The sequence below is a fragment of the Sorghum bicolor genome, chromosome 3 (genome assembly GCF_000003195.3).
Source record: "Sorghum bicolor cultivar BTx623 chromosome 3, Sorghum_bicolor_NCBIv3, whole genome shotgun sequence".
NCBI lineage: Eukaryota > Viridiplantae > Streptophyta > Magnoliopsida > Poales > Poaceae > Sorghum > Sorghum bicolor.
The window spans coordinates 53,905,208-54,049,386 of record NC_012872.2 but is presented as its reverse complement, the minus strand read 5'-3'; the positions used below and the strand labels follow the sequence as shown (position 1 = coordinate 54,049,386).

The following is a 144,179-nucleotide window of genomic DNA, read 5'->3' as shown; positions in this document are numbered from 1 at the left end:
GTTTTTATATCTTTTAGTGTGTAAACAAAATTATGCTACTAAATAAATTGGAAATGCATTTAATGAGATAACTACCATTCTAACCTTATGGCTAAGGTACGGAATTTAAAGTCTACCGACAGGACTTAGATAGAGGAGAACACTTACTCAGTGGGTTTATCGTCTGAGGTAACCTCAGTCAACTCCCCGTTCCGTGGTGATACCACACATGCCTTCTTCCACTCTTGTGTATCTCTCCATCTTGAGAGATGGAGGTCTTGATGGTTGCATACCTCTAGTGATGGTAATATCAGTTTTGTTCTTTGATTTGGTCAGGAGGTTGAAGAAGAGTTTTAATAGTAGCTGGTAGCATCTTGCTTAGTGTGCACGCTCACAGAACTTTCACTTGTAGAATGAATAAACTTTGCTTGATGTGTTGTCCTGTTTGCAAAACTAAGTTAGAGATCAAGTGCATGAGCTCTGCTAGTAGAAAAACTCCAACAGAACCAAATCTATTTCTTTATTTATTTTTCTCCATCCTTAGGCACATTAAACAAGATAAAGTTGTGTTACATGATTTATTTATTTATTTATGAGTGGTAAGATCAAAAGATTAAGCATTTAATTTTGTATTTAAGTTCACATGATAGAAAAGAATGAAATTGCTTAACCAATGAAAGGATTGTCTATCTCTATATAAATTTTCAAAATAAGTTTGACTATCGTCTTCCCAAGATTGAATATAATGTTTTAACTTGTTTGGTTAAGACTGAGATTAAGAGAATGGTGCCATAAACAATTTAAAAGAGCAAAGCATATTGAGTTAATCAATTTAAGTTGTAACTCTAATATGTTTGTATCTTCACTTATGTGCACACCAAGATCAAGAGAAGAGAGTGACCACTTACCTTAGAATATTACCTTCATTATTAGAGCGTGATGGCACTAACTCATGAAGGGTAAATGACTGGTGGTCCTTCCTCTTACATCTCGAGTTGTTCATAGACATCTTGTCTCCTCTCTTGCACTCATTCTTTTGCCATCTTTTGCTTCTTTAGTCCATTGACTCTTTTCACTCCAGTCATTATCATGCCTGCAACAGATTAGTGGACAACGCATACCTAAAGAAATATACAAGTAATGACAAGGGCATTGTTGTAACACAGCTAAGGTTTCTATGCTACAAAAAGGAATTTGCTTGAGCATACTTAGCATAACACATTTATTATTCACAATTACTTCTTTCTAAGGGTTTGAATTTATTTCCCCGTCTTATGTTTTAATTCTCAAATATAGGCATTATCTCAAACTTATAGAAATAAAGTAATAGTGAATTTAGAGATTGCAAACCAGCATGTGGAGCGGTGGGAGCATGAGATGTGGAAGAACTTGGTTGGATCATCCAAAGAAGTTTGATCTTTCTTCCTCATGTCTCAGCTTCTTGACCGCAGAAGTGAGAGTGCTTTGATTGTGGAACATGTTTTGTGCACCCTTCTTTCTTCTTGGCTACGAGTGAGTTGTATCTTCCTTGTGCAAAATTATTGTGTCTCTCTTCATCTCCAGTGTGAGTTCATCTTAGGACTTTTCCCAATTTGAATTTGAAAGTTTTCCTGCAGGGGTTAGTCTAACAAAATATTCCAATACCTACTACAACATACTATCGGCTCAAAAATCAACCTAGACACCACGTCTAATTTGATTTAGGAAGGCATTTTAACCTAAGCACCACGCTTAATTCAAAAAGCCTTTGAAAGTAAAAATCAACACACCTCTTAGTTCAAGAATCAAACTAAACACCTCGTCTAATTATGACTCAAGAAAATAGTTTAAACTAAGCACTATGCCTAATTCAAAAGGTGTATGAAAATACTCCAAACCTTAAGGATACTATAGCAAACAAAGGTAACATGAAAGCATTATAGAGATTTACTCAAACAGTGATGAAAGAGCATGATTATTATTTAGCAAATTGAGCATATCTTAAAAGTAGGGACAACCAAGATAGTATAGCAACATTGCAAGAGATGTATCTATGAGAGCATATCCCCCAAGCTTGACTTTTTCAAAAATCAAGATTGGATGTCAGTGATTCAATGTTGCATAATGATTGGTTGGACATACCTTGCATTTGTCACTCCTTCGATCTTATTACTCTAATCTTGGAGGGTTAGTGACAAGAATACCCAAAGGAATATTTTCATAATTATAATTCTATGCTCAATTAACAAAGGTAGCACAGTAGAAGAACACTAATGTCATGGTCTAAACAGTGCTTGTTTGAGGACACTAGGCTTGTCCTTAGGAAACCTTCAAGATGTGGTTTGGCGAAGTGGTTTCCCTTCCAACACCACACTAAGTGTATTATTCACCACAACAAGATCTACAATATTTATGGTAAACATATGTGTCTATAACCACCCTCTTAATGATTTTATGAATAGGTAGAATAAGGGGGTTGAGGATCTCGTGCGTGATAATATTAGAGACTAATTGATCCAGGAGATTTCTCATATGAGCATGGGTCTGATAGGGTGTTTAATGAAATACTTCACATAATATGATCTCCCTTTTCAAACTCCAAGGATGTCTCTTCATGGTTGTTTATAGGCAATAAGTTTGTGTCTATTATTTCATGCCTTTGACATTTATTAGATATTTTATTTTATAGGATTTCCCATGAATTGATGTCCTTAAGGTTGGCCTCGTCTTAAGCTTTCTCTAAACTTGGTTGAGTTTTTTTATCAAAGAAATTGATTTAAGCTCAACATTTGAATTTAGACCAAGTTTAGATGCTACTGCTAAAACTTCATCTTCTTCCATCCATTCTTTGACAATAGCTTATGTATTTCTAATATGTTCTACGTGTTCCTGCTATTGTTGTTGCTCTTCTTAGGTATTCCTATAATCTTCATGACTCCTATTCTTAGGATGTCTTGATGGATTTCTAGGGTCATTATGAAGTTTAGTAGAAGGAGCATAAAAAGATTTATTGGAGTCAAGGATGGGTTTAGAGATGGGTTCAAAGACATTTAATATGAGCATAGAAGGGGAGAAGATAGACTTTATTTCTAAGTGGCTTGGCTCTCCTTCTATGGCATCACTTGGCATGTCATCCTTCAATTTTTCCCAATGTATTTTTAGGAAGGAAAGGAAGTTGATGATGCTTTTTCTAAGATACTCTTGTAAGAAGATCTGACATGCATTGATTTAGGAGCATCTTAGCTAATTAGAAGTCTAAATCATTGATGTGGAATTTTAAAGCTTTAGGATTGATAGCTAAATCTTAAGAATGATGTGATTGTATTTTAGTTATCAAGACTTCTATTTTTAGTTTAGATAATAAATCCTTTTCTTCTTTTGGGGAGTTTAGAAATAGCCAGAGCAAATCTTTTGAGCATAAACTCATGCTTTTAAAGATAAGAAAGGACTCTCGAGAAGATAAATCAAGGGATTCCTTGTAACTCTTGGTAAGATCCAAATGTTGAATGAACATGGGGCCCAACAAACCAAGATCAGGATTAATGATCCCACGATATATTTTGAGAAGGGTTTATTATATTATGTAGACATGGGCAAAGCTTATAGATATTATGATAAGGTTTATGCTTTAAGCTTTTGCACATGCCATAAAGAAAAATAGCAATAGAATTAAAAGCATCCATAAGGATGAACACAAAATAATGAAGACACTAGGATAAAAACAGGAACAGATAATAGTATAATACAAGATTAAGCTAAACTAAGTCAAAATCAGCAAACCGTTCCCCTGCAATGGCACCAAAAATGCTTGTTGGTATAAATTAACTACACTCCATTTAAATAAGTTTAAGTAGAATTATCCACAAAGCGCACAAATATTATACCAGTGTGACATTTTACCCGGAGATTTTAAATATCGTATCCACAGGGAACAGTTGTGATGATGACAAAGTATATAGACTTAACCCTACAATTAGGCTAGATCATATCAAGAAAAAAGGAAATAGCTAATGCACTTTGGTTCTGACTCCGGTAAACTTTGTATAATATCGTCTTATCAGGCAAGTAACCCGAATAGGAGAAGAATTAGAGTAATCTCCTACCAGGCACCAATAAGCCGATGAGTCCTATCAACGGGAAGTGGACTACAGAGGAATCAACGTAGCTATAAAGTCACCTACGTAAACTACCACTATCTAGCTAATCAGGGGATATCTACAAGTAAACCTAGCCTAGGCACCACGCCTACACTACGAAATACTACTTCAACCAAGTAATGACCAAGATCAAAGCACTCAATATGAGTTATGAACCAAAGAAATGAATAAGTACAAGTTGCTTACTTAAATTAGAAGGGTAAGTACAAAAGTACCTTAGAACACAGCTCCGGGCGAGGGAACTGAATCCAGAAGAATACAACCATGAAGAAGTGCTGACATGCCGGAACTCCTCCAGAATCTCTACTCCTCTACTTAATCTCTCTAATCTCTAAACAAGACTAGATCTAGAAGAACTAGTCTACACTAATTGCTACATCTAGATGAGCTAGAACTAGATGAACTAGAACTAGAACAACTAGAGAGACCCTAACCCTAATTATGTAGAGAATATGAAGTACTGGGGTGTAGAATGCCTCTTCGGGGAGCCTTCGGCGTCATTATATAGGCTGAGGTGGCGTAGGGTGCAAGGAACCGCCACGTCAGTGATCCGCGTCTTCATCTTGTGTGCACCGTCGGATCAAACCGACTTAAAATCGACAGAGGGATACTTTGCTTGGCTTCCAAGGAGGCATGGGAGGAAGACTCCAGAAGGCAGTAGGCATCGGGCAAAGTAGGGCACCGACCGGTCACAGGGTGGGGCTGACTGGCCCCACCTTTCCTCCTCCACGGCTCTTGTTCCTTCGGGTGTCTTCTAGACCCTTCCTAAGTCTTCTCGTGATGTTTTCTGGCGTGAATGAGTTTCGTGGTAAATATGCACTAGAATTCCTCTTTTCAGCTCTATGAATAAACCCTAGAAAATACAAAATATGCAAAACTCATGGAAATTGTTAGTTTAAACCCTATACTAGTGTGTATTCATGTTCTCCTTTGGGTTTAACGTTCTAATAAAATATGCTTGGAAGGAGTGGCCTGAATCAGTCATGCCTTGATGGATGCAAGCACGAGATGTGTTGCTAGGTCATTAGTGGTTGGTGAAGATGTCAATCCTAGTCTTGTGGTGTGAGTTACGGCTAAGTGGAATTGGCTAGTTGTTACCTTTGCATGTATGTAGTTGTTGAGTCTATAGATGAACGGAAAAATGGTGGGAGTTTTGTGGCTTGCATCAACAAAGTTGCTTATTTTTTGTTATTCTTGTGTGTGTTCATCCATGAGAAATTAGGAGAGCGTTTGTGATAAACACATGTAGAGTGAGGAAGAGATTCCCAAAAAGATTGAGGAGGGATTTCCAACAATTGGTATCAAAGCCAAGGTGTTCTACGAAGACGTTGTTAGATAACGGATCTTCACCAAGCAAAGCCATGATGAGTAGTGGCTTCGGCGGCTCGATGACAACAGCGACAACCGATAAGATCCCGTTCCCGATGCTGACAAGGACAAACTATGCAACATAGGCAATAAGGATGAAGTACATCCTACGCAACCATGGCGCAGGGGGTGCTATTGTTCCTGAGAAGGCATCTAGGGCTATTGATGAGAGCAAGAATGAGCTGGCCTTAACAATCATCTGGTAGTCGATCGATGACGAGACGCTATTGCTAGTTAACGTGGCTGAGAAAGATACTGCCTCTGATGTGTGGGCGACGCTACATTCCAAGCATGTGGGTAGTGAGCGTGTCCGAGAGGCAAGAATACAGTCCTTGTGATCTGATTTTGATACAGGAGTCAGCTGTATGTCAGAAAGGTATACTTCAAGTGATGAAGATGAAGATTGCTAGGTAAGCTAGCTCTTGGAGTCATCCTGCAGAAAGCTCTCATAGAACACCAAAACTCGTGGAACGGTATTAGGAAAAAACGTTAATGATTATTGTTTTTAGAGGATTAGGTGTTGTGGTGGTTTCAAAGTATTTTTAAAACAACAGTATTGCTGCAGGATGCTCAGTTAATATTTTTGGATTTTATAGGTTTATATGCATAAACTGCAAATGCATGATATATATTTTTATTCTATAGGCCACCACAGTGAGAACTCCTACATCTTTTACACTACAAGGGTTTCACATGGAGCTTAAAATTTTTTAAGATGCATGAATGTAGCTTAATGCAAGACTAATTATTTTTTTATTTCTATGCATTGCCAATATAGAAAATTAAACATACTAAAGAGAAATTAACTCATATAATGTAAGGAAGTAGATATAGATATCGATGTTACCTCACGGCGAGGGTTCGATGTTTTTAGTCCTTCGAACTGGACTTCTCCTTGCAGTGGTTCATTGAGTACTTTGAGTTGCTCTTGATGGTAAGGATTGAGGTGGTGCCTCTACTAGTGGCTCCCGATAGCGGTGCCACCTTATTTCTTTCTATTGTAGGCGTCTCAAAGCCAATCTTATGTGCATCATTATTACTAGTTGAGAACTTTCACTTATAGCATTTAGGGATTGTCTCCCCACACTTTAATTGAAGTGTGTTTTGTCCATAAAGACAAGATAGAGATCATGTGCATGGGCTCTGTTGATGGGAAAACACCAACAGAACTAGAAATTTATTTATCCTCTATCCTTGGACACAATAAGATTGATATTATTTATATTGTTCATTCCTATCATGGGTGAGAGGACCAGAAGTATAAATATGATATTTAAACTTGTGAGATAAAGAGTAAAGTTGCTTAACCATTAGAAAGGCTATAAATCTTTATAATATATTAATAATAATAGACAAAGTATTTCTAGCTTACTCGGTTAAGACTGAGATTACAAGAATAGCACTATGAACAAACTCAGAGAACAAATCATGTTGAGTTTAATCAGGTTGATCAATTTAAGTTGTAACTCTAACACTATTGCATTTTCATTTATTGCATACCAAGATCAAGAGGAAATTAATGACCACTTATCTTAAGATGTTACCTCTATTAGAGCATGATGAAGAGTAAATAAATTTTAATGGTCTCTCTTTTTTTTCTTGTATCATGGGTTAATCATTAGCATCTTGTCTCGTATGTTGTACTCTTTTCTCACTTTTTTGACCTTCTGCTTCTCTCATTATGTCTTTTCTACAAGGGATTAATGGACAACACATACTTGAAGGAATATACTATTTATCAAAGTATGGATAGTGTTTGCCTAAGAGTTATTTGTAGCTCATGTTTTCAATGATTAAATACTATTTCAATTTTTTTTCATCAAGGTTAAAGCAAGGATATTATTTTGAAGCATACCCTTAACCTTGAATTGATTCTACAAATAGTCTCCTAATATAATTTAAATATTTTTAAATTAGGAGGGGTTAGTCTATATGTACAACTCAATTCTTATATAAGTATGCTTGATTTTCATAATGTTTAAGTAATATTCTAAAGCATACTTATAATAGAATAAAGAAGTTTGCATGACTAAAGGTATTTATTCACATAGAACCAAGAATATGCATGGTGAACCATGGGAGCATTTTATTATTATATATATATATATTAGCAAGTTATGTTTGAGCATAGCATTGGTTAGAAATGACCAAGACAAATTAGCAACATGGTATGAGATGTTAATTATAGTTACATGTTGCATGAGGCTTGGACAAATGTACCTCATACCTTCATCCTTCTAAGTAAGTGATGACGAACTTACTTGGTTCGGGTTCATGTGTTGGTAAGAGCTTATGGTCTTGCTGAGCAAGACCTTTCTTTTATCTTTTTCGCCTTTTCACCATTCAATGAAACTATGGAAGATTACATGCTCTTCACTCATCAACTTTTTTTCTAATTTCTTTGATTAATTTGTGGTTGATGAGCTGGGGTCTATTGGAGATGCGATAATGCTCATTTAAAAACTTCTTCTCCAATAGATTAAGGTTGTTCCTTTCTGCAAAATGTTAATGGACACATACATGAGGGAATAGCAAGATTAAAATAAGGTTTTATTGTCCATACTTTTTTTGTGATTTTCTTCTATGCTAATCAAGATGATATATGGTTTAAGATTATTTAGCATAAATTGTGTCTATTGTGTTTTATGTTGTTGTTGCAATCTAGCATGGTTCAAGCCAAAGATAAATTGTAACAAAAGATAACTGAATAAATATTACTACTCACAAGTTATACTTTTTGTGCAAAGTTATCATCTGCCTTGATTCATCCCTGATGTGAACTTATCTCTTGACTTTCCTAGATTTAATTCAAAATTTTCTTGTAGGCGTTAGTCCGACAAAATATCTAGTATCCACTACGACATACTATCAGCTTAAAAATCAACCTAGACACCATGTCTAAATTGACTTAGAAAGGCATTTTAATCTGAGCTCAGTTTAAAAGCCATTTAAAAGTAAAACCACCACTCCGAAACTAAGCACCACGCTTCATTTAAGACATTTATGAAAGTACTTCAAAGCCTAAATATATATCATAGCAAATAAAGGTAACATGAAAATATAGTAGAGATTTATTCAGATAGAGATAAAAGAGCATGATCATGGTGAGTTTTTTTATAATGCATGTAAGATGAATATATTAAATGGAACAAGTTATCCCTGAGGAAATTTAAACTAAATAGTGTGAATATATGGATTAATGTGAACATGCGGTGGAATGTAAAAGATAATTACTTATAATTGTTGAAGTCCATGAGCAAGCCTTTCTCACCTTTATTTGATCATACTTACTGTTGATATTTGGGAACGCAATAAGGAATTGATCCGCAAGCGCACGGATATCGGTGAGCATTTCACTCGGGAAATTATCCAGAGTATCGTATTTATTTTTTTACCACTAGGAGAAAGAGTGCATCTGACTAACCGGTCTATTACTACTAACCTTTAGGCACAAAGAATGTCTTTCGATGTGAGTGATAAATAGAGAAGACTGCAACCGTAGTCTCCTTCTAACCTTGGTAAGGATGATCTACTGTTCTAGTGGGGAGGCTAACGGAATCTAGACACCACAAAGGATGTTCGGCCCGCACCTATAAACCCTATCCTTCCTGCTAACGAGATGTGATCTACAAAGGTAGCTCGGAATTGTCACGTTCCTCACTACTACCATGGTCCAGCTAGTCAGGGAATATCTATGAGTACCCCAGCCTAAACACCACGTTTACGCCAGCAATGATTACTCTAAACTCTACGCGAAGGGATTAAAGTAAACTCATAAACCATAAGAACAATAAAACAAGAACTTACTAGAATTTAGAAGTCGAATTACTGAAGAATCCTAGGAGCAAGCTTCGGGTTAGGAGAACTTGATCCCGCAGGTACAAGCTTGGAGTAGACACCGACAGGCCGGGCTTCCTCCAATCTACACCTCCACTCTATCTCTCTCAATCTAGTAGAAACTAGAAGATCTATTTCTACCTTACATTGATTGCTAAGCCTAAAAAGAAATATTAATTAGAGAAGAGGTTTTCCTTCGAGGGCACCCCTCAGTCTCTATGATAATTTCTTCATGTCTTCCAGGGGCCAGGGGGGCCTCGCTTATATAGTCCTCCCCTTCTATGCGTTTTTGGGTCGATAGCCGAGGTGGTACTATGTTTTTCTTGATCCAATAGGTCGGTGGAATATCCCGAGCGAAGGAGTCCTGAATTGGCTCCAGCAGGGGGGCGGGCGCCCAGGCTACCAGGGCGGGCGCCCTGGGCCTGGCCCAGCTTCGCCTCCGCTTCGGTCTCGTGGCTTCTGGAGTCTTCTAGATGATGTAAAATTACGCGATGCGTTGATATCTCTATGTAATCCCGACATGTGGGCCTTTCTTCCTTATTTCCTGATAACCCCCTGCAGAAATAGATAAACAACAAAACTCGTGGAATTCTGTCAGATCAAACCCTAATTCTAGGTGATGGTTGCATATTGGTCCTTTCTCATGTTTATTTGATAATTAAAATTGATACTTAAGAACCGTCAACAAATACCCCCATACTTAGGCTTTTACTCGTCCTCGAGAAAAGGATGGTTAAGAACAATATCTGGGGTAAAACATTTTAAAGCATTCTTTATATTTGCAGGGTGTTAAAATTCCACTGTGTACCATAGTCAGGGATGTTTATGGTTAAGAGTAAAGATCCTTTCTTCTCAATCCTGTCACTTGGAGTTTTTGTATATTTTTGAAAGAAAGTTAGCATACCTTTTTATCCTCATAGGTTCTCTCAGATCACTCATTATCTTTTATATATATATCTCACTGAGGTTGTTTTATTTTGCAAAAATTCTCAAGCATACTTACTTTGCATTTATTGCCTGATCAAAACGGGATCCGAGGAGGGGAATGTCATACTCTTAGATCAAAGACTTTGGAAATTAAAAACTTTTGTCAACTCTTACTAGCATATTGCTTATTAGAGGGACCATCGGCTATCATTTTTTTTAAGTGGATACTGAGGTACCCCTAATTCTACTGCCGGACACTTGTCCATTTTTTTCTGCGAGGTTATCGAGCACTTGCTCCTTTTTATTTCCTCGAAATATCTTCGATTTTTGCATAGCCCATGCCTCTAATGCAATAATACTTCGGAAGAGTGAATCTTACTGAAATAGTGTCTTGATCTTGGGAGCATGATAAATCTCTCAACAAGGGTCTAACTCATTTTGAACAAACTCAATACAGAGCAGATAGCTTTTATAATCATAATTAATATTTCAGTTTTATCAGGCATATAAAACACTGAGGATGGTAGCTAGAAATTTGAATATTTTGAAATAAATTCTCCAAGCAACAATGATATCAAGAATAAGAAACTCATACTCTACCATCACATATTCCATCTTGACTTAAGTAACACAGGGTTTTTAAAAATGATTTTATACTAATTGCAAGTTTTCAGGAAATATCACAGATTGAGATTAATCATGATTAGAAATATTTTAATTTTATCATGTCGGAAACAATAATCTGCATAATCCAAAATATATGTATGTGTAAAGTGTGCAGAGTGTGTACCTGAATCGTGGAGTGGTGTAGTCGGAGTGTGGTTGGTATGTCGAGGGATCTCCCCCATACTTGTTTTCTGCTTTCTTGCACAAAAGTAAAGTAGAGACATACAAGACATAATAATAATAGTAATACTCTTTATTGATCTTGAGGCATTTATTAAAAAGACTGATAGCAAACTGATAACAAACTGATAATAACAAACTTAAACCGAATTTAAAGATAGATAACTAAGGTGCATTGCCTCAAGGTCTAATCTAGATAACTTAGCGGCGCTCTAATTCCTTGATCTTCTTGTTGGCACTGGCAAGATCCTGCCTAAGGCCTAGTATAATGGTGTTGTGGTTAGAGAGCTGCCTAGTGAGGGAATTAATCGAGGACTGGAGGTCTATGATAATTCTATCTAGCCTGCGAACTTCCTCATCAATATCCATTATAGTCTTGCGACGCTTGGGAGGTGTCTCAAAAGCATTGAGAGAGTGCTTTGGGGCTGCCTTTGGAGGGATGAAACGGACTTTGGATGCTCTAATCCCTTCAAAGTAAGGCCTTTCCTCCTCCGTAGTGTAGCGAACACTGCTGATCTCACTGCTTCGGTTGGTCTTGACTCCAACGACCCTCTCATTGGGTCTAGGTGGAAGGATCCTTGTGCCGGTTGGCACCTTGATAGTGGTCTTCGTCTTGGATGATGGTCCTTTGAGGAGTAGGGGTTGTGGTGGTGCGGTGAGAACTGGTTGAGCATGGTAAGATTGAGCGGAGCTGCGTTGGCGTAATGGCATGGCTTCTAGCTGACGCTCTGTGTTGGCCGGGACGAGAGCACGGGCATCGGGGTCTTCCATAGGCTCCATGTTGATGTTGAAGGGGACGACTTCCCAATCGTCGTGGTACTTCTCGGCCATTGGAGTAGCAAGGAACTAATAAAATTTTAATTGAAGGAGAGCTAATTAAGCTCTAATTGAAGGAGAGAAAGCTTGGTGGCTTGGTGTTTGAAAACTGAGGTCAGGGGTCTGTTTATATAGGGGTCAAAAGGATGCCTCTATGGGTTGTTCGGGTTGCTCCCGTTGACTTGCGTGGGAAACTTTCTATCCGAGGGATTATTCGAATTACCATAAGTGCATTTTCCATAACAGAGAAAGTCGGGACCGAGGGGGAACAGGGGCAGGGCGCCCGCCCACTTGACCTGGGCGCCCGCCCTCTCTCTGGCCCCTCTGTGGGCCCACTTCTCCGAGCGCGTTTCTAGATGCGAAATTATTTAGAAAAATATATATATGCCCCAAAACCATCAGACCAAAAGTGTCGGGCTCTAATTTTCTATGGGAAGGTAAAAATGGACTACGTCTATTTCTTCAAATTCGTCATTGGGCTCTAAAAATAATTTAAGACGTTGACCATTTACCTTGAATAACGTACCTTCGTTATTTTGAAGTGTGATAGCTCCGTGGGATGATGAATTGATTACCTTGAATGGTCCTTCCCATTTGCTCCGGAGTTTTCCATGCCCGAAAAGCTTTACCCTGGAATTAAAAAGTAATACCTTATCTCCGGGTGTGAACTCCTTCTTCTTGATTCTCTTATCATGCCACCTCTTGACTCTTTCTTTGTAGATCTTTGAATTGTGATATGCCTTCTCTCGCCATTCTTCCAATTCTGATAGTTGCATTCTTCTATAATCTCCAGCAACATCTAGGTCCATATTCCATCTCTTTATGGCCCAGTGTGCTTTGAACTCTAGTTCAACAGGTAGATGGCAAGTCTTCCCGTACACCAATTGGTATGGAGACATTCCGATTGGGGTCTTGTATGCTGTCCGGTATGCCCAGAGTGCATCAGGTAACTTGTCTTTCCACGCCGTTCCCATTTCATTTACTGTCTTCTGAAGAATATTCTTGATTTGTTTGTTGGAAGTTTCTGCTTGGCCACTTGTCTGAGGATGATAGGGGGTAGCGACATTGTGACGGATTCCATGTCTTGATAGATATTGCTTGAAGCGTTTGTCGATGAAGTGTGCTCCTCCATCACTTATCACTACTCTGGGAACTCCAAATCTTGGAAATATAATTTCTTCAAACATCCTCTTTGAACTGACGTTGTCGGCATGCTTGCAAGGTAATGCTTCTACCCACTTGGAGACATAGTCAACCGCCACCAAAATGTACTCACACTTCTTTGATGGAGGAAATGGACCCATGTAGTCTATTCCCCAGACATCAAAGAGCTCAATCTGAAGGTTGTTGGTGAGTGGCATTGCATCCCTTGTATTTATGTTTCCGTGCCTTTGACATGGCCCACATCTCCTGATATATTGCTTCGTGTCTTCATACATTGTAGGCCAGTAGAATCCACACTGCCAGATCTTTGAATGTGTACGGAATGCTCCATAGTGACCTCCATATGGTGATGAATGACATCTGTCGATGATCTTCCATCCTTCCTCAGTGGTCACACATCTCCTGAGTAGGCCATCAGAGCATACTCGGAAAAGGTATGGCTCATCCCATATATGTGAACGACTTTCTTGAGTAAGCTTCTTCTTGTTTGCTCCTGGTGGTACATACCCTGAAACCATAAAATTAACAATATCTGCATACCAGGGGTCAGACCTGTTAATCCCGTAGAGCATGTCGTCCCGGAGTGAATCATTGATGGGGGTTTCCTGTGGACTCTTAAAATACATTCTAGACAAGTGATCAGCAACAGAATTTTCTACTCCTTTTTTATCTTTTATTTCTAAGTCAAATTCTTGGAGTAATAAGATCCATCTAATCAGGCGAGGTTTAGCATCTTTTTTAGTGAGCAAATATTTTAATGCAGCATGATCAGTGTAAACAATTATTTTAGCTCCAACTAAATAAGATCTAAATTTATCTATGGTAAAGACAACAGCCAGAAGCTCTTTTTCAGTGGTTGCATAATTAAGTTGAGCTCCTGTCAAAGTTTTACTGGCATAAGCAATTGCATGATGCTTCTTATCTTTAGTTTGTCCCAATACTGCCCCCACAGCATAATCACTAGCATCACACATAATTTCAAAAGGCAACGACCAATCAGGGGGTTGAATGATTGGTGCCGAGATGAGTGCTTTCTTTAATAAATTGAAAGATGTTAGACATGCATCATCAAATTCGAAAGGAGCATCCTTGGCTAGCAAAAGAGTAAGTGGTCTAGCAATAAATGAAAAATCTTTTATGAATCTACGATAAAAACCAGCATGGCCAAGAAAGCTTCGAATTCCTTTTATGTTCACAGGTGGAGGTAGTTGTTCAATTACTTCAATTTTAGCTTTGTCTACCTCAATACCTCTTTCAGACACTAAGTGTCCTAGCACTATTCCTTCTCTAACCATAAAATGACATTTTTCCCAATTAAGGATTAAGTGCTTTTCTTCACATCTTTGCAAAACCTTGTCTAAGTTTTCAAGACAACTATCAAAAGTTTTTCCATAAACAGAGAAATCATCCATGAAAACTTCCATAATCTCTTCAATCATATCAGAAAATATAGACATCATGCATCTTTGAAAAGAAGCTGGTGCATTACATAACCCAAAAGACATTCTACGGTAAGCATAAGTTCCATACGGGCATGTAAAAGTGGTTTTGCTTTGATCATCAGGATGGATCGGGATTTGGTGATATCCTGAATATCCATCTAAGAAACAGAAGAACGAATGGTTTGCTAACCGCTCTAGCATCTCATCTATGAAAGGTAAAGGAAAGTGATCCTTTCTCGTGGCTTTGTTTAATTTTCTATAGTCTATGCACATCCGCCATCCTGTGACGGTGCGTTGCGGAATTAACTCGTTCTTTTCATTCATAATAACTGTCATGCCTCCCTTTTTGGGCACAACTTGTACTGGGCTCACCCACTCACTGTGCGGCACAGGATATATAATCCCTGCATGCAGCAACTTTATAACTTCCTTTTTAACTACCTCTCTCATAGTATTGTTAAGTCTACGTTGGGGTTCTCGAGAGGGTGTAACAGAAGGATCTGTTGGAATACAATGAGTACAAATCATAGGACTGATTCCTGTAAGATCTTGAAGTGAGTAGCCGAAAACTGAGTGATGTTTCTCAAGAATGGTCATTAATCGTAGAGTTTGATCCTGAGTGAGTTTATCGCTAATGATCACAGGGAACTCTGGATTATTGTTTAGGAAAGCATAGGTAAGACCGGGTGGTAAGGTTTTAAGTTCTATGGGGGGTCTAGGTGTTTCTGCAAACTCATCTAAAGGTTCAGGCTCGGAAGGTTCGTCTTCTTCTTCTGTGAAGAAAGGAGTTTCGTCTTCTAAGTCTGGTTCATCTAAAAGCTCTAGAGATGCAGCCTTTACCTCCTCCATAGGATCAGGCAAAAGATATGACTCGGCCTTATTATTTAAGGAGTGTGAAATTATCATTGGGAATTGAAAATTTTTTCCAAAAGAAATGTGTAGCTTTCCAGTATGACCTTCATAAAGGAGTCTTCTAAAAGGTTGTCCTATTAACAGGTCGAAGTCCCATGTATCAAAGATATAGAAGTTCAAGTGAACCATGGAGCCTTCTACTGTAAGAGGTAGGACATTAATAATTCCAAGACTGGGGACTAATCGTCCCGAAGATTCCTTTATGACCTTTGTTGTGGGGGTTAAGATAAGATTTTTAAATAGTTTAAGTGCAAAGGATTCAGACATAATGTTGATCCCCACAACAGGATATAAAGAGTATTAAATCGATCAGAATTATAAGCACAGCGTATAGTTATAGAGGGTGTGTCCAAACGGATCAGATCAGAGGAAAGCTCTGATTCCTCCAACCATTCGCTACTCATAACTGAGATAAGCTCTCTCAATTGATATTCACTTGGTAAATAAATGCTAAATTGGCCGTTTTGGGGTTTGTCAATAGAATGGTAGTTTGAAATATTTCCAAAATCGGCAAAAAGATCGGATTCTATATCCAGCATGAAGTCCGGTAGTGGAATTTCTTCCTCTTGTGGCTCAGAACTTGGGATAGCTAAAGTAGATGAAGAATTTGGGAGAGTGTCTACTTCGGCTTCGTAGGTTTCATCATGAAGGGTATTATCCATCTCAGCTTCTAGGATTCTATCTAGGATCACTCTAGCTTCATTAGCAGGGATGCGAAAGAAAGAACCTCTAGACATTGTGTGAAGCATTTGTTTGTGATTTTTATGAAGACCTCGAAAAAAGTGAAATAAAAGAACAGGGTCTTCAAGATTAAGGTTTGGACCAGATTCTAAAAGATCAGAAAAACGTTTCCAGGATTTTCCCAAAGTTTCATTATCTTTTTGTTTAAAAGATAGGACTTCGAGTCTAAGGTCGGCTATACGGTCAAGGGAATAGAAATCTAGACAAAAGTTGGCTCGTAAAACTCCCCATTCACCTTGTTGTTGACTTACCTTCTGACTGTACCATTGTCTAGCTTCTCCCCTTAGAGAAAAAGGAAAAAGCTTCCAACGTAAAGTTTTATCAGAAATGCCTTCAATGCGAAGACAATCACATGTTTGCTCAAAATCTCTAATATGAAGGTAAGGGTTTTCGTCTTCCTTTCCCGAAAAAGATAGGTTTTGAATCATGGCAATCAACCTAGAACTTAACTTATACTGGGATGTTTGGATAGGCTGTGATGATTCCCATGGTAAAAGGTCAGTTGCTAAAGGGATTGCAGACTCATATATCGATTTAGAATTTTGGTTTTCCATAAGGTAAGAGTAAAGAAAAATAAAGAATATAAAAGATAAAAAAGATAAAAGTATAGATACAAGCTAGTAGCAAGACACAGGTTATCTCAGCAACCGTCTTTCTCCCCGGCAACGGCGCCAGAAATGCTTGTTGATATTTGGGAACGCAATAAGGAATTGATCCGCAAGCGCACGGATATCGGTGAGCATTTCACCCGGGAAATTATCCAGAGTATCGTATTTTTTTTTTACCACTAGGAGAAAGAGTGCATCTGACTAACCGGTCTATTACTACTAACCTTTAGGCACAAAGAATGTCTTTCGATGTGAGTGATAAATAGAGAAGACTGCAACCGTAGTCTCCTTCTAACCTTGGTAAGGATGATCTACTGTTATAGTGGGGAGGCTAACGGAAACTAGACACCACAAAGGATGTTCGACCCGCACCTATAAACCCTATCCTTCGTGCTAACGAGATGTGATCTACAAAGGTAGCTCGGAATTGTCACGTTCCTCACTACTACCACGGTCCAGCTAGTCAGGGAATATCTATGAGTACCCCAGCCTAAACACCATGTTTACGCCAGCAATGATTACTCTAAACTCTACGCGAAGAGATTAAAGTAAACTCATAAACCATAAGAACAATAAAACAAGAACTTACTAGAATTTAGAAGTCGAATTACTGAAGAATCCTAGGAGCAAGCTTCGGGTTAGGAGAACTTGATCCCGCAGGTACAAGTTTGGAGTAGACACCGACAGGCCGGGCTTCCTCCAATCTACACCTCCACTCTATCTCTCTCAATCTAGTAGAAACTAGAAGATCTATTTCTACCTTACATTGATTGCTAAGCCTAAAAAGAAATATTAATTAGAGAAGAGGTTTTCCTTCGAGGGCACCCCTCAGTCTCTATGATAATTTCTTCATGTCTTCCAGGGGCCAGGGGGGCCTCGCTTATATAGTCCTCCCCTTCTATGCGTTTTTGGGTCGATAGCCGAGGTGGTACTATGTTTTTCTTGATCCAATAAGTCGGTGGAATATTCCGAGCGAAGGAGTCCTGAATTGGCTCCAGCAGGGGGGCGGGCGCCCAGGCTACCAGGGCGGGCGCCCTGGGCCTGGCCCACCTTCGCCTCCGCTTCGGTCTCGTGGCTTCTGGAGTCTTCTAGATGACGTAAAATTACGCGATGCGTTGATATCTCTATGTAATCCCGACATGTGGGCCTTTCTTCCTTATTTCCTGATAACCCCCTGCAGAAATAGATAAACAACAAAACTCGTGGAATTCTGTCAGATCAAACCCTAATTCTAGGTGATGGTTGCATATTGGTCCTTTCTCATGTTTATTTGATAATTAAAATTGATACTTAAGAACCGTCAGCACTTACCATGACTCACATTCTAGAATTTTTGAGTGATGCAACATCTTTGTTCCCATCACTTGAGATATGAATTAAAGTCCTGTGATGTCGACCTCTTTCTCCAACATTGGATTTGTTATGTTTCTTCTTATTTTGTGGGGGCATGCCGAAAGGTCGTAAACCGCTTGTTTATTACCCCGCATAAGATATAAAAGTAGACAAACAAGGGTAATCCTACTTGAGCAGAGATTAATGGTTATATCCATCACATAATTGAGTATAAGTCTATCAATGTTCCTTAATTGCCTAGCTACCTTCTCCGGTAACGGCGCCAAAAATGCTTGTTGGTATAAATTAACTGCACTCCTTTAAATAAGATTTAAGTAAGATTATCCGCGAGCACACAGATATCGTACCAATGTCACATTTTACCCGGGGGTTTTAAATATCGTATCCACAGGGAAGGTCTATATGTAGAAATTATAACTATAACTTATACTATTGATGTGAATGGTAAACCATAACTAGAATCCTACTCATAACAGGGATACACTTGATAAAAGATAAAAGATAAATAATGATTAGTCATCATAAATAGATAAATATCAGAGCTCTTCTAGTCATAGTAATAGCTAACCAATGGATAAACTCAGGAATAAATACTAAGATAATTCTATAAGTACATCAATGAATAACTCTAATTAGTGCAACTATATCTAGAAATCATTGTTAAGTTAATCCTATATCATAATCACATGTAAAGAGGCAACAACTAATGAGGGTATTAAGACATAAGGGTCACCTCCTTCGTGACTATGCCCATGCTAGTCCTACGTACGGAGGGTGGACTACAGAGGATCCAACGCAGCTGTCACCTGCACGATTTACCACACGTCCCAGCATGTTAGGGTGCACTCACAAATAAACAAGATATCTGGACACCATATCTACATATTGTCTACCATCTACCCAACGATCAATTAGGTAAACGCTATATGAGCAATTACATGAACTCAATAAGATCAAACCAACTATCCTAGACATATAATCAAAGTAGACAATGACTATTGCAATTAAGAATATATAAGAGATTAAGAACAATGTTGCCTAAATCGTAATATTGAATACAATAAGAGCAAAGTACTAGAACAATACCGAACTCCACGCTCCAGACAAACGCCAGGGGCTCTGGATCCCGCTGAAGAACTAGAACTCTTCTACTTCTAATCTAACTAGGCTAAAGCTATGAACTAGAGAGGCTCTGATGAACTAGAGAAGGCTCTTGATGAATTGATCTCCAAATGACTTGATGCCTCAGGGAGGGGGGTCTGCCCCTTTATTTATAGCTCGGTGGGATCGACGTGCGCCGTAGAATCAAACGGACTTAACCAAGGGCCAAGATGACTCCTCGTAGGCGGTGGAGGAAGCTTCTAGAAGAGGAGGCCGAAACCCTAGAGGGGGGCGCCGGTCGGCGATATGGTGGGGCCGGCTGGCCCCACCTGGCGGCCTCTGGCCCCCCGGCTCTTCGGGTGCCTTCCAGAGTCTTCCCATGTCCTAATCATGATCTTTTCGTGGTGGATAAGTTTCATGTTTATTTTGCATTTGAATCCCTCTTTTTAGCTTTTCTGGAAACAGACCCTGCAAAATACAGAATATGCAAAACTCATGGAAATTGTCAGTTTAAACCCTAGACTAGTGTGTTTTCATGTTCTCCTTTGGGTCTAAAGTTCTAATAAAATTTGACGTTATTGACCATCAACACTTACCCAACAGAAAAGAGAAGAAACTTAGGAATGCACATTTAGGATAACAAGGAGTGGCTGAGCAAGGAACCAAGTTGTTTTGCATAAAAGGTTACTAATAATGGATCCTTACTTTCAAAGTTTTAGCCTCAAACATGCCACCCCGAGAGGCGGACAAGTTCGAGGATAGTCTATCTAAGTTGCTTTTCATGGATAAGTCCATGAATCACTAATCCTTAACAAGAATGATATTTTTCCGATGGCCATAGTTTCATGTCACTATGAGTCCAGGAATTGGGGTGAACTCCATAAGACATTTCCATCTTCCCCATTTCTTAATTTAGTTGCATTATTAACTACGATGAGGGTCGAAGGATTGAGTCTCCCAATCAGGGAGCAACGACGATTCGAACCGCTTAACAATCTAGCTGAAGTTCCTTACCACCCAACATTGTAGAACTGAATCTTGCACCCAAATCTGGCTTTCCCAAGATCTGACCGGGTTCGCGGCACCCGAGAGCATAGTACTCCATCTTCCAGCCCACTTGCTAGGAGGGTACATGCTTCTCTCGCCATCGCTCCACGCCCAGTGCACGAGTAGCTGCTCTTGTCGAGGAATCACCAGGACAGGGCTTACCAGGGTAGGAGGCCAGTACTATAAGTCTCAACCCAGCAAGCCATCAATGGACTGGTCCTTAACCGACACAGTTGGAGACACTACTTTAGGACTGCATTCCTAAAGCAAGTCCACCAACCGGTCTCAAGTTGAAACATCATTAACCATAAAAGTATTCCACAACAACCCTTCAAACTTTCTTATTTGAAAACCCACCTAATAAGTAGGTTTAAGCATCACTTCGCAGTTTTAAATAAAAACAGGTACCAAGGACAAGGTAACAAATACCAAGGTTGTAATGCAACAAATTGGTTAAACCCAATTCCTGAATACCTAATGCAGCATTTTTAACTCATAAGTGATAAAAGATTTAAAATGTTCAAGGATGGGTTAATGCATCCGGGGCTTGCCTTGGTTGCAGAGATGAGTGGTTCCCTCGGAGACTTCCCAAGTCTCAGTTTCAACTTCTTCGGACAGAACACCAACCTCGGGGTTCGGTCCAACGGTTACACCTTCGGATACGTGCACTATACGGAAAAATGATATATGCTCATGATATGCTTATGACAAATATATAAGAAGGATTTAGTTGAGTACAACTTTCCTTCTTAGTACGATTGCGAGTTAAAATAGTAATTAAAGATTGTTTACCTCTTTAGGGTTTTTACCCAAGAGGTTGCAATATTAATCTAAGATTTTTCTTAATTTATAACTATTCTTAATTAAACTAATTATTATTCTCTTTTATCTTAATTAATTTTTAATTAAGCATAAATGACAGTAATTAAATATTAATACCAAACAATAATTAAATGCCAAGGGTCATTAAGGTTAATGACTCTAGGTCATCATACAATCCCAAAATCACTCAAATCCTAATCTGGAATTTAAGCTAATTATTATGAGAAAATTCCTAGTATGGCCCTGTCAAACTCAGTTATTCCTTGTATAGCCCTAGAAAGTTTAAAATTCCTTGTATGGCTCTGTGTTCAACTTTATTGCCCTATATGACACTACCGTCAATTTTGGACCCTAACACCATTAAGTGGCATGCGGATTGTCCATAATATCCCTATCGCATAAAAATGTTGATATCTTGTATGGCCCTGCATCTAATGTTTATAATATTACCCATATCACAATGACTATTTGTATGGTTTGTTTTGACATTTAAAATCATGCACATTATGTTTATAATTTAGAAATAGTTTTTTTATGATAATGCGCATTATGTAAGCTTCGTAATTCATCCATATTATATCTTATCTAATATCGTTAAAATTTATCAAAAAAAAGGAGATGTATTGATGGTCTCCATTATTTGTGCAAGAAAATTCATCCACATTATATAGACACTAAAGAGATCTCAATATATTGTGTATTTTTCTCATATATGAGATCTCTTATTGTCGAGGGTATCAGTAAGGGGTATCCTAACTGATGCACATAACGAGATTACCTATACACAGATCGAAGTCCTCAACTCGACATTCTAATCAACCATACGGTCATCGACGGCCGCAGCCTCGAAGACGGAAAAGGCATCGAGCGAACCGCTCAGGGGTCGAGCATCAACTACCGTCGAATACGGAAATGGGCTCGAGCGAACCAGGAGGCGTCGAGCGCAAGGACACCGCCCGCCGCCTGACGCGCGCACGAGAACCCGGGCATTTAATGCGCCTGTCGCTTTCCCACCTAACACGCTAGTCACGGGAAGCGTGATGGGGAACAGGCACCCGTCCCATCATTCTTTTTGCAGCCTTCCCCACCAAATGACCCGGAGCGTGTCAGGACGCGGGAAGTCGGGATGGAACGTCTAGTCAGGACCCCCTTGAGACGCCAAAAGTCAATGGTCTAGATAGCAAGGCGCTACATGGCGTCCGACCCTCGACCGGACGTGTTTCCTTCCTGGGAAAGGGTTGGGCGTCGACTGACGGCACTGCCACCACTCTGACGTATCAGCCGCCATGCCGTACAAGCGTGCAACGGACAAACCGGCCCAAGACGGCGTACAGAGCGGGATATGAGGGCACGCGTAATCATCATCAAGCTACCAGGACGGGACGGCTCAAGACCACGCCGGTACGAAGGCCTCGAGTAGGTCAGCGCGCCATGCCTCTATCGACCCCTACTCTGTCACCTATACATGTACCCTAGGTATCTCCTTGGAGCTATAAAAGGAGAGACCCGGGAATGAACACACACCACGAAAACACCACACCCACACGTAGAGGAGTCTCCATACTCCATCCCAGTTCATACACACTTGTATTCGCCCCTGTACAAGCACTTAGGTGCAAGATAATACAAACTCCCCTCCCCCGCTAGACGTAGGGCCTTCTCTTGCCCGAACCAGGATAAATCTTTGTGTCTTCTTGCATCACCATCTGGGAAAGGGAAGCACGCATACAAATTCACTCGTTGGTGTGACCCCCCGTGGGGAAAACACCGACAGTTGGCGCGCCAGGTAGGGGTCCTGCGTGTTTTTCATCGATTTCCCACTCTTTTCCAGATGGCCACTCTTTCTTCACCGATTTCGCGCTCCACAGTGATTTGGTTTGGGAGTCTCGAGTTCATGTCCACTGGCTTCGGCTATGACATGATCTTGCTCTCGATCAAAGGGCCGGGAGGAGCCCACGTTGCGCCAACCCGGATGAGGGCCCCAAGACGTCCCCACCACCATGCCTCCCCGCCCAAGAAGAGGCGTGGACAACACCACCGTCGCCCATTTGCCTCGCCGCGACCGGCAGTCCGTGCCAGGCAGGAGGCGGCACGAGAGCCGATAGCCCCTCGCACCACGGGCGCGACGGCTCAGTGTCGTGATGATCACACGATGATGGGAGGTGACGCGCCCCGCTGAAAGGTCCTAATATGGCTAGAGGGGGGTGAATAGCCTATTTAAAAATTCTACAAACTCACTAGAGCAAGAGGTTAGTAAATAACAAAGCGAAGCTTTTTGCTCTAGCTCTAATGGGGTGTTTGCAAGCCACCTATCCAACAATTCTAGTTGATATAATCACTGGGCACACAAGAGCTATGTCACTACTTACACTAGAAAGCTACTTAAAGTTTCTATACAAGTAAGGAAGCTACTCTAGTTTGCGGGAATGTAAAAGAGATGGTTTGAACTTTATACCGCCGTGTAGAGGGGATGAACCAATCAATAATATGAAGTCCAATCACCGGGAGAAATCCAATGAACAATCACAATGGAGACACACAATTTTTCTCCCGAGGTTCACGTGCTTGCCGGCACGCTACGTCCCCGTTGTGTCGACCAACACTTGGTGGTTCGGTGGCTAAGAGGTGTAGCATGAACCTCGTCCTCACTAGGACACCACAAGAACCTACCCACAAGTGAGGTAGCTCAATGACACGAGCAATCCACTAGAGTTACCTTTCGGCTCTCCACCAGGGAAGGTACAAGACCCCTCACAATCACCAGGAGATGGCCACGAACAATCACCAACTCGTGCCAATGCTCCTCCGCTGCTCTAAGCCATCTAGGTGGCGACAACCACCAAGAGTAACAAGAAAACCGCAGCCAAATCGATCCCCAAGTGCCACTAGATGCAATCACTCAAGCAAATGCACTTGGAATCACTCCCAATCTCACAAAGATGTATAATCTATGAAGGAGACGAGTGGGAGGTGTTTGCTTAGGCTCACAAGGATGTCAAGTATGCTAGAATGCCAAGAGAGTAAGCCCTAAGCCAGCCAAACATGTATTTATAGCCCCTCAAGCAAATAGAGCCGTTGGCTCTTTCACTGGGCGAAATACAGGGTCACCGGACGCCCTTAAAGGGGCACCGGACGCTCAACACCAGCGTCCGATGCTCCAACATCAGCCGCGTGTCAGAGTCTAACGGTAACCTGCAGAGCACCGGACGCTGAGCAAGTTACCACCGGACGCGTCCGGTGCACACCGGACCCATGCGCAGAGAGCTCCGCAAACTTGCAGGGTCACCGGACGCACCCTGAGCATCCGGTGCTCACCGGACTCACACCCAGAGAGGTCTGCAAAACGGACCTCACACCGGACACGGACCACCGGACGCACAGGCCAGCATCCGGTGCCTATCGTCCGGTGCCTTACCCTAGCTAGGCCAGGCAGCCTGCACACCGGACGCTCAGACACAGCTTCCGGTGCCTCTGAGCCAGCGTCCGGTGAGTGTTTCTCGGCGAGAAACACTCCCGCGACTTCTCTAAATTTCCCACCGGCGCAATAGAAAATATGCACTTCATTTTCTCAAAAAGCGCCGAATACCACCTCCTTCTCAAAGTGTGCCCATCCTCTCTCTACCCTTCAAACTCCACCTCCTTCTCAAAGTGTGCCAACACCACAACGTGTAAACCAACATGTGCACGTGTGTTAGCATTTTCACAAACAATTTCTTTGAAGGAGTTAAGTTAGCTCACTAGGTTCTAAATGCATGCACATGAACAATGACACCTAGTGGCACTTGATAACCGCTTAGCCAAAGAATTCCCCTCTTTATAGTACGACTATCTATCCTAAATGTGATCACACCCTCTATGGTGTCTTGATCACCAAAACCAAAACCCTAAGCAATACCTTTGCCTTGATCTCCATAGGGTTTTGTTTTTCTCTTTCTTCTTTTCCAAGTTGAGCACTTGATCATCTTGTGGTCATCACCATCATCACCATGATCATCACTTGCTCCATTACTTGGCATGTACCAACCTCATTAAGTCTATACACACTTAGCATAGATGTTAGTACTAGGGTTTCATCAATTATCCAAAACCAAACTAGGGCTTTCACCCGCGCACTCTCCCCCACCGCTAGGCTACTTCCACATGGGCAGTTCGCCTCAAGAGGAGCCTTACCGTTCGGCCTGGACAATGCCGCAGCGTCGCTCGCCAGGGCGATATGCCCAAACGCCCAGACGTACGTAGAGAGACCAATGGTCCTCCCACGTGACTCTGAAGCACAGCAGCCGACGTCCGAGCTGCCAGATTTCTCCCAGGTACGAGGCCTCCGACGCCTAGGCCCTGGGCGATACACGATCACCTCGCTCAGGCAGCGGCTGCTGGAGGAGGGACGTGGATGTTTCTACGCCGCCGAGCCGAACTCCGACTCCGAGACCGATAGCTACAACCCTTCTAGGGAATACTATCACGTCGACAGAGCGGTAGAAACTACCGACGAGACGCAGGATGCTGCGGCCGGCAGTCGAGCCCCTGCAGCAAGAGAAGACCCCAGGACGCCTGGGAACGACGGACAGGTCGACCCACTTCCACAGGAAGACAGGGCCGCGCAACTTGCGCAGCTACGAGAGCTCAAGACAAAGCTTGACGAGGATCGTGAGTGCCTCATCCTGCTCGAGCAAATCCTCGCGCAAGACTTGCCTTACCCGCCTGGCGGAAGTGTCCGTAGACGAGCTCGAGAGGTACACCGGCAAATCGTCGGAGACGCAGAGCCAGAGCAGCCCGTCAGTCGTTTCCCTCGAGCAGGACAGAATGTAGTGGCAGTGACAATGCTACTGCGCAACATGCCAGAACCATCGAACTCCCAGGCTCGACGCATTCGAGATGAGGTGCAGACTCTGCTCCAAGTGGCGGCAGTTCAACAAGACGAAAGCTCGGCTTCACGACGTCGAGGAGCTACCACTGAAAAGCGCGATGAGCCAGCCCAAAACGAAAAGGAGGTGTCGGTTCATCAACAGCCACCCCCCCGAGCAAAAAAGACCACGCTCGTCCTCCCCGTCGACAACCAGCGTCGACACGACGCACGACGCGACATTGAAGAGAATCGACGCCGCCGGCATGGGGACGCGGAAGAGCGCGGTTATAGCACACATCGCGGTGGGAGGTACGACAGCGATGAGGACCGAATGGCCCCCGAGCCACCAGGCCCACGGGTGTTCAGCAGGGCAATCCGCAGCACGCCCCTGCCCAGTCCGTTCCGACCCCCGACCAGCATCGCAAAGTACAACGGTGAAACCAAACCAGAGTTGTGGCTGGCCGATTTCAGGCTGGCCTGTTAGCTAGGAGGCGCTCGAGGAGATGATCGAGCCATCATCAGACAGCTACCGCTTTTCCTCTCCGACACCGCCCGTCGCTGGCTCGAAGAACTTCTAGCCGATCAGATTCATGACTGGGTCGATTTGGTTAGGGTTTTCGAGGGTAATTTCAAAGGGACCTACATACAGCCTGGGAACTCGTGGGACCTCAGCAAGTGCAAGCAGAAGTCAGGAGAAACTCTTCGAGAGTACGCTCGACGCTTCTCGAAGCAGCGCACCGAGCTACCGCATATCCTCGACCACGATGTCATCCTGGCCTTTGTCTCTGGTACCACCAGTCGAGACTTGGTGCGGGAATTAGGCCAGAATCGCCCTCAGACCGTCGATGAGCTGATGGACGTAGTGGCAAATTACGCAACAGGGGAGGAAGCGGTCGGTGCCTTCTTTAGCTGTGAAGGAAGGAAAGGCAAGCAGCCCGCCGATGAAGATGGGACCCCCAGTCGAGGGCCCAAGAAGAACAAGAAGAAGCAAAAAGCGTGGCAGTTCCAGCGGGAAGACTTCGACGACGATCTCGTCGCCGCCATGGAACGCAAGAGGCCTCGAGGCCCTCTAGATGGAGGCATCTTCGATAAGATGCTAGAGGAGCCATGCCCTTACCATAAGGGAGGAGCCAACCACAAGCTCAAGGACTGTCGTATGCTGAAAAAGCATTTCGACGGTCTGGGGTTCAAAATGGACGTGCGCGACGACCCAAAGAAGGAGAAGGGCGGCAACAAGGAGGACAACAAAGACGACGACGGCTTCCCAGTCGTCCATGACTGTTACATGATCTATGGTGGCCCCTCGACGCAGTTGACCACAAGGCAGCGCAAGAGGGAGCGTCGTGAGGTCTTCGCAGCAAGAATGGCGGTGCCCCAGTACCTCAGCTGGTCGAGCACCCCCATCATCTTCGATCGAGAGGACCACCCAGACAAGGTAGTCGCCCCAGGCGTCTACCCGCTCGTCGTCGACCCCATCATCGTCAACACCCGGCTTTCAAAGGTGCTGATGGACGGCGGCAGCAGCCTCAACATCATCTACCTCGAGACCCTCGACCTCCTCGGCATCGACAGGGGGCGGCTCCAACCAAGTGCCGGCGGTTTCCATGGCGTCGTGCCAGGGAAGAAGGCGCTGCCGATGGGTCGAATCGACCTACCGGTCTGCTTTGGCATGGCGGCCAACTTCAGAAAGAAGACCCTCACCTTTGAGGTGGTTGGGTTCCGGGGCACGTACCATGCCATCATCGGGCGCCCGGGCTACGCCAATTCATGGCCATACCCAACTACACCTACTTGAAGCTGAAGATGCCCGGTCCCAAAGGCGTCATCACTGTCAGCTCCTCCTTCGAGCACGCTTACGAGTGCGACGTCGAGTGCATCGAGTATGGGGAGGCGGTCGAGAATTCCACCGAGCTCGTCGCGAAGCTCGAGGCCCTGGCCGCTGAGGCTCCAGAGCCCAAGCGCCACGCGGGCAGCTTCGAGCCAGCAGAAGGAACCAAGAAGATCCTGCTCGACCCTAACAACTCCGACGGCAAGGTGCTGACGATCAGCGCCGACCTCGACCCCAAATAGGAAGCTGTGCTCGTCAACTTTCTCCGTGCGAATGCCGATATGTTTGCATGGAGTTCCTCGGACATGCCAGGCATACCGAGGGAAGTCGCCGAGCACTCCTTGGAAATTCGAGCCGGTTCCAAGCCAGTGAAGCAACGGTTGCGCTGATTCGACGAGGAAAAGCGCAAGATCATTGGCGAGGAGATCCACAAGCTTTTGACGGCCAGATTCATCAAGGAGGTTCATCATCCCGACTGGTTAGCAAACCCTGTACTAGTTAAGAAAAAGAATGGGAAAATGAGGATGTGTGTCGATTATACGAGTTTAAATAAAGCATGTCCGAAAGTTCCCTTTCCATTACCACGTATTGATCAAATTGTTGATTCTACTGCGGGATGTGAAACCCTTTCTTTCCTTGATGCATATTCTGGTTACCATCAAATAAAAATGAAAGAGTCCGACCAGCTCGCGACGTCTTTCATCACTCCTTTTGGGATGTATTGCTATGTAACCATGCCGTTCGGGCTTCGAAACGCGGGAGCCACGTACCAGCGCTGCATGCTCCATGTGTTTGGCAAGCACATAGGGTCGACAGTCGAGGCCTATGTCGACGACATCGTCGTCAAGTCAAAGCGGCGGGGAGACCTGATCCAGGACCTCGAGATCGCTTTCAGCTGCTTACGCGCCAACCAGATCAAACTCAACCTCGAGAAGTGCGTTTTCGGCGTACCTCGAGGCATGCTCCTTGGATACATCATTTCCCAGCGCGGCATCGAGGCCAACCCCGAGAAGGTCTCAGCCATCACAAGAATGGGGCCGATCCGAGACATCAAAGGTGTGCAGAGAGTCACGGGATGCTTAGCGGCGCTGAGTCATTTCATCTCGAGGTTGGGAGAAAAGGCGTTGCCATTGTATCGGCTCCTGAAGAAAGTCGAGCGTTTCTCTTGGACCCCCGAGGCCGAGGAAGCCCTCGAAAACCTGAAGAAAACACTGACTTCAGCACCGGTCCTGGTCCCACCTCAACCTGTAGAACCACTGCTCCTTTACGTTGCCTCGACGACCCAGGTCGTCAGTGCAGCTGTGTTCGTCGAGAGGCAGGAGGAAGGACATGCGTTGCCAGTCCAGAGGCCGGTCTACTTCGTTAGCGAGGTGCTCTCGGAGACCAAGGCACGTTACCCCCAAATCTAGAAGCTGATCTACGCCGTAATCCTCGCCCGACGCAAGCTGCAGCACTACTTCCTCGGGCACCCTATCACGGTGGTCTCGTCCTTCCCCCTGGGCGAGATAATCCAAAGTACGGAGGCCACCGGAAGAATAGCCAAATGGTCGGTCGAGCTCATGAGTGAGACTCTCACTTATGCGCCTCGCAAGGCTATCAAGTCACAAGCCCTGGTGGATTTCGTCGTGGAGTGGACAGACTCCCAGCTTCCCTCGACTCAGGTTCAGTCGGAACTGTGGACGATGTATTTCGACGGGTCTCTCATGAAGACGGGAGCTAGGGCCGGCCTGCTGTTCATCTCGCCCCTGGGCGTTCATATGAGGTATGTTGTCAGGATACATTTTGCCACGTCCAACAATGTTGCAGAGTATGAAGCTCTTGTTAACGGTCTGAAGATCGCCATCGAGCTTGGAGTTCGACGCCTCAACGTTCGAGGCGACTCCCAGCTCGTCATCGACCAAGTAATGAAAGCCTCGAACTGCCATGACCCAAAAATGGAGGTGTACTGCAAGGAGGTCCGTCAACTCGAGGACAAGTTGCACGGCCTCGAGCTCGTCCACGTCGCCCGACGCTACAACGAGGCAGCCGACGAACTCGCCAAGATCGCGTCGACCCGAGGCACGGTACCGCCTGACGCGTTTTCAAGGGATCTACATGAGCCATCCGTCGACTTGGGCTCGAGGGCTGGTGTCGAAGCCACTCCGGCCCAACAGGCCGACAACGTCAAAGCGCTACTAATGGTGGCTGAAGTAATGGAGGTGGAACAGCGGCCCGGTCGACCGTTTGACTGGTGCACGCCGTTCCTCGACTACCTAATCCGTTGCGAGTTGCCAGAAGATCGATCTGAGGCCCGCCGTATCGCTCGACGGGCCAAGTCATATGTAATCTATGGCGAGGACAATGAGCTATATCGGCGAAGCCCGACGGGGGTCTTGCAACGTTGCATCACCGTGGAAGAAGGCCGGAAACTCCTCGAGGACCTACAATCGGGGGCTTGTGGCCACCATGCTGCTCCATGGACCCTCGTAGGGAACGCCTTCCGACAAGGCTTCTACTGGCCAACGGCTGTAGCTGATGCCATCGAGCTTGTGCGCTCATGCCATGGGTGTCAGTTCTACGCCAAACAGACGCATCTGCCCGCCCACGCTCTTGAGATGATCCCCATCACATGGCCGTTTGCGGTGTGGGGGCTCGACTTAGTGGGGCCTCTACAAAAGGCGAAAGGGGGATACACCCACTTGCTGGTGGCCATCGACAAATTCTCCAAATGGATCGAGGCTCGACCCATCACCAACATCCGCTCCGAGCAGGCTGTCCTTTTCTTCACCGACATCATCCACCGGTTTGGGATTCCCAACGTCATCATCACCGACAACGGCACTCAGTTCACTGGCAAAAAGTTCTTGGACTTCTGCGATCAGCATCACATCCGTGTGAACTGGTCTACAGTGGCCCACCCTCGAACTAACGGTCAGGTCAAGCGTGCTAACGGCATGATTTTGCAAGGGCTCAAACCAAGGATCTACAATCGCTTGAAGAAATTCAGCAAGAAATGGGTCGAGGAACTTTCCTCGGTCCTATGGAGCCTAAGGATGACACCAAGCAGGGCCACAAAATACACCCCATTCTTCATGGTCTACGGCTCTGAGGCTGTTCTCCCAACAGACCTCGAGTATGGGTCCCCTCGACTAGAAGCATACAACGAACAATCAAATAAAGAGTCTCAAGAAAACGCGGTCGACCAACTCGAAGAAGCTCGAGACATGGCCCTCATCAACTCTGCTAGATACCAGCAGAAACTTCGACACTACCACGACAAGCACGTACGCAAGAGGGACTTGAACGTAGGTGACCTCGTCTTACGACGACGGCAAAGTAATCAAGGACACCACAAGTTGACTCCACCTTGGGAGGGCCCGTACGTGGTAGCCGAGGTCTTGAAGCCAGGGACATACAAGCTCGCGAACGAAAAGGGGGCGATCTTCACCAATGCGTGGAACATTGAACAGCTACGTCGATTGTTGATATTTGGTAACGCAATAAGGAAATGATCCGCAAGCGCACGGATATCGGTGAGCATTTCACCCGGGAGGTTATCCAGAGTTATCGTATTTATATTTTTACCACTGGGAGAAAGGGTGCATCTGACTAACCAAATCTATTGCTACTACCCCTTTAAGCTACAAAGAATGTTTCTCGATGTGAGTAATGTATAGAGAAGACTTCAACCGTAGTCTCGTTCTAACCTTGGTAAGGATGATCTATTGTTCTATTGGGGAGGCTCACGGAATCTAGACAACACAAAGGATGTTCGACCTGCACCTATAAACCTACCCGTCCTGCTAACAAGATATGGGATACAAAGGTAACTCGGAAATGTCACGTTCCTCGCTACTACCACGGTCCAGCTAGTCAGGGGATATCTATGAGTACCCTAGCCTAAACACCACGTTTACGCCAGCAATGATTACTCTAATACTCAACCGGAAGAGAATTAAAGTAAACTCATAAACCAAAGAACAATAAAACAAGAACTTACTAGAATTTAGAAGTCGAATTACTGAAGAATCTTAGAAGCAAGCCTCGGGTTAGGAGACTTGATCCCGTAGGTACAACTCGGAGTAGACACCGACAGGCCGGCCTTCCTCCGATCTACACCTCCACTCTATCTCTCTCAATCTAGTAGAAACTAGAAGATCTATTTCTACTTACATTGGTTGCTAAGCCTAAAAAGAAATATTATTTAGAGAAAAGGTTTTCCTTCGAGGGCACCCCTCAATCTCTATGATAATTTCTTGTCTCCTCCAGGGGCCAGGGGCCTTGCTTATATAGTCCTCCTCCTTTGTGCGTTTTTGGTTCAGCAGGCGATGTGGTACTAAACTTTCCATCATATCTCATTAAAATGCACATAGGCCTTAATGGACCAAAATCTGATTTGGGCTCAATTAATCCCGCAGCTCTTTTATGTGGAGTTCTTCTTTTATTAATATCTCTTGATTCTGAACTCCAAATATAGCAAATAATATATGCATTTCGATTAGCTCGACGAGATCTTTGCAATGGTGTACTCTATTCTGTGATTGGTGGAAACACCTGGGCGGGCGCCCAAGGGGGGAGGGCGGGCGCCCTGCCCCCGGGCCCGTTCGGCCTCCCGTTCGTTCTTGTGCCTTCTGGACACTTGTAGATGATAGAAAATTGCGCGGCACATTAATATCTCTATGTAAACCTGATGTGTGGGCCTTTCCTCTATATTTCCTGATAACCCCTGCAGAAATAGACAAACACCAAAACTCGTAGAATTCTATTAGATAAAACCCTAAGTCTGGGTGTTGGTTGTATTTGGATCCTTTTTTTATTTATTTGATGATTATATTTGGTACTTAAGGACCGTCAACAACTCCCCCAAGCTTACCTCTTACTCGTCCCTGAGTAAGGATGAACTCATGAGTTTCTGCAGTGGTTTCATGCCTTAAAAGTACACATGCATTCTAGCAAGATCTCATCTCTGAGTTAGAATAAACTGTTAGGACTTAAAACTTACTCATTTTACCTTTCACCATGGGGCTTGTAACCGTCACTTGTGTCTTGAGCAGTTAAAAGATAGAACGGTTAAGTCAAGCGCCATGTCTCTTATTCTTGATCAGCTATAGCTCTGGAGTTTTTGCAGATTTTCAAATAAAACTCAGAGATTCCTTGTATGATTCTCTCTAATCTCTCTTTTGTGGTATTTCTGGATCCTTACCAAGGCAGTAATGGTATATGCCTTCTCTCAAAGTATGTGGTATTTTTGGTATAATGCATAGTGATATTACCTTCTCTCTCACCCTACTCTAATAAGGTTTTGATATCTGGAGCTCATAGGTGGGAGACAGCTAATACATACTTACAAGACATTTATTGCATAGTCAAACCATGGATCCAGAGAAACAAACCAATAAGTCAAATCAAGATGTGCATGTGTGGCGAATGAATGGTGTATGGTGATGATGGTGATGGTGACAGTCTAATTCTACTTTTGCTCTTTTGAGGGGATACATACCTTTCTTGCACTTTGAAGCTTTTTGGGGAGAATGAGATGCTCTATATTTTCTTTTTTTTCTTTCCTCTCTGGTGGGTATCTTGTACCTCTAATTCTACTGTCGAACAATTGTCCATTTTTACCTCTCGTCTCACTTTTTCTTTTCTTCGAGATTCCGGGCACTTGCCCCTTTTTATTTCCTCGTATTTTTTTTCTTCTCTTTTTTTTGAGCACTCATCTCCTTAAATAATATAGCAAGTGGTAGTAACCAAGATAACTCGAGCATTTATTTCACAGGGAATAACAGGGATAGGATAATATTTTTGGCTATTCTCTCCCAGATTAGGAGTAGAATAATTTTGGGTGAATCTGGAAATGGAAATGAGTGGATATATGTGGATGGTACTTCCGGAGTAGAAGTAGCATGTATGAGTGAACGTGCAAGTGAATCTTGATTTTAACCACATGACAAGCTCCTAAGGGTCTACACAGCTTGACCACACTTAATGCTCATAAGCAGTAAAAAGTAAATGTGTGGCTCAAAGTCTAATAAGCATGTATATATGGCTGTGGTAGGATCTTAAACTCTCATCACACAGGAACTCATCATGTGATATTTTAAAGATTTTTTAAAGATAAAAATTCTCCAGAATTCTAGCATCTCTAGGAACAGATAAACAGCAGCTCAACCTTCCCATATCCTATCCGTTAATGACTTAGACGTTAGATCGAGTACTCTTCCCACAAGTTCAGGTTTAGAGTAAATCTTACTTCATAACAGTCATGCCTAAACTTGAGAGAGATTTCAATTTTAAGAACTAGTCATGGCAGAGCAACTATTCATCATTTCCATATGAGAGTTTATCATGAGGGTTCATAGCAAACTTTATTTATTTATTTATTTAGCAAACTAAGAAAAAATATATATATAAAAGCACAAAATCTTTATTTGGGTTTTCATGATTATGCATCTTTTATTATTTGAGTAAAGTATAAACGCGAGTAGAAACACTTAGCTGGATAAATGGGGGTGCTCTCCCCCAAGCTAGATTTTGACGTAATTTCTTCTGATGTAGCTAGCAGGTGATGGAGGTGTTTTTTTGAAAGTCAGCAGCATTCTGACAGCGATTAGAATGTCCTCCGTCTGCTAGTCTTCTCGATTCTTAAATTCTGTAGAGCTCAAATAGACAACAAAGCTTTGTGGAACTGGTTAAGTGTTAGCATAAATATCTAGCCTTTATCATGTTGAGCCTACTCAATAAATGTTATTTATTTAGCAGAATCATGCACTTATTATTTTTATATTTTTATTGTAAGATGAAAACATTTTTATTTTATTTTTATGCCACCACAGTGAATGTACTTATGGGTTTTATGCCATGAGCATACTCACATGTTGCTTACTATTTTTTCTAACATTTTCATTTTCTTTTTAAGATAGCATGAACCTGATTAACTAAGCAAACTATTGAATGGAAAAGGATAACTACCAAGTTTACCTCTTGGCAAGGCGTTCGATATTTTTAAGTCCTACGAACGGGACTCTCCGTTTTCTCAGTCGTCCTGGGATTCGCTAGGTGGCATAGTCGGTGGTTCCGGCGGCGCCTCCTCTTCGTGTATAACTATCTTCTCCCTCCACACCTGATTCGGTGCTACGGTGTCCTCAGGATAATTCTGTTCAAGCTATATGTCTTCAGACCTTATCACTTCTCCTTCGTAGTCTATCCATCCGTCCTTGATGATTCGCCTCCTCTGGTTGCGGTTGCGTTGTCTTCTTCTTGTCCTGACCTGCTTAGAGTCTTCAACTATATAGTTAAGGTCAGTAAAATAGCTGCGTACCTTTTCAGAGGGGAAGTATATGTGGACTTCTCCGGTTCCAATGTAGATGATTGCTTTGATAGTGTTGAGGAACGGTCTTCCAAGGATGGTTGGTGGATCATACTCATCTTCTCCCATGTCAATGACCTGAAAATCATCTGGAGCTGAATGTATGTTGGTTGTAGGAGCATGGTTCCATGCAGGAGCTGATAAGTGACTGCGGCCATTGTGTTGACGTCAGATCCGGTGTCGTAGAGTGTCTTCTAAAAAGAGTATCTGTTGATTGTGCACTCGATGCTTGGAACACCAGGGTCGTCCTTCTTGATCAGGAAGAGTGACTTGAGTCGACAATCTTGACCACCTCCGACAAGTATCCAATGTTTTAAGTCTTCTAGACAAGACTTCTCACTGTCTTCATCCTTTAGGTGCATCATTTGATTAAGTGGGAACTTGACGTCTGCACCTCTTGATACGGTGTCACTCATGTTCTTTGTTTGCCCAGTAGTTCGAAGTGCGGTGTTGGCAGTATCCTGCTCAGTGTGTTTGTGCTTGTAGATCCAGGTCCTTCACTTGGTGGAGTCTGGGAGTTGTAAAACTCCTCCATGTTTTGTTTGAAGTGTACCTATTCATAGAGACAAGGCAGAGATCAAGTGCATGGGCCCTGTTGGTGGAAAACACCAACAGAACCAAAAGTGTATTTGTTCTTCTCTAACCTTAAGCATAGTAAGCAAGACAAAGTTGATGGATAATAACATCATGAGTGTAGTATTTGAAACATTTGTCAGATCAGATGGCTCAACCTAATTGGAAAGATAGACTATCTATATTTATGTTTTGTTTATATCTTCCAAAGATTTAATGTGCAACATACTAGCTTATATGATTAGGAGTGTGGGATCACGAAGGTAGTACTAAGAACAAAGATTAAAGGACTAAACATGTTGAATTAATTGAGTTGGTTAATTTGGAGTTACAGATCATACATGTTTGTTTCTTTATTTTATGTGAATGCTAGAACCAAGTAGAAGCTTATAAAAGCGATAGTCAAGTACCTTAAGGTGTTACCTTACTTGAAGAGTGATGGTACAGTATCACCTTATGGAAGCTTTCCTTTCTTAGCGGTTGTACATCGTGTTTGTGGCACCCTCCATGAATCATCTCTTATGATGAGCTATGTCCTTCTTGTGCAAATTGTTAAACTTCATGTGTCTCCTTTATCTCCAATGAGTTTGTATCTCAGGACTTCCCAGGTTGATATTGAAAGTTTTCCTGCAGGGGTTAGTCCAACAAAATATCCCATATCTACTATAGCATACTATCGGTTCAAAAATCAACCTAGACACCATGTCTAATTTGATTTAGGAGGGCATTTTAACCTAAGCACCATGCTTAATTTAAAATCCCTTGGAAGTAAGATCATCATTCCTAAACTAAGCACCATGCTTAATTAAGAGATAAATGAAACTATTCCAAACCTAGACATATACTAAAGCAAATAAAGGTAGCATGAGAGCATTTATAGAGATCTACTCAAGTGGAGGTGAAGTAGTGTAATTAGTATTTAACAAATTGAGCATGTCTCAAAGGTAAGGACAACCAACATAGCAACATGGCAAATGATGTTTTTATGTAAAGTACTCCCCCAAACTTGAATTTTGCAAAATTCAAGATTGGATGAATTTAATTCAATGTTGTATGATGATTGGTTGGACATACCTTGTGCTTGTCATTTATCCGATCTTCTTGCTTCAATCCTAGAAAGGTTAGTGGCAAGAATACCCGAAGGAATATTTCTACAATTATCTCAATATGCTCAATACACAAGGCAATGTTGCAAATAATTAGAAGTTCATGTTACGATCTGATAAGTGCTTGTTTAAGGACGCTAAGCTTGTCCTTGGGAAACCATCAATTAACTCAACGAGATCTGCAATACTTATTATAGACATATGCATCGACAACCGCTCTTTTAAAGTTTTTATAAATAGAAAGGAAGAAGGGGTTGGAGATCTCAAATGTGGTAAGGATGGAGAGACTAATTGATTGGAGAGATGTTTTATATGAGCAAGGACTTGGTAAGGTATTTATGAAATAACTTCCATGCTCACTGTTGTTTCTCTCATTCTCAAACTCCAAGGATGATTCTTCATGAATGCTTAAAATTCCTCTAGGATTGTCTCTCATGTTTGTTTTATCTATCCATTCAATGGTGATAGCACATGGATTTTTAATGCCCTCTAGCCATTGATGTTGCTCTTCTCGATCCTCCTTCTTATGCATGGAATGTCTAGAGAGATTCATAGGATTATCGGGAGGTTCAAGAGAGAGAGCATAGTAGAATTTATTAAGCTTAAGGATGGGATGGATAGCCGAATCATGGGATTGAAATGTTTGGAAATCAGCTATTGAAACTTCCTCTCCTTGTATGGGAGATGATTCCTTCTCTATCTCTAGGATATTTCTATGAAGACTAGTATAAGAAGGATGTCCACGAATGAAGACATACCTTCCTTTACTAATAGATAAAGAAAGAAGGACTCTACCAAAGGTTATATGATTAAGACCAATGTGAAAATATCTAGGAAAAACATGGTCTTGTAGGGCTAGGTCTAAACCAGAATTTATAGAAAGATTAACAGATTCCCTAGTGTAGCTAAAAGTGCATTATCTTCTTGATTAAAAGATAGGACCTCGGCTATAGAAAAGGGTTGGTTTTGACCTATTGCAATCAACTCCGAACACAGATCATAATTAGGGGCAGGACGTGTTGGTTGCAGAAATAGACAAACACCAAAACTCGTGGAATTCTTTGAGATAAAACCCTAAGTCTGGGTGTTGGTTGCATTTGGATCCTTTTCCATGATTAGTTGATGGTTAAATATGAGCATTAAGAACCGTCAACAAGCTCCCCCAAGCTTAACCTTTGCTCGTCCCTGAGCAAAGATGAACTCATGAGTTTCTGCAGTGGTTTCATAACTTAAAGATACACATGCGTTTAAACAAGATCTCATCTCTGGTTAGAGTAAACTGTTAAGACTTAAAATTTACTCATTTACCTTTCACCATGGGACTTGTAACCGTCACTTCTGTCTTGAGTAGTTAAAAGATAGAACAGTCTAGTCAAGCACCATGTCTCTTGTTCTTCGATTAACTAAAGCTCTGGAGTTTTTGCAGATTTTCAAATAAAACTCAGAGATTCCTTGTATGACTCTCTCTAGTCTCTCTTTTGTGGTATTTCTGGATCCTTACCAAGGCAGTAATGGTATATGCCTTCTCTCAAAGTATGTGGTATTTGTGGTATAAGGCATAGTGGCATTGCCTTCTCTCTCACCCTACTCTAATAAGACTTTTGATATCTGGAGCTCATAGGTGGGAGACAGCTAATACATACTTACAAGACATTTATTGCATAGTCAAACCATGGATCCAGAAGAACAAATCAATAAGTTAAATCAAGATGTGCATGTGTGGTGAATGAATGGTGTATGGTGATGATGGTGATAATGGTGAAAGTCTAATTCTACTTATGCTCTTTTGAGGGGATACATACCTTTCTTGCTCTTTTGAAACTTTTTGAGGAGAATGAGATGCTCTATATTTTTTTTCTTTTTTTTCTCTCAGGTGGGTATCTTGTACCTCTAATTCTACTGTCGGACACTTGTCCATTTTTACCTCTCGTCTCACTTTTTATTTTCTTTTGAGGTTCCGGGCACTTGCCCCTTTTTATTTCCTCGTATACTTTTTTTTTTCTTTTTTTAGAGCACTCATCTCCTGAAATAATATAGCAAGTGGTAGTAACCAAGATAACTTGAGCATTTATTTCACAGGAAAAAACAGAAATGTTTTTGGCTATTCTCTCCCGGATTAGGAGTAGAATATTTTTGGATGGTTTTGGAGATGGAAATGGATATATATGGATGGTACTTCCGGAGTAGAAGTAGCATGTGTGAGTGAACGTGTAAGTGAATCTTGATTTAACCACATGACAAGCTCCTAAGGGTCTACACAGCTTGACCACACTCAATGCTCATAAGTAGTAAAGTAAATGTGTGGTTCATAGTCTAGCAAGCATGTATATATGGCTGTGGTAGGAATTTAAACTCTCATCATACAGGAACTCATCATGCAACATTTTAAAGATTTTCAAAGATAAAATTCTCCAGAATTCTAGCATCTCTAGGGACAGATAAACAGCAGCTCAACCTTCCCATATTATATCCGTTAACAACTTAGACTTTAGATCAAGTACTCTCTCCACAAATTCAGGTTTAGAGCAAATCTTAATTAATAACAGTCAAGCCTAAACTTGAGAGAGATTTAAATTTTGAGAACGAGTCATGGAAGAGCAACTATTCATCATTTTCATGTCAGAGCTTATCATGAGGGTTCATAGCAAACTTTATTTATTTATTTAGCAAACTAAGCACAGATATATATAAGCACAAAATCTTTATTTGGATTATTATGATTATGCATCTTTTTATTATTTGAGTAAAGTATAAACTTGAGTAGAACACTTAGCTGGATAAATGGGGGTGCTCTCCCCCAAGCTGGATTTTGACATAATTCCTTTTGATGTAGCTAGCAGGTGGTGGAGGTGTATTTGAATGTCGGCAGCACCTTAACAGTGATTAGGATGTCCTCCGTCTGCTAGTCTTCTTTGATCCTTGAATTCTGTGGAGCTCAAATAGACAACAAAGCTCTTGGCAAGACGTTCGGTGTTTTTAAGTCTTCCGAACAGGACTCTCCGTTTACTCAGTCGTCCTGGGATTCGCTGGATGGCGTAGTCGTTGGTTCCGGTGGAGCCTGCTCTTCATGTATAACTATCTTCTTTCTCCACACCTGACTCAGTGCTACGGTCTTCTCAGGACAGTTCTGTTCAAGTTGTATGTCTTCAGACCTCACTACTTCTCCTTCGTAGTCCGCCCATCCATCCTTGATGATTTGCCTCCTCTGGTTGCGGTTGCGTCGTCTTCTTCTTGTCCTGACCTGCTTAGAGTCTTTAACTATATAGTTAAGGTCAGTAAAATAGCAGCATACCTTCTCAGAGGGGAAATGCATGTGGACTCCGCTGGTTCCAATGTAGATGATTGCTTTAATGGTACTAAAGAACGGTCTTCCAAGGATGATGGGTGGATCGTACTCGTCTTCTCCCATGTCAATAACCTTCAATCTTTCAGAATGTCTGATCTGCCATCTGGAGCTGAATGTATGTTGGTTGTAGGGACATGGTTCCGAATAGGAGCTGATAGGTGACTACGGCCATTATGTTGACGTTAGATCCGGTATCGTAGAGTGTCTTCGGAAAAGAATATCCATTGATTGTGCACTCGATGCTTGGGACACCAGGGAAAATAATTAATTCCGAAAATAATAAATCCTTCATTTTATCTCAACGCTCAGACCATGATTTCAAAGGTCAAATGTTTTTTTACTAATGGGCTTTAATAATTAATTAGGTCTATTAGTAAAGATGAAGGTTGCAAATCAATTAGTACCATATCGCTAGTTGACGTGGAGGTGGGGAGTTTTTCTCCCTATATATATGTACCAACCCCTTAGGCAAAGCACATCAAAGACTATCATATGGGAAGCCTCTAATTTGAGAATTCCTAAGGTAGTAAAATAAAATTTATATTTTCTTCTCTACAATGTGATCGCCATCGTCTCGCCTATACACGACATCTACGAACGGTCGGCTGCTCCGGCGTTGTTGTAGCTCCAAGAAAACGTCACTGCCGGTGAACCTACTCCCTGTCCACCAACGTAAGCCCCAATCACTTTATCTTTCAGTTTGGTAAATACAAACAGCTCGGTTTTAGATTAAAAATATGTTTTCACTATTTACAGACTTGCCACTGACTTTCTTTTGGCCATAAAATATTCATTTTAACTCCGATTTGACCCATTCAAATTGCGTTAGGTTCGTTTTAATGAACTCTACATGTTAGTAACATTGTTTTCTCAGTTTCAAACTTTTTATTTTCGTGACCCTAATTAATTAATTACTTTTCTATATAAAATCTTAGAAAATTCATATCTTCTTCGTTTTAGCTCTGATTTTCGTGATCTTTACGTTCGTGGAATCGTAGCGATGTGTAGAATCATTTTATAAACTTTTCATACTGTTTTTATATGATTGGTGTACTGTTCTAATTGTAGCATTGTTTGCTTCGTGTATGTTATCTCCGTTTGTTGTGTGATCGATGATCGAGTTTAGACGGTGAATAATCTATGGTGATCAAGAGTGCTTCAGTGATCAAGATCAGAGCCTTGGACAACCAGTAAGACCAACAGAACCAAAAGGATAAGCAAGAGCAATTGGATTAAGGCAAGTATAGCATTTGGATTTTATTTCTGTGACCCGTGATCCTGTGACTAGATTAATGCTAAGTAATAAATGATAAGAATGACTTTTTAGCAACTTGATGATTTGTCTGTACGTGATCACCCGGGATAACAGTGCAACCATGAGGGCTATATGGCTCTGGCTTTAGCCCAGTATGAGGACCTTTTTCTAGCTTGTTAGCGGTTACCTTAAATGGCGTAAGAATGGCTAGACATGTTGGGTATAGTGTGGCCTCTGTCCGTGTGTATAGGCTGCGGGTTATGTGGCATGAAAAGGGGGCTCTATATCTGCCTGCCGAGTGAATCTAATGGCCCTAACTTGTTAGACGAAATCTTTGAAAGGCTTCATAGTGATCCCTGCCGACCTTCCTTGGAAGTGGGTTAAGAGGCTGATCACCTCGGGCGAAAGGGTAAATCATGACTCATGGGTAAAGATGTACAACCTCTGCAGACTGTTAAAACTAGTATACTAGCCGAGCTCACGGTCAGGAGCGGCCTTGGGGACATCTACATTAAGATGATGAGCTTATTATGTTATTATGTTCATTTGATTATCGTTTATGCTATGAATTAATTATGCTTACACTTGATCATGTGATTAATGGATTATTTATGCTACCTTGACATTTGCTATTTAATTATGAATATGCTATCCACTATTAAAAGCTTGCAGTCAAATCAGTGTCAGCTATTTGAGCCTCATGAACCCCTGGTTATACTTGTTGAGTATGATATGTGCTCACTCTTGCTATTTCCCACCACTACAGTCTACTAGTAAGAGTTAATCAGAAGTATGATGGAGTCATGAGGGAGTTCATAGAGGATGGATAGAAGTGCTTGGCATATGTTACCCCCAGTCAACCGTCCCTATGAAGATTGAGCCAGAAGTTTAGTTACCGTTAATTCCACGATACTATGATGTAAGTGTTAATTATAAGTATGTTTCCGTTATGTAACACTGTTTCTGATACTATTCCTTTCTGTTGTTGTATGTGTGGACTTCCTGGGCACACATATAGCAAGCCTGGTTTTGTTCTTTAAAACCGGGTGTGACAGACACCAGGGTCGTCCTTCTTGATCAAGAAAGGTGACTTGAGTTGACGATCTTGACCTCCTTGAGCTGCAGTGACCATCTTAGCTGACTCAGTCCACAATTGCTTGTTCCTGTTCCTCCTGTTGGTCCTTTCCTTGGTTCATGTCAGGATTGCTCTGAGATTTGTGTAGTTTTGTTCTTGAAGGAAAACGTCTCCTTCGTCCCCTTGATGTAGAAACTGATCTTGGCAGCACTAGCGTGGATGACTGCTCCCGAGGTGTTCAGGAATGACCTCCCTCGAATGATGGGTGCCCTCTCATCAGTACCAGTCTCTATCACCACGAAGTCTACTGGGGCGTACAAGGTACCAACTCGGACGCAGAGGTTCTTCAATATTCCTTTTGGGAAACTTAGTGTCTGATCTGCAGGCATGCCGATGGAGATCGGGATGACGGTGCGTCCTGGATTGCCTCTCTTGACCGGCAGAAGGTCAGTAATTACTTCCACAACGAGGTTACTCCAGTAGTTACGTCCTCAAGCATCTCAGGGTAGTGATTGCCTGAGTGTCCAGTATCTCCAGTGTGTTTGTCCAGTATCTCCGTCATATTTTGCTCGAAGTGTACCTACTTATAGAGACAAGGTAGAAATCAAGTGCATGGGCCCTGTTGGTGGAAAACACCAACAGAACTAAAAGTGTATTTGTTCTCTAACCTTAAGCATAGTGAGCAAGACAAAGTTGATGGATAATAAGATCATGAGTATAACATTTAAAACATTTGTCAGATTAGATTGCTCAACCTTATGGAAAGATAATCTATCTATATATATGTTTTGTTTATATCTTCCAAAGATTGAGTGTGAAACATTTAGTGTGGGATCACAAAGGTGAAAGGACTAAACATATTGAATCGATTGGGTTGGTTAATCTAGAATTGTAAATCATACATGTTTGTCTCTTTTATTCATGTGAATGCCAGAACCAAGGAGAAGCTTATAGAAGTGATAGTCAAGTACCTTAAGATGTTACCTTACTTGAAGAGTGATGGTACAGTATCACCTTGTGGAAGCTTTCCTTTCTTAGCGGTTGTGCATCGTGTTTGTGGCACCCTCCATGGATCATCTCTTGTGAGCTATGCCTTCCTTGTGTAAATTGTTAAACTACATGTGTCTCTCTCTTTGTCTCCAATGTGAGTGTATCTCAGGACTTCCCAGGTCGATATTGAAAGTTTTCCTGCAGGGGTTAGTCCAACAAAATATCCAATATCTACTATAGCATACTATTGGCTCAAAGATCAACCTAGACACCATGTCTAATTTGATTTAGGAGGGCATTTTAACCTAAGCACCATGCTTAATTTAAAATCCCTTGGAAGTAAGATCAACATTCCTAACTAAGCACCATGCTTAATTACGAGATAAATGAAACTACTCCAAACCTAGACATATACTAAAGCAAATAGAGGTAGCATGAGAGCATTTGTAGAGATCTACTCAAGTGGAGATGAAGTAGTGTGATTAGTATTTAACAGATTGAGCATGTCTCAAAGGTAGGGACAACCAACATAGCAACACGACAAAGGATGTTTTTATGTAAAGTACTCCCCCAAGCTTGAATTTTGCAAAATACAAGTTTGGATGAATTTAATTCAATGTTGTTTGATGATTGGTTGGACATACCTTGTGCTTGTCATTCATCCGATCTTCTTGCTCCAATCCTAGAAAGGTTAGTGACAAGAATACCCGAAGGAATATTTTTACAATTATCCTTATATGCTCAATACACAAAGTAATGTTGCAAATAATTAAAAGCTCATGTTACGATCTGATCAGTGCTTATTTTAGGACACTAAGCTTGTCCTTGGGAAACCATCAATTTATGTCAGTGAAGTGGTTTCCCCTCCAACGCTGACCTATATCAAGATCAACTCAACGAGTCTGCAATATTTAACATAGACATATGCATCGACAACCGCCCTTTTAAAGTTTTTATAAAAAGAAAGGATGAGGGGGTTGGAGATCTCGAATGTGGTGATGTTGGACAGACCAATGGATTGTGAAGATGTTGCATATGAGCATGGAGTAAATGAAGTGGCTATGAAATAAATTCCATGCTCGTTAATGCTTAGAGTGAAATCCATGTGGTATGCTGAAAATGATAAGGTGAGTGTGGTAAAAAAGGAAAAGAAAATGGATACACGGACGACTTGGTTCGAAACTAGCACAGCTACCGTTCCCCGGCAACGGCGCCAGAAAGCTTGTTGGGTATTTTAAACGCAAACAGAAAAATCCGCAAGCGCACGGATACCGATGTAGCCTTCACCCGGGAGTATTCCAGAGTATCGATTTTCCACAGGGAACGTGAGTGTACTAATTAAGAATCAAGATCGCCCAAGGATAACTATATAATTCTTTTTGGTGGGAAGAGAGAAAGTTTCCTGAGAGTTCTCTAGTTGACCTAAGAATCAAGAATTACTTCAAGATTATCTATATCGGGACATTAGAACACTAACCACAGAAAGAGATGAGAAGGAGGCTAGGACGCTCCGACTACGGTCCTACAAACACCGATCCGAACGAGGTGGAATACATCGACCGTTAGGGCTGTCACTATCCTAAGGCTACCACAACAATCCGCAGGATTGGGTGCAATTCCAGGTAATTGCAATACTAAACACCACGTCTAATCTATTAATTACTACTCTAATATTTCAAAGATTAGAGCACTTGATGCAAGCGGGAATCCAATAAATAACTTGAATGTAAATAAAAGTAATTAGAGAACTCAGGAGTTATGAATTGAAGAACCTGGAGAACGATGAAGAACGAACCAGTTGCTGCAAAAGTACAATGTTGAGGAAGATCCGACAGATCCGGCTCCTCCTCCGCTCTCCTCCTCTCTCCCTATTTTCTAGATTACAACTAGAACTAACTAGAACTAGAACTAGAGGAACTAGAACTAGAACTAGATGAACTAGAACTAGATCTAGATGAACTAGAGGTAGAACTAGAAGAACTAGAGGGATCCTCTCTACTTGGATGAAGAATTGAAACCCTAGCTTTGATTCTATAGAAGAGGTATGATCTCCAGGGGCCAGGGGGTCTGGTTTTATAGTCCCTTCAAGTGAATCTAGGCCGTCGGATCAAACCGACATTAATCGCACGGTTTTCCTTGATCCTTTAGGTCGGTGGAGCATAATCCGCGAAACGTGTCCTGATTGGGCACTGTAGCTGGGCGGGCGCCTAGGAGAGTAGGGCGTGCGCCCTGCCTCCGAGCCCGATTGCCTTCCCGTTCGGTCCCGTGGCTTCTGGAGTCTTCTAGATGATAGAAAATTGTGCAGCACGTTAATATCTCTATGTAAACCCGACGTGTGGGCCTTTCCTCTGTATTTCCTGATAACCCCCTGCAGAAATAGACAAACACCAAAACTCGTGGAATTCTGTGAGATAAAACCCTAAGTCTGGGTGTTGGTTGCATTTGGATCCTTTTCCATGATTAGTTGATGGTTAAATATGAGCATTAAGGACCGTCAACACACGTTTACGCCAGCAATGATTACTCTAATACTCAACCGGAAGAGGATTAAAGTAAACTCATAAACCAAAGAACAATAAAACAAGAACTTACTAGAATTTAGAAGTCGAATTACTGAAGAATCTTAGAAGCAAGCCTCGGGTTAGGAGACTTGATCCTGTAGGTACAACTCGGAGTAGACACCGACAGGCCGGCCTTCCTCCGATCTACACCTCCACTCTATCTCTCTCAATCTAGTAGAAACTAGAAGATCTATTTCTACTTACATTGGTTGCTAAGCCTAAAAAGAAATATTATTTAGAGAAGAGGTTTTCCTTCGAGGGCACCCCTCAATCTCTATGATAATTTCTTGTCTCCTCCAGGGGCCAGGGGCCTTGCTTATATAGTCCTCCTCCATTGTGCGTTTTTGGTTCAGCAGGCGATGTGGTACTAAACTTTCCACCATATCTCATTAAAATGCACATAGGCCTTAATGGACCAAAATCTGATTTGAGCCCAATTAATCCCGCAGCTCTTTTATGTAGAGTTCTTCTTTTATTAATATCTCTTGATTCCAAACTCTAAATATAGCAAATAATATATGCATTTTGATCAGCTTGACGAGATCTTTGCAATGGTGTACTCCATTCTATGATTGGTGGAAACACCTAGGCGGGCGCCCAAGGGGGGAGGGCGGGCGCCCTGCCCCCGGGCCGGTTCGGCCTCCCGTTCGTTCTTGTGGCTTCTGGACACTTCTAGATGATAGAAAATTGCGCGGCACGTTAATATCTCTATGTAAACCCGACGTGTGGGTCTTTCCTCCATATTTTCTGATAACCCCCTGTAGAAATAGACAAACACCAAAACTCGTAGAATTCTATTAGATAAAACCCTAAGTCTGGGTGTTGGTTGTATTTGGATCCTTTTCTTTATTTATTTGATGATTATATTTGGTACTTAAGGACCGTCAACATCGATTCTACCCCTAGAATTTCAAAGCTTTATGTTCCTGCGTACATTCTGTAAATGAATAAATGAATAAATAAAGTCTTTTTCTCGAGCGACTTACCTTTTCACAAGTCTCAACGTTAGAAGGGAGTATCGACTATGACCCATCATAGTCGACACCCCCTCGGGGGCTAGCAAGGGAGGTGACCCCCCCTCCAAGTGTCGAAAAAACCAAGTAATCCTTTCGTTCCTATCGGCAATCTCATGCAGTCGAGTAGTAAAGGTACCTCGAGCCCCTTAAGGACCGAGAAACGACGAGCCTGAGAACTCCTACGCCCCCGGGCTATGGAAACTCTACTCGTCTCCTCACCCTTGAGGTAATCGAGACCGCCTCGAACAAAAGACCAAGTGAGAAAAACAAACATAGGCGCAAAAAGGAATAAAGGAGCTTCAAGAGGAAAGACAGACAAACATTTAACAAACCACTTAAAGACATTGTATTACATAAAGACAAGTTAACAGAGTACTATACAAGGGGCCCCAGGCACCCAGAGCAGGCTCGCAGGCCTTAGTCCACAGCATGGTCCTCACCACCCTCGCCTGCGCCTGAGCTAGTCTCAGGGGAAAGCACCTCGGGCTCAAATAGCTTTGCCAGCCTCTCTCCAGGAACCTCCGCGTCGTCGATCAAGGCGTGAAGCCTCTCCTCGTTCTCTGCATCAGTCTTGGAGATATCGGTAACAAAGCCATGAGATACCACCTCCATATCGTAGGAAAAGCCCGAGCAGACAACCCCCATTGCCCGCTTTACCCCGATATGGAGAGCATCACGCACCCGATCCCTCAGCGTCGCGCCTAAGTAGCACAGCTGATCGACCAGCACGTCGCCTCAAGCTTCCTCCTTCGACTCGTCCATAGGCTCGACTTCCCAAGAGGTCGAGAGATCGCTTATCGCCGTCTGCAGTCGACGGTTCAAAGTAACCTCCCCCTCGAGCTGGGCCTGGGCGTTGCGAGCCTCAACTTGGGCAGCCAAGAGCTCGTCTTTAAGCCCTGTGAATGCCAACAAAAATAAAAGCTTTAGATAAAACCAAGCACATCTCGAAAAGAAAACCCGACAATAGAAATGTACCGCGGACACTCCTCCAGAGCTATGTTCTTTCCAACTAATTAAGTGTTGGTCCTCTCGATCTCCCTGTTAGAGCGTGCCAGCTCAGTGTTGGCAACGCGCAGATCTTCGATCGCCTTGCCAGCCTGAGCAATAGCTCCACTCTTCTCCAGCAGCTCTCCCTTCAGACGATCGATGTCGTCGGAGAGGCTGCGGGATCGAGTCCGCTCCGCCTCGAGGTCCTCGAGGGCCTTCTTCTTGGCTTCCTCCGCGGCGCCCCTGGTGATCTCGCCATTCACATGATCCACCTTCATCCTCTGAAAGGATTCTCGAAGGGAGTCCAAGTCAGTCTTGAGGAGGCCCTTCTCCTTGTCCAGATCAGCAACGACGTTCTTGTAGGACAGGACCTCCTCTCGGGCTTTGGACGCAGCCTCCTCGACCGTCAGAGCCCGCTCCCTCAGCAGCACAGCCTCTTCCACAGCCTTCTTTGAGGCCTCTCGAGCCTCGGCCAGGGCAGCCTCCCTCTCCTTCTTCTCCTCCTCGAGCGCCAAGAGATCTTTATAGGCTTGGAGGAGTTTCTCCTGCGACTCCAGGAGTTGGTCTTTGAGGAGGGGAAGCTGCTCCCAGCCGCCCCTCGTGGCGTGAATGAAGCTTGACTTAATGCGGGAGGTCTCTTTCAAGTCTTGCAAACCGATGATCGAGCAGTTAGAACCCAAAACCAACAAATTCCACAAAGATTAAAGGACTAGCAAACTTACAAAGTAGGCCGGCCTGAGTCCGTTGTTTACAACGTCCGACAGGAGCCCCACCACGTGCTTCATCCAAAGGCGGAGCTCCTCGGCGTGTTCCCATTTCTTGGCCTCCTTCCAATCGTCTAGGAAGATGTTGGGCTCGGACGGATCGGTAGAAGCCCGGATGCGGATCCGATCGGGGCACCAGTTTTCCATCTCTAGGTCAGCCCGCGCCTTGACGCCACGAATAAGGTTCTCGACGGTCTCGAGGGACCCCCCATGGCGCAGGAACAAGTCGACGAGGGAGGGGAACCACCCGTCGTCGTCCACCGTCTTCCAGGTGCATCTTTACTACCCGACGTCCCAGCCTCATCCTCCGCGGCGGGAATGTGGTCCTCCCACGCCCGACGCTCCCGGAGGAACCCTAGGGCGATTCTGTCCATGCCGTAGATCGTCCTCCTGATCTCGGACTCGGGGTCGACGGGGGTGCGCATCATGCAGGCAAGCGCCACCACACCGTCCGCCTGCCCCGACTTTGCTGGGATCGCGGCGGGCGCCCCGGGACGGAGCCACGCCGGGGTCGGAGGGCCAAAAACCGGCAAATCCTCTTCCTGGTCTCCGGGCTCTTGCGGCGCCGGTGGTACAGGTTGGGGCGGACTGTGAGGAGGGGGCTCGAGCGGTCCTTCTTCCTGGCCCCCCTACTGCTGCTGTTGTTGCTCCTCGAGCTCCTGCGGCTCTTGTCGGCGGTCCTGCTCCTGCCGCTGCCGCCGCATCTCCTGCTCGCGCTCCTCCTCTTCTCTCTTCTCCTGCTCCCACGACGAGAGAAGTCTGGGCCTCCTCGTCCATAGGATGGGCGTTCCTCGAGGTCCCGTTGCCGCCCGAACCATCACTAATGGTAATGGGATCCCCCTCGACCCCTGATCGGGGAGGCTCGGGGGCTCCTTCCTGCCCTTGGAGCCGGGGTGCCTCAGTTTGTTTTGGCGAGGACGGGGCAGGATCACTCGTCGGGAGACGAGGTGGGGCGCTCTCGGTGCCGGTCGGCAGCTGAGGGTCAGAGGAGCCTGTAAAACGAAAAACAAAGGTCAGCCGCTATAATGATCGACGTAAGGACGACACAAATCCCATGAATAAGCTGCTAACCTAAGTCCTTGGAGGCCGCTCCCACCTTGAGCCGTTTTGCCATCGAAGGCTGGGCCTGCTCGAGCGTCCGCTTCAATCTGAGGAAAGAGGGACGGACATAAAGAAAACCGTTATACGAGAAAACGCGAAGAATCAGGAGAATAAAAATCGCAACATCGAAGAACTTACCCCACAGGAAGAACGGCTCGCCTGCCGGTACCTCGACCGGTGGGCCTCGAACCACCCCGCGTCAAGGCCCCGGGCCCCTCGAGAGCAGGCGTAGGCCTGGGCCCAGTGACTCCCGCCAGGCGGGCGCCAGGACTGGCACTCCGGTGGCCGGTCTCTCCCTTCTCGGAGGCCGCGGCGCGACCGCGGGTCAACGGCCCCATCGCCTGGGGCTTAGCTTGGCCACCCGCCTTTGGCGCAGGGGGATGTTGGGGGCGCGGGGCGGCCTGACTGGTCGTGGGCGCAGGAGGGGTGTCAGTACGGGGGCGGTGAGATCCGCCTGGCCCCCTCCTTTAGCGCTCCCATCCGCGGGGCGTCGACGTTGCCTCGAGGCGGACCCTCGAGGATCCGGTCGAGGCGAGATGCCATCCCCTCGGAGCCGTCGCTATCGTCGTCGCCATCCCCACCATCATCCTCACTAGGGGATTCTTCTTCAGGCTCCCCCCTCTACCTAGATTTAGCTCAACGCGCCTCTAGCGCTTGGCGGTCGAGGTTCTTCTTCCTTTTCCCTTTCTTCTCAGAGTGCTTGGCGGACTTCAGTTTCTCGGCGGACTGGCGCCGTTTGTCACGGTCGACCTCGTCCTCCTTTACAGGGGGCCTCGAGGATCGGACATCAATGCGTCCCTGCTAGAATAATGTAGGCTTAAAAAGGATCGAAAGAAATCTAGAATCGAAGCTGTGTACGAGGGAAGAGCATACCAGGTCGATCGAACCCTCATCGGGCCTCATAGGGAAGCCATTGACGTTCTCCGACTTAAAGTCACCGGCAATGGCCGCCCTAACTCGGGCTGCGGTCTCGTCGTCCGCCAGGGCCTCGTTAGACATCCGGCATGCCTCGAGGTCCCGGCACGAAACGCCGGGCCCCATCTCATCCATCCTCAGCGGCCGAGACATCAGCAGGAGAACCCTCCGACGATGGACGGCCGAGAGGACGAGGGCAGCGGACAGGCCCTCCAGGCGTAGCTTCTTCAGGGCATCGAGGAGGGGGTCGAGCCGCGACTGGTGATCTTGGATGATGCCATATGTCAAATTGTCTGGGCGTTCCGTAATGAGGCGGCCGGTGTAAGCGGGGAGAAGACCGTCATCGTTCCTCAGGTAGAACCACTGGGAGTCCCATCCGGCGTGGTTCGATGACAACCCCACCGGGATGTACTCGCGTGGCCTCTCCGTCTTCTTCGTCTTCAGCACCAGGTTGAGGCACCCGGCCCGCACGGGTTTCCTCACACCGGTGGTCCCAGTGGGGGCGTTGAAGAGCTCGCCCCTGTAGAGGTGGAGCCACAGCTCCCTGTTGGGTATTTTAAACGCAAACAGAAAAATCCGCAAGTGCACGGATACCGATGTAGCCTTCACCCGGGAGTATTCCAGAGTATCGATTTTCCATAGAGAACGTGAGTGTACTAATTAAGAATCAAGATCGCCCAAGGATAATTATATAATTGTTTTTGGTGGGAAGAGAGGAAGTTTCCTGAGAGTTCTCTAGTTGATCTAAGAATCAAGAATTACTTCAAGATTATCTATATCGGGACATCAGAGCACTAACCACAGAAAGAGATGAGAAGGGGGCGAGGAAGGTCTGACTACGGTCCTACAAACACCGATCCGAACGTGGTGGAATACGTCGACCGTTAGGGCTGTCACTACCCTAGGGCTACCACAACAATCCGTAGGATTTGGTGCAATTCCAGGTAATTGCAAGACTAAACACCACGTCTAATCTATTAATTACTACTCTAGCATTATAAAGACTAGAGCACTTGATGCAAGCGGGAATCCAATAAATAACTTGAATGTAAATAAAAGTAATTAAAGAACTCAGGAATTATGAATTGAAGAACCTGGAGAACGATGAAGGACGAACCATTTGCTGCAAAAGTATAATGTTGAGGAAGATCCGACAGATCCGGCTCCTCCCCCGCTCTCCTCTTCTCTCTCTCCCTATTTTCTGGATTACAACTAGAACTAACTAGAACTAGAACTAGAGGAACTAGAACTAGATCTAGATGAACTAGAGGTAGAACTAGAAGAACTAGAGAGATCTTCTCTACTTGGATGAAGAATTGAAACCCTAGCTTTGATTCTGTAGAAGAGGTATGCTCTCTAGGGGCCAGGGGGCCTTGCTTATATAGTCTTTTCAGATGAACCTGGGCCGTCGGATCAAACCGACATTAATCGCACGGTTTTCCTTGGTCCCTTAGGTCGGTGGAGCACGATCCGTAAAGTTGAAGCTGATTGGTTACTATAGCTGGGCGGGCACCCAAGGGACTTGGGCGGGCGCCCTGCCCCCGGGCCCGATCGGCCTCCCGTTCGTTCCCGTGGCTTCTGGAGTCTTCTAGATGATAGAAAATTGTGCGGCACGTTAATATCTCTATGTAAACCCGACGTGTGGGCCTTTCTTCCTTATTTCCTGATAACCCCCTGCAGAAATAGACAAACACAAAAACTCGTGGAATTCTGTCAGATAAAACCCTAAGTCTAGGTGTTGGTTCCATTTAGATCCTTTTCCATGATTAGTTGATGGTTAAATGTGAGCATTAAGGACCGTCAACAAGCTCAGCCAAGCTTAACCTTTGCTCGTCCCTGAGCAAAGATGAACTCAAGAGTTTCTGCAGTGGTTTCATGCCTTAAAGATACACATGCGTTCAAACAAGATCTCATCTCTAGGTTAGGGTAAACTGTTAAGATTTAAAACTTACTCATTTTACCTTCCACCATGAGGCTTGCAACCGTCACTTGTGTCTTGAGTAGTTAAAAGATAGAACGGTCTAGTCAAGCGCCATGTCTCATGTTCTTGATTAACTATAGCTCTGGAGTTTTTGTAGATTTTCAAATAAAACTCAGAGATTCCTTGTATGACTCTCTCTAGTCTCTCTTTTGTGGTATTTCTGGATCCTTACCAAGGCAGTAATGGTGTATGCCTTCTCTCAAAGCAAGTGGTATTTGTGGTATGAAGCATAGTGGCATTGCCTTCTCTCTCACCCTACTCTAATAAGGTTTTGATATCTGGAGCTCATAGGTGGGAGACAGCTAATACATACTTGCAAGACATTTATTGCATAGCCAAACCATGGATCCAGAAGAACAAGTCAATAAATCAAATCAAGATGTGCATGTGTGGCGAATGAATGGTGATAATGATGGTGATGATGGTGATAACAATGGTGAAAGTCTAATTCTACGTTTGCTCTTTTGAGGGGTACATACCTTTCTTGCACATTGAAGCTTTTTGAGGGGAATGAGACATATATATAAGCACAAAATCTTTATTTGGGTTTTTATGATTATGCATCTTTTTATTATTAGAGTAAAGTATAAACGTGAGTAGAATACTTAGCTGGATAAATGGGGGTGCTCTCCCCCAAGCTGGATTTTGACGCAATTTCTTCTAATGTAGCTAGCAGGTGGTGGAGGTGTATTTGAATGTCAGCAGCACCCTGACAGCGATTAGGATGTCCTCCGTCTGCTAGTCTTCTTTGATCCTTGAATTCTGTGGAGCTCAAATAGACAACAAAACTTTGTGGAACTGGTTAAGTGTTAGCATAAAATCTCTTAGCCGTTATCATGTTGAGCATCCTCTAATAAATATTACTCTCTTTGGTAGGATCAAAAATTTATTTTTATATTTTTATTTTTATAGGACAGGAATATATTTATTTTATTTTTACGCCACCACAGTGAATGTACTTATGGGTTTTATGCCATGAGCATATTCACATGGGGCTTACTATTTTAACATTTTTATTTTCTTTTCAAGATGATATGAACCTCATTAACTAAGCAAACTATTTTAAAATAATTGAAAGGAAAAATATAACTACCAAGTTTACCTCTTGGCAAGGCGTTTAGTGTTTTTAAGTCCTCTGAACGGGACTCTCCGTTTTCTGACTCATCCTGGGATTCGCTGGATGGTGTAGTCGGTGGTTCCGACGGCGCCTGCTCTTCATGTATAACTATCTTCTCTCTACACACCTGACTCGGTGCTACGGTCTTCTCAGGATAGTTCTGTTCAAGTAGTATGTCTTCAGACCTTACTACTTCTCCTTCGTAGTCTGCCCATCCGTCCTTGATGATTTGCCTCCTCTGGTTGCGGTTGCGTCGTCCTCTTCTCATCCTGACCTGCTTAGAGTCTTCAACTATATGGTTAGGGTCAGTAAAATAGCGGCGTACCTTGTCGGAGGAGAAGTGCACGTGGACTTCTTTGGTTCCATTGTAGATGATTACTTTAACGGTGCTGAGGAACAGTCTCCCAATGGTGATGGGTGGATTGTACTCGTCTTCTCCCATGTCAATAACCTTAAAAGCATCTGGAGCTGAATGTATGTTGGTTGTAGGGGCATGGTTCTGAACAGGAGCTGATAAGTGACTGCGGCCATTATGTTGACGTCAGATCCAGTGTCGTAGAGTGTCTTCTGAAAAGAATATCCGTTGATTGTGCACTCGATACTTGGAACACCAGGGTCGTCCTTCTTGATCAAGAATGGCGACTTGAGTTGACGATCTTCACCTCCTTGAGCTGCAGTGACCATCTTAGCTGACTCAGTCTACATTTGCTTGTTCCTGTTCTTCCTGTTGGTCCTTTTCCTTGGTTCATGTCGGGATTGCTCTAAGATTTGTGTAATCTTGTTCTTGAAGGAAAACGTCTCCTTCCTTCCCTTGATGTAAAAACTGATCTTGGTAGCACTAGCGTAGATGACAGCTCCTGAGGTGTTCAGGAATGGCCTCCCTAGGATGGGTGCCCTCTCATGAGTACCAGTCTCTTTCACCACGAAGTCTGCTGGGGCGTACAAGGTACCAACTCGGACGTAGAGGTTCCTAGGCATAATGTTGACGCTGGAGCCAAAGTCGCAGAGTGCTTCTGGGAAGTCCACCATGCCGATGGAGATCGGGATGACGGGGCGTCCTGGATTGTCTCTCTTGACTGGCAGAAGGTCAGTAATTACTTTCACAACGGGGTTACTCCAGTAGTTACGTCCTTAAGCATCCCAGGGCAGTGATTGCCTAAGTGTCCAGTATCTCCAGTGTGTTTGTGCTCGTAGACCTAGGTTCTTCACTTGGGTGAGTCTGGGAGTTCTAATACTCCTTCATGTGATGCTCGAAGTGTACCTGCTCATAGAGACAAGGCAGAGATCAAGTGCATGGGCCCTGTTGGTGGAAAACACCAACAGAACCAAAAGTGTATTTGTTCTTCTCTAACCTTAAGCATAGTGAGCAAGACAAAGTTGATGGATAATAAGACCATGAGTGTAGCATTTAAAACATTTGTCAGATCAGATCGCTCAACCTAATGGAAAGATAATCTATATATACTTATGTTGTTTTTTTTATATATCTTCCAAAGATTGAGTGTGCAACATTTTAGCTTATATAATTAGGAGTGTGGGATCACAAAGGTAGAAAGACTAAACATATTGAATCGACTGGGTTGGTTATCTAGAGTTGTAAATCATACATGTTTGTCTCTTTTATTTATGTGAACGCCAAAACCAAGGAGAAGCTTATAAAATTGATAGTCAAGTACCTTAAGATGTTACCTTACTTGAAGAGTGATGGTACAGTATCACCTTGTGGAAGCTTTCCTCTCTTAGCGGTTGTGCATCGTGTTTGTGGCACCCTCCATGGATCATCTCTTGTGAGCTATGCCTTCCTTGTGTAAATTGTTAAACTTCATGTGTCTCACTCTTTGTCTCCAATGTGAATTTATCTCAGGACTTCCCAGGTCGATATTGAAAGTTTTCCTGCAGTGGTTAGTCCAACAAAATATCCAATATCTACTATAGCATACTATCGGCTCAAAAATCAACCTAGACACCATGTCTAATTTGATTTAGGAGGGCATTTTAACATAAGCATCATGCTTAATTTAAAATCCTTTGGAAGTAAGATCATCATTCCTAAACTAAGCACCATGCTTAATTAAGAGATAAATGAAACTTCTCCAAACCTAGACATATACTAAAGCAAATAAAGGTAGCATGAGAGCATTTATAGATATCTACTCAAGTGGAGATGAAGTAGTGTGATTAGTATTTAACAAATTGAGCATGTCTCAAAGGTAGGGACTACCAACATAGCAACATGGCAAATGATGTTTTTATGTAAAGTACTCCCCCAAGCTTGAATTTTGCAAAATTCAAGTTTGGATGAATTTAATTCAATGTTGTATGATGATTGGTTGGACATACCTTGTGCTTGTCATTCATCCGATCTTCTTGCTCCAATCCTAGAAAGGTTAGTGACAAGAATACCCAAAGGAATTTTTTTACAATTATCCTTATATGCTCAATACACAAGGTAAAGTAGCTAATAATTAAAAGCTCATGTTACGATCTGATCAGTGCTTGTTTTAGGACACTAAGCTTGTCCTTGGGAAACCATCAATTTATGTCGGTGAAGTGGTTCCCCCTCCAACGCTGACCTATATCAAGATCAACTCAATGAGATCTGCAAAATTTATTATAGACATATGCATCGACAACCGCCCTTTTAAAGTTTTTATAAATAGAAAGGAAGTAGGGGTTGGAGATCTCGAATGTGGTGATGTTGGAGAGACCAATGGATTGGGAAGATGTTGCATATGAGCATGGAGTAAATGAAGTGGCTATGAAATAAATTCCATGCTCATTAATGCTTAGAGTGAAATCCATGTGGTATGGTGAAAATGATAAGGTGAGTGTGGTAAAAAAGGAAAAGAAAGGATACACGGACGACTTGGTTCGAAACTAGCACAGCTACCGTTCCCCGGAAACGGCGCCAGAAAGCTTGTTGGGTATTTTAAACGCAAACAGAAAAATCCGCAAGCGCACGGATACCGATGTAGCCTTCACCCGGGAGTATTCCAGAGTATCGATTTTCCATAGAGAACGTGAGTGTACTAATTAAGAATCAAGAACGCCCAAGGATAATTATATAATTGTTTTTGGTGGGAAGAGAGGAAGTTTCCTGAGAGTTCTCTAGTTGATCTAAGAATCAAGAATTACTTCAAGATTATCTATATCGGGACATCAGAGCACTAACCACAGAAAGAGATGAGAAGGGGGCTAGGAAGGTCTGACTACGGTCCTACAAACACCGATCCGAACGTGGTGGAATACGTCGACCGTTAGGGCTGTCACTACCCTAGGGCTACCACAACAATCCGTAGGATTGGGTGCAATTCCAGGTAATTGCAAGACTAAACACCACGTCTAATCTATTAATTACTACTCTAGCATTATAAAGACTAGAGCACTTGATGCAAGCGAGAATCCAATAAATAACTTGAATGTAAATAAAAGTAATTAAAGAACTCAGGAATTATGAATTGAAGAACCTGGAGAATGATGAAGGACGAACCAGTTGCTGCAAAAGTATAATGTTGAGGAAGATCCGACAGATCCGGCTCCTCCTCCGCTCTCCTCTTCTCTCTCCCTATTTTCTGGATTACAACTAGAACTAACTAGAACTAGAACTAGAGGAACTAGAACTAGATGAACTAGAACTAGATCTAGATGAACTAGAGGTAGAACTAGAAGAACTAGAGGGATCCTCTCTACTTGGATGAAGAATTGAAACCCTAGCTTTGATTCTGTAGAAGAGGTATGCTCTCTAGGGGCCAGGGGGCCTTGCTTATATAGTCTTTTCAGATGAACTTGGGCCGTCGGATCAAACCGACATTAATCGCACAGTTTTCCTTGGTCCCTTAGGTCGGTGGAGCACGATCCGTAAAGTTGAAGCTGATTGGTTACTGTAGCTGGGCGAGCACCCAAGGGACTTGGGCGGGCGCCCTGCCCCCGGGCCCGATCGGCCTCCCGTTCGTTCCCGTGGCTTCTGGAGTCTTCTAGATGATAGAAAATTGCGCGGCACGTTAATATCTCTATGTAAACCCGACGTGTGGGCCTTTCTTCCTTATTTCCTGAAAACCCCCTGCAGAAATAGACAAACACAAAAACTCGTGGAATTCTGTCAGATAAAACCCTAAGTCTAGGTGTTGGTTCCATTTAGATCCTTTTCCATGATTAGTTGATGGTTAAATGTGAGCATTAAGGACCGTCAACACTCCCTGTGGGGCATCATCCCCAAATATCCCTCACACACCGCGGCGAAGACCGCCGCGACGGTGATGGCGTTTGGGGAGAAGTGCTGGAGCTCCACCCCGTAATGGAGGCAGAGTGCCCGCATGAAGCGGCTCGGAGGGGCGCCCAGGCCGTGGCGGTGGAACTTGGTGAACGACACCACATAGCCCTCAGGCGGCTGGGGCTCCCGGTGGTCCGCTGGCGGCGCGATCCACTCCGGCGATGACAGCGAGGTGCGGTGGCGCAGGAGTCCCTCCCTCTCAAGCTCTAGCAACCGACGCTCCGTCATCGACGACGGGCGCCAATCGTCGGCGGCGACGAGTCTCACAGGCATCTTGGCCGGAAGGATGATGGATTCGCTACTACACGAAGGGGTGTGCGCGCGCGTAAGATGGCACGAGAACTCAGACGGCAAGAGAGCAAAGGCAAGAGGGCGGAAGGCGGAAGGGAGAACGGCGGTAACGCCACGGCGTATATATAGGCAGCGGTCCACCAACGGGCAGATCCGATAAATGAGGTAACTCCCCCCATAAATGCGCCGTCTAACGGTCCCTTTCCTCCTCACAGGCGGGGCGCTCCGAATTCTACGCCAACACAGTGTCGTAACGGCTCCCACCTAAAAAGGCGCGCCCAAAGGGCAAAAAGGCGAACCGCCTACGGCCTCTTCCTTCCCTTGTAAGCCAAGGAGCGTACCCGTGAAAGCCTCGAGAGGTCGCAGGCTGACCCGCCGAAAGGGTTCGACAGTCGATCTCGAGCACCAGAGTCAGGGATCCCCAGCGAGTGGTCGAAAATCGAGGCCCGCCTCGAAGACTTGCTGGGGATGTCCAAGGTAGGGTCGAGATGGTCGAGAGGAATCCCCCTGACAGGAGGCATCGAGCCGCTGGACTCTATCGAACGAGATCAGTATCCCCGACCACGTCGACCCTGCTTTATGAGAACGCCTCCGGGCTACAGCTGACCCCCTCGAAAGGGGCACAGGTTCTCACTTGGACTACCTGCTAGGAACTCAATTTGGGGTGGAAGACGCTCGCTCTATCGAGAGTACGTCGAAACCTCCGCACAAAACGAGCTAATCAGAACCTTCCACCACTGGTGTCGACAGCGTTTCTGCGAATTAGGCAATATAACCTTTGAAGGAGTCAACAACTCCTCCAAGGGTTCAGGGGCTACCCCCGCGGGGTCGCTCGCGCGCCCCCACGGAAACCCGACCAAGGAATACAGCCTCCATTCGAGCGCCAGCGCTCAAATGGAGACTCGGGGGCTACTGTCGAGGGTATCAGTAAGGGGTAACCTAACTGATGCACATAACGAGATTACCTATACACAGATCGAAGTCCTCAACTCGACGTTCTAATCAGCCATACGGTCATCGACGGCCGCAGCCTCGAAGACGGAAAAGGCGTCGAGCGAACTGCTCAGGGGTCGAGCATCAACTACCGTCGAATACGGAAATGGGCTCGAGCGAACCAGGAGGCGTCGAGCGCAAGGACACCGCCCGCCGCCTGACGCGCGCACGAGAACCCAGGCATTTAATGCGCCTGTCGCTTTCCCACCTAACACGCTAGTCACGGGAAGCGTGATGGGGAACAGGCACTCGTCTCGTCATTCTTTTTGCAGCCTTCCCCACCAAATGACCCAAAGCGTGTCAGGACGCGGGAAGCCGGGATGGAACGTCTAGTCAGGACCCCCTCGAGACGCCAAAAGTCAATGGTCTAGATAGCATGGTGCTACATGGCGTCCGACCCTCGACCGGACATGTTTCCTTCCTGGGAAAGGGTTGGGCGTCGACTGACGGCACTGCTACCACTCTGACGTATCAGCCGCCATGACGTATGTCGACGAAAGCTGGTCGGCAGTCTACCTTGGGGTATGCCCACGGTAGTAGTTTATCGGTAGACGGTGCGCAAACTACGAACTCGATGGTGACGCAAGACACGGACAAGCTTTTTATCCAGGTTCGGCCGCCGAGCTGGCGTAATACCTACGTCCTGCGTCTGGTTGTATTGGATTGTGTTGAGAGATCATGATGTGTGACCTGTCCTCTAGGGGACCCCTGCCCCTCCTTATATATCCTGAAGGGACAGAGTTACAAGCAAAGTATCCTATTTGGTACAAAATCTTGTAGCCTTGCGGTGCACGCCGACCAGTCGTGCGCCGCACGTCTTCATCTTGTGGGCCGAGCCACCTCTGATGGTGCGGCCCATATAGGCCCATGAGGGTATAGGGGTTTATACCCCCACAGCTAGTCCCCGAGCACCATGTATTGTGATGTAACACGCCGTCTTGAGCTTCTTCGATCAGCGAGGCTTGACGTCTTCAATAAACAGGAAAGTCGTCCAAACAGTTGCAACGGTATTTTGACCAACTCAAAAGACAGTTGATCAACATTGACATCAAAGAAGCAGGTTGTTCGAAGAATGCATGGTGCTCCAAATTAAAAAAGATCTCTTTCCTGGTGAAGTGTGCCCACTTTACTTTTCTGAAAAGTATAGTCTTTCAAAAAGCAAGCACATTCACCGCAAGGTGAAGTGTGCCCACTTAGTCCCCGAGCCTGGTAGTAGGTGACGTAGGCACGTGGTGCCAGGGTCAAAAGAAAAGTCCTCAAAGAAATTCTGAAACTGAGATGCATCGCCAGATGCATCGTACCGATGTAGTCCCCGAGCTTGCTGGAAGGCGAAGTATGAGCCTTGTAGCAAGGTCTAAAAAATTGAATTTACCAGTCCCCAAGCATATCATGCTCGTATGCAATTGAATAGACTAATCGACCAGTCCCCGAGCATAGAACGCTCGGTGGTCGGTACAGTCCCCGAATTCTCAAATTGGTGGGCTGGTCGACCAGTCCCCGAGCGTATAGTGCTCGGTGGTCGGTACAGTCCCCAAGCTCTTAAATTGGTGGGCTGGTCGACCAGTCCCCGAGCGTATAGTGCTCGGTGGTCGGTGCAGTCCCCAAGCTCTTAAATTGGTGAGCTGGTCGACCAGTCCCCGAGCGTATAGTGCTCGGTGGTCGGCACAGTCCCCGAGCACGGCGTAGGGACCGATGGACAAGTCCCCGAGCGTGGTTGGGAACGTAAACGTGCTCGGTGGTCGGCACAGTCTTCGAGCATAGCATAGAGAGTAGTCGACAAGTCCCCGAGCGTGGTGGGGAACGTAAACGTGCTCGGTGGTCGGAGCAGTCCCCGGGCACAGCGTAGGGAATAGTCGACGAGTCCCCGAGCGTAGCTTGTCGACTGGGCCAAACCCCTGAAAAATAAATATAAAGAATAGGTAGTACATGATGTATAAATAAACTTTAGATAAAAATCAGTACTAAGATAAGTTTTAGATTTTTTGTTATAAAATTAGCACAAGTAGTTAATTCATCCTAGAGCTTGTACCAGCTCTGGTCTAGCCAACAATCAGCATGAGGTGCGGAACCTAGGCATGCGTAGGATTGTCAGCCACGTCAGAGAGTACTGCCGACCACCCGGAACGCAGAGGGCGGATCTCGTGCACGTGTAGGGAGGAGTCGGAGACAGTATCGGCTCTGGAAAGCTCGTGTAGGAGAAAAAACTAGTGTGGCTAAACAAAAAGTTGTTTTTGAAGGATAATAAAAAATATTATGCCAAAAATAAATAAGATATTAGAAGTGTACTTATCTTTGGATGAAAGTCTAGTCGGTGATGATAAGATTGTCCGGCCTTCGAGCTTTTCGACTTGTCATGATGGTGGTCGCTGTTGTCGTAGCGTCGTTCTTCGCGGCGATTATTACTGCGACTCGTGGTCAGAGCAAGTAGGCCAAACAATTTGGTCGATGGCCCAAGCAGGTCGGTGTTGTCGATCGGCCTCCCTTTGTAGCAGGGAAGCGGGTGACGCGTTGTCGGCGTGGTCGGAGACGTTGCTGGAGTAGTCGGGGTCGTAGCCAGCGTGGTTGAAGCCGCCGCCGACGTCGATGAAGAAGTGGTTGGTGCAGATCGGATCTACACCTCCTCCGTGGTCATGGCGGTGAAGTTGTTGAAGCTGACGGTGAACGTGAAGTCGCCCGCCATGGCCGCGAAGTCGGGGATGATGGCCATCTTGTTCGTTGGGAGAGCTGTACGCACACCCCCTACCTGGCGCGCCACTGTCGACGAAAGCTGGTCGGCAGTCTACCTTGGGGTATGCCCACGGTAGTAGTTTATCGGTAGACGGTGCGCAAACTACGAACTCGATGGTGACGCAAGACACGGACAAGCTTTTTATCCAGGTTCGGCCGCCGAGCTGGCGTAATACCTACGTCCTGCGTCTGGTTGTATTGGATTGTGTTGAGAGATCATGATGTGTGACCTGTCCTCTAGGGGACCCCTGCCCCTCCTTATATATCCTGAAGGGACAGAGTTACAAGCAAAGTATCCTATTTGGTACAAAATCTTGTAGCCTTGCGGTGCACGCCGACCAGTCGTGCGCCGCACGTCTTCATCTTGTGGGCCGAGCCACCTCTGATGGTGCGGCCCATATAGGCCCATGAGGGTATAGGGGTTTATACCCCCACAACGTACAACCGTGCAACGGACAAACCGGCCCAAGACGGCGTACAGAGCGGGATATGAGGGCACGCGTAATCATCATCAAGCTACCAGGACGGGATGGCTCGAGACCACACCGGTACGGAGGCCTCGAGTAGGTCAGCGCGCCATGCCTCTATCGACCCCTACTCTGTCACCTATACATGTACCCTAGGTCTCTCCTTGGAGCTATAAAAGGGGAGACCCGAGAATGAACACACACCACGAAAACACCACACCCACACGTAGAGGAGTCTCCATACTCCATCCCAGTTCATACACACTTGTATTCGCCCCTGTACAAGCACTTAGGTGCAAGATAATACAAACTCCCCTCCCCCGCTGGACGTAGGGCCTTCTCTTGCCCGAACCAGGATAAATCTTTGTGTCTTCTTGCATCACCATCTGGGAAAGGGAAGCACGCATACAAATTCACTCATTGGTGTGACTCCCCGTGGGGAAAACACCGACACTTATCTCATATATGGGTAATATTGTAAACATCAAATGAAGCAGGGCCATACAAGGAATTAGGACATTTTTCTACACCGGGGGCATTGTGGACAATTCACAGGCCACTTAAGAGTGTTAGGGTCCAAAACTGACGGTAGTGTCATATAGGGCCATAAAGTTGAATACAGGGTCATACAAGGAATAACTGAGTTTCATAGGGCCATACAAGAAATTTTCTCAATTATTATCTAATTATTTTAGGATTATTACTTAATTACTAATTAAGGGTACATTAATATTTTGATGAAATTTTACCCAAATGCCAGCAAACTTTTTGTGAAGACAGGAAATAATATACAGAGATGCTTCACAATTTTTGGTGATTTTTGGATACCTAGAAAAATTCCTAAAAATCCTAGAAATTATATTTATTAACTAAAGGACATAATTTTAAAACAAGCTCAAAGTAGCAGAAAGTGAAATCTAGTATTTTTCCTATATTATACTCACTACACAGAACATATACAAACATTTTCATCATTAATGGATCTGCACAACTTTTTCTATACAAATTCAAACATAAATAAATTTTTATACATAAAGAAAAAAGGAAAACACACTGTTGCTAAGCCAGTCGGCCCGCTAACCGAGCCCACAGGCCGGCCTAGAAACTCAACCCGTCGGCCGGCCCACTTACGCCCACGCGTTGCGCGCACCTTCCCTCTCTCACGATGTCGCTGATAACGGCCCCCCACTGTCAGCTTTGTCTTCAAGCTCCGGTCGGCCAGAATCCACGACACCGCCGAGCTCCTGACGCAACCCCCGGCCCTCGTGACTCGACAGGCGCGTTCTCCGCTCCACCACGCACCCATAGATACCCTGAGTACACGCTCTCCCCTAGCCTAGCCCCTATGGCCACGTCCATGGCGGATGGTGGCATCGGTTGCACGTAGACCGACTGCTAGAGCTCGGTAGAGCGTGAAGTAAGGGGTCAGCGAGCTTCAAGGAGGGATAGGGAACATGGTGCTCATGTCACAGTGGCGGAAGAGGTAGTCTAGGGCTCTGGCGACGGTGGTGGTTCCTACGAGCGGGCGCCCCGAGCTCGACAGCGCTGTTCCCGTGAACCTGCTCGTGCACCAGAGAAAAGAGCAAGCGCATGAGCTTTGTGACAGTAAGGCGATACTCCAACACCTACCATCTCGGCATATTACCTCCTAGAGCGGCCTTACCACGGAGAGATGCTCGCGGCGGAAGGTTTAGCCGGAGTTGGGGAAGAGGAAGGGGGTCTGGGCGATTGGAAAGGGTAGGGAGCACTCCGAGGCTCGCTCTCGGTTGGTAGCAAGGTGGCGGAGATGATGGTGAGCTTGATTTGGCCAGAGAGGGCGTGTGCGGGGTGAATTTGGCGGTGGAGCTCGTCGTTGTTTTTGTTCGCTAGAACAGCAGAAACTCGATGTCAGCCGCAGGGAAAGCTTAAGAGGCGAAGGACGAAGGCCCAAGGCGTCCACGTCGCACTGGTGAAGCAGGCAGGCAAGCTTCTGCGTGGCCATGGGCACGCACGTGGTGCATCCACCACCGCTCAGACAGCGGCAGAGGCGCCCGTGACGCCTTTTCCCTCTGCCAAGCACTGTAGCCGAGGTTATCCAGGGATTTGAATTTCAAAATTACTCCCAGAAATCAAACACTCAAATTTCTGTCAAAATAAAGTTTATTCAAAATTTTGAATTCTACAAAACACCTTTAAGGACCCAAAACTAATTTTGAGTGCAAAGAGATGAATTTGATCAAACAGTTCCAAATTGGAAATTCAAATTGGGGAAAGCTCCAATTTTGAATTGGGGAAAAACAGAAATTCCAAAATTACTTTTGTTTTTTCTCAATAACTTGGAAAACTCCCAAAATAAAAGTTGTTCACTTTGAAGAGCTCTACAACTTTTATTTTGGCCACCTTTCAAGATTTCAAATAGATTTTGAAAGGATTCAAATTGAAAAGGGGGCAATTGGTGGAAATTTGTATTTTCAAAATTACTTTGAATTTTGCATTGAAACTTTAAAAACTCAAAACACCAAAGTTGTACATCTTAACAAGACCTACAACTTTGCTTTTGAACTCATCCCCAAATTTTGTTTAGTTTTTAAGTTGCACAAAAAAGGGTAGAATCTAGGGTTTAAACTAGGGTTTTTCTTAAATATTTCCTTCTAACCCCCCCTTAACTAGGGATTACACAACCGTCACAAGCATCAACTCACAAAGTAAACGCACCTTAGCTTCCTAAGCACAATCAACCAAAATAAACTTATTTTAAGTTGATGCATCATGATGTGCTTAACAAATATGCTTTGCAATGCTTATGATGACATGATAGCATTAGAGATGTTACATTAAGGCGTCACTAAGAGTTGTGGAGTCTGTCTCCAGAATGACACAGGGCATTCTCCAATGTGCTGCACGTTCCAAACATTGCAGGGCAGCAGAAGCTTCTGCATGCAGAGGAGAAGAGAGATGCTGCAGGTGCCCAACACCCACCTCGAGGACTTCTCCCTTCGCGTTTCTCATAATCATTCTCCAACCTCCCACACCTGTACTGAGATGGAAAGAGGCATCAATATTAATCTTATAAAATTCACATGGTGGTGGCTTCCATTTAAGTGTTTGCTTTGGTTTTGTAGAGGGGACCAGATTCTGAAGCTTCTCAAGTTCCATCAAATGGTAGGCCACGGAACTGCAAATTTCAGATGTGGTAGCCATAATCTTGCCTTCATTAGTTTTATTTCTCGCTGACCACCATTGCCACATAAAGATTAGAGTTTTCTATTGCATCTTAGGTTCCATATCCAGAATGAAGCTGTCAGTTTCAACACCAGACTTACAGCCTTCAAGCATAGCTCTCACATTTTCATAGTTCAAAACCCGCCAACATTCCTTGACACATTTGCACTTGAAAAAAAGGTGGCCACAATCTTCATCCAAACGACGGCACATTGGGCATATAGTATCCAATTTAATCCCTCTCCTTGCTAAATTATGACGCACTGGTAGACTGTTATGAGAAAACCTCCACACAAACATTTTAACCTTGTTAGGAAGTTTCAGGTGCCAAATTCGATACCATTTGAAATTACCTTCCTGTAAGCTATCAGAGTTAGACGATGAAGCATCCCAACTTAGCATCCCTGATTTGCACAGACAGCTTATATGCAGATTTGACAGAGAAGAGGCCCTTTGAATCATAGTGCCAAGCCAACCAGTCCTCCATCTGTAGATCAGTAGGGATTGCAAGAATGATTCGAGCATCTTCTGGCCAGAAGGTATCACTTACCAATTGTCGGGATTGCCTGTGCAACAGCCTTTACAAGTATTTCCTTCCCTGCCTTGGAGAGAAGTTTCTCTTGCCAACCTTGAATTCGTGTCCATATCTTCCCCTTTATGTAATCAAAAGCTTTCTTGCGAGATTTCCCAATTGATACTGGGAGTCCAAGATATTTTTCATTTCTAGCTTGATTTAGTATTCCCAGGATTTGTCCAAACTGTTGCTTGTGTGTTTGGGCTGAAAAGTATAGAAGACTTATTTGTATTAACAACCTGCCCTGATACCCTCTCATATACAGACAGGATGTGTTTTAATTCAACTGCATCACTATGTCGAGCTTGCATCAAGATCAAAGAATCATCTGCAAAGAAAAGGTGAATTACTGTCGATGCACCGCGACATATGCAGAACCCCTTAATCCTATCCTCAGCCTCAGTCCTCCTCAACATGGCCGAAAGGCCTTCCACACATAGGATAAGAAAATAAGGTGATAACGGATGTTATGATGCTTAGTTCATATAGGGGTAATGGCGGTAGGATAATGGCGCCAAGGCTTTGTGGCCTAGCTGCCGAAGCAAGGGGATGAGAGATTAGACTGATAGCAGGGAGATGGGATTAGAGATAGCATGGGGGTGAGTTGAGAGATAACTTCATTCTTCATTGCTTCCTTCATTCCATTGATGTTGGTTACAATATATAGGAGCTGAGCTCCTTGCTAGGCGCATAGACTCTGGCCCTTTCACACTTGAGGCCTCTTCAGCTGCTCTTTAATTGCTATTAATAGCCTTGATGACATTGGCCCTTTCAGCCACCAGCCTCCTTGGGCTCCTGCACGTCTGCTGACCTTGCATGTCCCCATGCAGCTGCTGACCATGCGAGTCCCTAGGCGGACTGTCTGCTGCCTGCCCCCCATGACATCTCCTCCCTCCTTGAAGACCAGCTTGTCCTCGAGCTGGAAACGTCGACAGCAGTTGTTGAAGCAGATGGCGCCCTCCTGGATCCCATGAAAGGAGCCCAACACCTAGGAGCAGGCGTACATCAGTCCTGTCCAGCGACACCCAAGCAGGTGACGGAACCGAGTGGATGGCTGGAGGCGGTGGTGGTGGAAGTCATAGGTGAGGCTGGGGCAGATGCCGTGGTGACTGCTTGGTTGTGCTTGTCCACACCGGAAGATTGCAGACCCAGATCGCTTCTTGGGTTGGAGCTACAGGATGGATAGGCGAGCCCAAGTGGATGACTGGGCAGGTTGCAATGTGTTGCAGCGACATGCGGAGCAACATGCATAACTTCTGCACCCACCGTCGGACAAGGAAACCTCGCCCTGCTGCTTGCAGGCACACCGCCGCTCGCTCCTCCGACAATGGCCACTTAATGGTCAGTGAGATAGCAGCCAGACACTGCACCTCACAGAGAGATTGAGCTCGTCGGCGTGCCAGGAGTCCACGCGCTGCCGCCTGAAGCCGCACCGCAGCAAGGCGTTCACGTAGCTTCCTGGTGGTGTGTCACGCCATGAATCCGCGCGCCACCGCTTGCAGGTGAACAGCAACCTCCTCACGGAGAGACCGCACCCGCCGGCGTGCCAGGAACCCTCGTGCTGCCGCCTGAAGTCGCCCCGCAGCAAGGCGTTCACGCTCAGATTTCTCCGCTTGAGCACAATAGCGGTTGATCATCAAGGTGAGGCGATCTAGATCCTCTTGGAGACGGCACATCCCATCAGCAAGGTCAGTGGTCGCAGCAGGGGGCGCTCCGAAGCGCAGGTGCAGCAGCTCGGTGAAGCGGCACCAAGTCGGGGTGCCCTCATCTTGCTGGACTTGGCGGAACCACATTCGGGCGTCATCTTCCAAATTACAGGAAGCCAACCATACTTTTTCTTCCTCCATGATGCGCTCCCAGTGGAAGTAGGACTCACATTGGTTGATGAAGACCACAATATCAGATTTCCCATCAAATCTTGGAAGATCCATCGTCTGGAATTGTAGTGGGGGTTACTGTGGTGATAGGTGATGGTGGTGATACCAGGTGTTATGATGCTTAGTTCATATAGGGGTAATGGCGGTAGGATAATGGCGCCAAGGCTTTGTGGCCTAGCTGCCGAAGCAAGAGGATGAGAGATTAGACTGATAGCAGGGAGATGAGATTAGAGATAGCATGGGGGTGAGTTGAGAGATAACTTAATTCTTCTTAATTCTTCATTGCTTCCTTCATTCCATTGATGTTGGTTACAATAAATAGGAGCTGAGCTCCTTGCTAGGCGCATAGACTCTAAGCCCTTTCACACTTGAGGCCCCTTCAGCTGCTCCTTAATTGCTATTAATAGCCTTGATGGCATTGGCCCTTTCAGCCACCAGCCTCCTTGGGCTCCTGCACGCCTGCTGACCATTGCATGTCCCCATGCAGCTGCTGACCATGCGAGTCCCTAGGCGGCTGCCTGCTGCCTGCCCCCCATGACAACGGATCACCTTGTCTTAGTCCATGTTGCGGATGGATCCTTGTCGTATATTCTCTGTTGACCTTAATTTGATATGTCACTGTCGTGACACAACCCATAATCAGTCCAATCCATCGTTCATCGAATCCCATCTTTGTCATCATATTCCTCAAAAAGATAATTCCAGTCTATCATATGCTTTACTCATATCCAATTTGATTGCTGCCACACCATTCTTTCCTTTCCGCTTATTATTCAGAAAATGAGTAAACTCATAAGCCAAGAGTACATTATCTGTAATTAATCGACCTAGGGTGAAGGGGCACTTTGTAACCCCTGGCCGCCGACGAGGACGCCGTCGACGTGAGCCGCAAGTAAGCACAGGGAGGATGCGAGGAACGCCGGCGAGGAACCCCTCTGCCTTGGGCGATTTCGATTTACTTTTCTGAATGCGTTCACCGTTCCTTCGGCCAGGCACTTATGTGCCAATTACAAAACTGGCCTCGGGCCCACATGTCATACTGACAAACGAAAACGTAAATGATAACTATGTTTCTCTAGAGTGGAAGACGCCTCCAGCCTGTCTTGCCCCCTCTACTCCTTGTCCAGTTCAGCAGCTGTTACACCTCCCCCCGCCTGAGATGGAGCTTGTCCCCAAGCAAGAGCCTTCGGAAAACGCGCCTTCAGGACATGGTAATCCTCCCACGTGGCCACCGAATCTGGAAGATTAGTCCAAGTCACACGCACTTGCGGAATTGCACGGTTACCTTTACAGACTAGACGACGCTCCACGATGTCCTGTGGAACAGCTGCGGACGCCTCCAAGTCGGTAGTCATTGGTAAAGTATCATATACAGGTGTGTAATCTGGAACAAACGGTTTCAGTTGTGAGATATGGAATACTGGATGAATGAGTGCATGATCTGGCAACTGGAGCTTGTAAGCGACTTTGCCAATGCGTTCTAGAATCTTGTAGGGCCCGTAGAATTTGTAAGCCAACTTGGGATAGAGGCGATTCGCCACTGAAGACTGAGTGTATGGTTGCAATTTCAATAACACATGGTCTCCCACCGGAAACTGGAAGTTCGTTCTGTTTCTGTCAGCCATCACTTTCATCTTGTTCTGAGCCCGGGACAGGTGAGTCTTGAGGGACTCCAAATGTGCAGCCCGATTAGCAATGACTCCTGCCACCTCCGTTGATGTGTTGTCTGAAACCCCAGGTAATTCACCCAAGTTTGCCTCATAACCATACAGGGCTTTGAATGGGGAACATCCCAACGAAGAGTGACAAGAAAAATTGTACCACAGTTCTGCCAATGACAACCAGGACTTCCACGATTTGGGTGAGTCCTGTACAGAGCACCGCAAGAACATCTCCAGGCACTGATTGACCCTCTCTGTTTGGCCATCCGATTGAGGATGGTATGCTGTAGTAAGATGCAAGTTGACCTTGTAAAGCTTGAATAGCTCCTTCCAAAAACAGCTCACAAAAAAGTGTCCCTGTCTGTCACTATGGAGTTGGGAAGGCCATGCAATATCACCACTGTATCCATGAACAGCTGGGCCACAGATTGTGCTGTGTAGGGATGTTTAAGGGGGACAAAGTGGGCATACTTGGTCAGCCGGTCGACCACCACCATAATCACCAAATAGCCCTCAGATTTCGGAAGACCCTCTATGAAATCCATGGAGAGATCTCTCCAGACACCTTCTGGAATTGGTAAAGGTTGCAGCAAGCCCATGGGGTGAGTCAGGGAATGTTTGGCATGCTGACACACCTCACACTGTTTCACAAAAGCCTCCACATCCTGTTTCATTCCTTTCCAAGCAAAATGTTTTCTCAATTTGTAATAAGTGGGTGCAATCCCTGAATGACCGCCCAATGGACTGGAATGAAAAGCAGCGATGAGCTTGGTCTGTAGAGCTGAATTCTGACCAATCCATATGTTGCCATTATGCTTGATGAGACCCTGATCCAACGAGTAACCATTGGTGCCTGAGTTATCTACAGCCAGCTGGGAGATTAATTGTTGGGCTTGTGGATCTGTAGTATAATTGTTGAGCACTTCTTGAATCTAGGCAGGCTGAACAGTAGATACTGCCTGAAGTGCCAAAAGATAGGTGACACTAGACAGAGCGTCTGCTGCGACGTTGTGTTTACCCTGTCTCTAGACAATCTTAAATTGCATTCCCATTAGCTGTGCCATGGCTTTCCTTTGCAAGTCCGAATGAAGATTCTAATCATTCAGATAGGACAGGGACTTATGATCAGTGACAATTATGAACTCCTGCCTCTGTAAGTAGTGCCTCCACTTCTCTACTGCCATGATCAATGCCAGAAACTCCTTCTCATAGATAGATGTGGTTTTGTGTTTTTCTCCCAAAGCCTTGCTGAGGAAAGCAATGGGTCGGCCTTGTTGCATCAACACTGCTCCCACCCCATCTTGACAAGCATCAGTTTCCACTATAAATGGTTCCAAGAAATTAGGGACAGTCAACACTGGGGTTCTGGTCAGGGCTCTTTTGAGATCATCAAAGGCCACTTGAGCTTCTTTAGTCCACTGGAACTATTTCAACCTCAGTAACTGTGTCAAGGGTTTAGCCATAATACCATATTGCCTCACAAACCTCCTATAATATCCTGTAAGTCCCAGGAACCCTCTGAGTTCAGTAACATTAGCAGGAATTGGCCAATTAAGCATGTCTTGAATCTTGCTAGGGTCTGTAGCTGCTCCTCTAGAAGAAATGATGTGTCCCAAATACTCCAGACTGTCTTGAGCAAAGGAACATTTCGATTCCTTGAGGTACAGCTGATTGGCTCTCAAGACCTCCAACACTTGCCTCAGGTGCTGACAATGGTCCTCAAGATTGGAGCTGTATATGAGAATGTCATCAAGAAATACTAACACAAACTTCCTCAGAAACGGCTGAAGTATCTGATTCATGATGCACTGGAAAGTAGCAGGTGCATTAGTGAGCCCAAAAGGCATGACTCTGAATTGGTAATGGCCCTGGTGTGTTTTGAAGGCAGTCTTGAATTCATCTTCAGGCAACATACGAATTTGATGATACCCCGACTTCATGTCCAACTTGGTGAACAGTCGAGCGCCATGCAATTCATCCAGAATTTCTTCAATAATGGGCATAGGAAACCGGTTCTTGATGGTCATGTTGTTGAGCTTGCGATAGTCGACACAGAACCTCCAACTGCCATCCTTCTTCTTAACTAATAACACAGGGGAAGCGAAAGGGCTATGGCTATGCACAATTAGACCAGCTGACAGAAGGTCTTGAACTTGTTGTTCTATCTCACTCTTGTGTTGTGGAGAATAGTGGTATGGCATGGAATTGATTGGCACAGCATCAGGCAGCAAGGGTATGGCGTGATCATAGCTTTGGTGAGGAGGTAGCTGTTTTGGGTCGTCAAATACATCCTTGTACGACTGGAGTAAATCATGCACCTTAAGGTGATGTATCTGAAGTTTAGGATCAACTGCGGAATCCTAAGAAGGTGGATCCACCAACACAAAAGCCCAAATATCATTGCCTTTGACTAAATTAAACACTTTGTGGGCAGAGATTGCATTGACTGTCAAGGGTGGAGGTGTTAATCCCTGAAGAGTTACTTGCTTGCCGTGAAACTCAAAAGCAATAGTCTTCTTGGCCCAATCACAAGTCATAGGGCTGTGCTGCTGCAGCCAGTCAAAACCCAATATTGCATCATAGGGGGGCCATGTCCAACATAATCATGTCAGATTTCAGAGTGTGTCCTTAGCAGTACCAATTCATCTGAGGCACCAGCTCGGCAGCTGTAATACTGTTAGTATTGGCTAACTGCACTTGTCTTGGTGGAATTGCTGTTGTAGGGAGATTGGCTAACTTGACAAACGCTGAGCTTATGAAGTTATGAGAACTGCCACTGTCCACTAAGACCAACATCACCTTGTCCTGAAGTTTTGTCTTGAGCTTAATGCAATGCATATGATCCTTGCTAGAGATAGCATTGAGGGATAACTGGCAAAATTGTTCCTGCAAAGTGTCCTCCAGTTCCATCTGGTTCAACACATCATCTGACAACTCTCTGTCCAGATCATTAACCACCAGTGCATTACTATGAGATGGATTTCTTTTAGGGCACACCTTCTCATGGCCTGGTTCATACTTCCCACCACACCCATAACATAGGTTATTGGCTCTGCGGAAATTTCTCAGTTGATGATCCTGCCAGGAGATTCCTGTTGGAGGACTTGTCTTGTTGTCCAATTTTGTGGCTGGGTTGGGTTTCTGTACAGTGCCATTACGCTGATACTTTAGCTTACTTCTGTCTAGTACCCCTTGCTGAATCTTAGCAATGATAGCCGCTTCCTGGACTGAACTGGGACGTTGGGGTTCCACTATTGCGCGAATCTCGTCTTTCAGACCACTGATGAACTGAGCGGTATAGAACACTTCATCTGCATGACCCGTGTGCATCATGACAGTGAACTGTAAGGTCTGAAACTGAGTTGCATAGTCCTCCACTGTACCAATTTGCTTCAAGGCAACAATATCAGTCACAGCATTACGATAATCATCAGATCCAAACTCCTGAACGACAGCCAAACAAAATTGCTGCCAGCCAATGTGCTTGTGGTGTTGCTTAAAAGCTTGCCACCACTTGGCAGCATTACCCTCCAAATGCATGGTAGCAGAATACACCTAAATGGAATTTGCAACATTGTAAATTTTGAAATAAGTAGCACAGTTATCAATCCAGATTTTGGGGTCAGTGCCATCAAACTTCGGAAAAAACATCTTAGGCAAAGCATGGTGTGGAACAGAATCAGTAGATTTATGCTCACCTCAATGTGTAAGACCCTTGGAGTGATGTGGTTTGGCATTGTCAATGTCCATGCCGAATACATTATGAAATGTCTGATCATCTTCATCTTCAATCACAGATTCTGAACTTGTGCTGTCGACAAATCCCTCCTCGGCAAACTGACGTAGCGTCCACTGAGCCACAGCTTGCCCATTGGCTTGCACTTGCTGGGAAATGAGCTTCTGATCCTTGCATCACTGATCAATCTTGGCACTGCTAGACTGCACTTGAGACTTCAACTCCTGCTGAGCAATTCCCATATCATTCATACGGGTGGACATCAGGTCCATGTGCTCTAGAATTGCATTCCAACGTTCCTCATCAGAGGCTGCCGTCTTGGACATTTCGTCGAGCAGTAACTGGGTCTGCTTCGAAGGCTTAATGGAAGCCGTGATGACTGATGGTGGAGCATAGGTTCAGATCAGAATCCTCCCCTCTCGCGTGCCCACCGTGCACTGAGTACACCGCCGCCTAGAAGTGAGGCGCGACCGAGGAATTTTACATGGAAACTTGTTCCGCAACCCAAGTCATCGGACACTTCCCCGCCAACGGCACCGCACCACTCGCAAATCGGTCCGCTCTGGAATTTTACGCACGAACAGGTGTCGTGCAATCCTCGCGACCGATCCACGCGTGCCAGAGTATCAGGAGATGAGGCAAACGCAGTGCTCATCCATGGTTCTCGTCCCCGAACCCACAATGTCGATGCCGAACCCTAGTCGAGAGATGTGCCGTAGACGCCAAAATTGGGTGGAATTTGGTGGAATGACGTGTGAATCGAAACGAATCAGAATGGTGTGCGGCTAGTGGTGGAGTGGGGATGGATCTGGGAGATGCTAGCGCTCAAGGGTAGACGAAACCGAAACCATCGCTGACCCAGTGCCACCAAAGGAGGGACCTACAGGACCGCCGTCGCACACCCGAAGATGCTCGATAGCAGTCAACCAGCCCACCGGAATTAGGCACTACAGATCGAAACGAGGGAGTGGAACGTACCAGGAAGGAGCGAAGCAAGGTGTGGATGGAGCCGAGGAACACCGTCTCTAATACCACTTGTAACCCCTGGCCGCCGGCGAGGACGCCGTCGACGTGAGCCGCAAGTAAGCATAGGGAGGATGCGAGGAACACCGGCGAGGAACCCCTCTGCCTTGGGCGATTTCGATTTACTTTTCTGAATGCGTTCATCGTTCCTTCGGTCAGGCACTTATGTGCCGATTACAAAATTGGCCTCGGGCCCACATGTCATACTGACAAACGAAAACGTAAATGATAACTATGTTTCTCTAGAGTGGAAGACGCCTCCAGCCTGTCTTGCCCCCTCTACTCCTTGTCCGGTTCAGCAGCTGTTACACACTTTGGGTAAGTGAGATAATATCTGGGAGGATCTTCTTAAGCCTGCTTGCTAGCACCTTGGAAATTAACTTGTACAACACATTGCACAAGCTAATCGGCCGAAATCAGTTATCTTCTCTGGATTTCTAACCTTAGGGATGAGCACAATCATAGTATCATTTCACCCTTGTGGTGTGACTCCTCCATTGAGGACTTTTAGCACCTTTGATTTAACACGGTCACCAACAAGAGGCCAGAATTTCTTACAAAAAATAGATGGCATCCCATCTGGTCCTGGTGCCTTCAGATCTCCTATACTCTCAAGTGCTACCCACACTTCCTCTCCAATGAAAGGAGAGAGAAGGAAATCATTCATTTCTTGTGAGACATGGTTGTACACAATTTAATACCTCCTTAGAATGACCACCTGCATTAGACAAAAATATTTTGGAAGTGCTTAGCAATAAAATTCCTCAGCCTCTCCCCCGCCACCACACCACCATCTTCCTCCTTCAATTTTGTAATCGTATTATTCATTTTCCGTCTTGAGGCATAGGCATGAAAGAACTTTGTATTCCGGTCTCCTTTTAACAACCAAGTAGTATGAGCTCTTTGCTTCCAATAGATGTTTAGTTGGTCTTGTACGCGTTCGAGCTTATACCGCAGCAAATGTTCTCGGTTTACGTGCTCTTGTGATATACACCATCGCCTAAACTTCTCCAACTCCTTAATTATAGAATGGGCCTTTGGTATCGTTGGAGACAGTCCAGTAGTGTAGAGCCGTGCTTGGGCACATGTCCCAACAGGCCCATGCCAGACAATCCGTTGGGCCAATTGCCCAACTATGCACTCGTCGTCGTTCTAAAGAAAAAAGAAAAAGAGTTTTTTTTTATCTAGGCCATTACAGTTTTTTGAGTTTGGAAAAACGCCACTGCAGTTCACCTATTTGGACATCTGCCATTATAATTGCAATGCTCCTCATCTATGCCATTTTCTACGCCTACAATATACATGGGCCCATTGTCCGCCATGTATATGGACGTCGAGTCTTCGTCTCCTCTGTCAGACCGACCCACCCACAGACGCCTCTCCTCGCCGCACTCGCATCTTTGTGCCCCGGACCTGCTTCGCCTTGATGCGGACCTCTGCTCTCGGCGTTGCTCCGGCTGCTGCGGGCGCAATGCCTCTTCGCATGCAGATGGTGGCCACCGTGCGTGGGGTTGGCCAGCTCGTACGGCTCGCCGCCCTCCAAGAGGCGGAGCACGCGGCCGAGCAAAGCAGGCAACCGCCCGAGCGCAGCCTAATGCTGTGACAATGACGCATGTACTGTCAGCTGTTTAAGCAAATGATTGCAGAATTAGTGCATGTAGATTATGTAACAATGGCAAGCGTCATCTCAATTTATGCAAAGTCTGCGAACCTAGTAAAGGCGAAGAACCTCCACTACTGCTTACTGATTCATGGATGCATTGGTAATACATGATATTGCCACATGTTTAATTGATGTGCATGCCCAAACTGTCATCATGCTATATTCCCCTTGCTCAAAGCCGCAGAACGTCACTAAGGTGCTCGACACCGACAGCGAGCTCTCCTAGCTGCTGTGCGCAACGGGGGTCAGCCGGTCAGGGAAGTGCCACAGCCGGTGCTGCCATGGGCGAGTCGTTGTGGCCGAGAGCCTCGGCCACGTTCGCTGCAGGGCCCTGCGGCTCCATGTTCGGGAGCATGTCCACCGACCGTGTTCGGCATCACGACGGCTGGCTTGCTGGCCATGAACAGGGCATGGCGTGCGTGTCCACCGTGCCCGACGTGCTCCTCCGTTGCGGCAGGCCACCGCGAGGAAGCGCGGCTGCTCCGTGCTCGCGCGCCATGGTGGTGGTGCACGGCCTCGCCACGCTCACGCGTAGGCCACCGCGGCCGCGCGCCGCCACTCCATCTTCGGTCCCCACGGGCAGGCACCAGCACGGGAGAGGTGAGCGTCGTTCTTCTTCTAGCTCATCGACGCCACGGAGTGCGCCGCGCACGTGCGCGCCCGACATCGGGGTGGTGGTGGTAGTGTCTGTGGTGGATCCGCGCAGTCATCCACGGCGTCGCGCTGGCTAACCCCAAGGCGGTCGCCATTTAAACGGCCAAGCGACGCGGCGAGCAGCTCCGAGAGCAGATGTCCACGGCGTGCAGCATCGAGAGGTCCGTGGCGAGGCGAAGGTCTGAGGCACGGGGGCGCGGGCGTGGTGAGGCGTCCGTTGTCGGCCTAACGGACGAGACGAGAACTTGACGCCTGTATGTATCTTAGTACAATACGTGACTGACAATGGGGCCTTATACACTGCAGGCGTAGAAAATAGCATAGACGAAGAAGACTTGAAATTATAATGACAGATATCAAATAGATGAATTATAATGACGTTTCTTCGTACTAGAAGAATTGTAATCACTTGAGTCCAAAAATCCCAAGAAAAAAAGCCTATACACTCGTCGGTGCCTCGGTGGACTCTGGACAGTGGCACCGGTCCAGCAGCCCCTCTCCGCAAGCGTGCTCTCGCTACCGTCTCCCTTCCCAAACCCCCATTCCCCAACGTCAAACCCTACTCCGATCGCCGCCATGGACGCCGACGGCGGCGGCGAACACGAAGGCCCCATGACGTACGCCCAGGCACAGCAGTTCTTCACGTCCATGGAGGGCCCGACAGCGCAGGAGCGCATCGACTACATCTTCGCCTCCCTCATCTCCCTCCTGCCGCGACCCTTCGTCCCCGCCCCCGAGGTCGCCGGCGACGACTCCGACTCCGACTCCGAACACGAGCGCTTCTCCCTCACCTCCTCCGACTCCTCGGAGGCCTCGGGCGGCGTCGGCGCGGACCCCGCCGCCGCGTTCCATCCGGCGGCGGTCGGCGACGGCGAGGACCACATCAGCCACCTCCCGGACGCGCTCCTCTCCAACATCATCTCGCGCCTCACCACCAAGGAGGCCGCGCGCACCGCCGTCCTCTCCACGCGCTGGGGCGGCGTCTGGGCCGCCACCCCGCTCCTCGTCGACGACGCCCACTTCTTCGGCGCCGACCGGCACTCCGACATCCCCATCATGCGCGCCGTGTCGCGCTGCGTCGCCGCGCACCCTGGCCCCGTCCGCGCCGTGCGCGTCACCCGCGTCTCCTTCCACGCCAACGAGTACCCGCTACAGCGCCTGGTCGCGGACCTCGCCGACAAGGACGTCAAGGACCTCATCCTCTTCAACCGCCCGTGGCCGCTCAACATGCCGCTCCCTGTGGACATCCTCCGCTGCGCCTCCCTCGAGCGCCTCTACCTCGGCGTGTGGCACTTCCCGGAGATCACCGCAGCTCGCCCCTCCGTGTTTCACGAGCTCCGCGAGCTTGGCCTCTTCCACTGCGTTGTCCGCGACAAAGATTTGGACACCCTGCTCGCGCACTGCCCGAAGCTCGAGATCTTCTCCATCGTCATGTCCTACGGCGCACCGTCACGCCTCCGCATCGTGTCCCCCAGCCTCCGTGTTGCGGTGGATTGGCAATCCACCCTCCGTGAGGTCTCTGTTGAAGACGCTCCCTGCCTCGAGCGGATGATCTTCCACACCATTGAAACAAGGAGGTCCATCAAGATTGTTAGCGCACCTAGGCTGCAAGTGCTCGGCTTCCTCAACCTCAACTTACATAAGCTGGAGATTGGTGGCACTGCAATCAGGGTATCTTTGTTTGATTGTGACTCATGTGTTCTGCACTCGTGTCATTCATCAAGTGGAACATTGTATAATGTTGTGTTACTTAAATGGCAGGCCGGGATGAACGTGGGGGCCAGGGCCATGGTTCCGAGCTTGAAAATACTCGCTGTGACTCTTCAGTTTGCATGCAACCAGGAGGCCAAAATGTTGCCCACCCTACTCAAATGCTTTCCTCACCTGGAGAAGCTGCATGTCCTGGTAATGTTGACACCAAGTTACATAGATGGCATCTTGTTCTAGTACTTTATTCTGCAATCTAGAATTTATATAATATAAGATACCAGCTCATTCTGTGATCAGTGGTACTTGATTTGCTGTTTTTGATTCAAAATGTGTTAACATCTCTTCTGCTCTATTCCAGGCCATTCCATCCAAGCCCCCTAGCAGTGCCCATGGTCTAGAGTTCTGGGAATCCCTGGATTCTTGCGAGTGCCTTCGGTTGCGTCTGAACACTCTCAATGTTTATGGGTGCCTGGTGCAGACAAACGAGATCGGGTTCCTGCAGTACATGATCAGAGAGGGGAAAGCACTCAGGGCTGTGGGCCTTTGCCCCTCACCTAATAACAAGGTGGCGATGGACTTGGTCTTAGCTTCTTTTGAGAGCAAGGAAGCATCTTTTGTTGAGAGCAAGAGATCATCAAGAGGTGGAAGCAGTGCTGATGTTATCCTTGCCGAAATCAATGGTAGCCAGATCTTCCAAAATGCCATCGACATGTCAATAGATGACCCCTTCTTCTCGGACAACATTCCACTTTGATCCTCGGACAACATTCCACTTTCATGTTCCTGATGCTGCTGTTGATGCTTTGTTACTGCACATTCATAATTTGGCTAGGGATTTTATGACTTTTATTCTACTTATTCAAGAGGTTTTAGTGAATTCAGCATGGGGAGAAACTTAGACATGGGTGCCTGAAAGCAAGTTTATTGCATCTAATTCTGAGTTATGCTTCTGTTGAGACAAACTATTATTTTGAGTTTGCCAAGTACCTTTTCTGTATGTTGATTTGGTCACTTTTGCCTATGAAGTACTTGTATGCGTGCAATCTATCTGAAACTGCTATTTGTTTAGAACTACGGATGGCAGTTCCAGGTAGTTCTTTTGCTATCGATTTGACCAATTAGCTAGTTCATGAAATGCATTCATACATTTCTATCTGTGTTGCATATTTCACTAATACTCCATGAGTTTGTATGAAATAGTGCAGTGAAACTTTTGTGTTGAACCTTAATCTTTGTAAAGTGCTGTTGTTTTACTCTGTTTGCACAAGTCAGGTTCTGTTGGGTAGTTTATCGCGTGACTCAAATCTTGTTTCCTTTGTAACAAAAACATTTCTTTTGTTTTTCTTTGCACTATAGGTTTTACTTGGTAGTAATTTCAGGCCTCTGATTGCCAATTTCTTATTTTTCATTTGCATATTATAGCTTACCAACTTTGCCCATTCATTTGAATGGTGAAGATGATATCACAAGTGGATACATCAAGAATAATTTGTTAATTGATGTTAAGATGTGGTTGCACTCAATGAGTTATAAATTTCTCCTGGTATTTAAATAGGAGAATGTAGCATGCATAGGGAAACTTACCACATATTTGATTGAAAAGCTTGAACACCTCTTAAAAGTTGATAGCATTTTAGAGCTTAGTATATAAATTTTGACCATTTCTGTATGTGGTATACTGATTCTTGAGCAGGAAGTGGAACAGATTATGGTTGGTTCGTTGCTCATTTGATGCTCTATTACCTGATAGCTCAGGTAGGAGCTATGGGATCCATTTACTGCTTGCTTGTCTAGCAAAATTTCGATGTTTTGGTCATGGTAACATGATTTTCTTGGACGGCTGGTCTGAGTGGTCTCTTCATTTTAACTGTAGACTTGTTGGAATTGCAGGATAGGATGTAGTATAGCAATTTTATTGTTTTGTTTGAACATTTATTAATTGATTTCATAAACTACTTTGTATGCTCATATATATTATTGAGATTGCTGGGGGACTTTGGTGGTACTAGCGATAATTAGTAGTAAGATCAGAGCATCAAGATGTTAACTTAATTGTTTCTTTGTATTACATATCCAATTTTTAGTTGTTTCTTAAGCTTAAATGGTTCTTAATAGCAAGAAGGAAAATTGGGACATTTGTGGACAGTCACAAAGAGTTAATTACGTTGATGGAAAAGAGTGTGTGAAGTGGAAAATTTCTTAGTAATTTGTTTTGCATGAAAAAAATGATTTGATATTTACTGCATTGCTCTAGCACACTAATTTAGTGCAGGAAAAACAAATGGTGAATTGATCAGTTATACATCATCCCTTTTGAATTCTGTTTTCCTTGTCACCCTATCTGCTCTAATATAATAATTCGGTATGTTCCTGTTTAATGGGTTGAGATTTGACATAGGATTATTGGCTCTATGTAGCAGGAGCTGACATGGTCATGTCGTTCCACTAACAGCTTTTCCAAAGTTCTATTAATTACTTCTTGATTGATTTTGATTCAATGTCAGTACTTTTTTTTTATGCTTCGCCAATTAAGTTAGCATGTCTTATTTGAAGAGTGGTGCTTGGGGAGAAGAGAAGAATATGCTCACAGTAGTGGCAGTTATAAGGATGTCTGTGCGCATGATTTATTGTCATCTAGGATTATTCATAGCTTGAACAGAAAGAACATAGATTTTATTGTAGAATGTCGCTTTGGCTTTATAATTTCTGTGTTTGAAATCAATTATTCATATACAAAACACAATTGATATTGCCGGAATTTAGCTTTGATGCTCCAGTTATAATAGTTATAAATATATAATATGAAACATTTCTTCAGTTCACTGTACTGTAATTTCTAGAGTCCTTTCGTTTAATATTCTCTCATTTTTTTCCAAAAGTTCATGCTTGTCAGAATGATGAACGTGATGTAACGCCTGAATGGCTAGCAAATTCGAGTGATAAGCTCAAGCAAACAGGCTGAGAATGATGAATCTAACTATACACATAATAGCCAAAATAATTGATACTATGTGAATGGAAGTTTATAGTTCATATCACAAACTAATATCACTGTCTTTTTTCTTCCCTGCTTCACATCTGGATGGATGCCGCAGTAGGAATGTGGTGGAAGTGGCCTCGTTCATTTCAAAATTCAAGAGATTTTTTTTTTCATTCTTGAATTTGTCATATGCATATTGGAAGCCAGTATAAGGGTTTTATTTACTCAGTTTGAACTATTGTCGTCTGAAGAAGCTGAACTGGGGAAAAAAAAACCAGTAGGATGCTATTACATTGCGTTAGCAAGAATGGAGCACCAGGTATTTGCAATATGTCTGTCTTTGGACTTATAGTCTAGCTCCCCAAATGGGCTTCGATTTGCAAGCAGACAGCACCATTCAGCGTCATTTGCTCATTTCTGAAGGTGAGGGTATTACGCCATCTCCGGATGTGCCAAGAGCCCAAGAGCAAATTAAGGGTGTGTTTGGTTGGGCTGTGACTTTTGGAAAAGCTACTGTAAGCTTTGAGCTTTTGAAAAGCTGCTGTGGGATGTGGGCTTTGAGAAACCCAAAAGTCATTTGGTTGGTCACTTGTGGCTTTTGGAAAAAAAAACTGAACGGATCCCAAAAGTCAGTGAAAGCAGGGGGTGAGGTTCTTTTGGATTTGTAGTACGAGAAAAGCTGCTTTTGGGCAAAAGCACTTGTGGCTTTTGGGCCCTTTGGTTGGCTTTTGGCTTTTACAAAAGCAAAAGCAGGTTCAAAAGCCCAACCAAACGGACCCTAAAGCAGCACGAAACGAAGGTCCTGCAGTGACGCTGGGAGATGTGGTCTGGGCAACACATCCTATTATAGTTCAGGAATCTGTCGGCCATGGAGCTGTCACCGTACCAAACATCGACTTAGGCCATCCAAAATTTTTTTGGATTTTGACACTGTAGTACTTTCGTTTTTATTTGACAAACATTATCCAATTATAGAGCAACTAGGCTTAAAAGATTCGTCTCGTGATTTACAGGTAAACTATGCAATTAGTTATCTTTTTTATCTATATTTAATGCTTCATGCATGTGTCGCAAGATTCGATGTGATGGGAAATCTTGTAAAGCTTTGAGTTTTTGGGTGTATCTAAACAAGGCCTTAGTTCGCTTATACGCTGTACTTTTTATGACAGTCAACAAGAGCCATAGCGTTGCACCCATAGGCGGACTCACCTCCCGGCGCCAAGGCCTTCCACGCTGCCGCGGACGCCATGGCGGGGAGCGCGAGCAGCACGTACCTGGCCTCGACTGTACAGTCCACGAGGGACAAGAACGGACACGGCCGGCACGCACGTGGCCTCGACGGCCGCCGGCTCTGAGGTCCAGAACGCCAGCCTCTACACGTTCTCCCAGGGTAGAAGCGTGGGGAATGGCACCCAGGGTGAGGATCGCCATGTAGTACAAGGCATGCGACGCGACGACAAAAGGAGAATGCCAGAATGCGGACATCGTAGCGGCGGTGGTCGGTGGACGCTGCGGTGAAGGACGGCGTCGACCATCGGCGGATCTCAGGGCCTAAGACCACTAGGGCCTAGTCATGATCTATATAATCTAAGTACATTTTAATAATAGTTATCATTTGTTTCAAAAAAATAATAGTTATCATTTTATCAGAGTTTATTCTAACAACTTTCAAGTTAGCAACCAGCCCAGATAGATAAGGAACTGACGCCTCTCTCATTGTTTCGTCCTAGTCTTAATCTCAACCTTCTCGCTTTGATGCTCGCTCACTCACGTCGCCGCCCGTAGCAGGTGCCCGTTGTCTGCTAGTGCCTCATTGTGTCGTTGTCCTATGAGTAGGCGACCACCAACGCCTATCAGTTGATGAACCCATCCCTACGCCATGGCCACAAGATGCCTGCCTCATTTGATGGTGTATTGCTCATCGTTAGACAAAGAAATGAGTGTGAAATACTAAGATTCATCTATGCGCAGGCCGTAGGACCACATATATAAAGATTACGGTGTACTCCCTCTAACCTATTGAAAGTATCGTTTTTTATTTTGAGACTTGACCGTTCGTCTTATTTAAATTTTTTATATAATATTATTTATTTTGTTATGAATTGTTTTGTCTATAAAAATAATTTAACAATATTTATTTATTTTACTATTTGTATAAAAAAAATTAAAATTAGAGGAACGGTCAAATAAGAATTCTAAAAGTTAAAAATGACAGTTTTAATAGAACGGAGGGAATAGTTTTTAACTTTTCGCTAGGAGAATTCGGCCCAGTCTTGAGGGTATCCTGGGTCGGCGTCGACATCATTTCCATGTCCCTGGCAAACCTTACTCCCATACCCTTCCACGATGACGAGATTGCAAATATCTCCACGTTCGGTGCCGAGCGCCCGCAAAGGCGTCTTCGTCATCCTCGGCGGCGGCAATGGAGGAGGCCCGCGCCCCGCGGGCATCTACAGTAAGCAACTCGGCGCCTTGGATGACCACCGTGGACCCGGCGCACCACACGCTCGGGAACGGGGCCGTAGGCGACGCACCACTAGCGGATCACCTCGGAGTCCCCGTCCCCGACGGGAGGAGAGTGAACTACAACATCATCTCAGGGACTTCCATGGCATGCCCGCACCGCACGTCGCTGGCATCGCGGGCGCTGATCAAGAAGCAGCATCCAAGCTGGATGCCGGCCAATTTGACGACGAGCGTTGGTGTTTTCCGCCTGTGACAACACTGGATGAGCTCCATTGCATAGACGAAATTTTCTGTGATTGAGAGCCCTTTAATGAAATGAAACCTGTCTAGTCGAGATCCAGAAGGTTGTTGTGTCTGTGTCTGCAGCCTTGTTGTTAAGATCTTGGACAGTATCTTCACACAACAATTCTGAAGACAGATCGGCCTGAAAGCCGAGACCTCATTTGCTCCTGGCTTCTTTGGCAGCAACACCATGTGAGGACGCTCCAACTGAACATCTTCACGGGGGAAAGCATCTAGGAATCCCATAATATCTGGCTGTGCAGACTGTCTGCCAGGCTGCTTTATAGAAGCCTGGGCCGAAACCATTCGGACCTAGAGCGCTGCGTCGGTTGGTTCATCTTCTTCACAGCCGTTATTGCTTCCTGCTCCGAGAAAGATGCTGTGAGCGAGACATCAGGTGCTAGCTAGACGCCCCTGGTATAGTCTTGCACAATCAAATTGCCACACTGAAGTTCCTGGCACCCCAGTTATTGTCCTGAAGTATCTGGTCAGAGCCAGTACTTTGCCATTGTGGTTTGTTGCCTGAACACCGTCAACCTCTATGCTTCTTGTTGCATTCCTCCTCATGAGCCCAGAAGCATGCACCAGGAAGAAAGTTGTATTGCTGTCACCTTCGCACAAACTCTGAACTTGCTGTGCTTTCTATTTTAAGACAGTTTATTTATCACCAAATAGAGATGAATATTATATGATAGTAGCAGATAATTGTTTGTCCTTGAGTCCGAGTATTCATGAAGAACAGGTTCTTCTAGCTACACACATCAAGAATCCCTGACTATTGCATGGGAACAGATTCATGTCATAAGTATTTTTCCTTTCTAATATTTTTGTATTGGAGGTTTACATGCCTGCAAAATTGTCTGCCTAAAACAAAACAGCACAGTTTTGTGTAATTGATTCACACTCTGGAATTGGAGAAATTTATGATACATGGATCCGTATGAATATCTGAAGTTATTGCACCTGAGAATTGACAAATTTCTGCTCTTATGGGCATTTATTTACAAAAAAAGGTAAATAAAAAACCCACAGATATTGCAGCAATGTTACATAATGTTTAATTGAAAGAATCATATATTAGCTTATTCTCATAGAGCAATAACCCCTTTTTTCGTCAGAGAACAGGTAAACATCAATTTGTGGTACACCCTTTTTGTTTGGATGATCATGAATTCAATTGCAGTACTTGATCTACAAGGCTGCAGCTTCCTAACCCTTGTTCAACACCCATCTCATCAAAAAGAAAAGAAAAAGCATTGTCCAACTTAAAAGCGGAAATAATAGAAAGATCAGCCAACAATGGACAAATTGCCGTGTGATTGTACGCTTGGTCAGTAATGCCTTAGTTAGATGCTACATTGCTCTTTTGCTTGTTGGTAAGATAACAAAACACGTTTCCTATTTCCACCATTTACACCAGTCACAGTTTCTATTCACGGGAGAAGCGTTGCAAACCTTTTCTTGATGAAAAGATTCAAGTGCGCCCTTTCATCATTAAAATATAGATCAGGATGTACAGAGACGTTGCAAGTTTGCAGTTACTTTTCAGGTTAGACAGCCATGTCTGTTTCGCTGATTTCTGAGTGCATCACAAAGCTTGGGAATACCATAGTAATGTCCCTGAGGAATATGAGCAACCAATAGTAATAGTAAGTCAAAGAAGGCTATTCATAGTTTCATCGAAAAAGGTAGGGCATTTATAAAATCAGTCAAGCACATGGCCACCCAAAAATGAAGGCCAAGTCTGAATTACTTCCATTTACGAAACATAACAGCTAGTCGTGCAAATGCGACCCACAGGGCACAAATTAGATGTAAAACAAAGAAAGACATTCTCCCACCACCAAAAAAAAAAAAACTGATGCAACCCTAATAGACTTCTATGGTCACATTTATATTCTTTTTTAAAAAATGTCAAATAACAGGGCAACTCTATTGATCAAGGTCCTGCTAATATACCATTGAGAAATATTACGAAAACTCATGCATACTTACTTGAGGTAGGGAAGGGTCATATTCCTCAGCACATATGGATTATCTTTAGCATATGCAGTCCATTCTTCTTGATCTATCTTCCCATCACCTTTTGTGTCAGCCTGATCAAATGTCTATCAACAACCAACATCAAAAGATTCAGCACCACTCAAAATTGATATATTTGCTTTGTATTCTTGGGGTTTAGGACACCGCAACACAGAGGAACACATGGATGAAATATTTTCTTACCCTATCAACAATCATCTCGACAGCATCGCTCGCAATATCCAAATCTGATTCATCCAGCAGAGCCAACACCATCTCCTTTAACTGCAATGTAACTGAGGATAGTGAGAAATATTCCTAATAATCATATTTTAGGCATAACTGACATGCTCACTGCAACAGACATGAGTAAAGGGATAAATGGTCAAAAGACCATTCACAAAATGTCCAGCTAAGACAACCAGTTTATCTATTGACATTTCAAAACAAAGAGAACAATAAACAGCAATTAATTGGTATTACATCATAGTCATCTATCAAGAATGAAATTCTCTACAGGCCATATATTACTTAGAAATACAACTGAGTAATGTTTATCCATCTGATCCTGATCTATTATATATTTGAAATAAGTTTTCAAAGATGAGCTTTCTCAAGTTTTTGTAACTTAATACTTCAGATGCCACTGAGCATATACTAAGGTAGTTTCAGAAGGAGTAATCAGCTGATAATGTATCTGGCTAAGGAATGCCTTCCTGCTGGCCGCTGCAATCTCTATATTATTTTCCCACTGCAGAAATACAATTTCTTGTAATTGATCTCAATTGTTGTGTGCTTACTGCAGATTTCAAGTGAAAAAGGAAGGAGACACAAAACCTCTCTGACATGAACGCTTAATCTCAGTATTCAATAACAATGAATCTGGGATGCAGCCATAGTGCAATGGGATACAAAGAATGTACATCATTACGTTCATTCACTCAAAGCCAGAAAGTAACTAATGAAAAGAAAAACAATGCTTACCTCATGCCGTTCTATAAAGCCTGTCTGTCTTAAGTCATACAACTTAAATGCAACTGCAGTAATCAAATAAAAATAATTAGCTAAAGAAATTAAACCTAGAACTTTCTGGTTCTGAGTCTCAGTAGAATAACTTTCTTACATGCAACCTTTTGTTCTTCTGGTGCATCTGGATGAAACACACTAAGAGATCGAACAAATTCGCCAAATTCAATTACACCATTTCGTTTTTGATCAAACAAGTCAAATACCTGCAATTTGTTTTTGAGCTTTGTTATAATAAATTTTATAGACATACAATTGATTTAAGGCTATACAAAACTAACACACTGAATCTATTCTTGAACTAAAGCATAAATCATCATCATCATGTTGAAGACTTGAAGCCTTGTATATCACATCTGTCAATCCATGATTTAAAACTGCACAGAAGCTACAACTATGACACTGAAGTAGAAATGCTTTTACAGAGCTGACAGGTAGGTGCTACATTTACTGAAAAATGCAATTAATAAAAAAAGTGGCATCAACAAACAATCATCAGGTATTCGTTAGGGAGAAACAGAGTTAGAGAAGCTGTTCTTTTTACAATAAATGAAGTCGTGAGCAACATTTTGAAACTAACAACTTGACATAATTCATACTCTTACCCTATCAACAAAGAGATTTTGCTTCTTCTTGCTCCTAAAGAGAGCAAGGTGGAATTCTTCCTGGAAAAAAGAAAAAAATGGAAAAGGAGACATATTAAATTAATTTATCACAAGATTGTTAGTTTGTTACCCATCCAAAATTATGCTTTGGAGACTACCTTGTGAATTAGATTATCTTCGATAATTGAATTACTTATTTTTCGGAAGAGCTCATGTAGTGCTTCAACTTCACTCACTGTAACTGCAACAATAGGCGGAGCTTAACAAAGTAGTTCCAAAACATAAGTACACAACAATACATGAGAATCAGAGTTAGTTAGAGAAGTAGCAATGTCACAGTGTTTTTGTCAGGCTTGTTTAACCCAAAAACTATGAAAAAGATAAGGAGCTAGGCATGAATGCAAGCAGGAAAACATGGCACTATTGATTCTTTGAAAAAAAACATTGCAGTAATCCGAAAGAAATCTATTGATTCCTCTTTCTTATGAAAGACGGGATTCAATTCTCACGCAGTGTTCCAGTAGCAATATTAACAAAATCTGGAAGATCCACTTTCTCACAAGATGTTTCAGCAGCAAGGGCCACCGCTTCCCGTGTATCCAGCAAGTGCGGGGATCGACTGGCGTGCTTTGTTTGCAGACAGCCCATCGGCAGCGCCTCCAGTGGAATATCAAGCAAAGTGCAAACTTCGAGAAGACTGCAAGAGCACAGTTCAATTGAAACAAATATGACAACGGCCTTATGAGCTTCAGGAGAAACAACAGTAAACTAGTAAAAAGTATTTAAACATTGTTATTTTCACCTCAGGGGAACCTTATTACCAAAACACAATATCAAGAATCCTGTGATCGTATTCTGTACACAGTAATGCCTAAGTTCTGCATTCAATTCAAAAGTGAAGTAAAAATCAGTTCTTGCTAATTCAACTGTACAGATGCATTCAAATGCAGGATTGCAAACTTGCAGGGAGCCAGGGACAGTTGTACAGAGTCCCAACCTGTATATAGCTTACAGTTTCGAGATTTAAATGAACATTCCGTACTGTTGGAAAGGAGGAGGAAAATTTCTGGTGTTACTTGTGCATATGGACAATATCACGGCGCAAGAATCTTCTTCGTTTTGATGGTACAAGATTTAACCCCTAACTAAGCTCCTAATAAGCAAAATGAAGACCAACGCGTAGCAGTATAAATTTCCCGCAAGAAATCAAGAAACAGGAGGACCCAGAACACTACTGGGATGAATCCATCTCCGCTCAAAGCGGGACTCGGGAATCTAGTGAAAGGAAGAAAGGCAGGAGGAGTTCTAAGAAGAACATACCCGACGGAGAGGGAGATCGAGAGGCGGAATCCCTGGCCGCGCGCCGCTGGCGTTGTTCCAGTCTTCTGTATTCCTGCTCCTCCTGGTCTGTTGGTTCGCGACCCGTATCGTATAGCGTCCGTCTAATTGACTTCAACAAAAAAAATAAAATAAAGGAAAAGTACCATGAATCCCTAAGCGTTTTGGCTTCTTTTTATTTAATTGTTAATTAATTTAATTTGTTCGGTTGTGCTGACTGCAGAGGCAGTCCGTACAAACAGAATGGGTGCGTGCTGGATGCCGTAAGCCGAGATGCTGCTTATTCTTTGTTTTCTCGGCTGATTACTTGTTGATGCTCAACCGCCGTGGAGTCAATAATGGCGCTTTTTCCACTTCTTTTCGGTTTGTTTTTGCTACACCGCGACAGCTCGTCAACTACCAGTTAGTGCTTAATTAATTTATGGCCTTAGGCAACCTTTTGCTAGTTTGCAAATGCGGTCAGAATGACCTAAGGCCAGTCTCAGTGGGGATTTCACCAGGATGTCATGCACATTTATTAGAGCGCTATGTCAGCAAAACTGCACTTTTTGCATGAAACGAATAGGAGAGAGAAGGAAGTAGTTTCACCATGGGGAAACTCCGCTGGCGTTGTTTCCCACGCGGTGAAACAGGATGAAATCCCCACTGAGGACTAAATCGTTTCACCATCTTGCATGTGATCCAATCATTTTGCAGTAATTAAATGCTTTGCCCAGCCTAGGAAACATCAATGTGAAACTCATGCATTGTGGAGGTCGTTTCATTGTTCGTTTCATTGATGCTCTGTCAGCAAATTTATTTTGAAAACAGTGCATTGAAACAGGCCATTGAGACTGGCCTAACAAATCATGATGAACTTCACCGGTACTTTTCAGCAAAGAAGTAATATTTTTCTCTCACAACATTTTAGCATCAGCATTAGCATAAGCTAAATTTTAATAAAACGAACATGCCAGCCAAAGCAAATCACAATATCTAGTTGTATTTATGACATGCATGATGATATTTAGGGTCCTTTGGCATCAAAAAGTAGTCTAGAAAAAGCTCTATCAAAACACTGGTGTGAAAAAGAGCTTTACCTGCAAAGTTAGAGGAGTCTGAGCCATTTTATATTATGGAAGAAAGTATTAGGATTTACAGCTTATCAATAAAAGTGAAGAAAGTAGAATTGTTTTTAAAAGAGCTAGAACGTTGTCAAATGGGCTCGTACTCCTATATGATAGAAAAATGATACCTGGTTATGGTTGACCATAGCGTTGTTAGAAATTTAGGTAAATTTAGGCACAGTTTAATTTAGAAAAGTAACAAAAATACTTGCTCAAAGTGGTGGACAACAGGTGACACAAAGAAGATATGCATCGAAAATAACTTACGTAACCGCTCGCTTAATTGCTCAATCAAACGCCACGGCTTCGTCTCAGCGCGGGTGACATGCCTTTTGCTTATTCCACACTTTCACAACAGGTACACACATAAAAGTACCAATTCCAGTTGAGTTAACATTTAATCAAAATCTCATATAAGACTAAAACATATCTAGCATTTAATATGGATCTCAGAGTTCATCTAACAGATACAAACATAAGATACGAATTGAACTAAAAAAGAGCCAAACCTAATTAAAACCAAGAAGCCATTTTCGCCTTCACGCTGTGTCACTATGCAATGGCAACATGACTAAGCATTAAGGCCCTGTTTAGTTCTTCACCCAAAAAATTTTCATTCATCCCATCGAATCTTTGGACACATGCATGGAATATTAAATGTAGATAAGAAATAAACTAATTTTGGTTGAAAATCGTGAGACAAATTTTTTAAGCCTAGTTAGTCCATGATTAGCCTTAAGTGCTACCGTAATCCACATGTGCTAATGATAGATTAATTATATTTAATAGATTTGTCTTGCAGTTTCTAGAGTTAAGTAATTTGTTTTTTTATTAGTTTCTAAAAATCCCTCTCGACATCTTTCCAACACGTTCGGTGTGACACTTAAATTTTTTTATCTCCAATCTAAACAGGGCAAAAAAAAAAAAACATGTTTGAGCACTGAGCTGATTACACAGCCTATTTCTAAAATCTTGGGCCTGTGTGGAAGGAAGCGAGCAACTCCCTACAAAATCCATCTCGGCCCACTGTCCCATCTTCTTCGCCCGCTCCTGTTCCTCCCCTCCTCCCCATTCCCTCTCGCGGAACGAAAAATATCCCCGAACAAATTCCTGGCTAAACCCTCCTCCGCGCTGCTCCGTCGCCGCCATGGCGCTCTCCAAGCCTCTCCTCTCTCGCCTCCTCCCCCTTCCCCTCCGCCTCCGGCCGCAGGCCCGCTTCCTCTGCCTCGCCAGCCCGACGTCGACCCCGACCCCCACCCCAGTCGACGATGGGCAGGCCCCCGCGGACGCCGCCGCCGAGCGCCGCCGCCGGAAGCGCCGCCTCCGCGTGGAGCCCCCTCTCTCCCGAGGCCCCGCGCCGCAGCGCGCGCCGGGGGCTCCCCGCCCGGCGTCGAACCCCAACGCGCCCAAGATCCCGGAGCCGGCCTCGGTGCTCTCGGGGAAGCGCCTCGACCTGCACCGCCGAATCCTCACCCTCATCCGCGAGAACGACCTCGACGAGGCGGCGCTCCTCACGCGCCACTCCATCTACTCCAACTGCCGCCCCACCGTCTTCACCTGCAACGCCGTCCTCGCCGCGCTGCTCCGCCAGGCCCGCTACGCCGACCTCCTCTCCCTCCACCGCTTCGTCACGCAGGCCTCCGTCGCGCCCACCGTCGCCACCTACAACCTCCTCCTCCAGGCCTACTGCGACTGCCGCCGCCCCGACGTCGCGCTCGAGCACTTCCGCCTCCTCCTCAAGGACGACTCTCCCGTGCTCCCCTCCCCCACCACATACCGCATCCTGGCGCGCTCCCTCGCCGAGAATGGGAAGCTGGACCAGGCGCTAGAGCTCAAGGATGGCATGCTCGAGCGCGGCCTCATCGCCCCTGATACCCAGGTCTATGCCTTCATCATGGGCGGGTTTGTCAATGCTGGGGATGGTGACAAGGCAGTTTCGTTGTATGAGGAGCTCAAGGAGAAGCTTGGCGGGGAGCCTATTCTTGATGGTGTGGTGTATGGGAACCTAATGAAAGGGTATTTTCTGAAGGGCATGGAGAAGGAGGCCATGGATTGCTATGCGGAGGTTCTTGGAGAGGGCTCCAAGGTGAGGTTTGGTGCCACGAGTTACAACATGGTGCTTGATGCGCTCGGGAGGAATGGGAGGTTGGAGGATGCACTCAAGCTGTTTGATAGAATGTGCGTGGAGCATGACCCGCCCAGGACGATTGCTGTGAACCTTGGGAGTTTTAATGTGATGGTTGATGCATACTGCCGTGCTGAAAGGTTTCAAGATGCGATTGAGGTGTTTGGGAAGATGGCCGAGAAGAGGTGTGCTCCAGATGCACTGTCCTACAATAATCTGATTGACTGGCTAGGGAAGAATGAACTTGTTGGGGAGGCTGAGGGATTGTACAAGGAGATGGGCGAGCGAGGTGTAAAACCTGATGAGTACACCTATGTCTTGCTCATTGAGTCTTGCTTTAAGGTTGATAGGGTGGAAGATGCAGTTTCTTACTTCAACAAGATGCTTGATGCTGGCCTGAGGCCCAACGCAAATGCATTTAACAAAGTCATAGGTGGCTTAGTGAAGGTTGATAGGCTCAGCGAGGCACAAGGGTTCTTCGATATGATGCCTGAAAAGGAGGTCAAACCAAACATTGCTAGCTATGAGTTGCTGTTGAAGGCATATGTTGCTGCTGCAAGGCTGGATGATGCGATTAAGATAGCCAAAGGTATTCTGTTGGACGAGAGTGTCGTCTTTAGTGATGAAATGAAAACACTTCTGGAGGAGGCACTGGAAAAAGAGGGGAGAGATGGGGAAATGACAAAGTTGTATGAAGATGTTGAGAGGGAGAAAGCAGAGGCAGCTGCACGTGCAGCTGAAGAGAAGGCTAGAGCAGAGGCTCTTGCTAAAGAAGAAGAGGAGAGGAAGAAGGCTGAGGCAAAGGCTAAGGAAGAAGCGGCTGCCAGGGCTAGCCGAGCAGCTATTGAGGCAGTGCTGGGTCGCAAGAAGGAAGCAGAAAAACAGGAACCAGTTGATGGACTGAACGTTGAGGAGGCAGAGGTTGTGGAATCCAACAGTGACACCAGCGATGTTTCTGGAGAACAGAGTGAAGGCGATGAGCAGAAAAAACAAGAGCCTGCTGAAGCCTCATCGTGTTCTTAGCTTCGTCATCTTTATAGGTTTCTTTCTATCATGAATGATCTTTAGTTCCATTTCAGTAGTATAATGTGATTGAGAGAGGCTATCTGAGAAGGTTGGCTCAGTGCTTTTATTTGAACTTGCATGGTTTCAAGTCGTGCTGATCGTTTGCTGCATTGATGCAATCTTGTGTACGACATCTAGCATTTCTTAGATAAGAGAAAAATATAAGTTAATAAATTGTCTTTATCCTTGTGATCTATGAATTCACTATTTTATATTCTCTATCTCTATCTCTTCTCTACTCTCTTTCTATATCTCTACTACTTAAAAAGTAGTACATGTAGTTCTTGTCCTCGCTCATACTAGGTTACCCTGCGCTCCTCTCACACACATCCAGTTTACGAAATTTCAGCATAAAGTGTTACTTAACCTGTCATATTCTATCAGTTAAAACCAAAAGGAAAAAAAAATCTGTGTAAAGGTAAACCCTCTATTCTACTGGTGTCTCATTCGTTCTGTTCTTTTGGCTTTAAGTTATGGTTTAACTAAATGATCCTAATGAAAGAAGCACACTGATAAATTAACCAAAACATCAATTACTTGTCCATTCAATTGGCATTTTTATGGTGCAAGCATGCAGAGGATAGTGTATGTGCAGTAAATTGTAAATATTTTCTTGAAATTAAGTAAAAATTGAACAATATGACTGGCCTGAACAAGAAGTGTCTTTTATAATTTTTTTATTAGTGTCTATAATACTTGTTTATGAGGTCAACCATGTGGCTAGAGAAGTTTGTCCATTTGTTCTATAGGGTTTATGATAAGAATCAATCGACAAATGTTCTGTACTCAGTAAAATTTGTCCTGCATGTGCAAGAAAAGGCTGCATGCAATTGACCCTAAGTTCAGAGATACAGCTGAATCATCAACATTGTCCTGTGAACTTTCCACAGTTCAATCCAGTCATGACAGATTCAGAGGATTTCCCATCTTAACCAATAACAGCTTTAAGTATCAGACTATCAGCATGAAACCCTCTAGATTCTTAAAATGAGATAGGGGTTTCACTTTGATATAACTGACTTAAAACAAAAGGTGTGCATTTTATTTTAAATTCCCAACAGACTGAGTGCACTGTGTAAGCCTATAAGTCTGTTGCTGTATGATGTACAGTAGGTTAGCTGTTTCTGTTCTTTCAGTTTTCAGATAGAGTTTAGATAGCGTTTCAGATAGAGCACGCGCAACGTCGCGTGACCCTCGCGGCACGTCCCAGTGGTGTGAGATGGCGCATCGTGCTCACGAGCGTGCCGCACATATCTCGGCCTCATGGCCTGTGTATCAAGCTTTATATTCCGCAAATTAAACCAGAAAACGCTGCCAGTTTTGCAGCACCAATAACTCTGCCTGTTCATCTTCCAAATCGCGCGTGAGAGAGAGAGAGAGAGAGAGAGAGAGAGAGAGAGAGAGAGAGAGAGAGAGCGACAACTGCCCCGGCGGAAATCTGACAAACTGTTGTTTGCCTGTTGGAACCATCAAACTTTTCATCATAATTTTGGTGAGATATGCAGCCTAAAGAAATGTTGTCATTTGTTTTTGCGCACTGTAAATGCATTATGTGTGGTATGCCTTTAGCTAAAATGCAGCAAAAATTGCTCTGGTCCTTGTCTTTCACATTTGTGCTTCAGCACTATAACCTGCTAAAGATAGTGCATCAATGTGTTCTACAGTTACAAGTGAAATGGCGCCTATAGAGACTATCATATGTTCTGGTATATCATTAGTGCAACTATTGCTCCAACGAGGGACATGAGGTTGCAGAATAGTTTTATTTTATCTCTCTGTTCATTAACCTTACTCACAGAACATCTTACTAGAAGACATGAGGCGGCTGCCAGTTTGGCATACAATGGTTGATGTAACACTCTAGGGACATATGACACATATGACTGTGTCCACCGTTTGGTGAGTTGGGAGCTAACTGTGAGCACATTTGTATAGACTTTACAGCAGGTGATTACAAATTTGCCCATCTATGAGAAGCATGCAAAAGAGAAACTGCCAAGTGCCAAAGATGCTGTGGCTACGCCTCTGGGACAAACATCAGTCGATTCTCAAGGTAAGAGTAATAAACGAAGAAAGGAAATGAGTGTGAAAATGAAGGTGGTGCCTATTTTTCCCTCTGAAATCATTTGTTAACAAATGCTCTCAGTGATGTGTTTTGGAGTGTCTAAGCAAAAGGAAACTATCATTATGAGAGTTTGCATTGTTGAGTATGCCTCTGTGGCTATTTTATTGGAGCAATGCTCACCTGATGCTAATTTCTCGTGATTCCATTACTAATTGTAATTTATGACTAGATAAGGACTTACAATTTTGTTACCATGAAAATATGTCGAGTTAATTTGAGCAATGGAAAGAAACAAATAATTACTCCCTCCGTTCCAAGTTATTAGTTCTGACTTTTCTAGGTACATACTACATAGTTTTTGCTACACACATAGATATACATTATAGGCTCTGAAAGAGGCCGAGAAAAATATCTTGTTGAGATTGTTGATCTTTGGTGATGGAGAAGTAGAACCAAATCAAGAGCAGGTCGTCCAGAATCTGTCTTCCTTGGGTTGGGGAGTACATTAGCTCTCCTTTAGTCTTCTTCATGACCTTTTTAAAATCTAACAATGTCTTTAACTGATTATTAGCTCTGTGGTTATAGGTATGAAAAGATCTTGTTCACTGTTGGTGCATTTTGCTTAGGCAGAAGGCTGATGAAACTTATTTCTGCATGCAGTATATTGAAAATCATCTGGAGCTTTTAGATTTCCTTGTTGGTTGGTAAGGCATCCATTTCTTGATGTTATATTAACATGACAAATAATTCATTGATTCATGAATGGTAATTTCGAGGTAATAGCATGATTGGAGTTAGGAAGATATATTTCAACAAGCTTGTACTTAGCTAGCTGCTTGTGGTTAGCTTCATGTCACATTCTCCTTTTTGGACCTTTATAATTGTCATTGGGGTTTTTAACTAGCGTGTAGCTAAAGTGTGTTGAGCTTTGAGCCTTTTGGTACATGATTTCCATCTTTTTATGGTAGCAGCTTATTACTTTCTTGGTTCATTTTCTGTATCTGCATTATATCCTTCATATTAAGTTTAATTGTTATTTTTTTCAACAGCTACAAGAACTTGGATATTGCATTGAACTGTGGGAATATGTGCCGGGGGAGGGGCGGCCGCCGGGGAGGTTGTGCCGGGGGAGGGCCCCTGTAGGTGCTCGTGCGTGCTCGAGCGCCGAGAAGAAGGGGAAAAAAATTGCACGGTGGAGTAGGGTGCCAACAGGAATAGAGGGTGAAAGGGGAAAAGTAGGGGGGCAACAAAAGTAGGGGTGCAGTAGGGGGTTTGCTGGAGCTGGTTTTTTGACCCCCACTACCCAAATCCAGAGTAGGGGGTCAAGAAGGGGGCATTGCTTGAGATGCTCTAAGAGAATGCATAAACTGTGGGAATATGACAATTGCTACTTAAACTACAGAAAACAACAGTTTATGCCATTATTTAAGTTGTTCTACTATCTCAGTGCTACAGAAACAACAGTTTACCTCTGCAAGAATCCTATATATCCTGACTCCTAAGCCCTCTACGCCTTTCTCCTTTCAGTTGAGGATTTACCGGCCTTGTTTAGTTCGCAATTTTTTTGGTTTTTGGCTACTGTAGCACTTTCGTTTTTATTTGACAAACATTGTCCAATCATGGAGTAACTAGGCTCAAAAGATTTATCTCACAAATTACAGGTAAACTGTGCAATTAGTTTTTATTTTTGTCTATATTTAATGCTCCATGCATGCGACCAAAGATTCAATGTGACGGGGAATCTTGAAAATTTTTGCGAACTAAACAAGGCTTGGTCAACACCCCTTCAGCTGTTGAACAAGCTACATAAGGTAGAATTTTCTGACAACCCATCTGCCATTTTTCTGACAACCCATCTGCCATTTTTCTATGTACATGTTTTTGCTACGCACTTAGATATAAATTATATCTAGGTGCATAGTAAACCTATGAATCTAAAAAAGACAAACCAATGGAGGGAGTACTAAGTTTTCCCAATACAGAAGTTATGAACAGTTCCTCATAAAACAAATATTGTTACTACAGTTTTTGTCGTCTGTGTTGCATGGGCATTTAGCTACTACTACTACTACTAGATAGAACTCTTTGCTTTCATTTTGCAACTGTAAAAAAATTGTCTATTTATCTTTTTATTTACTGAAGTTTCACTCAGTTCACTTTTCAAATGAATGTTCTGGTTTACTTTCTTTACCCCTTTTCAATAGAAATATATTTTATGTTTTAAATGCTTCAGATACTCTAAACAATGAGACTTGTGTGTAAGCTAGTGAGTTATGCACATGCAATCCACATCATACTATTATGAAACCAGAACATGTTTCAACATAAATCATATGTGCTGTACCAGTGGGAATTCATGATGCATCGGTTCGATATACAGCACTGTATCATGTTATAAATATCGAAGGCAGGATAAGCACATTTCTCATTAGCAGTGAACATACAAACTTTGCTGAGAAAGCATGAGTTTACCTTTTTTTTGCTTGATACAATTGTTGCTTTGACACACACCTCCTGGAACATTACAGTTAGTCAGTTACTGAATAGAACATTTACTTGCAGTGCACTCCTGTTAGCTTGAGCTTATCAGCCAGAATCAGCACTACTTTTCAGCCATATAACAGTATTTTTCACTCACAACAAATCAACATCAGCATCAGCATCAGTCGCCTGCGTTTTCGAGAGAAAAAAGGAACCATCAGCTGAACAGGAGTTATTTGGACAACATAATTACTATTTTGTATATGATGAATCAGGCGAACAAGGTTGCATCTTGAAGCTGGTAATTTTGAAAGCAGTGTGGAGGCAGCGGCAGCAACATGGGAGGATTTGATTACTCTAAGGCAATGATGGCCATGACGTGCTGCTAGTTGGAGCAGCAGTAGCCGATGCCCATACAAGCAGCATGGGAGGAGAAACGGTGATGTAGAATCTGTATGGAATTATTAGTCTCTAAAGGATAGTTTGTCATGTTGCCTGCTAACAATCTAAAGGTTTACTTCAGGAGTGACCATTTGGGATCAAGTTAAAGAGTCCTTAAGTTGAGAAGGGCCATGTATGTTTGTTCAGGACAAGAAAGAAAGAAATCATTTGTCCCCCTTTTGTTCTATTACTCAATCCCTATAGTTTTGTCACCCCAGTCTATCTATACCTACTGGCTAATGTAGATAGGTTGCTCAGTCACAGGATGGGTTGGTAGACACATCATTATGAAGTTGCTAACAATCCACCCCAAGACATAATCTGTTGGGCCCTGGACAATACCACATGGTATTTTTGCATTCTTGATGAGATGTGTTGAAAAGAATACATTTGACTGATAAAGGGATTCATGAGGATTGGTTGAAAATCTGAACTGAATCGTATGGGTTTGGATTTAGATACTCACATGGCCCCCATCAAACAGGCCATGAAGGATTAGTTAAAATTTGAACTGAATCTTGTTTCTTGTGGTAAGTGGAGGAAATTGGTTTGAGTTGTGTGTGCTCTTTGCCATGAGAACAAGATTTGGACAATGTATATGTTCCTGTGATGTAGCTTGTTTTTCCCGGTGGAAGTAGGAATGACGCTTCTAGTGGGACATGCATTCTTTTTATGAGATTTCTGCTGGAGTTCTGGACTCTTGATGTTTTTTATTCATATTTTTAGTTGATGCCCTTGAAACTTCTTGGAGCATATGAATCTGCATGGCAGTAGCAACCGATCTGTTTCAATTTAATTTTTTTCTATTTCTCTGTTTGCGTTCAAATTTCAATATAAGAAGGCACTACTTTGATCTAAGTGCCAGTAGCCGTATGCTTTGATAGCACATATAATATACTTATCACTGATGAGATAATGGCAGAAGGTCTCGGTCTTGTTATGGACATTTCAACTGATTGATAGTACCTACAGACATACAGTAGAATATATCAGTAATCAGATAACGGCAGGTCTCGGCATCATGTTTCGAAACCTTACCCTTACCCGTCCAAACTGAATTGCGACCAACCTCCGTAGCGATATTTTGGTCACTAGTTCATCTGGTGAGCGGGTAAAAATAGGGCCTTTTATTTTATCTGATGTTGTTGCTGTCTGCATGACACCAAACTGTTGGTAACTCTGCAGGCAGCCACCCACTATATCTGAACTTCTGAACATGGGCGATTGGTGTATATCTGAACTTCTGAACATCGGCGATCGGTGTATATCTGAACTTCTGAACATCGCGTTTGGTGTGTATCTGAACTTCTGAACATTGGTGATTCGTTGGTGTATATCTCAAATTCTGAAGATCGGTGATTGATGAGTTCAGTGTTAGCATCAGGTGCAGCATCGGTGATTGATGAGTGTTCAGTGTTACCATCAGGTGCAGCATGGTAATCAGTTGCATTCTTCAGTTAATGTCAGTTGAATACAGGGGTTCGCCGTTCTCAACAGAAGTACAGGGTTCGCGCAACAGAAACAGGGTACAGGGCAAGTTAGGTGCCGGATGCACGCTCATATGGCAACTAGCTAAGCCTTCAGCTAGTTGTTAGCCAACTCCAGTTAATGTAGAATAATTTTTTACTCCATCGAGTAACTAGCCCTATTGATTCAGGCCCTAAACTTGGTACTGTGATAGTAAGTGCATTGCAGAAAACAAGACAAAATAACAGTATATCAGCAGGTTATCCGCGAAACTGCATTACAAATCTCTCAGTTTTTCAATCCAACAAACAAATCAAAGAATCGATGTTGGTGCTTGCTAAAAACAAATGTGCTATCAAAATGTGCTCACAATCTGGTGCAGGGAGGTGTAAGTTCCTAGGACGGCGACGCACACTCCGAACACTAGTATGGCGACGATCCCCGCGGCCTCGGCACGGCGAACCCTTCCGATCATGAGGTAGCTCAGGCACGGGAACAGGACGGCGACGGTGACGTTGAGAGAGGAGCCGATGAAGGACATGAGGTAGCCGAAGAAGGGCACCGTGCACGCCGCCACCACCGTGCTGACGACGACGCCGGTGCTGATGGCCGCCCTGGCGAGGCTCCCCCTCGACGACGACGACAGCTTCTCCTCCATCCCCGTCGTGATGGGCTGGATGACGAGCGCGTACTTGGCCAGCGGGGTGATCAGGGTCGTCAGGATGGCGATCCTCGTGTACACCTTCCCCGTGGGTAGGTTCAGCGTCACCAGCGACTTCACGTCGTCCCCGTAGATCATGTACCCTAGAACCGCCGTCAGCGCGTAGTTGAGGCTGCACAGCACCGAGGAGAACAGGAGGACCTTGGTGAAGCCATTGTTGTCCCTCATGGAGGTGTACACCGTCGGGAAGACGCCGTGGCCGGAGAAGCAGACGAAGTACAAGCTGAGGGAAGTGGGCAGCCCGGCGAGGCTGAAGACGTTGGCATCCTTGGCGTGGAAGCCGTGCTCCGCCACGCCGGCCCAGACCAGGGACGCCGTGAGGGCCACCGACGCGACGAGCCCGACGGCCGACACGTAGGCGAGAACGGAGAGGTCCCTGAGCCACGTCGTCGGGAGTATGACCACGGCCGCCACGAGCGTGAACAGCTGCTTCCCCCGCAGAACGTAGCCTCCGGGGAGGCCGACGGCCGTGCCGGGGAGCAGCTTGTCGAGGTTGTCGCCCTCGAGGATGAGGAAGCTGACGGCGACGAGGTAGAGCTCGGCGTACATGATGGCGCCGATGGTCTTCCGTCCGGGCTGCCCGAACGCGAGCTGGCCGATGTCCGGGTAGCTCCTGACGGCGCTGACACCGCCGCCGCCGCCGGCGCGCATGCAGCGGGCGATGAGCTCGCCGGTGTAGTAGCAGACGGCGCCGACCACCGCGAAGAGCACCAGGCTCAGCCACCCGCCCTGCGCCAGCGCGTACGGCACGGACAACAACCCGACGCCTATACAAGGAATCACATTGCATTCGGATGAATCAACAAGATCATCGATGGACGCACGGTCGTAATCGTACCTGAGATGATATTGCTGAGGTTGAGGCAGCTCCGCCAGAAGGAGGCGCCCGTGTCGTGATGGAGGAGGAGCTGCGCCTCTATGTTGGCGACATCGTCGGCGCCGCCGCGCTGCTCCCTGTCTTTGCCCGGGACAAGGAAGGGCTCATCGAGAGGGCTCCCCGCCGCCGCCATCGCTGGCTCGGCAGTTTGTTGGCCTTCATAGATTGCCTCCGGATTTTATGTAACCATGGACGTGGGTCTATTTTTATCGGTAACTAACTCTGAACGTCTTTCTCAATAGGGGAAAGCTTTTTTTTTTCTCTCCTATAAATGTGATACTAATGTACTTTTTAATCTACTAACAAATTTGCTCGTGTGTTGAACGGAAAAACAACCTATCGAATGTTAATGTGGACTTTTTAATCTATAGACATCTATTTATATATGAGAGTCGGGGTGTTTAATTCCTATTTTTTCCTAAAAATTTTTGGGTTTTGGTCCACCATTTTGCAAAATACTCCCTCCATCCCAAATTGTAAGTCGTTTGACTTTTTTTACCCCAAGTTTGACCACTCGTCTTATTCAAAAAATTTATGCAAATATAGTCAAATTTTAAGTTATTCTTGAAGAACTTTTATTAATAAACCAATACACAACAAAAAAAAAGTAATATTTTGTACAAAACTTTGAATAAGACGAGTGGTCAAACTTGATATTAAAAAAGTCAAACGACTTACAATTTGGGATGGATTGAGTAGAACTAAACACCATGCAAAATTTTTAGCAAAAAGTAGTTATTCTCCATTTTGGATTTTGGTCTCAAGAGGCCAAAAAACTCCAAAATGAGCCTCAAGAGGCTTCATGAGGACAATAAATTCTGCATTTTTTATGGAACTAAACATAACCATGAAAATTTTAGCATTTTGCATTTCATCACTCCAAATTAGTTGGCATTTTGTATTTTGGATCTATGGGAACTAAACACCCCCTTACTCTGCTTGCTAGTCGATGCTCCAGTGCAAAATTGGTGAGGATAGGGTTTTTCATAGGAACATCGCCAATGATTGTGGTGAAAGACCTCTTTTTCACATAGCAAACTTCATTGGGGATTATAGAGATAGATTTATTTTTATGGGATTAGTCAACAGACCACTTATAAGATTTGGTTTGATTAGTTTGACTATTGGTTGATTTTTAATAAGAATAACTTTTATTTTTAATCAAGACTATGATGGTAAAAGTCTTTATTTCTTAGAGAAAGATAATAAATAGCTCAAAGTCCCACATTAACATATCTACATTATATTTTTTATGTTCGTAAAAAAGTTATAAACCACCGGCCTAAAAAAAGGGGAAAAACAAGCTAAAAAAATCTAAAACACAAAAACCAAGCGGGACCAATAAAACACCGAAATGTTGTGGGCACGAAAAAAACTGAGAACAAAACGGAAACAACAGAGGAGAAAAAAAGATCGGAAGTATATAGATGGAGGAGGATACGGAAAAACGAAACAAAAAACAGAAACATGATGATTCTAAAAACACAAAAATTAGAAACATGCACTCGTACACACATTCCTAGTGGTCAATCTCTGTGAGAGCAAGAGTAATAATCTAGCTAGCAACCGGCTGCAAGCCTGTGCCATGTTAGAGCAAGAACAATAACACCGCCCGCTAGCCAGCGAAATGAAGTCCGACGTGGCTTTCAATTAATACGGAAGCAACAAGCATAGCAATGCATGAGCACATGCAACCAATGAGGACCAAGCAAAGCAGGAGATCAACGAATGGGGATGAGCAACACGTATATCGCCCGCTTCATGCCGGCGTTTGGTGAGACGCCCGCTGGGCACTCTCTCCACTTTTCTCTCTCTGCCAACACGGATCCAGCCCGCTCTCAGCCACCCATAATACTTGCTCTATGCGGCCAGCTATACAAACCAACAAATACAACAAGCTAACTATTTGGCTGGCTGTAACATAGATTCTAGTCATTTAATGTTCACATGTACAAACAATCTGCTGTGAGAAGGCTGAGAGACAGAAGCAACGACATCTCGCTCGTATGCGGGCTAGGAGAAGGCTGGAAGAGTTAATTCTTTCTCATACCTTTGCTCAAGCCGGGCGAGATGGGAAGCGCTGGCTCCGTAATCTCTCTCCAACGTGGGCTATTTTCTATCGACGTAGATTTCTCCTAGCCGGCTAATGTATATTATTATACTTGCTCTAATGCGAGACTGGACGACACCCTTTCCATGGTCCTATCCTATCCTAGACTGTAGATACATACAATTACCCGGATGATGCTGTAAATGAGTGGCACGACGGAGACAGGGCGAGCAACCCTCCTCTATTTTATCTGACGCAAGTTAAGATGATACGATCTCATAGTTTATACTTTGATCATTTATTTTAGTTTATATTATATTATTTATGTTTATAAATTTATAATTATTAAATAGTATAATTCTTTATAAATCTAATTATATAAAGTTTGTATTATAATAATTATTAGTTAAAGTTTTTATAAGTTTGAATCTTGATCGCTAAGTAGATCGGAGAAAGTATCGCATCGCGGCCTGGGTGTTTTTTTATTACCGCAAGTAACAAGAACGCGTGCAACATGAGGCGCCTGTGCTTGATGTTAAGACATGCTAATCCCGCGGTGAACCCTTTTTGTAAATACACGGTATTTCTATTGTCGTTCATTCACATTGTGACCGTGACGTGCTGACGTTTTACGTCGTGGGCATCATCGCGGGAACACCATGTTTACAGTTTACGTGCACAAGGCCCACGCGGCCAGCACGGATCCACGTCGCCTATATACCGCTGTGAAAAGCGTGTTTTTTTTTTTACCTTTTAGATTTAGGAGTTGCGTGTACCGACGATATTGATCAGGATGGTGGGCCTACGGCCGTACGGAGGGCACTAGTTAACCACACACTGTAACACATCTCCGTAGCCGTAGAGGTAACCATTCTTTCATACTCCAACCGAGCAGCGCGTACTGCATTTCTTCAGAGAATCGAAGCATATGGGTGCAAGTTTGTCCGTAGCCGTTTTAGTATTTTTAGTGTGTTGAATTCTTCATTCATACTGGACATGTTTTCGTTCAGTGTTTTTGCCCAATAGCCGGTTACAAGAAATCACATTAATTACCATGTCCGTTTTTGGGTTACAACACAATCGGAGCAAGTATATTGTAAGTGGGCTGACGGGACAGAGGAAAGAGAAAGAGAGAGGAATTGAAGTGGACTGTAAACTTATAACTAAATTATGCACAAAAAGCATGAAACTTTATAAGCGAATAAAATGGGTCATATATTAATAGTGAAAAGATAATAACTATTATATAGATAGGCTAAGAGATGGACCGTAAAGACCGAGTCAGCTATTTGTGCTCTTATTTAAAAGGAATCAGGAGGGATTGTCCCCTAATGGCAAGTTTACCTATTAAATTTGTGCTCATATTTAATGCAAATTTGTCTTTTTGTTCTTCGTTAGAGCAAGTACAACAATTAGCTTATAGCCAAATAAATGCTAATGTGAAGGAAAGAAGAGAGGAGAGAGAGAAGTAGCGAGAAGTAGCGTGTCTCTCATGTAAACAATAAGCTGCGCATAGATACATATAATGTAGTGGTGGGTCGATACACTAAGTGAATGTGAGAAGGATTAGAAAATAAAGGTGGAACATGGGTAAGTCTAACAATAATTTTTTTTTCTTATAGACAAATAAGAGACCGCTATTGTATAGCTTGCCTTTTAAAACTTGGCTAATACCAAACACTTGGCTCTATTATTGGACTTAGCTCTTATACTTGATGCAGTACACTTTTTCAGTATTCCCTCTATATCGGATTTAAAAGTCGTTTTGGATAAGATTTGAGTCAAACATTGAGAATATAAATCATAAATAACTTTTAAATTGTTGAGTTTGTAAATGTGAAAATTATATGAATAGATTTTTCTTGAAAAATAGTATCATAAAAGTATAGATATGAAACGACCCAGATTTTTCCACAAAGGGAAAAATCCACAGATTCGAATTATAATGTGATAATTCAAAAATTGAACCATCGCATTATCATATATCAGCTGTTATCGTAGTCATACATCGTGAGAAACAAGATTACAACACATTTGCTTTACAACTCTTGATTAACAAGCTTATTACATTGTTTTTCTAGCGGAAACACACGCGAGTCTTTATCAGAGTCGATGTAGCGCGACAGCGGTGAAGGCTCCTCCTTCACGGACAATCATCAGAGTCGGCGTAGTTTATCAGCGGGCGCAGCCTTCATCTCTGAACCAAACTTGAGCGCAGGAACGAGACCACCTAATCCTTCTATTCTCCGTAGTTATCGTCATAGATCACGTTCAAAACCTGCTAAACAATTTTCAGTACGATTTGTACTGGCCACTGGCTCCCACCCTATGCTTTTGCGTAAGCTTTGTGGTAAGTGGAATGCAAAAGGGTAGATCAAGAGGCCTATATATGGCTGTAGTTTTTTCTATGCAAGTTCATCAATATTTTAATAATAATAATTCATCAAGTTTTAATCCATCTCATCCACACATCCATCCATCCATCCCATCACACACATCTCACCACACTCTCACTCTCTAGGCGGCAAGTACGACTCCCGCTCGTGCCTTGCCTCAACGGCCAACGCCGGATCCAACACAAACCCAGGGGAAGATAGAAGGGACTCCTCTCACTAGTCAAGCGAAGCGGAACATAGGAAAGGTCCATAGCCGAGAAGACGGCATATGTATCGATCGATCAACCAAACTCTGCAGAGGTTTACACTAACCACAAGATCACCATCATCGACGAACCGGCTCGTCTAGGCTGATACCGGGCTGCCTTCCAACTAAATACGATGCCACCCTACCACTCAGGACTGGGGCCATACCGGAGTACCACCGGCATGCTGAGACTGTGAGGCGTAGTACCGGGCCCCCAAAGGTCACTACGCTGTCTTAGGAGGGTGTGGGTCCTCATGCCCGTACCTCCCTACACTATCCGCTATCAACCTAGTAGTAGTGGCACCGCACTAGCTGGTCGTACATCCGTCCCGCACCATAATAAGGCGAGTGGCGTGTAAGGCTTCCTACGAACCGGTTCTCAGAACATCTCAGTCCTTAGGGTAACCGAACAGGACATCTTCACGAGGGGCCAGCCGATGCCCCTCTCGACGGGACACCCGGCTACCCCGTGCTATACAGCACCTCCCATCCCGGTGCTTCGTCCCACGAAGACACTCCACTCCGGGACCTCTCCCTGTCACATGTACCCGCCACAGGTATCTCTCATGGAGAACGCCCAGGTAGCATTCCCCGGCAAGACTTGTCCCAAGACTCGTCGTAAATCCTGCTCGGTCGACTCAACCCTCACCACACACCCAAGACACACGCCAAGATCTCCCCAAGTCCATTATCCATTTCTTATCCAGTTATCGGCACCACGTGCCTTATCCACTCACATCCAATCCTCCACAATGCATCACATCACAGATATAATGCGTAGTAGAAGCAGTAGCAAGTAGTATGCAAGCGTCTAACCTAACAGCGGGTGTGCGAGGGTTATAGGTTGCAACAAGGCAATGGCTCACAAGCATTTCTACCATGCAACCTATCTCAATTCATTTGCATAAAAGTAAAGCACTAGCATCTACATTATTGCATGTCTAATAGGATTCTACGAGGTTGGGTGGGACGTGGCACCTGTCGAGTGACATTTCCAAGATCCTCAGTTCACTTGTAGTTGTACTCATCCAAGATCCTCCTTTCTACATGTTCTTCCTTCAACTGGTCCTGGTCCGATCAACGCTAACCTCGAAGCGACTACCTCGAAAGCGACAAACAAGGCGAAACAATCAAACCACTAGACCTCGAAAGACTACGAAAAGAGACGACATAACACTGAGGAACAACTACACTAAAAGAGCAACGAAAGGAAAACGGCTTAGCCCTCTCGGCGGATGTCCGATCTTTGGGCTAAAAGAAATGGGAATGGTTGTTCACTAAGTACAAGCTGGAGTCTTAGCCTAGCCGGTACTTCCTGGGTCGACTAAGTCAACCTGTACGACTTTAATAATTGGCTTAGACCCTAACTTATCATAAGCAAACACCATAGGTAGTGGCTCTTCGATCCAAGCATCACGGAGATCGACAAGAATCGAAAAGACTATGAGCACGCGAAGTTCCGGTCTCTCTCAATCCATACGCCATTGTAGTTGGCGAGAGCCAAGAGAGGGTGGAACAAGGAAAGAAGAAAAGGGGAGTGGTCTACTTCTTCCCATCCACTCGCCATGGTAAGAGACGGGGGATTAGAAAGAGTGACACATAAGGAACACGAGTACTCAAACCACTTGTAGGGTACCACAACCTAGGTGCACTAAATGCACTATGACATCACTAAGGTTCTTTGCGGTGCGGTTGTCACCACAAGAACCAAAGAAATGCTACGATCGATATAGGTACAAGCATACAAGAGTTTAAGCACGAAGAACCAAAAAGGCGGAAAAAGACACGGGATTCACCTTCCTTTGATCCGCTCGCCATAGCAACGGCGGGAATCGCGGGATTGGAAACAAAACATCAAACAAGCAAAAGGGGCTTAATCCCCATCTTACTGGATCGACGGGATTGAGAACAAGAGAGAAGAAGAATGGAGTCCATACTCTTTCGACCAACTCATCATGGAACAACGACGGTTGGATAAAAGGAATACGACCCCACGATCCCAACCCACTTGTAGGGCACCATGACTGTGCATCTAAATCAGCACAAGGCTATTCCTAAGGCCCATAGCGATGTGGTTGTCACCGCTAGGTCCGAGGGAATGCTATAGTCGAAGTGGTACAAGCATACGAGGTGGTTAGGATAAACACGGGAGAAATGGGGTAAAGCCCAATGGCCATGGCAAGGTGGACTCGCGGCCATGAGCTTCACCTAACGAGTTTCTCCGATAGTTCTACGAAGGTTGTCCCCTAATTCGTATCCCACTAGACTAGGTCATTTAGGTCTCGAGTGTGCGGGTAAGAACCGCGTCGTTAACGACATCGAGTCCACGATGACCACGTTCGAGGGACGGGAATAGGAGCTAACGACCGTAGCGCAGCGAAGACAACTAATCACAGGGAATGAGTTACGCTCGGCATCGCGATCACGGCGGGACGAACCCACGATCGAAATGATCGAACGCTCCACCATTTTCCCTAACCGGCTCGAAGGCTCGGTCCTCAGGCATGCAAATAACAAAAGAAGGAACAACAGAAATACGAGAGAAGGGACATGCTCGGCATTACGGCCATGGCGAGACGAACTCGCGATCGCAACATCCAAACACGTCACTCTCTCAACCGGCTCGACGGCACGGTCCACAACGACAAGAACAAAAGCACAAATTGCAACACTAACAAGACGACGACTCGGAGTAGCACATTTCCATAGCGACCAAAAGAGATAGAGATAGATAAATAGACCGGCACGAAGGCACGGCACAGGCAGAGATATAGACGAAGATAGATCGCGCATTAAACGAGATATGAGATGAATAATCATGTAACAAGTGCATGACATGGATAGATGAACAAATGGTCATGCAGATAGATCATAATGCATACATGAGCAAGATACATGGCATGTATGATATCGAAATGAACGGCAAGGGTTTTGCCAACGTCGGAGACGATGTCGGCTAGGTTCAAGGTTCGACCTTGCGGGCGAGGATGGCAGAGGGCTTCTACAGCTTGGTCGCGGCTTGCTGCAAGTGGCCGGGGTGCATCTGAAAGAGAAGTCTTGGGGTTCGGCAACGCCTCGAGGTTCGGTGCTCCAACAGCAGCGATGTTAAGTCCAACGGCTCCGGCAAGTGGCACGACATGGGTGCAGCATCCCTGTACAGTGAAGAACACGGCACAAAGGCCGGTTTCAGCAAGGCAAAACAGAAAGCTAGCAAGGAGGGCACTTGGGCACTGGTGGCTCACCGGCGGCAGAGAAGAGCTTCGCGCGGGGTGGTGCTGCCGCTGCTGCACGTTCAGTGGTGATCGGCAGCCAGCAAAAGGGAAGTTCGCGGTCACCGTGGCAAGATGAGCACGGCGTCGTGGTCGGGGTCGCGATCACCACGGCCGGCGCTGACGCGGTGACCATGGCGATGTCCTGGCGTGGCCGCGGCAACGGGGCGCATCGGGTGCTCGGCGAAGGGGCTTGCTCTGGTGCCCGGCGCGCGGCATCGGTGGCTCTGTCGACGGCGTGTCGGCTCGACGAGGTAAGCTCCATGACAGCACGGGGGCTCGCGGTCGACACCGTCGTAGACGCGGAGGGGCGCCGGGGCTGAAGGCGTCGTGGCCGCGGCGACTCCCACGGTGGCGAGGCAGAGGCTCGGCCGGGCTGTGGCGTCCACGCGGCCGGCCGTGGTCGAAGCTCGACGCGGCGAGGGCAGCGGGCTCGACGTCGCCGGGCGAGGCCGCTGCGCAGCGAGGACGGCACCGCGGCTGACCCCCGCGTGGTGATGAAGCTTGACACAGAGGTAGGGGCACGGCCGAGGCGGGCGCAGTGGTGCTTGGCGGCGTCGGCAGGGCGAGGCCATGGCCGCGGCTCTGCTGCTGCTCGGCGAGGGCGCGGTGCGAGTGCCGAGGTGGTGCCGAGGACGAGACGCTCGGGCGACGCAGTTGCGGGCGACATCGTGGTGGCGATCGACGGCGTCACGGCGTGACCGAGCTCGGTGGTGCAGGTGCGCGGGGCGAGGTCGGGGTCGAGGCGCTTGGTGAGGGTGCGGAGCTTCGAGTCGGCTATGGCGGCGGCGGCGGGTAGAAGAAGGGCGAGCGGCTGCTGCCGCTTTTATAGCGCGGGCGCTAGGGCTCCAGGGACGCTGCGGCCATCCTCGGCGTCCGTGTCCGCAGCGGGACACGCGGCGGTGGATGCGGGGTCGCACGGAAGCCGTGGCAGGCGCGAGCGCTGGCGCGGCTCTGCCTTGGGCGACGGCGGCGGCGGCTCTGGGGCTCAGGTGTCCAGCTCCCTGCTAGGGTTGGGGCTGGGGCGCTGGCTGCTGGGCCGGCCACGACTTGGGCCAGAGCAGGGAGAAGCGAATGGGCCAGCGCGGCACTGGATGGGCCAAGGAAAGAGCTGGGCCTCGGAGGGGAGACAGGGGGAACGAGGTGGGCCGACCTGGCTGGGGGGTAAGGGGCAGACTGGGCCTTGGCGCGCGCGAGTTGGGCCGGACAGGGGGGAAGGGTGCCCAGGCTGGGCCGAGGGAGGGAGGAAGAGGAGGAAAGAATTGGCCCATGAAAGGAGATGGATCTTCCATTTACGAATTTGACTCAAGGGCTTTGAGAGAAATTTTAAAAGGGAAAAAAAAATGAGGGGCATTCGAGAGAGAACTCAACAAGAGATTGAGATGAGTTACCATGAATTTAAGATAGATTTTGCGGAGGAGATTTAGATAAGATCAAAGAGAGAGAGAAGGGAATTTCAGGGAGAGTTCAAAAGGATCAAAAGGAGTTTGAGACGTACTCCAACGAAAAGGTTGAGAAGGGATCCGCTTCGCCTTTGAGATAGGCTCAACGAAAATTCGGGAAGGCTTTGCTACGGATTTGTGCACTCCAAAAGAAACTCAAAACCCTAACAAGATCCAACTTAAGACGACCCGTCTACAAACAAATCTATATGTATGCCACGATTTGTTAGCGGGTTAGGATCGAGTTTGACCTAAATACTATATGATTCACACGATTACAGGAAAAATTTTAAAAAGTTCGTATTTTTGGTTTTTGTAAAAATCCGGGATGTTACAGTCCACCCACCTTACAGGAATCTCGTCCCGAGATTTAGGCGTTGCTCGGTCGGTGAAGAAACGAGGGCGTCGTTTCAGAAGTTCTTCTTACTTTTGAGTTAACTGCTATCAGAAAGATGGCTCCACAAACCTTTTCCATGTGGGGGCGAGTCATGTTCAGGATGTATCCAAGGCTCACTCGCTGGTGTTGGGTATCCAAATTCTCACAACAAGGCGATGGGTATCCAAGAATCGCACCAGGTTGATGAACATCTGGCTCTCTAGGAGTGCATGGCAGGCTTAAACATAGCTAGGGTTGTTGGCTTTCACTAGCGGTTTTTCATGCATCACTCTTTGCAAAAAGCTTTTGAAAGGAATGTTTTTCGGAAAAAAACAGGTTTCATAAATGGAGTGAAAGCGATTTTACAAAGTCAATTTTTTTTTTGAGACTTCAAAATGAAGAGAGCTTTTGCAGAGGGTTGAATTCAATACAAGTTTTGAGAACCAAATATTTTGAAGGTTTTATTATAAAAGATTTCAAATCAAAAGATTTTAAAATTCTTTCATTTTATTATTACTATTTTCTTTAAAACAAGGTATTGCTCCCTTTTTATTAGAGTCAAACAAATTAGTTTTGAAAATAACAAGAAATCATTTCGCATTTTGAAAGTTAGAGCCTTCACAACCAAAACATTTTTGAAACTTGAAAGTCCATTTCGTTCTTTTTTTTGAAAGGTTGCTAAACAAAAACTTTTCACAATGGTTTTTGTTTAATAAATCACTGGGAATTCCTTTTTCTTTTAAGGCAAGGTTGAATTTTAAAAGGAATTTGGCTCTTGAGATAAAATCAAAGACATTTAAAACAAAACTGAGCCAAAGATCTTTGGTTTGAAAACCACTTTGTTGGTTGAAGGTAGAACTTTTGATTTTCAGAAAGAGGATTGGTAACACCTTTTGAAGATAACTTGTTTTTAAACCGTTTCATAAATAGAGTTTGAGTTGAGAAAGGGGGGTTAAAATTGCTTTATTTGTGAAAAGGGAAGAATATTGAGAGAGTTTTGAAACACTTTTCCTTTTGAAACCAAGATGTTTTGTAAAAGAGATAAACTTTTTCAACCAAAAAGGAGAGAAACTTTTTCAACAAAAGGGCAATTTTGAAGACAAGTTTAGTTGGAAGCCAAAAACAGTTTTGAAATAGATGGGCAAGACATGATGCATCAGCTTTAAACCCTTTTTCGGCTCTGTTAGCCAGGGTCACTTATCTAGTTTCGGGACAGTCTTAGGTTTAGCCAGCTAGATTGGACGGGATCCAGAGTTTTTCTCGCATAAAACAGTTCTATGACATACACTCAAACAACAAGAAGCAGACGAAACGCAAGAACATAAGATCCAAGCACTCAATCAGCATTACAACTCCTAATGCATAGTGTTGACTTGAGGCGACTCACAGACCTTCAAAGTCTCACACGACTACCGATCTAGCGTGGGCGGGTATGGGAAAAGATTCCAACGGTCAACTTTATGAAACAGGGAGGTCAGTTAGCAACAGAATTCAAGGCGGAGGGGGGAAAACAAGTGTTAGCATCTATAACTCTACAAAAGATAGAATGTTTGGCTTCTAAACTAGTGTTTGGTCCTAATGGTCTCGTCCTAGGGTCAAGTATGGCTCTGATACCAACTGAAACGACCCAGATTTTTCCACAAAGGGAAAAATCCACAGATTCGAATTATAATGTGATAATTCAAAAATTGAACCATCGCATTATCATATATCAGCTGTTATCGTAGTCATACATCGTGAGAAACAAGATTACAACACATTTGCTTTACAACTCTTGATTAACAAGCTTATTACATTGTTTTTCTAGCGGAAACACACGCGAGTCTTTATCAGAGTCGATGTAGCGCGACAGCGGTGAAGGCTCCTCCTTCACGGACAATCATCAGAGTCGGCGTAGTTTATCAGCGGGCGCAGCCTTCATCTCTGAACCAAACTTGAGCGCAGGAACGAGACCACCTAATCCTTCTATTCTCCGTAGTTATCGTCATAGATCACGTTCAAAACCTGCTAAACAATTTTCAGTACGATTTGTACTGGCCACTGGCTCCCACCCTATGCTTTTGCGTAAGCTTTGTGGTAAGTGGAATGCAAAAGGGTAGATCAAGAGGCCTATATATGGCTGTAGTTTTTTCTATGCAAGTTCATCAATATTTTAATAATAATAATTCATCAAGTTTTAATCCATCTCATCCACACATCCATCCATCCATCCCATCACACACATCTCACCACACTCTCACTCTCTAGGCGGCAAGTACGACTCCCGCTCGTGCCTTGCCTCAACGGCCAACGCCGGATCCAACACAAACCCAGGGGAAGATAGAAGGGACTCCTCTCACTAGTCAAGCGAAGCGGAACATAGGAAAGGTCCATAGCCGAGAAGACGGCATATGTATCGATCGATCAACCAAACTCTGCAGAGGTTTACACTAACCACAAGATCACCATCATCGACGAACCGGCTCGTCTAGGCTGATACCGGGCTGCCTTCCAACTAAATACGATGCCACCCTACCACTCAGGACTGGGGCCATACCGGAGTACCACCGGCATGCTGAGACTGTGAGGCGTAGTACCGGGCCCCCAAAGGTCACTACGCTGTCTTAGGAGGGTGTGGGTCCTCATGCCCGTACCTCCCTACACTATCCGCTATCAACCTAGTAGTAGTGGCACCGCACTAGCTGGTCGTACATCCGTCCCGCACCATAATAAGGCGAGTGGCGTGTAAGGCTTCCTACGAACCGGTTCTCAGAACATCTCAGTCCTTAGGGTAACCGAACAGGACATCTTCACGAGGGGCCAGCCGATGCCCCTCTCGACGGGACACCCGGCTACCCCGTGCTATACAGCACCTCCCATCCCGGTGCTTCGTCCCACGAAGACACTCCACTCCGGGACCTCTCCCTGTCACATGTACCCGCCACAGGTATCTCTCATGGAGAACGCCCAGGTAGCATTCCCCGGCAAGACTTGTCCCAAGACTCGTCGTAAATCCTGCTCGGTCGACTCAACCCTCACCACACACCCAAGACACACGCCAAGATCTCCCCAAGTCCATTATCCATTTCTTATCCAGTTATCGGCACCACGTGCCTTATCCACTCACATCCAATCCTCCACAATGCATCACATCACAGATATAATGCGTAGTAGAAGCAGTAGCAAGTAGTATGCAAGCGTCTAACCTAACAGCGGGTGTGCGAGGGTTATAGGTTGCAACAAGGCAATGGCTCACAAGCATTTCTACCATGCAACCTATCTCAATTCATTTGCATAAAAGTAAAGCACTAGCATCTACATTATTGCATGTCTAATAGGATTCTACGAGGTTGGGTGGGACGTGGCACCTGTCGAGTGACATTTCCAAGATCCTCAGTTCACTTGTAGTTGTACTCATCCAAGATCCTCCTTTCTACATGTTCTTCCTTCAACTGGTCCTGGTCCGATCAACGCTAACCTCGAAGCGACTACCTCGAAAGCGACAAACAAGGCGAAACAATCAAACCACTAGACCTCGAAAGACTACGAAAAGAGACGACATAACACTGAGGAACAACTACACTAAAAGAGCAACGAAAGGAAAACGGCTTAGCCCTCTCGGCGGATGTCCGATCTTTGGGCTAAAAGAAATGGGAATGGTTGTTCACTAAGTACAAGCTGGAGTCTTAGCCTAGCCGGTACTTCCTGGGTCGACTAAGTCAACCTGTACGACTTTAATAATTGGCTTAGACCCTAACTTATCATAAGCAAACACCATAGGTAGTGGCTCTTCGATCCAAGCATCACGGAGATCGACAAGAATCGAAAAGACTATGAGCACGCGAAGTTCCGGTCTCTCTCAATCCATACGCCATTGTAGTTGGCGAGAGCCAAGAGAGGGTGGAACAAGGAAAGAAGAAAAGGGGAGTGGTCTACTTCTTCCCATCCACTCGCCATGGTAAGAGACGGGGGATTAGAAAGAGTGACACATAAGGAACACGAGTACTCAAACCACTTGTAGGGTACCACAACCTAGGTGCACTAAATGCACTATGACATCACTAAGGTTCTTTGCGGTGCGGTTGTCACCACAAGAACCAAAGAAATGCTACGATCGATATAGGTACAAGCATACAAGAGTTTAAGCACGAAGAACCAAAAAGGCGGAAAAAGACACGGGATTCACCTTCCTTTGATCCGCTCGCCATAGCAACGGCGGGAATCGCGGGATTGGAAACAAAACATCAAACAAGCAAAAGGGGCTTAATCCCCATCTTACTGGATCGACGGGATTGAGAACAAGAGAGAAGAAGAATGGAGTCCATACTCTTTCGACCAACTCATCATGGAACAACGACGGTTGGATAAAAGGAATACGACCCCACGATCCCAACCCACTTGTAGGGCACCATGACTGTGCATCTAAATCAGCACAAGGCTATTCCTAAGGCCCATAGCGATGTGGTTGTCACCGCTAGGTCCGAGGGAATGCTATAGTCGAAGTGGTACAAGCATACGAGGTGGTTAGGATAAACACGGGAGAAATGGGGTAAAGCCCAATGGCCATGGCAAGGTGGACTCGCGGCCATGAGCTTCACCTAACGAGTTTCTCCGATAGTTCTACGAAGGTTGTCCCCTAATTCGTATCCCACTAGACTAGGTCATTTAGGTCTCGAGTGTGCGGGTAAGAACCGCGTCGTTAACGACATCGAGTCCACGATGACCACGTTCGAGGGACGGGAATAGGAGCTAACGACCGTAGCGCAGCGAAGACAACTAATCACAGGGAATGAGTTACGCTCGGCATCGCGATCACGGCGGGACGAACCCACGATCGAAATGATCGAACGCTCCACCATTTTCCCTAACCGGCTCGAAGGCTCGGTCCTCAGGCATGCAAATAACAAAAGAAGGAACAACAGAAATACGAGAGAAGGGACATGCTCGGCATTACGGCCATGGCGAGACGAACTCGCGATCGCAACATCCAAACACGTCACTCTCTCAACCGGCTCGACGGCACGGTCCACAACGACAAGAACAAAAGCACAAATTGCAACACTAACAAGACGACGACTCGGAGTAGCACATTTCCATAGCGACCAAAAGAGATAGAGATAGATAAATAGACCGGCACGAAGGCACGGCACAGGCAGAGATATAGACGAAGATAGATCGCGCATTAAACGAGATATGAGATGAATAATCATGTAACAAGTGCATGACATGGATAGATGAACAAATGGTCATGCAGATAGATCATAATGCATACATGAGCAAGATACATGGCATGTATGATATCGAAATGAACGGCAAGGGTTTTGCCAACGTCGGAGACGATGTCGGCTAGGTTCAAGGTTCGACCTTGCGGGCGAGGATGGCAGAGGGCTTCTACAGCTTGGTCGCGGCTTGCTGCAAGTGGCCGGGGTGCATCTGAAAGAGAAGTCTTGGGGTTCGGCAACGCCTCGAGGTTCGGTGCTCCAACAGCAGCGATGTTAAGTCCAACGGCTCCGGCAAGTGGCACGACATGGGTGCAGCATCCCTGTACAGTGAAGAACACGGCACAAAGGCCGGTTTCAGCAAGGCAAAACAGAAAGCTAGCAAGGAGGGCACTTGGGCACTGGTGGCTCACCGGCGGCAGAGAAGAGCTTCGCGCGGGGTGGTGCTGCCGCTGCTGCACGTTCAGTGGTGATCGGCAGCCAGCAAAAGGGAAGTTCGCGGTCACCGTGGCAAGATGAGCACGGCGTCGTGGTCGGGGTCGCGATCACCACGGCCGGCGCTGACGCGGTGACCATGGCGATGTCCTGGCGTGGCCGCGGCAACGGGGCGCATCGGGTGCTCGGCGAAGGGGCTTGCTCTGGTGCCCGGCGCGCGGCATCGGTGGCTCTGTCGACGGCGTGTCGGCTCGACGAGGTAAGCTCCATGACAGCACGGGGGCTCGCGGTCGACACCGTCGTAGACGCGGAGGGGCGCCGGGGCTGAAGGCGTCGTGGCCGCGGCGACTCCCACGGTGGCGAGGCAGAGGCTCGGCCGGGCTGTGGCGTCCACGCGGCCGGCCGTGGTCGAAGCTCGACGCGGCGAGGGCAGCGGGCTCGACGTCGCCGGGCGAGGCCGCTGCGCAGCGAGGACGGCACCGCGGCTGACCCCCGCGTGGTGATGAAGCTTGACACAGAGGTAGGGGCACGGCCGAGGCGGGCGCAGTGGTGCTTGGCGGCGTCGGCAGGGCGAGGCCATGGCCGCGGCTCTGCTGCTGCTCGGCGAGGGCGCGGTGCGAGTGCCGAGGTGGTGCCGAGGACGAGACGCTCGGGCGACGCAGTTGCGGGCGACATCGTGGTGGCGATCGACGGCGTCACGGCGTGACCGAGCTCGGTGGTGCAGGTGCGCGGGGCGAGGTCGGGGTCGAGGCGCTTGGTGAGGGTGCGGAGCTTCGAGTCGGCTATGGCGGCGGCGGCGGGTAGAAGAAGGGCGAGCGGCTGCTGCCGCTTTTATAGCGCGGGCGCTAGGGCTCCAGGGACGCTGCGGCCATCCTCGGCGTCCGTGTCCGCAGCGGGACACGCGGCGGTGGATGCGGGGTCGCACGGAAGCCGTGGCAGGCGCGAGCGCTGGCGCGGCTCTGCCTTGGGCGACGGCGGCGGCGGCTCTGGGGCTCAGGTGTCCAGCTCCCTGCTAGGGTTGGGGCTGGGGCGCTGGCTGCTGGGCCGGCCACGACTTGGGCCAGAGCAGGGAGAAGCGAATGGGCCAGCGCGGCACTGGATGGGCCAAGGAAAGAGCTGGGCCTCGGAGGGGAGACAGGGGGAACGAGGTGGGCCGACCTGGCTGGGGGGTAAGGGGCAGACTGGGCCTTGGCGCGCGCGAGTTGGGCCGGACAGGGGGGAAGGGTGCCCAGGCTGGGCCGAGGGAGGGAGGAAGAGGAGGAAAGAATTGGCCCATGAAAGGAGATGGATCTTCCATTTACGAATTTGACTCAAGGGCTTTGAGAGAAATTTTAAAAGGAAAAAAAAAATGAGGGGCATTCGAGAGAGAACTCAACAAGAGATTGAGATGAGTTACCATGAATTTAAGATAGATTTTGCGGAGGAGATTTAGATAAGATCAAAGAGAGAGAGAAGGGAATTTCAGGGAGAGTTCAAAAGGATCAAAAGGAGTTTGAGACGTACTCCAACGAAAAGGTTGAGAAGGGATCCGCTTCGCCTTTGAGATAGGCTCAACGAAAATTCGGGAAGGCTTTGCTACGGATTTGTGCACTCCAAAAGAAACTCAAAACCCTAACAAGATCCAACTTAAGACGACCCGTCTACAAACAAATCTATATGTATGCCACGATTTGTTAGCGGGTTAGGATCGAGTTTGACCTAAATACTATATGATTCACACGATTACAGGAAAAATTTTAAAAAGTTCGTATTTTTGGTTTTTGTAAAAATCCGGGATGTTACAAGATATATTATTCACTGCTGCATGATCGGGCATTAGCACCGGTCGGGAAGGGCCTGTTGCCCCGGTTCCCGAGCCGGTGCTGCCCTTCCGGGACTAAAGGCCCACCCTTTAGTCCTGGTTCGGGTAACCGGGGCTAAAGCCCCCCCTTTAACACCGGTTGGTAATACCAACCGGTGTTAAAGGGTCCTGCCAGGGCTGCCACGTTGCAGGTGTTAAAGGGTTTCTTTTTCTTTTTTTGGTTTACTTCTTCGATTCTGTTTATTGTTTATATATAATATATAATAATATGTTTTTCAATACATGTTTTGCTGATACAATAATATATTTATATTACACACATATTAAGCATATATAAATAAAAATTATAAGCTTAGCTTAATAATTAAGCTTTGCCTATAATAAAAAGAATAGACCACATCAAAAATTAAATAGATATGTAAAAAGCTTTTTATATATATAGTTTTATATGTACAAAATTCGTAACACATATATACATAGAGTTTTTTCTCCCAATGTCTACAAAAGATACAAATGATCATCGTTGTTTGGAATAAGAGTTTCGTTGTCGTTGAAGTGAAACTCGCCGTTTGGATTGATCACTTGGTCGCGGAGAAATCCTGCTATCGTCTCTTGGATAGCTTTGATTCGGTCTTGTTGTAGGACCTTTTCCCTCAGCCATTCCGTCTTTAATTTGAAATAAATAAAAAAGGTATTAGTTATCTAAGTTATTCAATATAATTCAGGAGATAATGAAAAGAGACATGTAACGTACTCTGAGCGTCTCTGTGGGTGTTTGATTGACTTGTGCCATCATGAATTTGCACACGTAATATGCACATAGATTGTTCCCCCCTTCTTGTCTTAAACACCACTGTACGATATATATAAAAATATTCACGACCACGACAATAAGAAGGCTAAAAGTTAGCGAAAGTTTGTTAGCTAGTAGAACTTACTTGTGGATGTATTATGTTAAGCAGCGCTTTACATCCACTGAGATGTTCACGGTTAATGAATCTTTTCCAAACCCTATACACAGCCATTGTGGATCGTGAACTAATAATTACAGAGTCATATTATGATATTTTTGTAGCTGAGATCGACATTACGTACCTTTGAATAATGTTTACCATTTGTTGATAATTTTCTTGTGGTTTTCTCATTGAGTCAAAGATTATCAACCGGTTCTTGGGAATTTCAATGACCATGAGTATCCAGTGAAAGCTGTTTACACACACATATATATAGTCAGTCCTATAATGTAAAATAAAATATGCATGCACTTAATAACTATATAACTCACTCGAAGTTGAAGGAGAAGAGTATTTTTTGTTTTTCTTTTTGGTTCACAAAGAACCTCATAAGATTGGTGCAGACTTCTGTCTCATGATCTGCTGTCCACACTGCCTGCGGAGCCTTGAAAACAATGTAAGGGTCAACGAACCCAATACTATTGTCATTTCTCGTTCTGAGCTCTCTCATTTGGTGCCTGCATATATACATACAAATCCTAAGTGTGTAAGGATTATATACATGTAATTAAAGAAGTTAGAAGTATAATAAAAAGAAAAAAATACTTACAGACAAAAGCAGCTGACAAGAGATTTGTTAAGAGCGTCGAGGTGGCATAATTGGTGCACTTCTTCGAACTGCACGTATATGAGGTCATCTCCACGGAAGTAGTGATGTTGTCAAATACGAACAGAAATCCAATTCTCTCCCCTTTTAGACGCCTCAATGCACCATTTGTTTATTGCAAACATTTGTGTGCCGAGCTCGTGTAAACGCTTAGGGTCGAATAGACTCCTGCCCGGTTCATATCTTGCCCTCCATTGATCAACTACCTCAGCTTTTTCAAATGTTTGACATCCAAGAATGGCGGCAATTTCTTCCATATTTAAACCGCTCTGTCCAAAGTAACGCTCAAGCGAGTCTAGCTCAGACAACGCTAAGGATTTCTTTGGCATCAAGTCTTTATTTGAGCCGTATTGATTTGGCACAATCAAAGGGGGCACCGGTTTTGATACTTCTCCGAGCTGTGGGACCCCCTTTCCTACTCTCTTCTTAGTAGGCTGTGAAGACTTGACCAGAGACCGCTTATAGTCCGAAAGTGCTGGCTTTTTCTGAGCTTCGCGTAGCTTCTTTTGATGGTCCGCCACCTTCTGCCTCAGTTCCGATGGCTTCACATAAAAATATGGATTTTTCTGGGTTAAGCTGTTTTTTCCTATCCTCCTTTATTTTATCAAAAAATTGTTGGACCTCAGCTTTGGATATAGCAATTACCTCCTCTTCACTCTTTTCGTAAGGTAATTTTTCTGGCGTCTTAGCTCTCTTTGCTGAGGCAGCCTTCTTTGGAGGTGGGACCGATGACTTCGGTCCTTCTTGAGCGGACCGCTTCTTACTACCTCGCTTTGGAGGCGAGGGGACCGACCGTGCACTCTTTGGAGAGGGCGGTGCAGGCGGTGGAGGTGGTGGGGCCGATCTTTTTGGCGTTGGAGAACGCGGTGGAGGAGTTGGAGACCTCGGTGGAGGAGGTGGAGACCGTGGTGGAGGCGGTGGCGGGGTTGGTGTGGCCACCGCAGGTGTTGGAGGAGATCCAGCATTGTCACCGCCTGCAGCACTATGATGCGCTGGGGAGAGAACTGGACTTAGGTTGGAGGAGTCCCTGCAAAGAAAACAATTACAAGTTTTGTGAGCAAACTTTTTTTAATTTCAATACATAATAAATAATATAAGAAGTAAAATCACACACAAACCTATGCTGAGGAATAATTATGAAGCGCTTGCGCCAACAAATAAATGTCTTCTCAGCTTCACCTAAGGTCTTCTCTCCGTCTCCCCCTTCTATGTCTAGTGGCACATTGCCACAACCTTTCTCAACCCTATCAACCGAGACACTAGCATATCCACCAGGTACTGGTCGATTATGGATTCTTGGAGTTCTCGTTCGGTCGATAGGGTTGACAACAGCGATAGCCACCTTTTTGGTTGCATTCCCATCTGGTACATGCAGCTCACAGGTAGTAAAAGCCTCTGTGACATCATCCACGGGGAAGTGTAGCTTCGTGTCATCCTGAATGGTTGGTACTTCCGTGGATACGCAGCTACTTTTCAACTGGCCTGGGGGGCTAACATTGACCTCAGGCTGTGATGTACCTTGCCCTTTCGTCATTTGACTAAGTGCTGCTTGCACTTGCCTTTGAATCTCTGCCTGCATCCATTCTTCACAAGCTTTCTCGCGCTCTTGTGACTGCAGAACAAAAGCTTCCAGGCTGCGGATCCGCTCTGCCTCCTCATCCTTCTTTCTCTGGCGGCTTCTATAGGTATCTTGATCGGCTTGGAATGATTGCAGCCACGGAACTGCCCCATAGCCTCTCGTACGCCCACCGTGCTCAGGATTTTCAAGCGCATAGGTGAGTTCATCCTTCTCCCTGTTAGGACTGAACTCACCAGACTGAACCGCCTCTCGTGCACGGACTAGTCTCTCTGCTGCTCTAGAGATTTCTTGGCCCCAAACTAGCGCCCCGGTGTCTGGGTCCACGCTTCCCCCATGACCGTAGAACCAATGCTTGGAGCGCTCGCTCCAATTCTTTGCTATTGTCTCGGGTGTGACCCCTTAGCAAGCATCTCCTGTTCCATTCGGTCCCACTTGGGAACAACACTCTTATAACCATCTGATCCCATATGATGGTGGTATGTCTTTTTACTGGCATTCTCTTTGTTTGTATTGGCTCGTTCCTCGCCCTCTTCTGATGTTTTGTACTGCACAAAGTCATCCCAGAAGGCCCTCAGCTTTACATATTGCTTGAGGTTGAAATTGGAGTCTCGTTTTTCTTGACATATTTATTGTACAAAGACTTCTTCCAATTCTGGAAGAGTACTGCCATCTTCTTCATAGTCCAGTCATAAATTCTCACCTTCAACTCTTCATCGTTGGTGTCGAAGGTGAAAACGTCTGTGACGGCTTTCCAAACTAACTCCTTGTCACGATCAGAGACAAAACTGATCTCAGGAGCACCTCTCTTCTCTCTCCATTCACGAGCACTGATCGGTATTTGATCTCTCACAAGATATCCACAGTGACTAACATATTTATTGGCATACTCACCAAGTGGTCTGCCTGTAGCTATCTCAAACTCAGAGATTACATAGCGGCCCTCCAACGGCTTCTTTGACCCTCGTGGAGGTACGCTTCTCCCTGTAGAGGTCGATCCAGAAGGCTACACGTAGATATAGAAACAAAAATATAAAATTAATAACCAAGTAATAAGTCTAAAACCTAATGTAAGAGATGCATTAATTATATATGTTTACATTTACATACCTCGCTAGTATTTTCTTCTTGTTGCACGACAAGTTGTTGCTCAGGGGCATTGCCCTCTTGTTGCTCAGTACGATTGCCTTGCATGATCTCGTGGTAATCAACAAAGCACTGACTACCGTCGTCGATCATATTTTGAATGGCATCTTCCATATAATCAGGATCATCATGAGGACGGTCAGCCACTTCTATGTCTGCAACCATACATATATATTAGAGACTTCCATATAATACACTAGAATAATATACTAAAAGAATAATACTAGAATAATAGTACAAACAATAATATATACAAAACACTAGAAAATAAAATAGATATTAGAGACTTATATACTACTAGTACTACTACAAATGAAAGTGCTGGAGTTCTCCAAAAATAATACTAGAATCTTAAGCCTAGTAATACACTAGAATAATATACTAAAAGAATAATACTAGAATAATAGTACAAACAATAATATATACAAAACACTAGAAAATAAAATAGATATTAGAGACTTATATACTACTAGTACTACTACAAATGAAAGTGCTGGAGTTCTCCAAAAATAATACTAGAATCTTAAGCCTAGTAATACACTAGAATAATATACTAAAAGAATAATACTAGAATAATAGTACAAACAATAATATATACAAAACACTAGAAAATAAAATATAATACAAGAATAATACAAGAATAATATACTACAAATATATACTAAAAAATAATACTACAAATAATATACTAAAAAAATAATACTACAAAATAATACAAGAATAATATTAATATATTACAAATATATACTAGCATAATATAATTTATAACAGGTCAACACTACACTTATACTAATGTACTAAAAACTATTACTAGAATAATATACTAACATCATGCATTATTTTTTAGTGTATATATATACTTAATATATATACTAGCTAGCATTCATTAATTATTATTTTTGTGTAAAAATATATAGAAATCACTAAAATTGCAAAGTGATTGGCATATAATTCATAACATTTATTTATTTTATATATATAAACTGCAGTGGAGTATTTATTATATATATATATATGTATATATCGATCTCGGTTTTGGATTATACATGGCGTGTGACGCGCGGGGCCGGGCGTGGAGAGGCGTAGATGGCGGCACTGGTGGAGATGGTGGTCGCGGCGGCAGCGCTGGGGGCCGGAGCTGGCCGCGGCGGCGCTGGAGACGGTGGCGCTGGAGATCGGCGAGGTCGCGCGCGGGCAGATGAACGGGCGGCGGCGCTGGATACGATGAACTCGAAGAAGACGAAGATGAACTGCTCAGATCCAGGGCGCCCATGACTTAAATAGGGGCGGACACTTTAGCACCGGTTCCAGCCACGGACCGGTGCTAAAGGGTCCTAGACGGGCTCGGGCGGGGTCCTGAAAATTTTCAGGACCCTTTAGCACCGGTTCCCACTATGGGCCGGTGCTAAAGGCCCTGTTTTTTACTTTAGGTCATTTTAAAGTGTTTATATATACAGTTTATATTATAAATTGTATAGTAAATTAAATATTTTGCATAATATTTTTCAAACAGTGACATATATTGTAATTTTTTTAATGTACACATGAAAATTTTTAACCTTAAATATCTTGCTGTATATTTATAATTTGCAATGATTTTGCAAGAAATGTTTAGTATTTTGTTAATGCAAAAATATATTATTCTAATAAATTTACAAAAAATTTATCCAATCAACTGGAAATCTATTTTCACATCATATTGACATTAAACTTTTTATTTTTGTTATTTATTACTTGGAATGGTAGTAGGGTATAGTTTAAATCAAATAAAAAATCTATTTATCATATAAAAAAATATATCTTGATGAACACACCCTTTGACCAAACCCTAGATGGTCCCAAATGGAAAAGTCATGAATACAAAGTTTGTTACACTCATCAAGTTGTACATTTTGTCTAATGGTCAACTTTTCATTTGGAAAAGTTTGAACCACTGAATTTTGAATTTTCAGAGAATTCATAGCCACGCAGCGGTTTCGGAACCCTAGATGGTCTCGAATGGAAAAGTCATGAATACCAAAATTGTTCCACTCATCAAAATCTACATTTCATATATATACCATTTTTGCATTTGAGAAAGTTTTGGGAAGGTGTAGTTGAAAATCCACAATTGACACATATAGTTTCATATAGTTTGTGCGAGATTCAAGATTTGGTGGCTATTGTTAACTTAAACTTTCTCAAATGGAAAAGTTGTGTATATAAAAAGTTTAGATCTTGATGATATCTAACAACTTGGTATTCAAAAGTTTTTCATTTTAAGTAATTTAGTTTGTCATTTGACCAAGTTTGACCAAAACCCGTCTTGGATTTTAAAGAAATGTGCTTAGGATTGGCTCAAACATATCCAAATGAAAAAATGAACAATATATAAAATGTAGATCTTAATGATCTCTAACAACTTTATATTCAAAATTGTTTCATTTGAAGTCATCAAATGGGTCATTTGATCTAGTTTGACCAAAGTCAAAGCATTGGTTTTTACAAAAACACCCTTTGACCGAACCCTAGATTGTCCCTAATGGAAAAGTCATGAATACAAAGTTTGCTACACTTATCAAGTTCTACATTTTGTCTAATGGTCAACTTTTCATTTGGAAAAGTTTGAACCACTGAATTTTGAATTTTCATAGAACTCATAGCCACGCAGCGGTTTCGGAACCCTAGATGGTCTTGAATACAAAGTCATGAATACAAAGTTTGTTACACACATCAAAATTCACAATTCTCAAATATAGTTTCATACAAAGTCAAGCCGACACAACAGTGAACTTCTTCTTGACGTATGAGCCTTGGTTATGATCCTGCCGTAACCATGGAGTATCCTCATTGTTTAACAGAATGCTTGGGTCTTTGTTGACTATGAAGGGCGAAATTCGATCATCCCTTTCGTAATCGCCTGACATGTCTGACTTGTCCTCAATTCCGACAATGTTTCTTTTCCCAGAAAGGACAATGTGGCGCTTTGGCTCATTGATGATTGAGTGGTCATCATTTTTTCCTCTCTTTGGTTTCATAGACATATCTTTGACATAGAACACCTGACTCACGTCTGCAGCAAGGACGAATGGTTCGTCTTTGAACCCACTATTGTTAAGGTCCATGGTTGTCATCCCATACTCGTTGTCGACTGTTACCCCACCTCCAATCATCTTCACCCATTGGCACCGGAACAAAGGAACTTTAAAATTAGCTGCATAGACTAGTTCCCATATGTCTTCTATGCGTCCATAATATGTTTGTCTGTTCCCATTTGGATCCGTGGCATCCACGTGTACACCACTATTTTGGTTGGTGCTCCTTTTATCTTGGCCAACTGTGTAAAATGTGTTACCATTTATCTCGTACCCTTTGTATGTGAGGACATGCCATGATGGTTGCCTGGCCAACAAATAAAGTTGCTCATCAATGTTTTCATCACCTTGACATTTTTTGCGCAACCAATCGCCAAAAGTTTCCATGTGCTGACGCATTATCCAAGCTTCATTCTTCCCGGGCCACTGGGACCGTAGGAAATCTTTGTGTACCTCAACATATGGTTCCACCAATGAGGAATTCTAGAGAACTGTGTAGTGTGCTTTATTGAAGTAATCGTTTCCCGTACCAATATATGTTTTCTTCCCAAGTGTTCCCTTTCCGCTGAGTCTGCCCTCGTGTCGAGATTCAGGAATGCCAATTGGGTCAAGGTCTGGAATAAAGTCAACACAGAACTCTATGACCTCCTCTGTTCCGTAGCCCTTGGCAATGCTTCCTTCTGGCCGGGAACGACTATGGACATATTTCTTTAGGACACCCATGAATCTCTCGAAGGGGAACATGTTGTGTAGGAACATAGGACCGAGAATACGAATCTCTTTGACCAGATGAACTAGGAGGTGTGTCATGATATCGAAGAAGGATGGAGGGAACACCAACTCAAAGCTGACGAGACATTGAACGACATCATTTTGCAGAGTAGCTAGTTGCTCTGGATTGATTGCCTTCTGAGAAATTGCATTGAGGAATGCACATAGCTTTACGGTGGCTAGACGTACGTGTGGAGGTAGAATTCCTCTTAAAACGACCGGCAGCAATTGCGTCATTAGAACGTGACAGTCATGGGACTTCAAGTTCAGGAATTTCTTCTCTGGCACATTAATTATTCCCTTGATATTGGAGAAGAATCCAGATGGGACCTTGATGCTGCTAAGACATTCAAACATGCTTTCCTTCTCTTCTTTGCTCAGAGTGTAGCTAGCAGGGCTTAAGTAATGACGTCCATCATCTGTCTTTTCTGGATGCAGGTTGTCTCGTTCTTTCATGCGCTACAAGTCTTGTCGTGCTTCAAGTGAATCCTTAGACTTCCCGTAGACACCCATGAATCTGAGCAAGTTCACACAAAGATTCTTTGTCAGGTGCATCACGTCGATCGCGTTGCGGACCTCTAGGACATTCCAGTAAGGTAGCTCCCAAAATATGGATTTCTTCTTCCACATGGGTACGTGTCCCTTAGCATCCTTGGGAATAGGTTCGCTGCCTCGTCCCTTTCCAAATACCACTTTTATATCCTTGACCATTTCGAGTACATCATCCCCGGTTCGATTGAGAGGTTTGGTCCGGTGATCTGCCTTGCCTTTAAAATGCTTGCCTTTCTTTCGTACTGGGTGGTTCACAGGAAGAAACCGACGGTGGCCAAGGTACACGACCTTTCGACATTTTTTCAAAAATACACAGTCAAGGTCTTCATAACAATGTGTGCATGCATTATATCCCTTGTTTGACTGGCCTGAAAGATTACTCAGAGCTGGCCAATCATTGATTGTTACAAACAACAATGCTCGCAGGTCAAAGTGCTCTAGTTTGTACTCATCCCACACGCGAACTCCTCGTTTGCTCCATTAAAAGTTGAAGTTCCTCAACTAATGGCCTTAGGTAGACATCTATGTCATTGCCAGGTTGCTTCGGTCCTTGGATAAGCACCGGCATCATAATAAACTTCCGCTTCATGCATAGCCATGGAGGAAGGTTGTAGATACATAGAGTAACTGGCCAAGTGCTGTGACTACTGCTCTGCTCACCGAAAGGATTCATACCATCTGTACTTAAGGCGAACCGCAAGTTTCTAGCATCATCTGCAAAATCTGGGAATTATCTGTCTATCGCTCTCCACTGGGATCCATCGGCAGGGTGTCTCAGCATATTGTCTATCTTACGGTCTTCTTTATGCCACCGCAACAACTTTGCATTGTCCTTATTTCTGAACAGACGTTTTAATCGTGGTATTATAGGAGCATACCACATAACCTTGGCTGGAATTTTCTTCCTATGACGTTCTTCATCCTCAACATCGCCAGGATCATCTTGTCTAATCTTATACCGTGATGCCTTACATACTGGACATGCATCCAAATTCTCGTATTCCTCCCCACGGTAGAGTATGCAGTCATTAGGACATGCGTGTATCTTCTGGATTTCTAATCCCAAAGGACAGACAACCTGTTTTGCTTCATACGTAGTGGTGGGCAATTCGTTGTCTTTCGGAAGCATCTTTTTTATGATCTTCAATAACTGCCCAAATGCCTTGTCAGATGTACCATTCTTTGCCTTCTATTGCAGCAATTCTAGTGTGGTACCCAGTTTTTTTTGCCCCTCTTCAGCGGTGGGATATAGCGATTTCCTATGGTCCTCTAGCATGCGCTCGAACTTGGCTTTCTCTTTATCACTTTCACATTCTCTTTGTGCATCACGGATGGCATCACCAAAAGCATCATCGCCCCGATCATCTTCTGCCGCCACCTCTTCTTCATTATCTCCCCCCATTGCAACATCATTGAAGCCACCGTACTGAGCAATAATATTGGCATGGTCCAATTCTTCTTCTTCTTCTTCACCTTCATCCATTATAATCCCGCTTTCTCCATGTTTGGTCCAACAAATGTAGTTTGGTACGAAACCTGACTTTAATAAGTGTGAATGAAGAGTTCTTGAGTTAGAATATTCCATCAAATTCTTGCACACGGCACATGGACAGCACGTGAAACCGTCCCTCTTATTTGACTCGGCCACACTTAAGAAATAGTGCACGTCATTAATGAACTCTTCGGAGCGCCGATCGGCATTATACATCCAATTACGTGTTACCATCTGCATTAAATATAACATATATATTATGAAAAAAATGCACACACATAGTTTCTCATCTTATTGCACAACATGTCTAAGATACATAGTTGATTAATTCAGGAAAGCTTGGCTACAACAAATACAATCGCAACTAGCACTAAAAAAACCAAAACTAAAATGCACTTAAGCAACATAATTAGTTCGCGTCCAATCCCAACTATAATAGATAGATCATTCGCTTGATCAACATCATTGAACTCCTTTCGTCGGCTCACTGCCTCACCACCTTCAGCCTCAACCACCTGTGCAAAAGATTTCTTAATGTGTTCAATGTATTCTTCCTCCCAGTACCAACCTGTACATCCGCCGGTACCGTCCCACTGAAATTAAAAGAGAGAATCAAAAGTTTAATTAATATCATTTAAGAAAATATGCACATATATAAGCAAATGTCTGGAAATAACTCACATTACGATCTGGACACTTGTAGAATATACGACCCTTGTTTACTCCCTCTTTCGACACTTTGTACTCCATCAAAATCTTCTGCCCACACTTGCCACAAGTAATGAGAGGGAGTTCCGGACGGTATCGCTTTTGAACCCGTTGAGAGACCGAAGACCCGGTCACGGTTGCCATCTACTATCCATACTCAATTTTTAAACAATTATAAATTCCACATTTACTAGTAAACATGTACGATACAATGAACATTATATGTAGTAATAGAAATAAATCAAGTGATATTAACAAACCAATTAATTTGAACTATCCTACTTTCTAAGATCATAAAAATATACTATAATTCATTCTTGCAAACTACATTAATACTAGGTCAACCATGAAATACGATATATATATATATATATATGGATACTAATTCATGTGAATGATTCAAAATAACAACGTGGATTTGAGCTAAAAATAATGCGAACATCACAAGTCAAAAACAACATGAAAAGACAAGAAAGACAAAAGTTAGTTACCTCCAAGCACGAAGAGACGATGACGGAGTCGAAGAAGATCAACGATGGGCGTTGGAGATGAAGAACAAGCAAGAAGAAGCTCCAAGAACAACAATGGTGCTCTCGGTTTCAAATGGGCAGAGGGGAGGAGGGAGCCGGCCTATAAACCGGAACTTTAGCACCGGTTCAGGGCAAAAACCGGTGCTAAAGGGTTACCCTTTAGCACCGGTTTGTAAAAAAAACCGGTGCTAAAGGGTTTGCCTCGGTCCGTTGCTCTGGCCGTGCTAAAGGGACCCCTTTAGCACCGGTTTGTAATACGAACCGGTGCTAAAGGGTCTCTGCCCGCACCTGTCAGTAGCCGTTGGGCAGGACCCTTTAGCACCGGTTCGTGTTACGAACCGGTGTTAAAGGGGTCTTTAACCCCGGGCGGCAAAAAGGCCGAGGTTTTTGGCCATTTTGAGCATCGACCAATGCCTCATTCTGTAGTAGTGATTTTTTCTAAATATTTTTATAAAAGTAAGAGGTCAAAGCTGTGTTTTGTTCACCGTGTCATTGTCCTAAATAATTTCTAAACTCTACACGAAGGGAGTATCTATACAGAATATTTCACGGCGGTGGGAGTATTAATTAATTCCATAATCAATTCAAGGTTAGTACTTAGTACAAGTTGTTGAAAAATTTGCACGCTCCGTTTCTTGGAGCACTTTACGTCAATGAAGTCTTTGTGAGAGCAGAGCACTAGCTATAACTATAAATCCTTAGAAAGCGCTTATAATTTGCTGCAGAGAAGTGTAGGTGCCCGTGACGGCTACGAACACGCCCATCATCAGGATTCCGACGATCGCCGTGACCTCGGCACGACGGATCCCCTCGGCTCTGTAGATCTTGAGGAAGCAGAGGCAGGGAAATATGACTGTCGCCATGACGCTCAGGAACGAGCCGATGAACGACATGAGGTAGCCGAAGAATGGCACCGTGGAGGCCACCACCGCCGTGCTGACGACCACCACGGTGCTGATGGACACCCTCGCCGGCGTGCTCCCAGCAGGAAGGGAGAACCTCTCCTCGATCGCCGCCGTTATCGGCGCGACCAGCAGCGCGTACTTGGCCAGCGGGTTGATCAGTGTCGTCACGATGGCGACCTTGGTATAGAGCTTTCCCGACGGCAGGTTCAGCGTGACCTGCGACTGCACGTCGTCGCCGTAGATCATGTAGCCCAGGACCGCTGTCAGCCCGTAGTTGACGCTGCACAGCACCGACGAGATGAGCAGCACCTTGGAGAAGCGCCTGTTGTTCTTCATGGAGGAGTAGATCGTGGGGAACACGGCGTGGCCGGTGAAGCAGACGAAGTAGAGGCCCAGCGATGTCGGCAGGCCGCCGAGGTTGAGGACGCTGGTGCTGTTCCTGCGGAACCCGCCGGTCTCGGCCACGCCGGCCCAGACCAGCGACGCCGTCAGGACCGCCGACGCGACGAGCCCGACCGCCGAGACGTAGGCGAGCACGCCAAGGTTCTTGAGCCATGTGGTGGGCAGCACGACGGCGGCGGCCAGAGCGATGAACAGCTGCTTCCCCTGCAGCCTGTAGCCGCCGCCCATGCCCATGAGGTGGACGCTGGAGCCCGGGAAGAGCTTGTCGAGGTTGTCGCCCTCGAGGACGAGGAAGCTGATGGCCACGAGGTAGAGCTCCACGTACATGAAGAAGGCGATGGCCCTCCGGCCGGCGGCGCCGAAGGCGAACTTGCCGATGTCCGGGTAGCTGGCGATGGCGCCAGGGTCGGCGCGCATGCAGCGCTCGATGAGTGTGCCGGTGTAGTAGCAGACGGCGCCGACGAGGGCGAAGAGCAGCAGGCTGAGCCACCCGCCCTGCGCCACCGCGTACGGCATGGACAGCACCCCGATCCCCGAGACGGCGTTGGTGAGGTTGAGGCACGTCCTGGAGAAGGACGCGCCGCCGGTGGCGCGGTACGAGGTGAGCTGCGCCTCGAGGTCGTCGCCGGCGGTGGCCAGGTCAGCGGCTTTCCCCACGAGGAGAGGCTCGCTGAGCGTGCTCACCGGCAACACTGCTGCTTCGCAAGTGTTCTGGCCTTCCATTTCTGATCGAGAGATTGTGTGGCTTGAGATGATTGTTGGATGGATGGATCTTGGGAGTCTTGAATTTGATGGAACAAACACCCAGAGGGTCTGCTATATATATATAGCTCAGTCCTCAGTCGTGCTGCTGCCTGTTTAGCGAGTGATGACTGAAACGAAGCTTCCAACGCCTTTCTAACGTTGGTCGGACACCTGGGACTCTGATTGGAAAGGTGGTCGCTATAACTGAACGGACTCAGCCTGATTGCTCGCACAGATCCATGTGGTGACGCGCAGCCGATCGAGTCGTATCACGGCGGAGTGAAACGACGTGAGCACCCGGCGGAGCGGCAAATAATAATAGTTTGGCACACACATGTGAGCCGCGTGCTCATGTCATTATCGCTATCCGCCGTGTCCCAAAACGAGTATGATATCGATACCAGCTCAAAAAAATGTGCAAAATGCGGCGGCGCCTCTGCGCCATGTAACCGGCGGACAACGAGGGCACCCTGGCCCGCCGTGCGTGTCGTGCCAAAAATTTAAGACCTTATTTGGATGTTGTTGTATTCAACTCAATCAAAATTTAAGGCTTTATTTGGATGTTGTTGTATTCAACTCAATCTACATGTATTGAAGTGGATTGATGTAGAATTTAATTCAAGTTTCAGGATCTAACGCAGAACCCAACTGCATGGGTCCGTGCCTGGCGTTCCCAACCGACGTGCGCACCACCATCACATGTCTACGTCGTTCTTTTTTTTGGAACAAGTCTACGTCGTCATGAGTCGTGTAAATCTCTCTCTCCTTCCGTTTACTAGCAATATATAAGTGCCTCTACGTTAAAATGGGTGATCCAAACTTCAAAGGCCAAACGGCCAATAATCTAGTCTTATTTATGAAGTTTGTCACGATATCTTGTATGATGTTGTTCTCTGAATATCTAATTATTTGACGCGCGACAAATTTCTAGTTATAAATGAATAAATTATTTTTTTAGAGCACCTCCTAGTACCTAATAACTTTCTAAAAAACATAGTGTTTTCCAGCTCTCAGAGAAGTTTGTCTCAGGTGGTGCAGGTCCACAGCGATGATGGGGCTCAAGCTTCTCCCTCCTCGCTTCCCGCACAATGGAGCCCGGCCCCCTTGAGCCCCCTCCATTTTTGTGGAAGGAAGAAGGAGGAGGAAGGAAGGAAGGAATAAGAGAAGAAATGGATGATGTAGAAGCAAGACCCTTTTTGTGCATATTCTAGGCTGTATCCTCTACTAATCTATATATGTACATCTTACTTGTGTTGTATTAATTGTTATTTCTTTTGCAGATCCTTTATGTAGAACCAAAGTTCTATTGTCACAGCTGTAGAATGAATTTCTATTTCTTTGCACTGCATGGTGGTTGTTATATATCCCACCATTTGATCTGATGTTTATGGGGTGTGGATTGATGTGCTTATGATAATCTTGTCTACCAGTTGCACCCAATTTTGTAGCCTTGTTATCAGCCTTGTTTGTGTTGGACGCCTAGATGTTACTTCTTTTCGTGTGATGGATCTAGTCATGTAAATTATACTGCTTTATTACAATCATGTTGCTTTTGACTGGAAACTGAATTGAAACATTTCCCAAGTGGACAATAGTCATTCATTTTAAATTTTAACATATGTGTTGCTATTTTTTAGTTGGAAAAAGCCTACATAACCCCTCAACTATATACAAGGTGGACTACTTTCTTCCCCAAACTATAAACTAGTTTTTTCTACCCCTTAAACTTTCTAAACCAGTCGAATAACTCCTTCAGTGATTTTGGACGGTGGTTTTGCTACGGTGATGGTGTTTTGTGTTTTTCTTTTTTATTTATTTCTGCTGAATCTTTGAAAAATCATGATAAATCGCAGAAAAATCATAAAATAAAAAATCTAATATGGGCTCCACATGAGTAGATCTATATGGTGAATATGTAATATGATATGCTTTAGTATAATTTTTTTGTTGTAGCTTTAGATCTATGAATTATTCTAATTAATTAAAAATCTAAAGCTACAGCAAAAACTTTATACTAAAGCATGCTATATTATATGTTCATTGTGTAGATCTACTCATGTGGAGTCTAAGAAAATTAGATTTAGCATTTTTATGATTTTTCTATGATTTACTATGATTTTTCAAAGATTCAATGGAAATAAATAAATAAATAAAATGACAAAACCACGCTGTAGCAAAACTGCCATCCAAAAATACTTGAGGGGGTTATTCAACCTATTTATTTGGAAAGTTCAGAGGTAGAACTATAGCTCAGGGATGAAGTAGTCCACCATATATAATTGAGGGGGTTACCTAGAGTTTTCCTTGTTTAGTTCATGTTTGGAGTTTTCTTCTGATGACGGAATGCTGATATGTTGCTTCCTCTAACTGCTGCTGTTCTTTAAGCTGAAGTTGCAGAATATGGATGATTTTCAAGCATTCTCGTTTTTTAAAATTTAATAAAAAATCTCAGATCTTTTAAATAAATTGTGTATTTATTTGTATCATTTCATTGAATTTCTAGGTGAAAATGTGAAGTGAAAGTTTAAGCTATGAGCTGTGATGTTTTTTCTATTATACATATGTCGGTTGTATATTGTGTTTTTTCTGTTTATTTTCATATTCACATGGAATTCTTATCTCTATCTCTTATAAAGATAAACTCCACTAGCTATTTCTCTTGTCATGCAAAATATCCACATCAGCATCCAGTACAACATTCTTTTTTTTGCGAGCAATCCACTACAGCATTCCACTAGCACATAACACATTCAACTATCTCACCATGCAAAGTGTCCACATGAACATCCACTAACACATCGAACTAACACATGCCATTATGTCTTCATCTTATACTCTTATAAAGCAAAACCCTACTACTTATTTTCTCGCAACATGCAAGCTATCTAACTAGGCAATACACTATCACACACAATTAAAATCCACTAACTCATGCAATTCTAATGTTCACGTCATCAAGTCACATATTTCTCTAAACATGCAAGTTGTCCAACTAGGCAATACACATTCTAGCCTATTTATATTCCTTCTTCATATCCACGATAACGCGCGGAGAATCCTCCTAGTTATTGTATTTTTTGTTGTTTATGTTTCTTTCTAGAGAAATTGTTGCCTTGTCTTTTATCATTTAGGGGAATTCTATATGCCATTGTCTAAAATTTTTATCTTTCAATGCAACTCAAATACCGTATTTTGATATTTGTGGCTAATAGACTTATCAAAATGACCAATCTGCAAGTACTATCATCACATATATAAGTGGGCTCTAGTGAACCTAAAAGACTGCAAGTGCCCTCTCTCTTTGGGAGGAGTGCATCGGAGGCGTGGGTGGAGGCACATCTTGCTAAGGACACAGTCATGGGGGCAAAGCCTGCTATAGGGAGCGCAAGCGCAACCGCTAGAGGTCGCCAAGGGAGGCTGCTGAGAGGTCCTAATATGCATGGCTAGAGGGGGAGGGTGGATGACTAGCCTATTTAAAAAATCTACAGACTCACTAGAGCAAGAGGTTAGTAAATAACAAAGCAAAGCATTTTGCTCTAACTCTAATTGAGGGTTTGCAAGCCATCTATCCAACAATTCTAGTTGCTATAATCTCTAAATTCAATCAATGACTAGGTCACTATTTGTACTAGAGAGCTACCTTAAGTTTCTATAAAAAAAATTAAGCTACTCTAGTTTGCGGGAATGTAAAGGAGTAAGAATGAATTTTATACCAACACGTAGAGGAAAGTGAACCAATCAATATGATGAAGACCAATCACCAGGAGAAATCCAATCAATCACAAGAGATGGACACAAAGATTTTCTCTTGAGGTTCACGTGTTTGCTGGCACACTAGTCCCCGTTGTGTCGACCAACACTTGGTGGTTTGGTGGCTAAGAGGTGTTGCACGAACCTCGTCCTCACTAGGACACCGCAAGAACATACCCACAAGTGAGGTAACTCAATGACACAAGTAATTTACGAGAGTTACATTTCGGCTCTCCGCCGGGGAAGGTACAAGATCCCTCACAATCACCGTGAGATGGCCACGAACAATCACCAACTTGTACCAATCCCAATCCTACTCCATTGCTCCAAGCCGTCTAGGTGGCGGCAACTACCAAGAGTAACAAGAAAATCATAGCTCAAACGATCTTCAAGTGCCACTAGATGCAATCACTTAAGCAAATGTACTTGGAATCACTCCCAATCTTAGTGTGATGATGAATTAATGATGGAGATGAGTAGGATGTGTTTGGTTAGGCTCACAAAGGTGTCAAGAGTGTTAGAATGCCAAGAGAGTAAGCCCCAAGCTGGCCAAACACTATTTATAAGCGTCCCCAAAGAATAGAGCCGTTAGGCTCTGAAAACACCCTCTATCCGGGGTGTCCGCCGTAGCTCTAGCATCCGACGGTCCCCTGACAGCACCGCTGGATCGCTGCGACGTGTCCTCAGTCAAACATGACATATTGATCTCCAACGGTCACTTAAACGTCGAAGTTTGCAGGTAACACGCGTCGGACGCGTCAGGTGCTATGCACTGGACGCGACACCTAGGCATCGAACGCTACTCCGAGAGGTCTGCAAACACGTAGGGTCATCGGACGCGTTCAACGGTTGGGCACCAGACGCTGCCAGTGTCTGACGCGCACAACTCACAAACCCTAGCTGCATTTGACGCTACTCGTGGGACGCTCCGACGCACTATCTAGAAGCACGTCACTCGGCCACAACGCACTGGACGCTGGGCTAGCGTCTGACGCCCGAGAAACACTCCCATGACTTGGCCTCCTCTTCAAGTCGGCCTCCAGCGCAATAGAAAATATGTATTTTATTTTCTCAAAAGCAAGATACCCAAACCCCTCTCCACCTCTTCAACCCTTGCTCAAATATGCTAACCGCCAAGTGTATCACCTTGTGCACGTGTGTTAGCATATTTTCATAAACATTTTCAAGAATTAAGTTAGCACACTAGGTTCTACATGCATGCACAGGAACAATGTCACCTAGTGGCACTCGATAACCGCTTAGCCAAAGAATTCTCCTCTTAATAGTACGACTATCTATCCTAAAGGTGATCACACCCTCTATGGTGTCTTGATCACCAAAACCAAAACCCTAAGCAATACCTTTGCCTTGATCTTCATAGGATTTTGTTTTCTCTTTCTTTTATTTTCCAAGTTGAGCACTTGATCACCTTGTGGTCATCACCATTATCACCATGATCATCTCTTGCTCCATTACTTCGTATGCACTAACCTTATCTAATCTACAGACACTTAGCATAGAAGTTAGTACTTTGGGTTTCATCAATTATCTAAAACCAAACTAGGGCTTTTAGCTGCTATGATAGACGACACGAAAGCGCGCGACAAGGTGGGAAAGGGCAAAGTTGGCGAGCAGCAGTGACCTGGCGTCGAGCGCGAGGCGCAGGCGGGTGGCGGCATCTACAGCTAGCCAGTGGCAGCACACGAGGGAGCAGCGCTCGGTCGCCAAAGCTGAGGAGACCGAAGACGAGGCCGAGAAGGCCTTGGGGACATCAGCCTCGGCGATGGAGCATAGGACCTGCGGCGACATGGAGAGCATGGGGGACGAAGGCAGGGGCGGGGGCTTGTAGTGGCACATGGAGGGGCACGGGGTGGCGGCGGATCTGCCGAGGAAGGGGAGGAGAATGGTGGGGGAAGAAGCCGCCGCCGAGGAAGGGGAGGAGAATGGTGGTGGAAGAAGATGTGCGAAGAAAAAATCTCATGAGAAAAAATAGAAGAACAATAATAAACAAGAGGTATTATAGTCATTTTATTCATTTGGTCCATGTTGTGAAGTTGTTTTGCCAAATAATTTTTCTGAAACAACTCAGCTTCAACAAAAAAACTGCTCATATGAAGTTGTTTTGCACAAAAAAAAAGCTTTAATGATAAAGCTAAGCTTTGTCAAATCGGACCTTATATAAAACTTCTATAAATTTAAACAAGTTTGATGATCACGGATCTTATAGTTATATTCTTTTGTGATAGGAGTCAGTATAGTACTGCGAGTATATTTTTACCATCAACGAATGAAAAGCGAGGTATCCACACCCATATCTGTACCGTAACCACTGTTAGGCTTGTTATTTCCTATCTCTACGCGGAAAAAGGCCAGGAAACTTTTTATAAAAAAGGAAAAAGAAAAGGACACTCTTGTAGTAGGCCCGGTCCGGTTGGCCCACATGTTTTTTTTTCCGACACTAGCCCAGCACCAAACCCTAGGTAGGCAGGGGCTAGGGCAGTCAGAGTGAGTCAGAGCGCTCAGTCAGTCAGTCGTCCCCATTTCCTACCTTCGTCACCCCGACGCCGCCAGCCGCCAGCCGCCAGTCCACCATGGTTCCAGCACGGACTTGCCTCCGATTCCTCCCTCCGCCGCCACCTACTACCAACGCTGCCCAGCCCGACGCCGCCGCAGTCGTCGTCCCGCTCGCCGGATCCAGTGAGGAGGACCGCATTAGCCAGCTCCCTGAGGATATCCAGCGGACAATCGTCTCCAAGCTACCCGTCAAAGACGGAGGCGCCACCGTCGTGCTTTCCTCTAGCTGGCGCTCGATCTGGTCCTCGATCCCGCTCGTCCTCGACGATGTCCAGCTCCGGCCCGCCGGAGTGGACGAGCTCGTGGACGACGACGAGGACACGGAACTTATCGAGGACATATCAAGGGACGTGGTCTGGGACAAGGTCACGGCAATCCTTCGGAGCCACCCGGGCCCCTTCCGGTTGGTCCGCCTCACCTCGTCCCCGGCGAGCTCACTCAGGGCGTGGCTCCGGATCATGGCCGCCAAGGGCGTGGAGGAGCTGGTCGTCCTCAACTGTGAGTGGCCGACAGCCATGATGGTCCTCTCCGTCGAGCTCCTCCGGTGCCAATCCCTAAAGCGCCTGCACCTGGCGCTCTCCCAGATGCCGCACCTACCGGTGCCCGGCAGGCCGGGGCACCGGCGCGCTGTTCATTTTCCCAACCTGGAGCAGCTCGTCCTGTGCCACGCGTTCGTGCCAGAAACTGACATCCGTGACTTCCTCGCCGGCTGCCCGGTGCTCAAGATGCTGGCTTTCATCGAAGGCAGCGGGGTGCCGCCGTACCTCGACGTCCTATGCCCCAGGCTCGAGTGCTTGCTGCTCTGGCAGTTCAAGCCGCTGAAGCTCACCGTGGACGCGCCGCGCATTGAGCGTGTCATTCTGTGGCGAACCAACCAGTTCTTCGTCCCTCCACGGACGAGGATAATAGTAAGAGGAGCCCCCAACCTTCGGATTCTTGGCTACCTGGATCCCAGACTCCATATCCTCGAGAGCGGGGACACGGTCATCAAGGTACGGCCGGCATATATCGATCGTGAATGAAGCAAGCAGTTGCTTGTCCTCTATCTATGATATGATGCTGTGTTTCCATGTCTTTATTAGTTAACCTTCAATTCTATCTATCATGATATATGTGCCCACACCGGCGGATCAGAGCCATGTTGGGGCCATATATAGTGGGCTCCGGCCTCCGGCCCCCCCTTGCCGTCGATGAATGAACTTTCAAAGGATACATATCACAACATGCATATCGTACTACACTGCACATGTATGGCTGCATATGCGTATATAGTTATTTTCTAGCTAGACTGCATGGTGCTTGGTGGTGTAATTGCTAGTTGAGTAGTTGTCTTGATGTTTGCTTATTAGAAGCTTGATGAATAATTGCTTGTTTGCCTCAGTGTTCCCAGTCTCGTTGCTCTCTCGTGTGCGCCGCGCGTAGTGTCTCGCAATAGCCATGTCATCCAGAGCCCCATCTCTAGCTAGCTAGCTAGTTTCAATATGTTCAAACGGAAGCACAAGCATCCAGATGATTAGGTTCTCTAGTCGATTTGGGTAGCCTGTGTACATGCTTAAAGCATGTAATTTCTATTTCTTGGACATTTTGTTTTCTCTATTGGATAATTGCTATTGATCAGCAATCTTAGTAAAGTTTTAGCCCGAGAAAAGGAGATAAATTTTTAGTTAGACGCGCTATGAAGCTCCATCCGAACCCTCCTTCCTTTCCATTGCATATATCTATAGGCTTTACATGCATTTTCAGTCACCTGGTATATATGTATGATGAAGCAGCTGCTTTTTAGTTATCTATCTATCTATTAGATTTTGTTTCCATGCATGTGCTCTCTTTGTCATAGCTCTTTGCAGCTTCAGCTTCCTACCTGATATTTCACTGTTCATGTATGGTAGCGGACACCGTACCGTTCATGAAGCAGATTTTCTCTCCCCTCTTCTAAAACAATCAGAAGCCGACCGGTGAAGCCCTAGCGATACCGGTTGGCTCATCTACTGTGCAGCGTGAACCCAAACACACGCATAGGCGCTAATTAACATGCATCATGATATGTCATGTTCAACATTTCCTTGCATCTATCTTTTGTATTTTCAATCACCTGGTATATATATTATATTGCAGGTGGGGACAAGGCCCAAACCGGACGTTATGCTTCCTAGCGTTGAGATCTTGGCAATAAAGATACGGTTTGGAGTACGGGAGGACGAAAGGACGCTCGTAGCTTACCTCAGAGTTTTTCCTAATATTAGAACCTTGCACATCCAGGTAACTAACCCTACAGTGCAAAATACATGCCAATTTATTATGCGGTTGATTCGTTAGTGAATAACCCGTTGCATATATATGCATATATTTTTGCAGTCTGCACCGGCTCCACTTCGTCGTGCAGATGATGAGCGTGGTCCCGATTTCTGGAACAATGACATTTTCAGTCTCATCACCTGCATTTCAAAAATAAAGAAATTTTCATTTTACCACTTCCATGGTATGGACAACAACAGCGAGCTCTCGTTCATTAAAAGCATTGCACAGACATGTACCTTGCTGGAGCATATGCGTATTACCATCAGTGGAAGTATTATGGAACCGCCCAGTTTGTTGAAGGCTAGATTAATGAACTCTATGTCTGAGGTTAAATGGGCTAGTGAAGAAAGTACATTGGATATCATCACCGGTAATCACAAGGAATGGGAGTACAGCACAGCATCTGATCTGTCACTTAGTGATCCTTTTGAGTATATTTGAAGCCCCTACCTCTATTTCATGCATGATCCTTGCATTGCAAGTGATATGCGCAATGTACCATTCACTGAAGTTTTAGCATGCAATATGCATGCATGGATCTATTCTAGTATTTGTTTCTTAGTGTTTGTTGCTTCTCCCTAGAACTGTGGTAGCTTGAAAAAGATTTGTAATAAGAGCAAGACAGAAAATAAACCTTTGTCACCAGCAACTATACTTTAGATGGATTAAACAGATTCTACCACAAAGGGAAATGTTCTGCACACTGGGTATTTCTGCTATTTTGCTGGGTGTAACATGGAAAAGTACAAATACTCTGATCAGGCATCCTTGCCAGATATTTTGTTATGCCTGTGCATGCTTGAAATTTTGATCTGGTTTGAAGATAAGTATGCATGAAGCGATAGGGAAGGGGGGCCAAGTCATTGTTAAAGGCAGCCATCAAATAAAGTTATGGCGACTCAAGGCCAGTCAGGTCTGCAGCAACACCGGGTGATCACCAAGGTTTTGTTGGCGGCACGCAAAGCTTAAACTTCTACATTTTATATTGGGGGCCTTAAACTCTAGCCTCTGTCGGAAGCTCTGTGCCAGCTTCGCTTGTATTATAAGCTATATTTTTTTTCTGTCAGTCAAGAGTGTTTTTCTTTTATAATAAATCAGCGAATAGTACTTTCGGCCATGGTTTTTCTGACAAGCGAACCAACTAAGTCAGGTCTATTAGCGTTAGATTTATTGTTTGCCTTGTTCTCGTTTGCCTGATAAGCTATGACAGAAAATATTGTCGGCTGATTTGTTGTAAGAGAAAAACGCTGTTAAATGGCTAGTAGATTGGGCTCATAAGCTCAGCGACTCTAATTTATGTTTTAGGTTATGACATGTTAGAGGTGTACCTAATGAGTTTTTTTTAATAAAAGAAATGAAGCGTGATATTATTGTGCTCTTAAAATCAGGTAATAAGGTCAACACAGAAGCGGAGCAGTATGCTACTCCGATCCATCCATTTGCGGAGCATAGGTGCATCTAATCTACCACTTAACCAATTAAATTGTACTAGTACATGAAATGTTTAGTTATCATTAAACACTTCTGTGTGACTATAATTGCATAGTATATTTACTAACATGGATCCTAAACATGCCGTCAAAAAAAACTAGCTAGGCTTATGCTAGGTTTATCTGCACAGCAGGTGACAATAACTAATAGACATATATATAATATCTAGATCAATAATGAATTAACGTTAAACTTACAAGTTTTTTCTTTTGTCAACATTTCCTCAAGTTCTTCTTTGTTATTAGTAAATGCTTATTTCCCAGATATCAAATAATAGAATTTGATAGAGAACTGATACAGAATCAACAGTGTGTTTATATATTTTTTGGTTCCTAGCTACTCCTTACAGCCCTAGCTAGAGGTGTAACACTGGTGGAAATCTTCATCATACTGCCTTAATATGTCATCTCATATCTAGCCTGGCTAACATGATTCGAAGTTTCTAAACAATGTTATTTTGGCTAGAAGCAAAGTTAAATATGCTCCAGAGAAATATCCTTTTCCAAGATAAATGCAATTTTGCATACATTCAACATTTTAGTTGATGTTTTCTGAATTTTCTTATTTTTGAAAAAAAAACAGAACAAACTGCAACCACAGCTTAAGAAGTTTCTTATTGTTTTTTCATTAACTGCCACTAATATAATATCTGTGTACACTGTACAGCTATTGATCAATTGCAGGTTATTAGATTATTAACCAGTGTTCACAGTTGCTACGTCTATCTTGAACAAACTTTTTTTTTGCTCTATTAGGAACCCGTCTGATCCAGTATAGGTTTTGAGTGGATGTGATGATTGGCTGATTAAACATATTACAGTTTATTAGTGGGAAATGTTATGAAAACTGTTGTTTGCACGTAGTATTCTGGAAGGACATCAAGAGTGATGACATTCATAAGGAGCATCATATGCCCTCCGGTAAGAAGTTGCATGCTAGTGCTCTGACCAGTAATTCATTGCGCAAAATCGTAAGATTTTGTTTGCACTATAGCTGGTCCGACTTGGATTTATGTATTCATGTTTTTTATGTATTGATGACATGCATCCAGGCTCCAAGTGCTGATTTTGCTACCGCATTATTATTGCGTGATTACTGGATGGGGTCCTTCCAGTTTGCCTCACAACATGTGTCTAATTCAACTGAAGAGAGAGCCCTTCTCCAGTCCTACATACACTCCTACTATCGCTACCAACGACACTACTGTAGCTTATGAGGCCTTGAGGCAGCATAGGCAGCTAGGGCAGGAGTACTCGAGCAATGGTGAGGTGACTGGCAATGAGTATGTACGAACCGAGACCTGGAGATCTTTGTGAAACATCAATAGCCTAGCTATTCGTCCTTTAGATGTTTGGTTTATGAAATAAATCATCTCATCTTAAATGATGGTCCATCATGAGTTTATCCCATAAATTCTCTCGTTGAGTGTCCCGTCCCACATGTTTATGGTAACCATATGTATATTTTTTTAGATAATAGGCAACCATATGTATATGATGCCTGAAGTGATATG

The 144,179-nt window shown here is 44.8% G+C and overlaps 8 protein-coding genes and 1 long non-coding RNA gene across 13 annotated transcripts; 4 read left to right on the top strand and 5 right to left on the bottom strand.

Moving 5' to 3' along the window:
- LOC8082491 (F-box/FBD/LRR-repeat protein At1g13570) lies at positions 77,489–79,771 on the top strand. Its single transcript, XM_002458056.2, has 3 exons — positions 77,489–78,713; positions 78,804–78,947; positions 79,111–79,771. The coding sequence occupies exons 1-3, from the start codon at positions 77,619–77,621 to the stop codon at positions 79,504–79,506; spliced, it is 1,635 nt and encodes a 544-aa protein (XP_002458101.1). The 5' UTR covers positions 77,489–77,618; the 3' UTR covers positions 79,507–79,771.
- LOC110433321 (calcineurin B-like protein 5) lies at positions 85,481–89,739 on the bottom strand. 5 transcript variants are annotated; one of them, XM_021455168.1, is made up of 11 exons: positions 89,454–89,738; positions 89,131–89,286; positions 88,936–89,011; positions 88,643–88,830; positions 88,292–88,374; positions 88,134–88,193; positions 87,626–87,734; positions 87,487–87,539; positions 86,707–86,787; positions 86,476–86,588; positions 85,481–86,100 (listed from the first exon to the last, which is right to left on the bottom strand). In XM_021455168.1, exons 4-11 carry the CDS (start codon positions 88,779–88,781, stop codon positions 86,031–86,033), a joined length of 708 nt encoding a protein of 235 aa, XP_021310843.1. In that variant the 5' UTR covers positions 88,782–88,830; positions 88,936–89,011; positions 89,131–89,286; positions 89,454–89,738; the 3' UTR covers positions 85,481–86,030. The 5 variants fall into 5 exon arrangements, with proteins under 5 accessions (XP_021310843.1, XP_021310844.1, XP_021310842.1 ...); XM_021455169.1 differs by lacking the exon at positions 89,131–89,286 and having other exon boundaries at positions 88,955–89,011; positions 89,454–89,739; XM_021455167.1 differs by lacking the exon at positions 89,131–89,286.
- LOC8082197 (pentatricopeptide repeat-containing protein At3g49240) lies at positions 91,611–93,974 on the top strand. Its single transcript, XM_002458055.2, has one exon. The coding sequence runs from the start codon at positions 91,725–91,727 to the stop codon at positions 93,723–93,725; it is 2,001 nt and encodes a 666-aa protein (XP_002458100.1). The 5' UTR covers positions 91,611–91,724; the 3' UTR covers positions 93,726–93,974.
- LOC110433955 lies at positions 97,488–100,565 on the top strand. The gene is made up of 2 exons (XR_002451413.1): positions 97,488–97,643; positions 98,395–100,565. It is a non-coding gene; the product is annotated as an uncharacterized LOC110433955 (long non-coding RNA).
- LOC8082490 (vacuolar amino acid transporter 1) lies at positions 100,464–101,983 on the bottom strand. Its single transcript, XM_002455849.2, has 2 exons — positions 101,781–101,983; positions 100,464–101,709 (listed from the first exon to the last, which is right to left on the bottom strand). The coding sequence occupies exons 1-2, from the start codon at positions 101,950–101,952 to the stop codon at positions 100,577–100,579; spliced, it is 1,305 nt and encodes a 434-aa protein (XP_002455894.1). The 5' UTR covers positions 101,953–101,983; the 3' UTR covers positions 100,464–100,576.
- Positions 109,284–110,766, bottom strand: LOC110433332. Its single transcript, XM_021455202.1, has 2 exons — positions 109,755–110,766; positions 109,284–109,664 (listed from the first exon to the last, which is right to left on the bottom strand). Exon 1 carries the CDS (start codon positions 110,354–110,356, stop codon positions 109,844–109,846), a length of 513 nt encoding a protein of 170 aa, XP_021310877.1. The 5' UTR covers positions 110,357–110,766; the 3' UTR covers positions 109,284–109,664; positions 109,755–109,843.
- On the bottom strand, positions 116,740–118,549 carry LOC110433330. Its single transcript, XM_021455201.1, has 2 exons — positions 117,211–118,549; positions 116,740–117,120 (listed from the first exon to the last, which is right to left on the bottom strand). Exon 1 carries the CDS (start codon positions 117,810–117,812, stop codon positions 117,300–117,302), a length of 513 nt encoding a protein of 170 aa, XP_021310876.1. The 5' UTR covers positions 117,813–118,549; the 3' UTR covers positions 116,740–117,120; positions 117,211–117,299.
- LOC110433443 (amino acid transporter ANTL1-like) lies at positions 131,047–132,787 on the bottom strand. Its single transcript, XM_021455599.1, has one exon. It carries the CDS (start codon positions 132,530–132,532, stop codon positions 131,201–131,203), a length of 1,332 nt encoding a protein of 443 aa, XP_021311274.1. The 5' UTR covers positions 132,533–132,787; the 3' UTR covers positions 131,047–131,200.
- On the top strand, positions 138,889–141,616 carry LOC8082196 (F-box/FBD/LRR-repeat protein At1g13570). The gene is made up of 3 exons (XM_002458054.2): positions 138,889–139,869; positions 140,993–141,136; positions 141,233–141,616. Exons 1-3 carry the CDS (start codon positions 138,895–138,897, stop codon positions 141,614–141,616), a joined length of 1,503 nt encoding a protein of 500 aa, XP_002458099.1. The 5' UTR covers positions 138,889–138,894.

What these genes read in the sequence shown, in the direction of transcription:
- LOC8082196 (XM_002458054.2), top strand. Translation starts at nt 138,895, where the DNA reads ATGGTTCCAGCACGGACTTGCCTCCGATTCCTCCCTCCGCCGCCACCT. An exon ending in GCGGGGACACGGTCATCAAG is followed by an intron (nt 139,870 to 140,992) that starts GTACGGCCGGCA and finishes ATTATATTGCAG; the next exon opens with GTGGGGACAAGGCCCAAACC. An exon ending in TTAGAACCTTGCACATCCAG is followed by an intron (nt 141,137 to 141,232) that starts GTAACTAACCCT and finishes ATATTTTTGCAG; the next exon opens with TCTGCACCGGCTCCACTTCG.
- LOC8082197 (XM_002458055.2), top strand. Translation starts at nt 91,725, where the DNA reads ATGGCGCTCTCCAAGCCTCTCCTCTCTCGCCTCCTCCCCCTTCCCCTC.
- LOC110433321 (XM_021455169.1), bottom strand. Translation starts at nt 88,781, where the DNA reads ATGGGCTGTCTGCAAACAAAGCACGCCAGTCGATCCCCGCACTTGCTG. An exon ending in AAAATCTCTTTGTTGATAGG is followed by an intron (nt 87,735 to 88,133) that starts GTAAGAGTATGA and finishes AACAAATTGCAG; the next exon opens with GTATTTGACTTGTTTGATCA. An exon ending in AGAAGAACAAAAGGTTGCAT is followed by an intron (nt 87,540 to 87,625) that starts GTAAGAAAGTTA and finishes TGATTACTGCAG; the next exon opens with TTGCATTTAAGTTGTATGAC.
- LOC8082490 (XM_002455849.2), bottom strand. Translation starts at nt 101,952, where the DNA reads ATGGCGGCGGCGGGGAGCCCTCTCGATGAGCCCTTCCTTGTCCCGGGC. An exon ending in CCTCAGCAATATCATCTCAG is followed by an intron (nt 101,710 to 101,780) that starts GTACGATTACGA and finishes TTCCTTGTATAG; the next exon opens with GCGTCGGGTTGTTGTCCGTG.
- LOC110433443 (XM_021455599.1), bottom strand. Translation starts at nt 132,532, where the DNA reads ATGGAAGGCCAGAACACTTGCGAAGCAGCAGTGTTGCCGGTGAGCACG.
- LOC110433332 (XM_021455202.1), bottom strand. Translation starts at nt 110,356, where the DNA reads ATGGCCTCGCCCTGCCGACGCCGCCAAGCACCACTGCGCCCGCCTCGG.
- LOC8082491 (XM_002458056.2), top strand. Translation starts at nt 77,619, where the DNA reads ATGGACGCCGACGGCGGCGGCGAACACGAAGGCCCCATGACGTACGCC. An exon ending in TTGGTGGCACTGCAATCAGG is followed by an intron (nt 78,714 to 78,803) that starts GTATCTTTGTTT and finishes CTTAAATGGCAG; the next exon opens with GCCGGGATGAACGTGGGGGC. An exon ending in TGGAGAAGCTGCATGTCCTG is followed by an intron (nt 78,948 to 79,110) that starts GTAATGTTGACA and finishes GCTCTATTCCAG; the next exon opens with GCCATTCCATCCAAGCCCCC.
- LOC110433330 (XM_021455201.1), bottom strand. Translation starts at nt 117,812, where the DNA reads ATGGCCTCGCCCTGCCGACGCCGCCAAGCACCACTGCGCCCGCCTCGG.